The 144,179-nt window shown below is 43.7% G+C and overlaps 1 protein-coding gene across 1 annotated transcript; it reads right to left on the bottom strand.

Annotated features, from left to right (window-relative positions):
* Window positions 1-36,390: 36,390 nt before the first annotated feature.
* LOC134609300 (mucin-2-like) lies at window positions 36,391-99,046 on the bottom strand. Its single transcript, XM_063452979.1, has 5 exons — window positions 98,948-99,046; window positions 56,685-58,859; window positions 47,485-50,610; window positions 41,875-41,960; window positions 36,391-36,541 (listed from the first exon to the last, which is right to left on the bottom strand). Exons 1-5 carry the CDS (start codon window positions 99,006-99,008, stop codon window positions 36,449-36,451), a joined length of 5,541 nt encoding a protein of 1,846 aa, XP_063309049.1. The 5' UTR covers window positions 99,009-99,046; the 3' UTR covers window positions 36,391-36,448.
* Between the last annotated feature and the right edge of the window lie 45,133 nt (window positions 99,047-144,179).

Below are 144,179 nucleotides of genomic sequence, written 5' to 3'. Positions count from 1 at the left end.
TAAGGGGAACCAGAAGACAGAAAAACGAGAAACAAGCCGAGGTCAAAGGGTAGGAGAAAGTCACAAAGTCAGATTAACAAGCCAGAGAGTACGTAACCAGAAACACAAGTTCAGTAGCAATACTAGCAAGCAAAGACCACAACAGGGCAGGGAGGAACAGGAAAGGTAAGTTTTTAAACCATAAGGTTAATTCTGATTGGATAATTTCCAATCAGAATTAACAATCACAAACCTCCCACTGTAATTGAGGCACTGTGCCTTTAACGCCGAGTCAGGTGACTGACCCCGGGGTGTAATATATTGGGCGGTCTTCCAGCGTGCAGTGTCATGCATGCTGCCGCTGGGGGACATGGAGGAAGACGCGGGCAGCATCCGAGGCTGGAAGGATGCCGCACGCCGAGCCCACGAGGAGGAGGGGACCGCGGACGGCTGGAGGGTGAGTACTGCGAGCGGAGTGCAGCCTTCCCTCGCAGCCGCCCGCGGGATCCCGACATTACCCCCCCTCGAAGACCGCCCAGAGGGCGGGAAGCAGAAGGCTTCAAAGGAAACCGGGCATGAAAGGTGCGGACCAAAGTGCAGATCAGAGCTCGAAACCCAAGACTGCTCCTCAAGGCCGTACCCCTTCCAATCCACCAGATATTGCAGCCGACCCCTAGAAGCATGAGAGTCGAGAAGAGCAGCCACCTCATACACGTCACTAGGGACAGCGCGAGGGGAAAGGGGCCGCCCGAGGGGACAAGAGAACCGGTTACACAGCAAGGGCTTCAAAAGCGAGACGTGAAACGTGTTCGGAATACGCATGGAAGGAGGCAGGTCAAGGGAGTAGGAAACGGGGTTAACCCTACTTAACACCTTGTAGGGACCAAGAAATCTAAGAGCGAATTTCATCGAGGGAACCTTGAGACGGAGGTTCTTGGAGGACAACCATATCCTATCACCCGGAACATAAGAAGGGGCCGCAACCCTACGGCGATCAGTAAACTTCTTCTGAGCAGCTGCTGAACGAGACAGCGCAACGTGGACCTGATCCCACATCTTCCGCAAAGAGGCGAGGTGCTGGTCCAAGGCGGGCATTCCATTGTCGGAGAACGCACCGGGAAGGACAGAAGGCCGAAACCCATAAGCAACCTCAAAAGAACTTAAGCCAGTAGACGAATGAGACACCGTATTCTTGGCAAATTCAGCCCACGGAAGGAGGCGAGACCAGTCGTCCTGGTGCGCATTAGTGAAGCAGCACAAATACAATTCCGCAGACTGATTAGCACGTTCGGCCGCACTGTTAGATTGTGGGTGATAGGAGGAAGTGAATGACAAGGAGACCCCCATCTCAGCACAGAAGCCCCTCCAAAAAACGAGAGACAAATTGAGGGCCCCTGTCAGATACGATATCCTGAGGTACCCCATGCAAGCGGAACACTTCTTTGGCAAACACCTGAGCTAGCTGAACCGCAGAAGGCAGTTTCTTAAGCGGAATAAAGTGCGCCATTTAAGAGAACCTATCCGTCACAGTTAATATCACTGTCTGTCTATCAGAAAGAGGAAGGTCTACAATGAAATCCATGGATAAGTGGGTCCATGGTTTCTTGGGTATAGATAGAGGCATCAATAGACCCTGGGGTCTCACATTAGGGGACTTACACTGCGTACAGACCCGACAAGCCTGTACAAAATCCACTACGTCTCGCTTAAGTGAAGGCCACCAGAACTGTTGAAGGAGGCCCTTATAGGTTTTGGTAACCCCTGGATGACCAGCAGTTTTGGCGGTGTGAAATAAAGTTAACAACTTTTTTCTGTCATTTGCTTTAACGTATAGTTTACCAACCGGCGTCTCAGGGGGTGCTTGGGTATGTCTTAAAGCGGCACTGTCATGCCGAATCCCGTTTTATTTTTAACCCCCCTCCCGCCTCCACTACATCCAATCGACCCCCTAGTCACCCCCAAATGCCCCTAAGCCCCCCACATTACCTATTTTTTATTCTTTATCTTCTGCCCCGATCTTTATTCAGGGGGCCGCCATCTTTGTGTGGGTAGGTGAAGTCCCTGTGGGACACGTCATCTACCCACACTACACAGACTCTGAGATTCCCACACATGCCCAGTGAAACACCTGGACATGCGAACGGGAATTTCACCAATTCATTCATTCATCAGACAGACGAATGAAAGAATAGAAAAAATCAGACGAACAAACTAACACTGAGTATCAGTGCTCGTTTGTTCGTTCAGTTTATTACAAGGAGGGAGCTACCGGCGTGCAGCTCCCTACTTGTAATATGTAAAGATAGAAGCGGCAGGGAGAAGTTCTCCCCACCACTTCATAAGCCCCCCAGGTCCCCCCCTCACTCTATGGGGGTCAATATGACCCCCATAATAGCACAAGGGAGATTAAAATCTCCCCAATGCCCCTACTCGCTATACCGCGAGTAGGGGCATGTCCACTAAACAGTGAGCAGCCTGTGGCCCTGATAAAACAACAAGGGGGGGGACCTACTGTCCTCCCCCCTGGCCCCCACCCCTGCGCGGTGGGTGGGGGCCCTAATAAAACAATAAGGGGGGACCTACTGTCCTCCCCCCCTGGCGCCCACCCCTGCGCGGTGGGTGGGGGCCCTAATAAAATAATAATGGGGGGGACCTATTGTCCTCCCCCCTGGCCCCCACCCCTGAGCGGTGGGTGGGGGCCCTAAATAAAGATATGGGGGGGACCTGCTGTCCTCCCCCCGGCCCCCACCCCTTAGCGTTGGGTGGTGGCTCTAAATAAAGATGGGGGGGCCTACTGTCCTCCCCCCTGGCCCCCACCCCTGCGCGGTGGGTGGGGGCCCTAATAAAACAATAAGGGGGGGACCTACTGTCCTCCCCCCTGGCCCCCACCCCTGCGCGGTGGGTGGGGGCCCTAAATTAAGCCCCCCCATCAAGGTGACTAGGGGTCCCAAGCCTCTAGTCACCCCCCCTACCCAAAACATTCTATCCCCTACCTACCCCCCTCACCCTAAAAATAGTGAGGGGGGAATAAAATAACTAACCTGTAAAAAAAAAAAATTAAACTTACCATTTGACGTCTTCTTTTTTCTAAATTCTTCTTTCTTCAGCCCCCAAAAAGGCCAAATAAAAATCCATCATACCCGTCGCACTTAAAAAAAAAAAAAAAAACGAGCGCAAAAAAAAATTAATCCATGTTCACCCATGGAGGGCACGCCGCGTGCTGAGCTCCGCAGGGCGGGTCAAGGCTTATAAAGCCTTGCCCCGCCCTGCAATTAGGCTTAGAACACTCTGATTGGTTGGTTTAAGCCAATCAGAGTGCTCTGTGTCATTTTACAAAGCGTGGGAAAATTCCAAAGAACTTTCCCACGCTGTGTAAAATGACACAGAGCACTCTGATTGGGTGGCCCAACCACCCAATCAGAGTGCTCTGTGTCATTTTACACAGCGTGGGAAAGTTCTTTGGAATTTTCCCACGCTGTGTAAAATGACACAGAGCACTGTGATTGGATGGATTTCAAGCCATCCAATCACAGTGCTCTGTGTCATTTTACAAGCGTGGGAAAGTTCTTTGGAATTTTCCCACGCTGTGTAAAATGACACAGAGCACTCTGCTTAAACCAACCAATCAGAGGGTTCTAAGCCTAATTGCAGGGCGGGGCAAGGCTTTATAAGCCTTGACCCGCCCTGCGGAGCTCAGTACGCGGCGTGCCCTCCATGGGTGAACATGGATTAATTTTTTTTGGCGCTCGTTTTTTTTTTTTTTTAACGTGCGACGGGTATGATGGATTTTTATTTGGCCTTTTTGGGGGCTGAAGAAAGAAGAATTTAGAAAAAAGATCACTTCAAATGGTAAGTTTAATTTTTTTTTTTTTACAGGTTTGTTATTTTATTCCCCCCTCACTATTTTTAGGGTGAGGGGGGTAGGTAGGGGATAGAATGTTTTGGGTGGGGGGGGTGACTACTGGCTTGGGACCCCTAGTCACCTTGATGGGGGGGTGGGGTTCATTTAGGGCTTGAAAAAGACCTTTGTTGGTCGAAACGTTGCTTGGCGTTGCATTTTTTCCTAATAAATCTGCATACGGTTTCAATTTGGAGTGCCTGTGGTCCTTTCTTCTTTCGTGTATAATTCTGGGATTGCTGGTCCTGATCCGGAGCACCCTTGGCCGCTGGGATTGAGTGCGGTTCCCACCATCTACTTTGCGTAATAGTGGTTTTATTGACCAAAAGAGAAACCGTAATAAATGGTCTGGAGATGGACACATGAGGGGACAAAGTCATAACACCCGAGGCCGACCCCTCTCTAGGCCTTAGGTACTGCAGTTTCCCTGTACTTTAGGGCAGGCATTACAGTGGTGCCCCCTCTTCCCACAATAAAGGCATAACCCCTCCCTTCTACGGTACGCGCTTTCGGCCTCAGTTAACCCCGTAGCACCCAATTGCATGGGTTCAGGGGATGGTTGCCTAGGAGCGGGTAACGCTAGTAGTGCAGTACTGGGTAGAGCAGGTAACACCCGTGTATCCAGCCGTCTTTGACTATGCCTTTCTCTAATACGGTTATCAATAAGAATCATATAGTCTATAACATCATCTAGAAGAACAGGTAATTCCCTGGATGCTATTTCATCCAGTATATAAGCGGACAAACCCTCCTGAAAGGCTGTTACGAGGGCGTCATTATTCCAAACCACTTCAGCTGCTAGAGTGCGGAATTCGATAGTGTAATCCGCTACAGATCTGTTACCCTGTCAGACCCTAAGCAGAGCTTTGCCAGCAGAAGCAACCCTACCGGGTTGATCAAACGTGCGTTTGAAAGCTGTCAGAAAATCTGCAAAGGACATAGGAGACGTATTCTCCCACATGGGGTTGGCCCATGCTAAAGCTCTCCCGGACAAGTGGTTTATCAAAAAGGCGATTTTAGATCTGTCAGTGGGATAGGAACGTGGATTCATCACCAAATGGATGTCGATTTGGTTGAGGAAACCACGACACAATGCTGGGTCACCGCTGTAGTGCTGTGGCAGCGTCATATGAACTACATGAGCAGGAACGGGTACTGGAGTGGGAATGGGTTCGGGCACAGCAGCAGCAGCCTCCTGAACGGCAGGCTGCAAGTGTGCAGTACGAGCCAGTATGGTTTGCAAAGCTTGAGCAAACTGATCCATACGGTGGTCCAAGCCATCCATTCTAGCCTCCAGATTAACTAGGAGCTGTGGTATGTCAGCAGGTTCCATTATGGCCCTGTTGTAATGTCACGATTCGGGGAACCCAACACGCTAACACACACACACACAGCAAAGGTGCAGTACCAGACCTTAGAGTGGCCGGGCTAAGCACACAAAGAATAGTCAGGAGACAAGCCGAGTAAGGGGAACCAGAAGACAGAAAAACGAGAAACAAGCCGAGGTCAAAGGGTAGGAGAAAGTCACAAAGTCAGATTAACAAGCCAGAGAGTACGTAACCAGAAACACAAGTTCAGTAGCAATACTAGCAAGCAAAGACCACAACAGGGCAGGGAGAAACAGGAAACTTAAGTATTTAAACCATAAGGTTAATTCTGATTGGATAATTTCCAATCAGAATTAACAATCACACGTGGGAGATATCTAAACCTCCCATTGTGATTGAGGCACTGTGCCTTTAACGCTGGGTCAGGTGACTGACCCCAGCATGTAATATATTGGGCGGTCTCCCAGCGTGCAGCATCATGCATGCTGCCGCTGGGGGATGTGGAGGAAGACGCGGGCGGCATCCGAAGCTGGAAGGATGCCGTTCGCCGAGCCCACGAGGAGGAGGGAACCACGGACAGCTGGAGGGTGAGTACTGCAAGCGGAGTGCAGCCTCCCCTCGCAGCCGCCCGCGGGATCCCGACACAAATAGGTTCAGAGATTTCTACGCAAAGTTATATAATCTGAATTCTAGTTCCACAGAGGAAGCGGTGGAGAACTATTTGTCAGGATCGGGACAGGGATCCAACACGCAGAGTACAAAGTGTAGTAGGTACGTATACCGGACCTTAGAATGGCCGGACTTAACGTAAGGAGTAAGCAGAGAATGGTCAAAGACAAGCCGAGGTCGAGGGAACGAGAAGACAGGTAAGCGAGAGACAAGCCGGGTCAAAGGATAACAGAGATAAGCAAAGTATACAAACAAGCCGGGTCAGAACCAAAGAGACAATAGACATACAAGAGCACTGAGTGACTAGACTGGCTAGAACCACGACAGGGCAATGAGCAAATGCGGCAAGCTCTATTAAATACCCCGGTTCTAGGAGGTAATCACACCCCCGACGAGTCCTGGTTCGTGTTCAGGGTTTGAGTGACAGGTCGAGCCGGCTTGGCGCTCTGACGTCGGCTACTGAGCGTCACGTCATAAAAGGGCGTGGATCCCTCGCGGCCGGCGTGTAACTGACCGGAGGGACCGCGAGGAACGGAGGAAACAGCCCTTCTGAACGGGAAAAGGTCTAAGTCTCTCCTCTTATCAGAGGTAGAGACTACAGGTACCCTGACAGTACCCCCCCCCTCAGAAACGCCCACCGGGCGGAAGCATCCGGGACGAGATGGAAAGCGGGAGTGAAAAGCCCTGCGGAGGCGAGGAGCATGAACATCCTCCTGAGGTACCCAAGTCCTCTCCTCAGGACCATATCCCTTCCAGTCGACAAGATACTGTAACTTCCCTCGAGAAATTCGAGAATCGATGATAGAGTTGATCTCGTACTCCTCCTGGCCCTCAACCTGAACAGGGCGAGGGGAGGAAACAGTGGAGGAAAATCTGTTGCAAATTAGCGGTTTCAGCAAGGAAACATGAAAAGAGTTAGGGATGCGTAAGGCAGATGGAAGTACTAGACGATACGCAACCGGGTTAATACGAGCCAGAACCCTGTAAGGGCCAATGTAACGAGGGGCGAACTTCATAGAAGGAACCTTTAAACGAATGTTCTTTGTACTCAACCATACCCTATCACAAGGAACAAAAACAGGAGCCGCCCTTCTGCGTTTATCAGCGTGTTTCTTGAACAACATGGAATTATGTAGGAGAATTTGTCGAGTCTGATCCCACAACTTCCTCAGATTGGCAACATGAACATCAACCGACGGTACCCCTTGGGAAGGAGAGACTGAGGGAAGAATGGAAGGATGAAAGCCATAGTTCATGAAAAAGGGGCTAGAACGAGTGGAATCACAAACAAGATTATTGTGTGCGAACTCTGCCCAAGGAATCAAACCGACCCAATCGTCCTGATGTTCGGAGACAAAACAACGCAAATATTGTTCAATTTTTTGATTAGTACGTTCAGCAGCTCCGTTAGACTGAGGGTGATAAGCAGAAGAAAAATTCAATTTGATGCCCAATTGAGAACAGAAGGATCTCCAGAAACGTGAAACAAATTGGGAACCTCTATCAGAAATAATTTCGGAAGGTATCCCATGTAAACGAAAAATTTCTTTAGCGAATATCTCTGCCAATTCAGGAGAAGTCGGAAGTTTAGGTAAAGGCACAAAATGAGCCATCTTAGTAAACCTATCGACTACAGTGAGAATAACAGTCTGTTTCTTAGAAATAGGCAAATCAACAATAAAGTCCATGGCCAAACAGGACCATGGTCTTTCTGGAATGCCCAAGGGCTGTAATAGACCACATGGAAGAGTATGAGGTTGCTTAGTCTTAGTACAGATCTCACACACTGCAATGAAATCCTTAATATCCTTTCGAAAAGAAGGCCACCAGAAATCTTTAGAGATTAAGGAATATGTCTTGCGAATGCCAGGATGCCCTGCCACCTTACTCTCGTGGAAACACTGTAAGAGCTCCCTTTGGAGTTCAGGAGGAACGAAGTGTCTTGCCACAGGAGTCTGCCCAGGTGCCAGATGTTGCAGCTTCATGATACGGTCAAGCAGTGGAGAATGAATTTTAAGACTCGTGTTGGCGATAATATTGCACTTGGGGACTATAGAGGACAACACTGGCTCAGACACAGTAGAAGGTTCATATTGGCGAGACAAAGCATCGGCTTTAGAATTCTTAGAACCAGGTCTGTAAGTGATTACGTAATTGAGATGGGTGAGAAATAAAGACCAACGAGCTTGCCTGGAGGACAATCGCTTGGCCTCCCCAATATAGGACAAATTCTTGTGGTCCGTCAAAATAGTAACCGGATGTAAGGTCCCTTCCAATAAATGTCTCCATTCCTTTAAAGCCATGATAACTGCTAGTAGTTCCCTGTCACCAATGTCATATCTGCTCTCCGGGCCAGATAGCTTTTTGGAAAAAAAACCACAGGGATGTAATGGTTTATCCACACCTAACCTTTGGGACAGGATAGCGCCTACACCCGTCTCTGAGGCGTCTACTTCGAGTAGGAAAGGCAGAGTAGTATCAGGGTGAACTAAAATTGGTGCGGAAGCAAAAAGTTCTTTGAGGGTTTTGAAAGCAAGAAGTGCTTCAGTAGACCAATTCTTAGTGTCAGCCCCCTGTCTGGTCATATTGGTGATAGGAGCAATAATTGACGAGTAACCCTTAATGAAGCGCCTATAATAATTGGAGAATCCAATAAACCTCTGAATGGCCTTGAGACCCCTAGGTAAGGGCCAGTCTAAAATGGACTGAAGTTTATCCGGATCCATCTTAAACCCTTCCCCAGAAATCACATAACCAAGAAAGTTTGTCTGGGACTGATCAAAACTACATTTCTCCAGTTTGCAGTACAAGCCATGTTGAAGAAGTTTGCGCAAAACCCTTCTGACTTGTCTGTGGTGAGTTTCAATGTCCCTAGAATGTATAAGAATATCATCCAGGTATACAATAACGCAATCCTGTTGAAACTCCCTAAGAACTTCATTGATCAAGTCCTGAAATACTGCTGGCGCATTACAGAGACCAAAAGGCATTACGGTATACTCGTAGTGCCCATATCGAGTGTTGAACGCCGTCATCCACTCGTGACCCTGCTGAATCCTCACCAAGTTATATGCCCCTCTGAGATCTAACTTGGTGAAAATCTTGGAACCCTTTAAACGATCAAAGAGCTCGGTAATCAACGGAATCGGGTAGGCATTTCTAACAGTTATTTTGTTCAAACCTCGGTAGTCAATGCAAGGTCTCAGCGTACCATCCTTCTTTTTAACAAAAAAAAAACCAGCCCCGGCAGGGGAGGAAGATCTCCTAATAAATCCTTTGTCTAGATTTTCACGAACATACTCCTCTAGGACTAAGTTCTCTTTAGTAGACAAAGGGTATACATTGCCCCTGGGAGGCATGGTACCAGGGAGTAGATTAATCTTACAATCAAAGGACCTGTGTGGGGGTAAAGTATCGGCCTTCTTTTTGTCAAATACCACCTTTAAGTCCAGATACAGTGGGGGTATTTGTACTTCTGTAGGGTCGGTAGGCTGAGTGGATGCATTGACTATGCAAAGCGGTGAGACTTTCTGTAAACACTTCTCCTGACAATTCTGACCCCATGAGATTATCTCCCCTAATTCCCAATCAATAATAGGGTTATGTCTCTTTAACCAAGAATACCCCAGGACTATGGGAACAGAAGGAGATGAAATGAGTAACAGAGATATGTCTTCCTCGTGTAAAATACCAACAGTTAAGTTAACGGGTATGGTTTCACGAAAAATCACAGGCTCAACTAAAGGTCTACCATCTATGGCCTCAACGGCCAAGGGCGTCTCCCTTAACTGAGATGGAATAGTGTGTTTAGTGACAAAAACTTGGTCGATAAAGCTCTCAGCAGCTCCGGAATCTATCAATGCCACAGTCTCTACTACTCCCTCCTCCCAAGTTAAGGAAACGGGTAGCACAAGCCTATGATCTTTATAATTATGAGTAGAGGACAAAATAGAAACACCCAAGGCCTGTCCTCTAGAGAAACTTAGGTGCGAGCATTTCCCGATCGATTAGGACAATTTAGGCGTAAGTGACCTCTAACTCCACAGTACATACACAGCCCCTCCCTTCTCCTGTACTGTCTCTCCTCTTCTGAGAGATGAGTATTTCCTATCTGCATAGGTTCAGGAAAAGGTAAGGTTTTGATCTCAGGGCTTAGAAATGAGGGAGCTAGTTTGAAGGAAGGTCTACAGGTTCTATCTCGAGTGTTCTGTCTCTCTCTTAGGCGTTCATCAATGCGAGATATAAAAGAAATTAAATCCTCCAAATTCTCAGGAAGTTCTCTAGTAGCAACCTCATCAAGTATTACATCTGATAATCCGTTTAAAAATACGTCTATATAAGCCTGTTCATTCCACTTAACTTCTGCCGCCAAGGACCTGAACTCTAGTGCATACTCCACAAGAGTTTGGTTATCTTGTCTAAGGCGCAACAGTAATCTGGCTGCATTGACCTTTCTACCAGGGGGGTCAAAAGTTCTTCTAAAAGCAGATACAAAGGCATTATAGTTATATACTAACGGATTATCGTTTTCCCACAACGGATTGGCCCATCTCAGAGCTTTCTCAACGAGTAAGGTGATAATAAACCCGACCTTCGCCCTATCTGTAGGATAGGAATGGGGTTGTAATTCGAAGTGGATACTGATTTGGTTTAAAAAACCTCGACACTTCTCAGGAGAACCACCATAACGTACAGGTGGGGTAATACGAGAGGAGGCACCTACAGTGGCTACCTCTAAACCAGAACCTACAGGGGAGATAGAATTATTACGCATCTCTTCTGGTGGGTTATTAGGACGAGATAATAACGCCTGTAGTGCTAAGGCCATCTGATCCATTCTATGTTCCATGGCGTCAAACCTAGGATCGGAAGGACCAAGCTGACTACTTGTACTTGCAGGATCCATTGGCCCTGTCGTAATGTCAGGATCGGGACAGGGATCCAACACGCAGAGTACAAAGTGTAGTAGGTACGTATACCGGACCTTAGAATGGCCGGACTTAACGTAAGGAGTAAGCAGAGAATGGTCAAAGACAAGCCGAGGTCGAGGGAACGAGAAGACAGGTAAGCGAGAGACAAGCCGGGTCAAAGGATAACAGAGATAAGCAAAGTATACAAACAAGCCGGGTCAGAACCAAAGAGACAATAGACATACAAGAGCACTGAGTGACTAGACTGGCTAGAACCACGACAGGGCAATGAGCAAATGCGGCAAGCTCTATTAAATACCCCGGTTCTAGGAGGTAATCACACCCCCGACGAGTCCTGGTTCGTGTTCAGGGTTTGAGTGACAGGTCGAGCCGGCTTGGCGCCCTGACGTCGGCTACTGAGCGTCACGTCATAAAAGGGTGTGGATCCCTCGCGGCCGGCGTGTAACTGACCGGAGGGACCGCGAGGAACGGAGGAAACAGCCCTTCTGAACGGGAAAACGTCTAAGTCTCTCCTCTTATCAGAGGTAGAGACTACAGGTACCCTGACACTATTTAAGGAACATTAATTTGCCAAAAATCTCGCATGACCAAAGGGTTAACTTAAACAAGATTGTATCAAGAGAAGAAGTTGAACAAGCCATAAATAACTCGGTAAATAAAAAAGCGCCTGGCCCAGATGGGTATTCTAATCAGTCTTACAAAACCATTAAAAAAAAGATCATTCCAATATTGACATCCACTTTTAATGAAATTGCAAGTAAAGGTCAAGCTTCTCAAGACCTCTTACAAGCCCATATTTCCCCAATATTAAAGCAGGGTAAGATCTCGACGGATATATCTAACTACCGACCCGTTTCTTTGATAAATATGTATGTCAAATTGTTTGCTGCTATATTGGCGGCTAGACTACAAAAAATTTGGATCAGATTGGCTTTCGGTCAGGTAGACAGTCAAGTAATCCTTTTTGAAGAGTATTGGAAACCCTCGATTGAGCCCGGGCCAGAGGGATGCCCCCCTTGACCCTGTCGGTGGACGCTGAGAAAGCCTTCAACAGGGTCAACTGGGATTTCCTGAGACAGGTTCTGTCCAGGTATGGATTTGAAGGATGGATTACTAGAGCCGTGGGGGCATTGTACTCAAATCCTTCTGCAAGGATTGTGGGACGCGATTTATGCTCTGACTGGTTCAAGATCACAAATGGCACTCGGCAGGGCTGTCCGCTTTCCCCGTTGCTGTGTCTCTTATCAATCGAACCTTTAGCATGTAGGATAAGACAGAATGTTAAAGGGACCCTATAGTCACCTGAACAACTTTAGCTTGATGAAGCAGTTTTGGTGTATAGAACATGCCCTTGCAGCCTCACTGCTCAATCCTCTGCCATTTAGGAGTTAAATCCCTTTGTTTATGAACCCTAGTCACACCTCCCTGCATGTGACTTGCACAGCCTTCCATAAACACTTCCTGTAAAGAGAGCCCTATTTAGGCTTTCTTTATTGCAAGTTCTATTTAATTAAGATTATCTTAGTTAGTCTTATGTTACTAGCTTGCTAGAGCCTGCAAGAGCCTCCTGTATGTGATTAAAGTTCAATTTAGAGATTGAGATACAATTGAAGATTATGCTAGCGCTAGTGTACTTATAATCTTAATTTTAATAATGACAGGAGGCGAGTATTTTGCTTTATTCTCTTTACTAAAACTCCATAGCAGTAAAGAAAGTGAATAAACGTTTTAACCAATCAAAATGCAAATAGGGAGTATATTATTTCAGTCAACAGGCTCCTCCCCCTCTTTCGGAAGCGAACATCGGAACAGGGAAGAAAATAGTCATAAAGTCTGTAACGAACATCCGTAATGGAATCCAACGGGAATGATGAACTTCTTGGGTTGATTAGGAAGAAAAAACAGGCACCAACCGGAGAACTTCCGATGCTTGGTCTTTATATGGTGAGAAATATCGTTATGGTCATGCCGTAGATGTTCCAACTTCTTTCACACTTAAACTGAAAAGAGAATATGAGAAAGGTTAGGCACCGGTCTTGAAACTGTTTGTAGTCATGACAGTGATCCATCGGATTACATTGCAATAATTTAATTTGTATGTTCAGTGTATAGACTACTAGTAGTTAAATAGGCTAATGACAACAGTGACTACCTTATGAACATAAGATACAAGGAGTTATGAAGAAAAACAGAAGAATGAAGAAATGTAGAGAAGTATGATTAGAGTATGAATAGAGTAGTTCCCCTCCTCCCGGGTGGGAAGGGTGGGAAAATACTCGCCTCCTGTCATTATTAAAATTAAGATTATAAGTACACTAGCGCTAGCATAATCTTCAATTTTATCACATGACAGGAGGCTTCATATTTTGCATTTTTAACGCTGTAGAATCAGAGACATGGCAGCACTGGAATTCGGACGGAAATAGAAGGTGCGGAATGTAGATTCCCTAGACCAATCGGCGGAGCGTAGGATATCCGTTAAGGAGGCACCCGCCATGAAGGCTGAGGATGCTGCTGCTCCGCGTACTGAGTGGGCTCCGAATGTAGTGTCCACACCGGCTAGCGATAGTAACCATCGAACCCATCTTGCTAGGGTGGTGGAAGTGATGGGGACATGTGGTCTGACGTATGATACTAGGAGTTGACCTGATGGTGTAGACCGAAGAGGTAGGGTGGTTTCCACGTACTGTTGTAGTGTGGAGACAACGCAGAGTTGCGGTTCTGTGGGGAAGAAAGGATAAAACACAGATGTGGAGTCCGTCTTAGTGCGGCGAGATATCCGGAATGTAACTCCTTCTGGAGAGATTGAGAAAGCGTCTATGTCCAGTGCTCGTATGTCTGACACTCTGCGGAAGGAGACCAGGCAGAGCAAGACTGTGAGTTTTGCTGATAATTGAAGGAGGGAGAGTCTGTCGTTAGTTGGCCAGTCTTTTAGGAATCGGAGGATTACGTCGACGTCCCAGAATTGAGAGTATTTGGGCCCTGGGGGACGTTGTAATCGAATGCCTCTCAGGAGTCGGCATACAAGTGGTTCTTTGCCAACTGGAATCCCTTGTATGGGGACGTGGGCCGCTGAAATAGCTGAGCGAATTACATTAAGTGATCTGTAAGAACGTCCTAATGAGAAAAGGTGAGATAGGAAGTTCAAAATGGCTGAAACAGGGGCCGTAAATGGATCGAAGTTCCGTTCCAGACACCAAGTGGACCAGGAATTCCAGGCGGATAGATAGCATCTTCTGGTTCCGGGTGCCCATGAGTCCCATAGCAGTTCTTTAGCAGCCTGCGATAGTTCGCCGACTTGCCAGGAGCCCCTGAAAGCGTCCAAACCACCAGATGGAGATGGTTGTCTAGGATTAGTGGATGAGGGTTGCCTTTTGGATCTGTTAGAATGTATTGATGATGAGGTAGTAGAAGGGGATCGTGGCATGATAGAGCTAGGAGATCTGGGAACCATGGTTGTCCCCTCCATAGTGGAGTGATGAGTACTAGTGAGGTTTGCTGATTCTTCAGATAGTGTATGGTCCTCGCTATCATGGCGAAGGGAGGGAAGGCGTAGGCTCCTGTGATCGGCCAAGGTTGTAGGACTGCATCCACTGCTGCGCTCTCCGGGTCCGGGAGCCAGCTGAAGTATAATTTCGTTTGTCTGTTGTTGCGGGACGCAAACAGGTCCAAGTGGAGTGGACCTAGGCGTTCCGCAATGCAGCTGAAGATTTGTGGATCTAGTTTCCAGTCGCTGGTGTCCCGCCAGTGGCGTGAGAACCAATCCGCTGTGAGGTTTGTCTCTCCTGGGAGGTATTCCGCCGTGAGGGAGATGTTGCAGGGTAGGCAAAGTCGAAAATTTCTTTTGTTATTTCTGATAGGAGACGTGATCGGGCTCCTCCTAGGCGGTTGATGTAACGGACTGCGGAAATGTTGTCCATCCGGAGTAGGATGCAACAGTCCGACTTGTCCTTTGCTAGGCTTCGGATCGCGAAAGACCCGGCTAGGAGTTCTAGGCAGTTTATATGTAAGTTGAGGTCTTGGGATGTCCAAGCACCTCCTGTCGATATATTTTCGCTCGTCGCTCCCCATCCCCAGAGGCTGGCGTCTGATTCTAATATCATGTCGGGAGCTTTCCCGAAGATGGCTCGGCCGTTCCATGCTTCCATGCTGTCCAGCCACCATCTGAGTTCGTCTCTGACTTCCTCTGTCATCGGGACCGGCTGATCGTATGAGGGGTTTTCCCTGAGAAAGGAAGCTTTGAGGCGTTGCATTGCCCTGTAGTGAAGTGGACCTGGAAATATAGCTTGAATGGAGGCCGAGAGAAGCCCTACGATGCGTGCGAGGGTGCGGAGTGGAATGGTGTGGGAGCGGATGGCCCTGCGTAATTCCTTGCGAATGGCTGAGATTTTTGCCGTCGGTAGCCGTAGAGTGCTGGAGGTGGAATCTATCTCGAATCCCAGAAATTGAACTGTTTGTGATGGGGAGATAGCTGATTTTTGAAAGTTCACTGTGAAGCCCAGGGATGATAGGAGATCCGTGGTGTAGCGTGTGTGTTGTATCAGTCTGAGTCTGTCTGAGCAGAACAGAAGGAGGTCGTCCAGGTATATAATGCAACGAATGCCTTGAGCTCGAAGATGTGCGACCACGGGTTTCAGCAGTTTGGTGAAACACCAAGGGGCCGAACTGAGGCCGAAGGGGAGGCACGTGAATTGCCAGGGACGGCCTTGCCAATGGAAACGAAGGTATTGTCTGCAGGATTGATGGACGGGTACTGATAGATACGCGTCCTTGAGATCCAGTCTCGTGAACCAATCCTTGTCTTGTAGGAGGTCTCTTAACAGATGTATGCCTTCCATCTTGAAATGGTTGTAAGTGACGTATTGGTTGAGTTGTCGTAGGTTTATGACTGGTCGTAGATCGCCCGTTTTCTTCTTGACTAAGAAGATGTTGCTGAAGAAACCTCGAGGTTCGGACGCGGGTTCTATCGCGCCTTTTGAGTATAGGGTTTGTAGTTCTTCGTTGATGAGAGATTTGTCTGTTCTTGAGCAGTTGATGGGACGTGGTATTTCCGTCTGTCGGGGTTGGTCTACGAAGTCTATGACGTAGCCTCGTACTGTCTGTAGGATCCATGCGTCCGCGGATATTGAAGTCCATTCCTGGAAGAAAAGAGATATGCGACCTGCTGTATGCATTGGAAGGGAAACATGAGTGAATTGGTTGCTTACCTGAGGAGAAACGTGCTCTGCCTCGAGTGCGTGGTCCGCGACCTCTGTCTGCGCCTCGTGTGTAGGAAGATGGTCGGTATCCCATCTCTGGGTAAAAGGGCTGTGGTCTTGTAGCTCTGGGGCCTGAGGGCCAGAAGCGGCTGGCAGCACGGCCCCTTTGGCGGCCAGCCCGTCCAAAAACACCCCTAGAGGGGTTTTGTCTAAAGACTCTTCTCATTGATGATTGAGCCTTGTTCAGGGATGTGTAGACGTTAACATGTCTGCTTAATTCTTTGAGAAATTGTTCTCCGAAAAGCTTGCCCTGTGCCATAGGACCTAACTCCTTGGTGCCCAACTCCACCAATTTTCCGTCAATGCGGAGAAGTGCTGCTTTGCGTCGCTCAGATGATAAGGCGACATTGGCATTACCCACAAAACAAAAGCACCTTTGTGCCCATTCCCGCACGTCATGCGCCCATTCGCGCACCATAGTAGGGTCAAATTGATCGGCTTTGGCTAGAGCATCATCAGCCAAGTACATAATTCTGGATAGTGGTCCCACCGAGTCCAGAAGTTTATCTTGAACCCCTCTAAACCCTTTTTCCACGCCTTTTCGTGGGTCACGGCCACCTCGTGACATAAAAGTTGTCATCACTTGGTCAAATTCTGGCGTGTCCGCCACGTGGTCGGGTAGAAAAGGCCTTGGGCATTCTGACCTCAAACGGTTGCGGACCGTTTTGTCCATGGGCTTTCGTAGCCAGAGGTGCATAAATCTCGCTAGGTGGTCAGGAGGTGTCCAATCGCTTGAGCGAGGGTGTCTAATTTTTCTTGGGTCAAAGAGTTTTTGTCCCAGTGGGTCAAGGATGGTGTCTTCATCCTCTTGCGGGTTATCCGCATTATCTTGGTCTTGGGGTTCTCCCATGAATGTATGTTGCGGAAAAAATGATTTGGATCCGGAGTCTGAACCCCAGCCACCTTCATTGGAGTCTGAATCGTCCGCTTGCCATTCATCTAAAATGGCCATGGGTTTAGTTTGGGACTGTTCTTCATCCGAAGAGTAGTCGTGTTGAGGATTCGTGATGGTGGCAGAAATGGGTTTAGCGCGTTTAGCGGGGTTTTTACTTTTATGTGAGTGGTCTTTTTCGCCTTTCCACTGGCGTTTGCCCGTGAGAGTTTCAGGGCTTTTGTGAGATTCTTGTGCATCAGAATCGGAGTCATGGCGGGATGGGTGGGCTTTAGATGGTTTCCTCTTGTCGGAGCCAGAGGCCATCATCTTGGAGAGGACTTTCTCCATTGAGGCAGAAACGGCCTCGTTCACCATATTTTGGAGATCTGTGGTTTGAGAGGTCTCCATGGTGTCTGGGTATATGATTGGCACAGGGCGTGGTAGAGGTCAGTCTGCTGTATTTTAGTCGATATAGACTGTAGTAATATCGCTATGCAATACCCCAGCAGGGTGCAGTAACGTAAATTTTGTATAGTAGTACAATCGGGACCCCAGCAGGGTTATTAGAATAAATAATAATAATAATAAAACCGAGTACCCCAGCAGGGTCTAGACGGTATAGTAACTGGTCAGATGTAAGCCAGATAACCCCAGCAGGGTTGTAATAAAATGATACCCCAGCAGGGTATGAGTAGTGGTATGTTGGAGATTAAGCTCCAGCAGGATAGTAATCCGATTTATATAATCACCCCAGCAGGGTGTATAATGTCCAATGTAACCACTAGGCCCCAGCAGGGCAAATAGACCACTTGTTGGGATTTTAAATGTATTCTGGGCCTCACCCAGTATGACAGAGGTGGCCACAAAGCGACCTCCTTAGCAGCACAATATATAGGGCAGCACCCCAGTCAGGCACAGGTTAATACCTGATGTGCCTTTAAACAGCTTGAGTGACTGACCTCTTGTAGCAGACTGTAGAAAGGCTTGCAGTGTCCGTTGAACTTGCCGTTCTGAGGTTTCGCGGCAATTTGCTGCGGTCCTAAAATGGCGGCCGTAATCTCGCGAGACGCGGGATTAAAAATGGCCGCCGCGAGAAGGAAGCCGCGGCTGAAATAGGGCCGCGGAAAACGCGGCGGAAAATAGCCTCCGAGCGGCGGCAAGGTGAGGAAAAAAGAAGGATGCAGGGAAAAACCCAAGCAGAAAGGAGAGAGGTAAACTACCACTAGGGTGAAGTAACCCCGGTGGTACTAAACATAGGATAGATATTAGGATAAAAACGGTTTAGAGACTACAGAAAATAGCAGAACTATATAGATAATGAAAAAGTTAGATAATAAAATAGTATATATGAGGAAAAAAGGTAAATAAACATTCACATGAGGTAAAATAGGGAAGAGCCAAAAACTCTGACCTGTCTGCGATGGAGCAGTAAAGAAAGAGGGGGAGGAGCCTGTTGACTGAAATAATATACTCCCTATTTGCATTTTGATTGGTTAAAACGTTTATTCACTTTCTTTACTGCTATGGAGTTTTAGTAAAGAGAGTAAAGCAAAATATGAAGCCTCCTGTCATGTGATAAAAAATTTTAAGGTAAATTACATCTGTTTGAAAGTGAAACCAGTTTTTTTTTCATGCAGGCTCTGTCAATCATATCCAGGGGAGTTGTGGCTATGGCTGTATAAACAGAAACAAAGTGATTTAACTCCTAAATGACAGTGAATTGAGCAGTAAAATTGCAGGGGAATGATCTATACACTAAAACTGCTTTATTTAGCTAAAGTAATTTAGGTGACTATAGTGTTCCGTTAAAATTAAAGGAATAGCTATCCCTGAAGATGAATTAAAGATCTGCCTATATGCAGATGATATACTTTTATCTATCATGCAGCCTGAATCTCCCTTGCCAAATGCAGGAATTCGAACAGTATGGTGTAGTCTCCAACTACAGATTAAACCTAAACAAGACAACAACCTTGGTAACTAACACTCAAGATATCTCTCTGCACTCACTGAGACAAATGTACGATTTCAAATGGTCCACTAAAGAGTTTACCTACCTAGGTCTAGTAATAACTGCTGACCCTATTAACCCCTTAAGGACACATGACGTGTGTGACACGTCATGATTCCCTTTTATTCCAGAAGTTTGGTCCTTAAGGGGTTAAGACCATGGAGACTAACTTTTTGATACTGCTGAAAGAAACGAATAAATTACTAAGAGAATGTAGATCACGTGGTGGGGAAGGATTAACACCATTAAAGCATATATAATCCCCAAATGGACATACTTGTTTCGTATGATCCCTCTCCAGATTTCTCCCTTTTGGCTTAATATGGTAAGCCAATAGTTTCAATAACTACATATGGAGAGGTAAAAAAACGAGAATTAACACATTTGCGTTGTCAAGGAAAGGAGAAGACGGCGGTACAGGTTACCCTCTAATATTGCAGTCATATCAAGCTAATATGATTTTACATGTCACTAATCTCCAACGTACTGTTATGAAAGATCAGGCGTTGTATAAGCTAGAGGCTCATAGGGTAGGGATAGCTGACCTAGAACCATTATTATGGAATATTACTAGTAACGATCATATTTTAACAAATAATAAAAAACAAACCTCGCTGATCCTTCTACAGACTTTAAAAGAATGGAAAGGCTTTAAGAAAAAGCTAAATATTGATAGGCTAATTCCGGACACTATCCCTCTGAAATCTCTGGAACTTATTATGCCAGAAATTAGTTTGAAGAATTGGTATAAAGTGGGTAATATCCGAATTAGTTATCTGTATTTAGACCACCAGTTGAAATCCTATGCTGATTTAACAGTCCTCCTAGCATTGCCTTCAAGAGAAATATTCAACTATCTGAGCATCAAAAGATTCTTAAAAGATCATATTCTAAGTGTTACAGTATACCCAGGTATAAAAGGGGTTAATACCGCTGAGGACGTTCACCTTACGAATAGAGGTTCGCTAATGAAAGCTCCAATCAGCCGAACAGGAATTACAAAATCCTTCACGTATCAAATAGCTGAATGAGTAAACCATATGAATCCAATACCCCCAAGTACGAGACCAAGCTCCGTATTGAGGGTTAAGAAGAGATCTGATTTAATGTGGGCTACCTGCCCAGTATTTATGCAGGTCTCCCACCCAGTGGTGTATCCTGGTTTTGTGCTGCCCTAGGCAAATGCAAATGCCTTGTTTGCCTCATGGCTAAAACGTCCCTGATCCCACCTGATGGACACTCCCCTAGGGGACCAGATGGAAGACTGGGACAATAAGAATACAGTAGCCAATCACAGTGGCTCAGACATAAACACTCCCCTTTGGCTGAAATGACCCTCCTCCCTATCCTGGAGATAATTGGGGAAGCAATCCAATTATCTCCCAGGATAGAGGCAAATCGCCATTTTACATGTAACAGTAAAAACACACAAAAACGTATAACAGGAAAAATACGGAATGCACTAGGTACAATTAACATATCCCCAGATAGCTTAGATTTGAGCGCACATTATTACTGAATGGCGCTCAGATCACATACATACAGTTCAATCGCCATGGAGCCAAAGTCTTTCACATAGTCTTTCAGTATACGAATGGGCTCCATGGCATAGCTATCTGGGTTAAGTCCATTCGTGCAGGAAAAGTACCGAACGGGCTGGCGTTCGTATGCCGGATGACGGAGAAGGGAGGTCGGCGGCTTCAGTGGTGTTCATGGGAAATAGTGTCCGTTTTTAGTTCCAGAGAATCATCGACGAACACCGCTGGGCATTCGTGCGTCCAAGATGGCCGCAGCCTCATGGTCGGCATACGAACGACGACCACCCAGCTTCCCTTTGACAATTAAGAGGTGTCTGCGGTTAACCACAACGTTTGAATGGGGCCAAGAGGTTAACCAGCAGCACACTTTCATGCTGGGTGGCCGGCTGTTCGGCAGTTTATTCGGGAGTTAAGCAAATAAACGAACGGGGGGTACGGACAGGCAATTAACCGAACAAACAAACGAAAGCAAGGGGAATAGAAGTAGTTCACAGACAGATGGTTCTGTCACACTAAGAATAGAATATGACTCAGGAATATTTATTAAAAAAATACTTTTGGATGAGTCCCTTAAGAATAAATATGCAGTTGCATTAGATGTATTAAAATTAAAGGGTGGCCCTAATATTCCTAGTGTGCTTAAAAAATGGGAGAGAGAGATATAGATAACGAGATTCAGTATGCCCAATGGTGCCAAACATTTTCAAAAGTCAAAAAGTAAATTCACTGCCTAAATATATTAGAGACCTTTTATAAAAGTATTTTATAGATGGTACATGACCCCAAGAAGACTTAGCAAGATCTCACTGAGTAACCCCCCACATTGCTGGAGGTGTTTCCATTTGGATGGCTCGATGTTTCACATATGGTGGAACTGTCCTAGAATTAACTAATTTGGGGTTCTAACCTTTGATCTAATAAACACGATAGGAGGTCTGTCACTGGAGGAAAAACCCGAAATTGCATTATTCCATCTATTTGGAAATGAGTTTAACACTAAAGCCGAGATTTTGATAACTCACAGCCTTATGGCTACGAAGACCCTAATTGCAAAGAGTTAGAAACAAACCTGCATTCCAACGGAGAATCAACTTAAAACTCAATTGATAAAACAACTGGTGCTGGAATTAGGTGTGATACTTAATAATCCATATGTCACCCGCAAATTCCATGACCAGTACCTGACCTTGATTCAAGATATTAAAGGGTTTTGATGCATCCAGATTCACATGAGTATCACATAGAACAGAATCCGTGATGATATGTTGTATGTGATGAAGGAGATATTTAAGCCCAAGGTTAAGGATGGTAAAAAATGTCTAGCTAAAACAGAGGAATTTGACCGACTTTATATCGCTCGTTTGCACTGTTGAAGAGATTTTATGTTCGGGAATAGAAGTTATACTCTTGATGACATAAGACTGAAACTGAGTTAGAATGAATGTGTTGTTTCCTAAGGATGACTGTTTTCCGATTAAGATACAATTATATGTTGATTTTACCCAACTGAGTGTGACACAAGAATTTCAATGAAAGAAGTTGGAAAAAAATCAAAAAAAAAATCTCTTGTTTAATTCCGAGATGAGTTGATAACGTTTAATAACTAATGTCAATAGTGATGTGAAAACTCGTAATGTACTTATCAGATTCTGTATGTATTGTAAGTGTTGGGCTCTTCCGAAGCCATCTTTTTTGTATACAATGTTTTAAAAATTTAATTAAAACAAATCACCTACTGGTCTTAATGCAGACTTCGATCTATATAATGTTTTATAGCTCCCTTCCTCTTCCCCCTTTATTATGATTCATTATTTTATTAATCAAATATATTATATTTTATCCCTTACCTTATGTTTATTATGTATTATTTTTTATTTGTATTTATATAAATCATTTATTTTATTTCTACTGTCAATATATGTCAATCTCTACAATGTGCCATTTTTTTTCCCTCCTTTTTATATTTCAGACCATACCTGCCGTTTTATCGTTTCAAATATTTCATCATTTATGGCTTGGTATATTAGAAATCATAAATATTTACTGGCTCATCCCTGTCTCCTCTATTTTGTTTATTAATTAATTAAAATTTCCTTATTTATTTAAACTTTATACATTTATTTATTCTCTTTCTTATTGGTATTTCTTAAGAAGTATCTCCTTACCATAGAGACAAAGTGTGTGTGTGTGGGGGGGGGGGGGGGGGGGGGGGTGAGGGGGGAGCCCAGCAAATCTTCAAAACAAAAAAAAAAGAAAAAAGGAAAAATTGACACATTCATACCTTCATTCACACTATATCTTCCAACTAAGTCAGTCGTTTTTATTATATATTGTGAGGAATAATGTCTATTTTAATTTTTATCTCTCTAGGGCTTATTAAGATGTTATTAATAATTCCCTCTCTAGTTGCTCCAGTTTTTTTAAGCCAATTTACCCATTTATCATAGTCCTTATATTGATTTTTTATTTTATTCAGCCCTGTTTCCATTTGAATCTGATATTTCAATTGTTGAATGAGCTGTAACACATTAAATGGCTGTGTATTTTTCCAATTCCTGGCAATAATAATCTTTGCCGCTACCAGGCAATGTGTTGTCAGAACTTGATTCGTTTTACTAAGGAAAGGCCATCTCAAGTGCAACAACATAATTTCTGGTGTAGCTTTTATTTTTATATCATTTAAACTATACAGTAATGATTTGGTCATAAGCCAAAAGGGTAATACCTTTTTACAGCTCCACCATATGTGGAGATAATCACCCTTAGTTTCACACATCTCCAACATAGATCATTATTGTCTTGTAACACTCTTGACAATTTTGAGGGTACTAGATAAAAAGTTTCCATTAAGGAGAGACTGTGCACAAATTTATTTACTTTAATTATTGCTTCATACCACTCTTCTAGTTCTATAGGGCAGTTCAGAGCTTTTTCCCAACTTTTTATTGCTGTTGGAAAGTTCTCTGTTTTTGTAATATCGAGTAATTTTGTAAATTTTGCGAAAATATTCTATAAATCTTTCCTGTTAAAGATTGTTTTTAATATATGGTATGATTCTCCATTTGTAAACAGAGTGTCAGCGCTATATGTGGATACACTGAAGCTCTTGTGTAGATTATACTCTTACATTAGCAAATGGCGATACTTGTCTCCAAGATATCACAATCAAGTTTTACAGGATCAGAGGCTGAATAGCCGTTTTACCGTCCACTGGTTCTGGTAATTCAAAACTCCCGCCCGATCTCAGCGCTGATGGGGTGGAGTGTGGCATACAAGCTGACCATGTCTGTGTGTGGTCGGTTCAAAAGCAGGCTGTCGTCATCAAAACCTCTGCGTCCTGGATGCCGATAGCACTTCAACGCATTTCGCCCGCTCTCTCGGGCTTTTTCAAGATAGTGTAACGGCTGTAGGTGGCAGTCTTTAAATACAATCCTGCCTGATCAGTAAATAATTACATATTCTAAAACATGTTAAATACTGGACACGTCTTCTCTTTAGAGTTACATACATAATAAAATGTATCACATAAAAAATTACTGATATAAATATGAGAATGAGTATAATTGCATAGATTAAACAATCAAGAAATAAACTGAATCAAATAAATCACAATACAAACATACAAAAGCACTGTTGTTAAAATTGTTATAGAGTAGAGAGGATAGATATTCTATTATATATCTAGATTAAATCAAGTGTCTCATGTTTTGCTACCATTCCTACAACTCTATAATGATGAAAGCATATTTACACATCCAAATAGGTGGAAAAGAGGTTTACCAAAGAGGCAAGTGGCATAATTGAGGTAAAAACAAAGACACAGGTAAATGTGTCCAGAAGTAGTAAGTATAAAATGCTTCCAAAGATAGTAAAGTCAATATGCAAATTAGGACAAACCTCATATTGGCAATTTTCCTTCCAAAATTGAAAGAAAGAGAAAAAAAAACATGCGTGTAACACTAAAAGATATAAATAAAATTATGCTTGAGCCAAAAAATGTTGTATTGCCATAGGAACATTTGCCCATGGCTTGCCATAAGTTTAAAAGGATTGAGTCTGGGCACCATATATAGAGACTAATCTTAGAGTGTTCACAAATTCCATTCAAGTGAGCAATGCAGGTCAGAGTAGATTCCTCACATTAAACACTTCTCACTCCAAACATCCCATAATTTAAAGAAAAACACATACATAGCCATCAAAGTGAGTTGTACTCACACCCTAAATTACTACACTTTCCCAAACTAAGTGATGTATGGCTTGCATTAAACTCAAATTTGGATCGCGTATGTAGAAGTTTGCTTATAAGATATTCACAAGTTCCAAATCCACATTCATGCCTTGTGGAAACCAGGGTCTTTAAGCCGAATATCCAAATTCTCCATGATTCTCCATTATTCATAATTGATTTGTTCTTCAAATAATTTTTAACTCTTAGGTATGAAAAAGCCTCTCGATTTGGAAGGGACATTGTCCTGATTAATATATCAAAGGTCTTTAATTCATTATTCTTCATTAGATCTTCAACCTTTCTAATATTTACAGCTTTCCAATCTTTTAGCGATATGTTCATTATATCCGTTTCAAGGCATTCTATATCTTGGAAACCCAAGATCCTATTCTTGATGTCTATTTTCTTTTTTACTTTGTCCCATATGGGAATTATTTGATTCAACACAAATGATAATGAATAATCGCATACCTTATTATTCCATATAATATTAGACAGATTTTTAGTTTGACATAGATCTGTTTCAATCCTCCACCATACTTCTTTTGGATAGATCTCTTTTTGCAGCATTGCCATATGAGTGTACAGCCACAGAATAACCTGCTCTGCTCCTCACTGCTTCACCGCTTCACAGCTTCCCCACTCCTACATTTGCTTCCCGCCACGCTCTTCCACGATCGACCTACGTAACTGCGCCCCCTCATACGTGCGCACGTGCAGACGCACCTACGTCATCCTCCCCACCTCATTTTTCTCCACAATGTGCCATTTTATGAAAGTTAAGATTCTATATTTATCAGGTTATATATGCGTATATCTGTCTATAACATTTGCTTTGAGTTTCTTCTAATACATATGTAGTTTGGACCTTTTAGTGCCTTCAACTAAGAGCCTCCACATTTTGTTGGCTCCCTCCCGGACACCATTCTGTTGGAGCCAGAATTTTTAAATAAAGCTAGAAGAAGAAAAAAACAAGCACTAGCAGCCATATACAAAATTGTAAAAAACAAAACAAATTTTTAGTGTATTTTAGGCTTAGACATATAACCATCACGCCGCTGCCACCAATGTGATGGACCGCCTGCCACCCCAACTGGATGCCTCCATCAAACGATGCTTCTAGTGCTCGCCAAGGACCATCAGCAGCGCACTCGTCACCATAACCACTGTAAACTCCATTAACCGCCGCCGCTTGGCTGGGGTTTCGCCGTCCTCCACCCACCCTGGACCCAAGACCATGCTCCAGCTTCCAGTGGGTGAACCTCTCCTTAGTCCAGAGAGCAGGAACAGGAACAAGAACAGCTCTTACAAGAGCTAGTGATTATACTCTGGGGTGTATAGTGATTATAGCAATCCCCAGAGTGTAGTTCTCCAATCCCCCAAACATGAGCCAAGACTTCATAGAGGGTAGAACAGGACTCTTTAATGCAAGCCAGCACTCACAATTTATACAATTCCTCATGCCAGAGGCACACCCCCTGGACCTGATGGAACACAGGCACACAAAGGACACAAACTAATCAGAACAATACAACAATGTCAGACACTCCCACATACAGCACACAAGCCCTCCCCTCTGCCTAGGATACAATTAACTGAGACAATGGACTAACTCAATTAACTCAAAGCAGAAAAAAACATAGATTTTTACAAACCCCAAAAAGTACCCCAACATACAACATATGCCCTGATAGCCCAGATCTGGGTGAACAATATATCCAAAAATCACCCAGACCGATTCAGGGGTTCAGGAATTTCCTGGAAGTCTTATTTTTGCCCCACCGTGCACATGGTCCCATGCCCAAAACAGTTCCATACACTCAACGGCAAAACCCTGCTGGACAATTTAAGATGGCCACCGTCACCACATGTTTGAATCTGTTCCAGTTAAAAGTCCAAGGGGCAGACACAGTGCCTTCAAAATCCAATATGCCCAAATAGTGTTTTTAAAGGGCAATATATCCTAGGGGCCATAGTCGCAGGGCAAGAGGCTGGCAAGCAGGCCTCTCCAAATCCCAGTGATGAAGGTGCTTTCGTCACAACTTCCATGATCCCCAGCTTCTGCCTCCATGTTGCTCATCCTCACTCTGCCTTCCTGGTCCCCAGTTCCAGACTCTGCCTCCATAACCCACAGCTCCCACACTCTGCTTCCATAACCCACAGCACCCACACTCTGCCTCCATGACCCACAGCCCCCACATTCTGCCTCCATGACCCACAGCCCCCAGATTCTGCCTTCATGTCTTCCAGCCCCCACAGTCCATGCCCCCACACTCTGCTTCCATGACCCACAGCCCCTACACTCTGCATCCATGGTCCCACACTCTGCCTCCATGACCCACAGCCCCCACACTCTGCCTCCATGACCCATAGTCCCCACACTCTGCCTCTATGACCCACAGCCCCCACACTCTGCCCCCATGATCCACAGCCCCCACACTTTTTCTCCATGATCCACAGCCCCCACACTATGCCTCCATGACCCACAGCTCCCACACTCTGCCTCCATGGCCCACAGCTCCCACACTCTGCCTCCATGGCCCACTGCCCCTACATTCTGCCTCCATGACCCACAGCCCCGACACTCTGCCTCCATGACCCATCAATTTACTTTTTAACCTTGAAAAGTTCCAAGCTGCCATACAGACGGCCCTGGAGGCTGTAAGAAGTTATTTTTACAAATTATGCTCACCCAGGAATTAAAGTGGCACCCGAGTGCTTCTGGTATCATGTGCGTTGCAGTAATGTACAGTGTTTATGGTGCTTGGAGTTATCCATTCAGTGCATTTTTACTCACCCACTGCTACACTCCTTGTCCCAGAACCTTTTGTGATATCATGCTGGGATGAAAAAAAAAAGTGTAGTGTCACTATTGGAATTGAGTCATCCTTATTTATTTAAACATGTTTTCATTATGTGTTCTTTTTTTTAATGTTTGCCCAATAGCTTTGCCCTGTCTTGCAGAACGAGTTTAAATATGTGATCGAACAGTAGATAAAATCTAAATGTGTAGATCACGAGGCCTTATGCCTTCAAGTCCCCAGTGACGATCTTAGCAGTGATGTCTTCCTGCCCAACTCATGATTATGCTTTTTTTGTTAAATACATTTTTAATTTATGACAGTTTTTCAGTTTTTGTTCATCAACATGAAAGAAAGTTACAGAGGGGGAAAATAGGGATGTGTTGCGAACCGTTTCGCCCAGAAGGGGATAAAAACCGTTTAGGCGATAATCCCCTTTTCCATAGACCAGCAGCTACTGCAATCACCAATCTCCCGAACTCCAAACTGTACGAATTCACCAACTCCAGAACTGCAAACACACGAACCCTGAAATCAGCCGGACAGGAAAAGCATACAATCCGCTTACACTCCTGGCAGTCAGCATACAATCCAATTCCCCCAAAGAACGAGACCCAGTATTTATGCAGGTCTCCCACCTGGTGGACACTCCCCTAGGGGACCAAATGGAAGACTGTAACAAAGGACAGACATAAACCAATTACAGACACACAGCAGTAAAACATTCCCACAATGCATCTTGATCTCCTCCCTCTATCCTGGAGATAATTGGAGAAGTAATTCAATTATCTCCCAGGACAGAGGCAAAACTCCATTACACACATGGGACACAAAATACAGTGAAACACCTTAAAATACACAAAGTTACCTTTTATACATAAAACATAGACATGTCACACATCCCCAGATAGCTCAGGTCTGAGTGCACATTATTAGGTGAATGGCACTCAGACCACACAAATACAGTTTAATCGCCATGGAGCCAAAGTCTTTAATCCCACGAATAGGCTCCATGGCATGGCTATCTGGGTTAACACATATTCTCATATACAAAATACCGAATGCCGGTGTTCGGTTAAACTTGTACGAATAGGAACCAGGCGACGGACGGCTCAGCGGTGTTCGTGCAAATAAGTGTCCGTTTACAGTTCCATAGCGCTGAACACCGCTGAACACTGCTGGCCGTTCGGGAGTTAAAATGGCCGCTGCCACGTGTTCGGCAAACGAACAAAGGCCACCCAGCGTTCATCAATTAAGCTGCTGTTAACCGCAGCTTCTGGGCGGTCAATTGACGGCACACTCCAGCTCCCAGGTGGTCCCGCATTCGTTAGTTTGTTCGGTAGATAAAATCTACCGAACACCCCGGCAGAAAAGGCACAAATAAGACTTTCTGCAGGGAAAATAAGCTTTTTAAAGTCTGGTCCATAGTCCCAAGGAAGCAGGCGAGCAACCAGGCTTCTCCAGCTCATAGTGGCGAGGTTGGTTTCGCCACAGGGTGTTAGATAAAATAGGTTACATTGCAATGCAAGACAATATCACTATGCAACCACATAACAAATGAAACCATCCTGTGTACAATGTATTGGTCGGTGGCTAGTATCAAATGCCCAAGAACGATGCTGGGGTGCGATGATGGTTGTTGTTCGGGGGGGGGGGGGGTACATGGGTGTGTTGTTAGCTGGAGGGGTTTAAATGGTTTGGTCGCTAGGGCTAGGCAATTTAGTGAGTAGTGGGCTGGGAGCACAGAGTCCCTGGGGCCCCTAGCGTGTGGTGGGTGGATTAGATAGTGATGTCATTGGAAGATGGTTTTGGGTTTGCTGCATCCAGTGAGGCATGTGTAGATGTGAGGGGGGTGAGGATTCCCCAAGGTTCTCCTCCCCACCCAGCCCTATCCGGAAGAGAGGTTTTAGGTGGAGAGTGGGAATTCAAAGATCCAGGGTTCCCATATTTTATCGCATTGTTTAGTGGTGTCATGAATAAGAGCAGAGAGTTTGTCCATTTTAATGGCATCACTTATTTTATGTCTTACTAAGTCAAGGGAAGGGGTGTCTGGCCTTCCCCATTTCTCTGCAATTGCCCGTCTCGTGGCTAGTGCTAGTTTGGCGCTTAATTATTTTGGGGCTCATGGAGTGTTCCTGAGGGGTCTAGAGATAAACCACAACCATGGGTCCATCGGGATACTTGTGGGCAGTACCTGTGATGCGAGCTGTGAAAAATGTTGCCATAATGTTGCTACCTGAGTGCATTCCCACCAAAGGTGCCTTTGTTTCCGCACCCTTTCCAGCAAAGGTCACGGTCTGACTTCTTCATTTGTTTTAGGCAAAGTGGGGTTAGGTACCATCTTAAAAGTGTTTTATATGCTTGTTCTTTGTGGCTAACGCATATAGAGATTGTTGCCGTGGCCTCCCAGATGGTTATCCAGTCTTAAGGGTCTCCAATGGGGCCTTGTGACGGACCGCCTGGCACCCCGACCGGGTACCTCCGTCAATCGCTGCTTCCTATTACTTGCAAGCACCATAATCCAAAAATCACCCAGATCAGTTCAGGGGTTCAGGAATTTCATGGAAATCTTATTTTTGACCGACCGTGCACATGGTCCTATGCCCAAAACAGTTCCAGGTAATCAGGGCTAACAGTCGGTCTCTCTGTTTGGAGTACAATCGTACATAACTCACATGAACATAGCCTTTTAAAGTGCATTGGGCAAGTATTATTGCATGGCTCATAGCCCTGAGGCAAGAGGCTGGCAAGCAGGACTCTCCAAGAACCCATGACGAGGTTCAGTTCATCACAGGCCTATATCCCTCTCCCAGGCTGACGTACTGTGTATTGTGATGTGACTGTGAGTGATGAGAGAGTGTATCGCAGGGATTTGCCCCTTTTGGATACTTGATGCATGGTTTTTCAAGAGGTGTTAGGGGGTGGTGCTCGCTTGTTTAAAGGTGAGTTCTCTGATAAAGCTCCAAATTTGAATGTATCGAAAGAAGTCGTGGGTTGAAAATGGGGTGTGTTGAGGGAGGTCTGTGAATGGTATAAGTTGTTGGTTCCTGTAGAATTGGTGAATTCGGGACAAGTCGTTATCCTTGAAGTGTATGAAGTCTCTAGGGTTCATACCGGGAGCGAATTGCGTGTTTTGGAGGATAGGTGTGAGTGGGCAGGGGTGTGATACGAGGTTGCCTTTTACCGTCACCTTATCCCATATCTTAAACAATGTGAGAATTGCTGGGGAGGTTGAGGGAAGAGGGGGTCTAGCTTGTTTTGGGAGCCAAATATATAAGGATGGGAAGTCCCTCACAAAGATGGTGTGCTCTAAATCTACCCAGTGTTTAAAGCCGTATACGGCATAAAGATTCAGTGTTTGGGCTAGTTGTGCGGCTTGAAAGTATTGGGTGAAGTTAAGTAATCCAAGCCCTCCAGTTTGTTCGGTATGTAAAGTGTGAGGCGTGTAATCCTGGCCCTTTTGTTGACCCATATGAATCTATCTATGTTAGTTTGTAGACTTTTGAAGTTGGATGTCGAGATGGGTATCGGGAGGGCTTGGAAGAGGTATAAAAACATAAATTTTACTTACCGTAAATTTCTTTTTCCTTAAGATTAGAGGCAGTGCTTATACCACAGGGATATCCAATCTGGAGGGAAAAAACAGGCAGGCAAATCTCCAAACATTTTAACCCCTCCCCTAATTACCTCCTTTCCCATAAGTAGCAGCTCCTCCTGATCATCCCCAGTCAATACATAAGCCAAATAGCTGCAACTACTGAGTATATTAGAAAAAAGGGGCGGGAATTGTAGCACTGCCTCTAATCTTAAGGAAAAAGAAATTTACGGTAAGTAAAATTTATGTTTTTCCCTCCAGATTAGAGGCAGTGCTTATACCACAGGGATATAAGAAAGCAGATCCTGAGGGCGGGTTTCAGTTCACTACTGCTTGTAGCAGAAACATGAACCTAAATGAAGCAGGCTTAAGACCTTCTACAAATCCCATCTGAAGTAAGCATAGAAACTTCTGGACGGACGCGGAAACAGGGTTGACTACAAACCTGCAACACCGCTGAAAAAGTTCCACAGCCTAGTGTAGAACCTTGAAGTAGATTCCTTGTAAGATGCAAAAAAAAAAAATTTTATAACTTCAGGAACCAGACCTTTGCTCAGACAAGTAAATAGCCTAGAGGCTGCAAGGTCAGCAATCTCCTGGAATACAATAACTGAAACATCCTGAATCCTGAAAGAGTCCGAAAGGAATCAAGGCCCTGAAAGCCTAAGGCAGATAAGGAAAAATGCCATTTCGATATAAAATTTTAAACTCAATTGATGACCTCATCAGATCAGAACCTAGACAAAAGGCATAACAGAAAGTTGGATGAGAAGAGACACACCATGCTTTTCAACACGAGGAGAAACACACTGAGAATCCAATTACTTCCTGGATGTGATTACTAAGGACTGTTCACACTGCTCCCTCTTGCCTTGAGAACTACTCACCTCACAACGTGGATGAATTGATACAGTAATGATCAGTCACAGGAGAGGTATCAACCAATGATATTACTAGGCAAAGGCAAGAAGAATCACATACAGACAAGTTAAGGATCAATCACATCAGTACCTACATTTAACGAAGCATACTGTAACATAAGTAGGAGAAATGTAACTGGCAGGATACTGATAAGAAGGTGGAAACCAGAGGCACCTGAACCATTGTGGTAATCGACACATAATAAGCAGGATAGAAGCGGATAATCAGTTATCCATATAAGAATAAATATCCGCTTACTTACTCTTACCTTATCTTCATATAGCGATGAACTACTAGCGGCAGAGCCTATGGCGATAATAAGCAGACTGTATAATCTGAAGATATCAACACCAATACAAGTATATAATCCAAAAGTACTACAACAATGCACTGTTAGGCGTGACCATAACATATACCGATCTAGGCCCAGAGACCCTGTAAAAACATATCAGACAAATGTTTGTCCTCAACAAGCTGCATTACATAATTTTATGTAGGATGAATCAACCACTTAAAGCCATACATTGGTTGCAAATTCCACATATAAGGACCCCTAGAAGGATCCCCCTGAGTATCAGGAGAAAGGACCGTGATGGAGATACCTATTAAGGCGTTACCTCTTTGTTCTGGTAGCAGGTGAATTATACCTGAAATAGTAAACCTGGTAGAATGGCCCATTGGGCTAGAACTCCCAGTGACAATTAAAATACTTGCAACATCAAGTATCGAAAACTTACCCGGATCATCTGAGCCCAAAAGCATACCTTAAATTGCAGAAAGGGCGCTGATGACAGACCGAAAGACAGTGCTCAGAACTGGTAATGTCTGGTCTACCGATGGGTAGCACCCATCAAACCTTAGAAGAATTCATGCTGGATCTGCTACGGATACTTGAAGATAGGTATCTAGAAATCCAGGGACGCAAACCAACTTACTGGATAAATAAGCAGAGTCGCTATTTTATCGACTCCCTGAGGAATTTCAATTTGATAATTCGCCTGTTAATGGCTATAAGGTTTATCATGGGTCTGAATGATCCATCTGGTTTCGGCACCAAAAAAGTCCTGAATAGGTGCCTTGATGTCTTTCCTTTAAAGGAACTTCTACCACCACTCTGATTTGTAACAGACTTGATACTTCTCGCCTCAGAGAGAGTTCCATATCAGCGAAAGAAACACTGAACCTAGAAACCCTTTCTTTTGGGTTTGTGATAACTCTAGAGCGTATACTTCTTAATTACTGCGCGGACCCAGCGATCTGAAGATGTCTTATTCCAGAGATCTAGGAAAAAACTCGACTTCTTACCTTCTCCTATAATCAACGGCTCTTTTACGTTGACCCCTGAAATATGTTCTACAAAAGGAACTTTAGAAATGAGGGACGCGTCTCCGAATTCCGACTTCGAGTCTCCAAGCGGCACTGTAGTTTTCTTACCTCCTTGCGCAATCGGGACGCCCACTACAGGGACTGTATCCAGCTTAAAGTCCTGTGCCGCTTCTATGGAAAAGAGAGATTTAAAACTGTCCAGAAATAAACAGCTTGTAACTTGGGAATTTTCCATTCTTTTAAATCAACTCCCCAATCTGTTGGTGAAAGAGAAAACATATGGATTTCTTCCCTGGTTCCTCAAGTTCAAATGCAACTGCAGTTCTTAAATCAATTTCCCACATGGATTATTCTGGGACTGAAGATTTCACATATGAAGAGACACTGCCTGAATTATCGCCATACTCAGAACCACTAGTTTCAAACTAGTATCGGAACTTCCCAAGATCTTAGACTTTTGTTAGCATGTATTACAATCTGGGAATCCTGGGCAACCGACGCCTGGATTGTCTGCAATGCTGCTGAATACCTATCCACCACCTTTGTTTGCTGCATACCTTGATGTAACCAGCCGAGCAAGTGGACATTTCTGTTCTTTGTGCTTCCTCTGAAGCTTTTGAACACACAGAGCAATCCTTATTTTAAAAACCATCTGGCAAAAGATGGCCACACACCGGGCACATTAATGCTTGGCTTAGCTGTACATTTCCCCTTCTCAGCAACTTTATCCAAATTTACAGGATTATATACTGGGAACAGAAAACAACACAGGGAAAATAATCAAAATTTTCTCCTTAGCGATTCAGGCTAAGACCCATTTAATTAAAAACTTAATCAGTCTTACCTTAAATGGCCTAAGAGTGTGTTAGAGGGCAGGTGAGATAACACTCTTTACAACCGTTCTGAGAGCACCTGGCAAACAGAGGTTGCTGCTGGTAAATGCTCATATAAGTCCTGAAACCAAACCGAACGCCCCGTTCAAATTTGGCGCCTGAATCAAGGTTCGCATTGCGCATACGCATAGCGCTCCGCGACTCCCTAGTGGAACGCAACGCAACCTGTGTGTGCGTTCCACCGCAGGACTTTCCAGCCGACGCACGCCTGCGTCCTTCGTCAGACCGGCACCTGGCACGGCATTAGACGGCAACATAAAACTTAAGGGACCACGCCGGCCGGCGTGTAAAAGGCTACTTACCCGGATGAAGGAAGCAGTGCCCCCAGAGCCTCAGCCCTTCTCACCTGCTTCCTGGAGAACCTCCTGTCTAACCTCCCCTGCCGGAGGCAGGCAAAGAACTGGGGATGATCAGGAGGAGCTGCTACTTATGGGAAAGGAGGTAATTAGGGGAGGGGTTAAAATGTTTGGAGATTTGCCTGCCTGTTTTTTCCCTCCAGATTGGATATCCCTGTGGTATAAGCACTGCCTCTAATCTGGAGGGAAAAACCTCAGTAAGAGCTTCATTTTTATGGAGGCCAAACGGCCTAGCCAAGAGATTGACATGTCTTTCCATTTCTCTAGATCCTGTGTCCAGCAGGGGAGTATAGTTGTGGCTGTAGGTTTGTGTCAGGTCGGCGGGGAGTACGGTGCCTAGGTATTAAATGGTAGAGGTCTAGAAGTTGAACGGGTATTGTATTTGTAGAGCTCATGATTATTCTTTAAAGGAACACTATAGGGTCAGGAACACAAACAATGATTCCTGACCCTAAGACAAACAATCTAGCCCCACTTGTCCTACATTTGTCCCCCTAAATATAGTATAATCTTACCATTATCCCAGTCTGCTGCTGGCTCTGCCCCATGCTTGCCTGGCATTATCAGAAGTGATGATCAAAAGCCAATCACAATGCTTTCCCATAGAAATGTCTGAGACTGTCAAGGAGGCAGATCAGGGGCAGAGCCAGCACAAGTCAAACACAGCCAATCAGCATCTCCTGATTGAGATACATCTCTATGAGGAAAGTTCAGTGTCTGCATGCAGACCTGTGCAGCACTGCTCCAGGAAGCACCTCTAGTAGCCATCTGATGAGTGTCTTAAAAGACAATGTGTTTACAGCAAAAAGCCTGAAGAGAATGATTCTACTCACCAGAACAAATACACTAAGCTGTAGTTGTCTGGCGACTATAGTGTCTCTTTAAAATAAAATAGGAAATTAACAAAATGTTGTTTTGTTTTTTTTAATTGGGATTCCTTTTCTTTGTCCCTCTCTGTGCACCACTATTTCTCTTTCTTCATGCTCCCTAACATATGAAGAATAAGCATAAGACCCCCTATCATTGTAGACACTCTGCCTTCCTCTACATAAGATGGCTGAACTATCACCTCTCATTTTGTCTAGCCTTGTGGGGCTGTCTTCAAATCCGCTAATTTATGTTACTACTAGCTGACACCAAGCCTTACTTGCCTTATCATACCCTCAGGACTCCTCGCTGTAACTATCTCTACTACCTAATTTAAGATGGCGCTTTGAGCCTGGAGTTTGTCATTTACACAGTTATCACATAGTCCTAACAGTCTCCTCCAGGAAATATATGCACAGTTTGAATCCCCCTGCATTGTGCATAAAGAGATTAATATAATTGGCTAAGCTCTACAAATGTGATCTTTTCTAGTTGATTGTTGTTGTCATTATACTGTATTTTTCTATTTCATTTTATTTTAATTAATTATTTGACAGTGCTGGTTGGCAGCGTATAGAGTAATGTGCTATTTGTTTCTCCATGAATGGAGATATTTTTCGCATTATGTAGGAATAACTACATATTATTTATGTAACCTTTCGTATTTTTTCGATCTGATTCAAATCAATTTTAAAATTCTTAATATTCTTTGATTTAAAGAGGTACTATCACTTCTTCTGTTAAATGTATTTAGTTTGGTATTCCAGCTGATTTATATCAGCTAACAATCAGACTTTCTGCCTTAATTCATTGTCTAGCCCATACCCTGTAAGCACCCATTAATTCAGAACACGGGTCAGTGTTTGAAATGAAAAGAGTTTTATTCTTTAGACATTGAAGTTCACGAGGAAAAATAAAGTCAAGATTTGGGGAAGAGACATTACACATGGTCCGTGAAAATTCAGAATGAGTTTAACGGGTATTCTTACAGTCTAGATATGCACCGTCTTGTCTCCAGTGAAGCAGGATGGACCCTGCTGAGTTAACCTGAGAAATGGCACATATCTGCAAGAAAATTAAATAACAATCATTTAGGAAATATGAATCAAGATTTTTAATAAATCCACAAAGAAAAGCACCCCATTAAAACAGAACCTACCTCATTCCCACACTTTATATGCTACATTAAAATAATGTGTTTTGTTGACCTCAGAAAGAAAAAAATCTGTATTTCACTGCCAGCGGTTTTGTCCGTTTAACGCCGTTACTGTTTTTGTTTAATTAACTTAATTGCCTTCCACGAAGAAGTAAGTAGAAGTATAGATCAGGTTGCAGTGGATGTGATCTACTTGGATTTTGCAAAGACATTTAATACAGTTGCACACAATAGATTAGTGTTCAAACTTAATGAAATCGGTCTAGATGAAAATTCTTGTTCTTGGGTTGAACATTGGCTTAAAAATAGAGTACAGAGAGTTCTCATTAATGGTACATTTTCAAGCTGGACAAAAGCTAGCAAGCAGCTCCGCCGGGTTCCTCTCGCGAGGTCGGAGTGTTGCGCGGTTACCATGGCAATGCTCAGATCTCGCAACAGTGAACTCACCGCTACGACCACCAGGTATTCACCTCATTAACCTCCACTACAACCACCATGAATTCAAGAGATTCACCTCTATGTCCCCTTTCCCAGACAAAGGTAAGAGGGGAGGAGGAATATAACGTTTACATTTTTTTAAAAATAAAAAACAAACATATTTATGTATTACTTTCATCTCCCCCCACCACTGCACACCAAACACACACACACACACACACACACATGCACCTCTCACACAAAGCCTCACACTGCACCCTTCTCACACATACACACTGCACTCCTCCCCCTCCACTGCACACCAAACACACACACTGCACCCCTCTCTCTCTCACACACACACACACTGCACTCCTCCCCTCCTCACCAAACACACACACACACACACTCTGAACTCCATACACACTGCACCGTTTACACACACACACAAGCTGCACTCTTCACACAGACACATACACACACACTGCACCTCACACACACACACACACACACACACTGCAGCCTTCACACACACACTGCACCTTTCACACACATACATTGCAACCTACACACACACACACACACACTCCACTCCTCTTCCCCCACTGCATATCAAACACACACACACTAACTACACCCTTCACACACTGCATTCCTCACACACTGCACCCTTCATCCACACACACTGCACTCACACACTGCACCCTTCACACAGACACACATACATCACCTTTCATACACATTGCACCCTTCATACACACTACACCTTTCACACACACACTGCACCCCTCACACACACGTGCACCTCTCACACACACGTGCACCTCTCACACACAGCCTCACACTGCACCCCTCACACACACTGCCCTCCTTTCCCCCCACTGCGCACCAAACACACACACACTAACTACACCCTTCACACACTGCACTACTCACACACTGAACCCTTCACACACAAACAAACTGCACTCACACAATGCACTCTTCACACGGACACATACACACACACTGCAGCCTTCACACACACTGCACCCCCCCCACACACACACACACAGACACACTGCACTCTTCTTTCTCCCACTGCACACCAAACACACACACAAACTATACACCCTTCACACACTGCACTGCTCACACACTGCACCCTTCATCCACACACACACACTGCTCCCATCACACAGACACACACATACACACTGCACCTTTCATACACACTGCCCTCCTTTCCCCCAGTGCACATGAAACACACACACACACACTAACTACACCCTTCACACACTGCACTCCTCACACACTGCACCCTTCACACACACAAACAAACTGCACTCATGCAATGCACCCTTCACACGGACACATACACACACACTGCAGCCTTCACACACACTGCACCCCCCCCACACACACACACTGCACTCTTCTTTCCCCCACTGCACACCAAACACACACACACACACACTCACTACACCCTTCACACACTGCACTCCTGACACACTTCACCCTTCATCCACACACACACTGCACCCTTCATCCACACACACACTGCCCCTTCACACAGACATGCACAACATATGCACACTGCACCTTTCATACACACTGCTCCTTTCACTCACACACACTGCTCCTCTCACACACCCACTGCATCCCTCACACACACACACACATTGCACTCCTCACACACACTGCACCCTTTAAGAGCAATGAACCAACATGCTCACTTTGAGATGAGGCATGCTTGTTATTGGTGATGACAAATCACCCCCTCTCTGGCCCCGCCCCCTTCTCAGTGGGCCACTGTGACTCAAAAATGCCCAGGCCGGATTTCTTTCCCAGTCTGGCCCTGGTTTTATCAGAGTCTGATGTTTAAACAGCGACTAGATGCATACTTGCAAAAATATTCAAGGATACATTTTTTCAATTGTTGGGTAATAGCTTCTTGATGCAAGGAGATATCTGACTGTCATTCTGGGGTCAAGAAGGAATGTTTTCATAGTTTGTTGCAAAATTGGAAGTGCTCCAAACTGTGGTTTTTTGTCTTCTTTTGGTTCAACGGCAAAAACAGATATGAGGAAGGCTGAACTTGATGGACACGTCTCTTTTCAGCCATGTAACGATGCAATTAATTTAGATTTGCATTCATTTCATGTACATATTACAGAATAATGAATTGTATTGGTTGTATTCACAGGATAAAAAATTCTTGTTCTATCTCATTATGTCTCGCTGGGTCCCTCATTCGCCAGACTTGCTGCTGGTTGTGAAGACTTTGGAAACAGACTGTAGTTTCTTTATGACTTACTGAATGGAAATATAGTTCTGCTGGCAAGGTGTTTTAGGAATAAGGTTTTCTCCCCATTTCCTGATTTAGAATTGTTTTTTCAAAATATGGGAAATTCACAGACAGTAAATAGATAGCTGCTTCTCAAGTCATAGTTGTTTTCCATTCCACCTTGCAATGTTTGCATAAGACTGAGCTACCACTACTTACTAAAACAAAACAAACTGTGTCTTGCTGGTAGTTACATTGTTTGGTTTGTACAGGCTTATTACTCAGTCTATTGAGAGTGATGTTTATTTAAAACAATAGATTTTATCAGTCTCTTTATCAGGTGTCGGCAAGCAAGAGGTAACATTAGATGGACAGGTTCCTTGCAATGACTCCTGGTTGCTATATAATGTTCATATACTAGATAGCTTATATAATTATAAGTGGAAAATGTTAATGTAAGGCAAGTTCAATCTTTCATGCTTGTTTGTTGCTGCTGTATACAAATTACATTTATCTGAGGACAAGGGTAAGATGATACATGTCCACCTTTAGATGGGGGCTATAGAGTAGATCCGAACTTGATGACACTTAATCATGGTTTGAACGAATGTAACATGGCCTAAACATTCTTCACTCATACGACACAAAGGGTCATCGCTGCAGAGTTTCCATGTAAAGGAACACGCTGATATGATATGTTTTCATGCATTGATTCCCTGTATCTTTACAATATCCACAGCACAACAGAGATGCAGTCTGTGCCAGACGAGAAACAGTTCTGTGTCCCAAATGACACCAGACGTTGGGCTCTCTTCAGGTGTGGATACTTAAACATTAGGGCCCATTAAGTCTATGGGAGTTGAAAAGTTATATATGAACCCACCAGAGACATGACTAAAGCAGCTATAGTTACCATTGACCACCGCAGTTACCATCAAAGGATTGATGTGAAACTAATAAAAAATGTCATATACAAAATACGTATATAGAGAGCATTTCAAAATAAATCCATGTTATAAATTGTAAAAATACCCAAAAATATGGTCGAAGGTACTTTCTAAAACAACCAAGTGGGGTCAAAAAACTACATTTGAGTGCAAGACTATTACTTAAGAATGAGAAATTCAATTGGCCAAAATTAAAGGGACATTTTAAGTTACAAAATCACTATTATTATAGCTCGATTTGGTAGTTATGTTGCCTTGAATGTCGTGGCATCATTCCCCAGTTTCATATCAAAACATTTTGGAGCAGTTTGACATAAGCCAATGCTCTTTTAATTAACATCATACCCTAGAGGTAGGTCATGGGTCTTCCTTTAATTTTTCAGTCACTTCACAAGAGGCTGCTACCTTTAAGGACCAAACTTCTGGAATAAAAGGGAATCATGACATGTCACACATGTCATGTGTCCTTAAGGGGTTAAAAGCAAACATTTATTTTAACTTGACTGGCAGAAAAGACTCACATTAGCTCCATGAACATTCTACAGGAGGAGAAAATCCAAACGTTTTGTGTCAACGTACTTCTTCAAGATGGTTGGGGGGTGGGACATAAGGATATATACCCCCTTTATTTAATCAAATATCCCTACATCACACTCATTTTTCCACCATTACTTATTTAAATGTTAGTTACGGGGGGACTGGGGAACTATTATTTCATTTTATATTAGGGGTCTTTTCTACCAACTGGGCAGGAATGGCTGCCCAGCTGCTAGTTTTGGTAGATATGCATGGCATGCGGGGAGCTATGGAGGTTTGATACTTTTCTTACAGTAGTATGGAGCTAGTATGGCTTTCTTACAGTAATATGGGGCTATAGGTCTTTAATTTATTTAAATGTTTTTTTTTTTAATTCTCTTTTTAATCTGGCATGTCAGTCAACCTGTAAATCAATTTGCAGCATTTGCACCGTGTTTCAGTCGTCTATTGGCATTTGGTCCAACTGAAATCCAAACTAAATTCCAGCCAATTAGGGGATTGAATTACAAAATCTGGACATTTTTGAATTGCATGAACAATATCTGGATTTTTCAGTCCAATTGGTTCTATACGTAGCTGGATGGTTTTGTCTTATTCGGTACAGAGCAATGTGGACATCAGTGAATTACCTTGATAGTATAAATCTCTAATCCCACTGTTCTATAGATGTTGGGTTCCTACCTCATTGTTTTACCCAGAAATACTCATAAACATATACTATGTGCTCTATTGTGTACATTTAAATTATTACAGCCTTGCAGTATGCATTTCTTCTTTCTCAAGAATTCTAACAACCTTACAGCATTGATTCTTGAAGTTTTTAGACAGTGACCCAAATAAGTGTGTCATTAACTTGGCAACACAATCTCAAACCTTAGTGACCCATTCAACGATGTTAATATGATATAATAAACTATCTGCAACATACCCTGTACTTTATGATAAAAAATTGTTTTTTTTTTTCCAAGCACTGTGGATATTAAATAAACTTAATTTTGGATCCTGGCCCAAGAGTTCAGCACCCACTCCCCTAGAGAAATAACATGGGAGCACACTGTTACGGGTCCCCAGTTACCTCTTTCATAAGCTCAGATATTGCATTTCCAACTGGTTGGGAACTTTGCACCCTGAATCTCAGCACAAGATTTGGTTTGGAGGAATCTAAAAAAAAAAAAAAAAAAAACAACAATATCAACATTTATTTTATTTGCAAAACATATCTGTTTATTTCCTTCTTGCTGTTATCTTAAAATAAATAAATAAAAAGTGATCAATTTAAACAATTAAAAAAAAAACAATTTATGTTTTACTCTTTATCCATTTAAATGGTGTCTAGGTGAAAGCTAACATGCATTATACATACTGTCTGTGTTTGAGGGTTTGTGATATATTAATACCAGGAAACTGCCACAGATTTGTTGCAGAACCATAGCCAAAGGTACTGCTGTATGTATATCTTAGCTTCCTGGAATACCATGATAAATCGTGCATGTCTTCTATTGGCAATACTAACTCATACATCCTCTGATAACTACAGGCAGCGCAAGCACCAAATGCTACATGTGGGGAGTATTTTATACTAGGCCTAGAGAAGGAGCTTGGAGGGGTGGCCCTGTGGCAGGTATTTTGTTAATACTGAGATGCCAGCACTACACTCTCTATGCCAGGGGTAGTACACCTGATCCATACCACCCACTAGTGGGCTGTCTGGGATTTCAGGTGGGCGGTGGTGGGTTCGATGGCCGTGGACGAAGGCCGGCAGGAGAGATGCTTTCATCTCCCCTGCTGGCCCATGCAGAGCTAGCCTTGCTGTAAATCAAAGATCTCCCTCACCAGCCCGCTGGCACTTTTTTTCCTGCAGAGGGAGGGAAGGTCCTCAGAGGCTCTATGTTCTTCCCGCGAGCAGGCTGTTCAGAGCGTTGCCACACGTTACCATGGCAACGCTCCAATACAGTGCTGTGCTCACAGGAGGACAGGAGCGTGAGCCTGCAGCCGGAAGAGCTGCAGGCTAAAGTGAACATGTAATCACTGGACCACCAGGGTTTGCAGCATTATGTCCCACCTCCCTGGTAAAAGGTAAGATGAAGGGAGAGGGAGACATTAAGATAGATTTTCCCATCTCACCCACCTACACACAGCATAGACCCTATGCACCCTTCACACACAAACACACACACTGCCCCCCTCACACACACACACACTACACCTCTCACACACACACACGCTGACTGCCCCCTCACACACATGCACTGATTGCCCCCTCACACACACTGCCCCCCTACACACGCACTGCCCCCTCACACATGCACTGCTCCATCACACACACGCACTTCCCCATCACACACACGCACTGCCCCATTACACATGCACAGAACCCCTTACACACAGCATCCCTTCACACACACACCCACACAGCACCCTTCACACACACTGCACCTCTCACACACACTACACTCTTTACACACAAACACACACACAGCACCCTTTACACACAAAGCATCTCACAGACATGCATAGAAAAAAAAGGAAAATAGAAAAAAATGAAAAAAAAAAAATAATATATTGCATTTGCGCTATAAAATTAGTTACTGCCTCACTAGTGGGCGGTAAGGAACTTTTACCATCAACAGAGTTACAAAAGTGGGTGGTAGGTATTAAAAGGTCAGCTACCCCTGCTCTATGCTCTTCAAACACTTATAGGAAGTGCCTGCCGCATTAAGAACTCATGTTGCTAGGTGACCACTGCCTGTGTCTCCTCCTCAAATGCTTCCTGATTTGCTTTGCATTCAGTGAAGCTGCATGTTTCCCACTAATATTATTGTGAAGTACACAGGGGTTACAGAGATAGTTTGGGGGAACGTACCGCTTTTTGGGACTGATAGAAACTTTACTATATTCAGGAGTTATCCTACCCGAATCCACCTGCTTCGGCTCCCGAACAGGGACCCCTCTGCAACTCCTGAACCTGGACCGGAAGGGCCAGATTAACATAGGGGCTGATCGAGCTGCAGCTCCAGGCCCAGGCCCAGGCCCATGGAATAGGTCCATTTAAAAATAAAATACATTACTTTTTTTTAACACACTACTCTTAGGTCTGCCATCTGACTGTTATTTTATCAGCACAGACGGTATTTGAGGCTGCCTGGCCGTGCCGGTATTGCAGTAATACCGGCAATACAAATGCAGATATTTTTCTCCGTATAAAATGAGATTACTCTGCAATACCAGCACCAGCCAGTAGGGGTCACTGTGTGTGGAGAGAGGCAGGGATAGGAAGTTACAGCATTTCCCTCCCTGCCTCTCTCTACTCACTAATCCGCGGGGGAGCAGCTACAGAGCACAGAGAGTCTAGACAGCAGCTCCCAGCCTGCAGAGACAGCCTACAGCTCAGGGAAGTGAGGGATGAGGGGAAAGGCAGCAGGTAAACGTGGGGACATTGAGACACTAAGGGACACATGGGGACACCAAGGGACACTGAGACACTAAGGGACACTGGGAGACCTGGGTACACTGGGAAACATTGGGACACTGGGAAACATGGGGACACTGGGAAACATGGGGACACTGTGAGACATGGGGACGCTGAGACACATGGGGACGCTGAGACACATGGGGACGCTGAGACACATGGGGTTGCTGTGAGACATAGGGACATTGGAATACACATTGGGACGCGGAGACACTAGGGACACAGTGTCCCCATGTCTCCCAGCTAGTGTCTCTGTGTACCATGGCTCCCAGTGTCCCCTAGTCTCCCAGTGTCTGTGTCCCTAGTGTCTCAGTGTCCCCGTGTCTCCCAGTGTCCCTAAAGGTCTGTGTCCCAATGTCTCCTAGTGTCTCAGTGTCCCCATGTCTCCCAGCCAGTGTCCCTAGTGTCTGTGTCCCCATGTCTGCCAGTGTCTGTGTCCCCATGTCTCTCAGTGTCTCTAGTGTCCCCATGTCTCCCAGTGTCCCCAAATGTCTGTGTCCCCATGCCTCCCAAGCCAGTGCCCCTAGTGCCACAGTATCCCCATGTCTCCCAGTGTCCCCTAGTCTCCCAGTGTCTGTGTTTCCATGTCTCTCAGTGTCCCTAGTGTCCCCAAATGTCTGTGTCCCTATATCTGTCATGATCTTGTGCAGGTCAGATAGGGGACTTATGCCAGGGTTGATTTCAGGTACTTTATTTTGTGATTTTAGACATATTAGGAAACTTGAGGCAAAACAGAATTTAGATAATATGCCACAAAACAGGATACTTGCAAATAATAAAGAATGTCTAATTTCCAGGTAGGGTTGTAACAAAGGTAGGCTGGTTACAATGGAAGGCTGGTTACAGGGGAAGGCTGGTTTGAAGTATAGGTAAGGATAGAGCAGGTAATTGTTAGGAGCAGGTTTGAAGGTAAATCTGGAGCCAGGAACTGAAGTCTCTTGTGTATTTCTTCCTTTGTTAACGGCTCTGGTTTCCTGCTTTTCCTGGAAGGTAAGACAGTCTCAGTCTTTTTCTCAGGTGGTATGCAGGAGCTTGATTGCAGTAAGAAATAAACAGTTTTGCATAGTTCCAAGAGACTTTCAGCAATGATTGTTAGAGCGTTGGTTAACCCTGTAGTCTCCGGTTTAAGGCCTTTACATTGAAGTTAATGTTCTTATTGAAAGACTTCATATCCTGGCTCCTGTGAACCTGCTTCAGACTTACCTTAAAACCTGCTCCTAACAATAACCTGCTCCACCCTTACCTATACTTCAAATCAGCCTGCCTCTGTAACCAGCCTTCCACTGTTACCAGCCTTCCACTGTTACCAGCCTGCCTTTGTTACCTGGAAATTACAGACATTCATTATTATTTGCAAGTAACCTGTTCTGTGGCAAGTATCCTGTTGGTGGCATATTGCCTAAAGTCTGTTTTCATTCAAGTCTCATAATATGTCTAAAAACACTAATAAAGTACCTGAAGTCAACCATGGCATAAGTCTCCTATCTGACCTGCACAAGATCATGATAATATCTCCCAGCGTCTGTGTCTCCATGTCTCTGTGTCCCCAGTGTCTGTGTCCCCATTTCCCCTAGTGTCCCCAAATGTCTCAGTGTCCCCATGTCTCCCAGTGTCCCCATATCTGTATCCACAAGTGTCCCCAAATGTCTCAGTGCCCCCATGTCTCCCAGTGTCCCCAAGTGTCTCAGTGTCCCAGGGTCTCTCAGTGTCCCCATGTCTCAATGTGACAATGGGAGAAATGCGGACACTGAGAGACTAGGGGACTGGGCGACATGGGGACATTGACACTGTGATACATAGGGACACTGATGCCAGTCTGGCCTTCCAATTCTTTGGACAGACATGGCTCCCTTTTTGGGCATATTCGCCCCTTTTTGCAGTTCTGGTCACATGATTCGTGTCAGTTGTCCACCCTTTTACCCTGCCCATTGACTTCTGGCTTCACTGGACACTGCTGTTAGGGGGTATGGATTTACTTGAAAGATGAAAGCATATTAGAAAGAGATTAGCATAGAGTATGTGTTTTCTTATAGCTGCATCCTATGAGTTTCCCTCCAGCACCATCTCCATCAGATACATGACGCTTGAGAGGTATGACTGTTTTAATGTTTTTGGTCTATAAGATTCTGTTATTAGGCCCCATCATAATTGTCAGCACCAGGCCCACCGGGCTCTTAATCTGGCCCTGTGGACCGGCCGTTGCCAAATTTGTTATGCAACTGTTTTAGGCTTCAACCTCGTGGCCGACCAGTGTCGATTCTCTTCTACTGAACGGATCTGCATGTTATTTGGTCAACTTGGGTGCTTAGATCCGAGCTTTCCAGGGTTATAACACATGTGGTGTTCCTGTGAATATTTGGGGTACTTTTGGGGGATTATGAATATTGTTTTGTATGTTACCCTGTAACTGAGAGATAATTGAGTTATAGTTCCTTGACTCAATTATCTCTCAGACACTGGGACACCATGGATTGGCTTATAATATTCGTATTTAGGTACCCCATGCCGGGGCTCTGTGTATAAATTGAACATGTTGTGCCTGAATAAACCGGATGCCTCCTAGAACTATGTCTCGTCTAGTTACTGGGGGAATACGAGTTATAATCATACAAGGTTCCAGTCTGGCTGAGAGGGAAAATAGCATAGGTAACTAGTCGGGTTACCCATAGTTCACAACAATAGTGGCACCAACATGACCCAAGAGCTCCTGCACCCGAACAGGGAGCAGACATTGCTATCAAACACCTGCCCATGCAGCACACCTTGATGGGGATTGTGGGCTATTTGTAAGGTTACACAGTGCACACAACATTATACAGAGATTGTAGTAATATACATGCAGTTTCACACAATATACTTTAAACATACCTGTATATCTCCCAACATTGAGATATATGAGACCAGGACAGGTGGGTGAGGCCGGAGGGGGGCATGCAAATTATGTTACTGCCAACAATCATAATGGGCATGCCCATTAAACATACAATTTTATTTGCACACACATACAAGTCTTGAAAATATTTTGTAAGGGGCAAGTGAAAAAGTGTGTGGTTGGGGGACCTGGCTGGGTCATGAGCAAAAAACATTACTGGGTACATCTTATTGAAAAACATGTTTTTGAGTAAAAAGAAACTACATCCACAAATGAGCTTTGTATAAAAAGACATACAGAACTTGCCCCAGAACATGTATAACAAAAATAGTGTTACTACTCACCAAATGTTGAAGGAGTTGTAGATATAAAAGTGCTATTAGGCACAGACGTGCTGTTGGTAACTTGATATGTTGTAGACTGACTGGTACTGTTATCTGGCACACTGATAGTGATATTACTTGTATCTGCTTCTGGCACACTGATAGTGATATTACTTGTATCTGCTTCTGGCACACTGCTAGTGATATTACTTGTATCTGCTTCTGGCACACTGCTAGTGATATTACTTGTATCTGCTCCTGGCACACTGCTAGTGATATTACTTGTATCTGCTCCTGGCACACTGCTAGTGATGTTACTTGTATCTGCTCCTGGCACACTGCTAGTTATGTTACTCGCAGTGATATCTACCAAAGTACTCGGGGCAGAATTGGAGTTTGTTGCAGTATAACATATAATAACAGTGTTGGGATCAGTTGGGCTACGTGAGTAAGTAATAGAACTAGTTTTGACATCATTTGGGGTATATGTTGCACTAACAGTACTGGTTGCATATCTTGTGCTAGGTCCAGTAGTGGTGTCAGTTGGTCCATGTGACTCAGTAACAGTACTGCCGTCAGTTCCTGTATAAAGTCCAGTAGTAGTACTGGTGGTATTTGACATAGCTGACTCCGTAAGAGTGTTGATTTCAGTTCTTGTACCAGGTCCAACAGTGGTACTTGTTGTATTTGGGCTATGTAATTCAGTAGTAACTTCAGTTCTTGTATTCGGTCCAGTAGTGATAGTGGTGACCTTTATGCTCTGTGACTGAGTAACAGAACTGGATTCTGATACTGAATTCAAATTAGAAGTAGTGCTGGTAATGATTGGGTTATGTGACTCAGTAATATTACTGGTTTCAACTGTAGTACCAGGTCCAGCCATGGTAATTGTGACAATTGGGCTATGTAACTCAGTATTAGTACTGGTTTCAGCTGTAGTAGTAGTTATAGATCTAATGCTGGTGGTGGTTAGGCTAAGTAATTTAGTAATAGTATTGGTTTCAGCTGTTGTATTAAGACCAGCAGTAATACTAGTTGTAGTTGGGCTCTGGAACTCAGTAACAGCACTGGTTTCTGATCCTGCATTAGATTCTGCAATATTATTGGTGGTGGTATGGCTTTGTAACTCAGTAATATTACTGGTTTCAGCTGTAGAACCAGATCCAGATGTGGTGCTTGTGGCAATTGGGCTTTGTAACTCAGTAGTAGTGCTGATTTTAGCTGCAATACCAGCTACAGATGTGGTACTGTTGGAGGTCGGGCTATCTAACTCAGTATTAGTAATGGTTTCAGCTGTATTGCCGGGTGCAGCAGTGGTAATTGTGTCAATTAAGCTATGTAACTCAGTATTAGTACTGATTTCGGTTGTCATGCCAGGTGCAGCAGTGGTTCCTTTGGTGGTTAGGCTAGGTGATTCAGTAATAGTATTGGTTTCCGCTGTTGTGTTAAGCCCAGCAGTTGTAGTTGGGCTCTGGGACTCGGTAAAAGCACTGTTTTCTGATCCTGCATTCGTTACAGCAATGGTACTGGTGGTGGTATGGCTTTGTAAATCAGTAACACTGGTATTACTTGTTTCAGTTGTAGTGACGGGTCCAGCAGTGGTGCCAATGGTGGTTAGGCTAGTTGATTCAGTAATAGTATTGGTTTCAGCTGTTGTATTAGGTCCAGCAGTGATACTAGCTGTAGTTGGGCTCCGGGGCTCAGTAACAGCACTGGTTTCTGATCCTGCATTAGTTTCTGCAATATTACTGGTGGTGGTATGGCTTTGTAACTCAGTAATATTACTGGTTTCAGCTGTAGAACCAGATCCAGACATGGTGCTTGTGGCAACTGGGATTTGTAACTCAGTAGGAGTGCTGATTTTAGCTGTAATACCAGCTACAGATGTGGTACTGTTGGAGGTCGGGTTATATAACTCAGTATTAGTAATAATTTCAGCTGTAGTGCCGGGTCCAGCAGTGCTGTCTTTGGTGGTTAGGCTAGGTGATTCAATATTAATATTGGTTTCCGCTGTTGTGTTAAGGCCAGCACTGATACTAGTTGTAGTTGGGCTCTTGAACTCAGTAACAGCACTGGTTTCTGATCCTGCATTCGTTACAGCAATGGTACTGGTGGTGGTATCGCTTTGTAATTCAGTAACACCGGTATTGCTTGTTTCAGTTGTAATACCAGCTACAGATGTGGTACGGTTGGAGGTCGGGTTATATAACTCAGTATTAGTAATAGTTTCAGCTGTAGTGCCGGGTCCAGCAGTGGTAATTGTGGAAATTAAGCTTTGTAACTCAGTATTAGTAATGGTTTCAGCTGTAGTGCCAGGTCCAGCAGTGGTGCCAATGGTGGTTAGGCTAGGTGATTCAGTAATAGTATTGGTTTCAGCTGTTGTATTAGGTCCAGCAGTAATACTAGTTGTAGTTGGGCTCTGGAACTCAGTAACAGCACTGGTTTCTGATCCTGCATTAGTCTCTGCAATATTACTGGTGGTGGTTGGACTATATAACTCAGTAATATTACTGGGTTCAGCTGTAGTACCAGATACAGCAGTGGTAATTGTGACATTTGGGCTATGTGACTCAGTAGTAGTACTAGTCTCAGCTGTAGTACCAGCTACAGATGTGGTTCCGTTGGTTGTTTGGCTCTGTGACCCAGTACTATTACTTGTTTCAGTTGTAGTACCTGATCCAGCAGTGGGATGTGTTGCAGTTAGGCTATGTGAGTCAACAATAGAACTGGTTTCAGTTCCAGTACCAGGTCCAGTAGTGGCACTGGTGGTGGTTGGGCTATGTGATTCAGTAAGAGAGCTAGACTGATCTCCTGCTATAGTTCCAACACTGATGGTGGTGGCAGTTGGGCTCTTTGTTGCTATTCCACCAGTGGTATTAGTTGAGCTGTATGATACAGTTATATTGCTGGTTCCTGTACTTGTATAAAGATCTGTTCCAGTTCTAGGTTGAGTTAATGAGACAAGCCTTGTAGTACTAACAGATTCAGAGGTGGTTCTTACTTCTATACAGATAGTATACTCATTATTTGATGATGTGATAGAGCTTCCTGTATTATCAGTTCCAGTGGGAGCAGTGATGAGGGGCCCATATAAAGTAGACCCAGTCTCTCCTGGGCTTGTATTCTGTCCAAATGCGGGCAAAATGCCTAGAAGAGAAGTGTGAACATGTTTTGTTAGTGTAAATTCTTCATTGCATATGAAACATAAGAGAAGTTATATTAGACTAATGAATGAAGTGTGTGAGCTTGGACTGAAACTTGTTTATTATTCATGGAATTTGTATTATGTATAAAGGATTTTTTTAAGATAAAATAAAATATCTTGATTATTCCAAATGAATGGCCTTCGGGAGGTCAATATACCAGGTAATCCAGTGGCTACAATATCTGCCATAAACTGGTATTATATTAACAGCCAGTAGATTGGGGACCACAAATTATCAACATGTTTCCACAACAGTCACTATTTGTTAACAATAATAGCCATATCCGTATTCATATGCTGATTAAGCGCTAGACAATCAATGGTATACAGATAAGGCAGCAAACCCAGCAGGACAGGGTTAAACTCACTTTAAGTTCTATATAACAAGTACAAGCAAAACTGAAAAAGGTAACACAGGTTGCACCAAATTAAAATAATGAAAAAATCCAACCAGATACTGTCCACAACATTTATTGTACAATATTCTGTCTTTTAAAGTGGGTTAGGTTTCACTTCACAGGTGTATACAAACTGAAAATAAAATACAGTGGTGCAGATTCCAAAACAAATGCGAATATACCGTATATACTCGAGTATAAGCCGACCCGAATATAAGCCGAGGCCCCTAATTTTACCCCAAAAAACTGGGAAAACTTATTGACTCGAGTAGAAGACTAGGGTGGGAAATGCAGCAGCTACTGGTAAATTTCCAAATAAAATTAGATCCTAAAAAAATTATATTAATTGAATATTTATTTACAGTGTGTGTGTATGAGTGAAAGCAGTGTGTGTGTATGAGTGCAGTGTGTGTGTATGAGTGAAAGCAGTGTGTGAGTATGAGTGCAGTGTGTATGAATGCAGTGTGTGTGTATGAGTGCAGTGTGTGTGTATGAGTGCAGTGTGTATGAGTGCAGTGTGTGTGTATGAGTGCAGTGTGTGTGTATGAGTGCAGTGTGTATGAGTGCAGTGTGTGTGTATGAATGCAGTGTGTGTGTATGAGTGCAGTGTGTGTGTATGAGTGCAGTGTTTATGAGTGCAGTGTTTATGAGTGCAGTGTGTATGAGTGCAGTGTGTATGAGTGCAGTGTGTATGAGTGCAGTGTGTGTGTATGAGTGCAGTGTGTGTGTATGAGTGCAGTGTGTATGAGTGCAGTGTGTATGAGTGCAGTGTTTGCAGAGGCTTGGTGGGGGTGGGCATTTTTATTATTTTTTATTATTTTAATACTAATTGTTTTTTGTTATATTAACTTTTTTTAATTATTATTTTTTTTATTATTTTTTTAAGAATTTTTCATTATTATTATTATTAATACTTTTATTAATTTTGTATTATTATTATTAATATTTGTATTATTATTTGCGTCCCCCCTCCCTGCTTGCTAGATGGCCAGGGAGGGGGGCTCTCCTTCTCTGGTGGTCCAGCATTGGCAGTTCAGTGGGGGGAGAGGGGGCTGGCAGAGCTGTAACTTACCTGTCCTGCAGCTCCTGTCAGCTTCCTCCTCCTCCACGCCGACCGGTCAGGACAGGTAAGTTACAGCTCTGCCAGCCCCCTCTCCCCCAGTCTGTATCATGGCAATGCAAATTGCCATAATACAGACTATTGACTCGAGTATAAGCTGAGTTCCGGTTTTTCAGCACAAAAAATGTGCTGAAAAACTCGGCTTATACTCGAGTATATACGGTAAGTAGAATTGTATAGATGCCCACTCACATTTAGCAGAGCTTCAAATCAGCTCTGGTCTTAGTAGCATGCAGTATACTCAGTCTAGTGATGGATATATATCCTTAAATGATAGCAGTCCACTGTGACCAATAGTGCACGTAGTGATATGTTTCTCAGAAAAATTTGGGAAAAAAACTAAAGTGCAATACAGTTTATATATTAGACTATTGTTTTCTTCATTAAATTTATAATTCTGTATTGAGATTTTTAAACAATATACAAGTATTATTCTTGCACAATAAAATACAAGATAGTGAGTAATAACATTAAATATATTGTATATATAGACCTGAACATATAATCATGGCAAAAAAGAAAAAAAGTGGGAGACAACAAAACAACTTACAGTAGGCCTGTTCAAATTGATGCACTTGTTATAGTCTCCAGAATGATAGGGGGGAAAGAAAACCCCAAACATGATGTGAGTATTCAATTTAGATCAATATTAGTAGAATGGCATTGAGAAACAAGGAAACCATATCTTATTACATTTGTTTTTCAATTGAGCATCCTTGTTATTAGAAAAATATCTCTGTTAGAGTTGAGCGAACCCGGACTGTAAAGTTCGGGTTCGTACCGAACATTAGGTTAATGGACCCCGGACCCGAACACGGACATATCACTGTATGTTCGGGTTGGAGTTCGGTGTTCGGCGATTTAATGGCGCGTTTTAAAAGGCTGCAGGGCAGCCAATCAACAAGCATTTGACTCGTGTGCCTTAGAAGCCATCACAGCCATGCCTACTAATGGCATGGCTGTGATTGGCCAGTGCAGCATGTGACCCAGCCTATATATATAAGCTGGAGTCGTGTAGCGCTGCACGCACATGCGGTCTTATTAGTGTAGGGAGAGGATGCTGCGGCTGTGAGGGACAACTTAGGAAAGAATTCCTAATTGTAATTAGTACATTAGTGGGGTGGGGTGCACTTCATATCTGAGAGTCAAATAGAAGCTTCAAATACCGCGGTTACATCGGAGTTTTAAAAAGTAATTTTTTTTTGGGTGTAAATAGTACATTAGTGGGATAGTACATTAGTGGGGTGCACTTCATCTCTGAGAGTCAAATAGAATCGTCAAATACTGCTGTCACATTGCAGTTTTAAAATGTAAAATTATTTGGGTGATAAACTGCTAAATAGTATTTTAGTGGGGTGCACTTCATATCTGAGAGTCAAATAGAAGCGTCTAATAGTGTGCTTACAGCACAGTGGTAAAAATTCTAATTTTCTGGGTGCTAATCTGCAAAATAGTATGTAACGGATCACCTGGCACCCCGACTGAGTACCTCCGTTAATGGATGCTCCTAGTGCTTCCTGAGGACTCCAAGCACTCTGGCAGACACCACAATCACCGAATCCGAGAAACCTTTAAATTCGCCCAAGCATATGAATGCTGTAGACCATTGAATAGGAACCATACGAATAGGCTTGTACTCCTAGCAGTCAACTGGAACAGCATGCCATAAATCCTTCCCCCAATAATGAGACGACACATCACTTTGAGGTTAAAACAGGAACTCTGGACTGGCTCATCCAGCCCGGCTTTTATTACAATAATACACATACAGTCCACACCCAGGGGGAGGCATAAAATACCCAATCACATACATGGTTCAGCCCACACATCCCCTCCCCTCAGATAACATTAAACCCAATTATCCGGTACACCTTTTCAGCCAAGTTCTGGATGTACCCCAAAAACAGGGGGTACACCTTTAAATCCAGCATCGCTGGATAGCCCTTATTCAGGGGGACAACATATTCAAAATTCAAGTCATTCGGATGAACGGTTCGGGAGATATGGGGTTCCCAAGATTTGACCGACCGCATGGGTAAAGTATCCGAAAACAGTTCCATGCATTTTGGCCCTGCGGTCGGTCACAGAAAAGGGAATGAAACAGACGAATTGCCTGGGTTATAGAGACTAAGGGGAATTCGCATGAATCCCCTAGTTTGTGAGTTTCTTTCTACCGAACGGCGGGCCGTTCGGTAGTTTCCCCACGAAATCCTGGAAGTCTGGAGGTCTCAGCGGTGCTTGCCTAGTCGAGTGTCCGTTTTCAGTTCCAGACACTCGACGGCAAAACACCGCTGTTCGGTAGTTTAAGATGGCCGCCGCCACGTGTTCGGCTCCCGAATGGCGGCCACCCAGAGGACAAAGACCACACTGCACGGATTGCCAATTACCCGTTTGCAACATTGTTGCAAACGGTAATTAGAGGCACACTTAGTCCTGGGTGGTCTGGTTGTTCGGTAGTTTCCCTCAATATAATGAATGGAGGGATTCTACCGAACAATCAGATGAATGCTGCATACATATCCCAGGTAAAACTGAACACATTATAACATATGTAATATTAAAGGCAGTATATTGTAATATGCTCCACAGTCTTAAAGGGACAGTAGTCCCAAAAGCCCAATCTGTCCATAGATGATTTTAAAGGGCCAGTAGCCGCCATATAAAGTACAATATGCCCCAAATAACCCAGGGGCCATAGTCAGTAGGTAGGAGGCTAGCAAACAGGCTTCTCCAGGGCCCAGTGGCGAGGTTGGTTTCGCCACATAGTACATTTTGGGGCCTGCGGTGCACTTCATATCTGAGAGTCAAATCAAAGCATCTAATAGTGTGCACTGTGTCCCTAGTGTCTGTGTCCCCATTTCCCCCAGTGTTTCCAAATGTCTCAGTGTCCCCATGTCTCACAGTGTCCCCATATCTGTATCCACAAGTGTCCCCAAATGTCTCAGTGCCCCCATGTCTCCCAGTGTCCCGAGTGTCTCAGTGTCCCAGGGTCTCTCAGTGTCCCCATGTCTCACTGTGACAATGGGAGAAATGGGGACACTGAGACACCGAGAGACTAGGGGACTGGGCGACATGAGGACATTGACACTGTGATACATAGGGACACTGATGCCAGTCTGGCCTTCCAATTCTTTGGACAGACGTGGCCCCTTTTTGGGCATATTCGCCCCTTTTTGCAGTTCTGGTCACGTGATTTCGTGTCAGTTGTCCACCCTTTTACCCTGCCCATTGACTTCTGGCTTCACTGGACACTGCTGTTAGGGGGTATGGATTTACTTGAAAGATGAAAGCATATTAGAAAGAGATTAGCATAGAGTATGTGTTTTCTTATAGCTGCATCCTATGAGTTTCCCTCCAGCACCATCTCCATCAGATACATGATGCTTGAGAGGTATGACTGTTTTAATGTTTTTGGTCTATAAGATTCTGTTATTAGGCCCCATCATAATTGTCAGCACCAGGCCCAGGCTCTTAATCTTTTTGCCAAATTTTTTCTGCAACTGTTTTAGGCTTCAACCTCGTGGCCGACCGGTGACGATTCTCTTCTACTGAACGGATCTGCGTGTTATTTGGTCAACTTGGGTGCTTAGATCCGAGCTTTCCGGGGTTATAAGACATGTGGCGTTCCTGTGAATATTTGGGGTACTTTTGGGGGATTATGAATATTATTTTGTATGTTTCCCTGTAACTGAGAGATAATTGAGTTACAGTTCCTTGACTCAATTATCTCTCAGACACTGGGACACCATGGATTGGCTTATAATATTCTTATTTGGGGACCCCACCATGGGGCTCTGTGTATAAATTGAACATGTTGTGCCTGAATAAACCAGATGCCTCCCAGAACTATGTCTCGTCTAGTTACTGGGGGAATACGAGTTATAATCATACAAGGTTCCAGTCTGGCTTAGAGGGAAAATAGCATAGGTAACTAGTTGAGTTACCCATAGTTCACAACAATAGTGGCACCAGCATGACCCAAGAGCTCCTGCACCCGAACAGGGAGCAGACATTGCTATCAAACACCAAGCCCATGCAGCACACCTTGATGGGGATTGTGGGCTATTTGTAATGTTACACAGTGCACACAACATTAAACAGAGATTGTAGTAATATACATGCAGTTTCACACAATATACTTTAAACATACCTGTATATCTCCCAACATTGAGATATATGAGACCAGGACAGGTGGGTGAGGCCGGAGGGGGGCATGCAAATTATGTTACTGCCAACAATCATAATGGGCATGCCCATTAAACATACAATTTTATTTGCACACACATACAAGTCTTGAAAATATTTTGTAAGGGGCAAGTGAAAAAGTGTGTGGTTGGGGGACCTGGCTGGGTCATGAACAAAAAACATTACTGGGTACATCTTATTGAAAAACATGTTTTTGAGTAAAAAGAAACTACATCCACAAATGAGCTTTGTATAAAAAGACATACAGAACTTGCCCCTGAACATGTATAAAAAAAATAGTGTTACTACTCACCAAATGATGAAGGAGTTGTAGATATAAAAGTGCTATTAGGCACAGACGTGCTGTTGGTAACTTGATATGTTGTAGACTGACTGGTACTGTTATCTGGCACACTACTAGTGATATTACTTGTATCTGCTTCTGGCACACTACTAGTGATATTACTTGTATCTGCTCCTGGCACACTGCTAGTGATATTACTTGTATCTGCTCCTGGCACACTGCTAGTGATATTACTTGTATCTGCTTCTGGCACACTGATAGTGATATTACTTGTATCTGCTTCTGGCACACTGCTAGTGATATTACTTGTATCTGCTTCTGGCACACTGCTAGTGATATTACTTGTATCTGCTTCTGGCACACTACTAGTGATATTACTTGTATCTGCTCCTGGCACACTGATAGTGATGTTACTCGCAGTGATATCTACCAAAGTACTCGGGGCAGAATTGGAGTTTGTTGCAGTATAACATATAATAACAGTGTTGGGATCAGTTGGGCTACGTGAGTAAGTAATAGAACTAGTTTTGACATCATTTGGGGTATATGTTTCACTAACGGTACTGGTTATAAAACTTGTGCTAGGTCCAGTAGTGGTGTCAGTTGGTCCATGTGACTCAGTAACAGTACTGCCATCAGTTCCTGTATAAAGTCCAGTAGTAGTACTGGTGGTATTTGACATAGGTGACTCCGTAAGAGTGTTGATTTCAGTTCTTGTACCAGGTCCAACAGTGGTACTTGTTGTATTTGGGCTATGTAATTCAGTAGTAACTTCAGTTCTTGTATTCGGTCCAGTAGTGATAGTGGTGACCTTTATGCCCTGTAACTGAGTAACAGAACTGGATTCTGATACTGAATTAAATTTAGAAGTAGTGCTGGTAATGATTGGGTTATGTGACTCAGTAATTTTACTGGTTTCAACTGTAGTACCAGGTCCAGCCATGGTAATTGTGACAATTGGGCTATGTAACTCAGTATTAGTACTGGTTTCAGCTGTAGTAGTAGTTATAGATCTAATGCTGGTGGTGGTTGGGCTATATAACCTAGTAATAGTATTGGTTACAGCTGTTGTATTAAGTCCAGCAGTACGAGTACTAACTGTAGTTGGGCTCTGGAACTCAGTAACAGCACTGGTTTCTGATCCTGCATTAGTTTCTGCAATATTACTGGTGGTGCTATGGCTTTGTAACTCGGTAATATTACTGGTTTCATCTGTAGAACCAGATCCAGACATGGTTCTTGTTGCAACTGGGCTTTGTAACTCAGTAGTTGTACTGATTTTAGCTGTAGTACCAGCTACAGATGTGGTATTGTTGGAGGTCGGGCTATATAACTCAGTATTAGTAATGGTTTCAGCTGTAGGGCCAGGTCCAGCAGTGGTGCCAATGGTGGTTAGGCTAGGTGATTCAGTAATAGTATTGGTTTCAGCTGTTGTATTAAGTCCACCAGGGATACTAGTTGTAGTTGTGCTCTGGGACTCGGTAAAAGCACTGGTTTCTGATCCTGTATTCATTTCAGCAATGGTACTGGTGGTTGGACTATATAATTCAGTAATATTACTGGTTTCAGCTGTAGTACCAGATCCAGCAGTGGTAATTGTGGCAATTGGGCTACGTAAGTCAGTAATAGTAATGGATTCAGTTGTAGTGCCAGGTACAGATGTGGTTCCGATGGTTGTTTGGCTCTGTGACCCAGTACTATTACTTGTTTCAGTTGTAGTACCTGATCCAGCAGTGGGATGTGTGGCAGTTAGGCTATGTGAACTGGTTTCAGTTCCAGTACCAAGTCCAGTAGTGGCACTGGTGGTGGTTGGGCTATGTGATTCAGTAAGAGTGCTAGACTGATCTCCTGCTATAGTTCCAACACTGATAGTGGTGGCAGTTGGGCTCTTGGTTCCTATTCCACCAGTGGTATTAGTTGAGCTGTATGATACAGTTATATTGCTGGTTCCTGTACTTGTATAAAGATCTGTTCCAGTTCTAGGTTGAGTTAATGAGACAAGCCTCGTAGTACTAACAGATTCAGAGGTGGTTCTTACTTCTATACAGATAGTATACTCATTATTTGAAGTAGTGATAGAGCTTCCTGTATTATCATTTCCAGTGGGAGCAGTGATGAGGGGCCCATATAAAGTAGACCCAGTCTCTCCTGGGCTTGTATTCTGTCCAAATGCGGGCAAAATGCCTAGAAGAGAAGTGTGAACATGTTTTGTTAGTGTAAATTCTTCATTGCATATGAAACATAAGAGAAGTTATATTAGACTAATTAATGAAGTGTGTGAGCTTGGACTGAAACTTGTTTATTATTCATGGAATTTGTATTATGTATAAAGGATTTTTTTAAGATAAAATAAAATATATAAATATCTTGATTATTCCAAATGAATGGCCTTCGGGAGGTCAATATACCAGGTAATCCAGTGGCTACAATATCTGCCATAAACTGGTATTATATTAACAGCCGGTAGATTGGGGACCACAAATTATCAACATGTTTCCACAACAGTCACTATTTGTTAACAATAATAGCCATATCCGTATTCATATGCTGATTAAGCGCTAGACAATCAATGGTATACAGATAAGGCAGCAAACCCAGCAGGACAGGGTTAAACTCACTTTAAGTTCTATATAACAAGTACAAGCAAAACTGAAAAAGATAACACAGGTTGCACCAAATTAAAATAATGAAAAAATCCAACCAGATACTGTCCACAACATTTATTGTACAATATTCTGTCTTTTAAAGTGGGTTAGGTTTCACTTCACAGGTGTATACAAACTGAAAATAAAATACAGTGGTGCAGATTCCAAAACAAATGCGAATATAAGTAGAATTGTATAGATGCCCACTCACATTTAGCAGAGCTTCAAATCAGCTCTGGTCTTAGTAGCATGCAGTATACTCAGTCTAGTGATGGATATATATCCTTAAATGATAGCAGTCCACTGTGACCAATAGTGCACGTAGTGATATGTTTCTCAGAAAAATTTGGGAAAAAAACTAAAGTGCAATACAGTTTATATATTAGACTATTGTTTTCTTCATTAAATTTATAATTCTGTATTGAGATTTTTAAACAATATACAAGTATTATTCTTGCACAATAAAATACAAGATAGTGAGTAATAACATTAAATATATTGTATATATAGACCTGAACATATAATCATGGCAAAAAAAAAAAAAAGTGGGAGACAACAAAACAACTTACAGTAGGCCTGTTCAAATTGATGCAACCCACTTGTTATAGTCTCCAGAATGATAGGGGGGCAAAGAAAACCCCAAACATGATGTGAGTATTCGATTTAGATCAATATTAGTAGAATGGCATTGAGAAACAAGGAAACCATATCGTATTACATTTGTTTTTCAATTGAGCATCCTTGTTATAAGAAAAATATCTCCGTTAGAGTTGAGCGAACCCGGACTGTAAAGTTCGGGTTCGTACCGAACATTAGGTTGATGGACCCCGGACCCGAACACGGACATATCACTGTATGTTCGGGTTGGAGTTCGGTGTTCGGCGATTTAATGACACGTTTTGAAAGGCTGCAGGGCAGCCAATCAACAAGCATTTGACTCGTGTGCCTTAGAAGCCATCACAGCCATGCCTACTAATGGCATGGCTGTGATTGGCCAGTGCAGCATGTGACCCAGCCTATATATATATAAGCTGGAGTCGTGTAGCACCGCACGCACATGCGGTCTTAATAGTGTAGGGAGAGGATGCTGCGGCTGTGAGGGACAACTTAGGAAAGAATTCTGCAAACTAGTACATTAGTGGGGTGGGGTGCACTTCATATCTGAGAGTCAAATAGAAGCTTCAAATACCGCGGTTACATCGGAGTTTTAAAAAGTAATTTTTTTTTGGGTGCTAAATAGTACATTAGTGGGATAGTACATTAGTGGGGTGCACTTCATCTCTGAGAGTCAAATAGAATCGTCAAATACTGGGGTTACATTGCAGTTTTAAAATGTAAAATTATTTGGGTGCTAAACTGCTAAATAGTACATTTTGGGGCGTGCACTTCATATCTGAGAGTCAAATCAAAGCATCTAATAGTGTGCTTACAGCGCAGTTGTAAAAATTCTAATTTTCTGGGTGCTAATCTGCTAAATAGTACATTTTTGGGCCTGCATGGCACTTCATATCTGAGAGTCAAATTGAATCGTCTAATAGTGTGCTTAGAGGGCAGTGGTAAACATTCTTATTTTCTGGGTGTTAATATGCTAAATAGTAAATTTTGTAACCTGCTCTTCATATCTGAGAGTCAAATAGAAGCGTCAAATAGTAATTATTTTTTTTGGTGCTAAATAGTATATTTGGGGTGTTCACTTCATATCTGAGAGTCAAATCGAAGCGTAACTTTGATTCAAATTCACTACATCGGTCACTTGTAATATTGTTTCACACCTACAACCAGGGCTGCCATCAGAAATTTTAGGGCCCCTGACACAGCTCAAGATCTGGGCCCCCGGGGCCAGCCCCGAGTCCAGCCACAAGGATGAAGTGTGTGTGTGTATAGTGGATGCGGTATGTGTGTCATGGATACAGTGTGTATAGTGGATGCAGTATGTGTGTCATGGATGCAGTGTGTATAGTGGATGCAGATTGTACGTTTTGTGTAATGTATGTAATGTTTGTATGCATGCATTAGATGCAGAGTGTGTGTGTAGTGAATGTAGGTGTGTGTATAGTGAATGCAGAGTGTGTGTTTTTGTAGTGGATGTAGTGTGTATAGTGAATGTAGTGTGTTTGTAGTGAGCTTGTAGTGAGTGAAACGTGTGTATAGTGTGTGTAGCGCAAAGTGTGTTTAGTGAATGTAGTGTGTGTGTAGTACAAAGTGTGTTTTGTGAATGTAGTGCGTGTGTAGTGCAGAGTGTGTTTAGTGAATGTAGTGTTTGTAGTGAGTGCAGAGAGTGTATAGTGAATGTAGTGCAGAGTGTGTTTAGTGAATGTAGTGTGTGTGTAGTGCACAATGTGTTTAGTGAATGTAGTGTGTGTGTGTAGTGCAGAGTGTGCTTGTAAGGATTCAGTGTGTGTGTAAAATAGGGGGGAGGGGAGTATTATTTTTTATATTTATTTGTGTATATTTCAATTTTATTCCCCCCTCCCTGGTTCTTACCATGCCAGGGAGGGGGGAGATCACATTTCCTGTTGATCCAGTGGCATGGTGGAGGGAGCCAGCCGCGGTTCATTGAAGAGGGGGCCCAGCAGCACACACTGTCTTCCTTTCCAGCTCCTCTCTGACTAACTCTCGCGAGACAGGCCTGCGTGCTGTGCGGAGCGTTGCCATAGTAACCCGTGGCAACGCTCTGGCGGCCGCAGGGTGCAGGAAAGTTAGACAGAGAGCAGCTGGAAAGGAGGACAGAGTGTGCTGCTGGGCCCCCTCTTCATTGTACAGGTAGTAGGGGGCCCTCTGTGCACATATATATATATATATATATATATAGCGAAAATCGCTATATATATATATAAATATATATATATATGTGCTTCTCTATGACAAGCGTTCAGCGTCGACATGCAGAGATGTTGAATGTCAGTGCTGCACATTTTGCAACACTGACACAGGAAGCGCCTAGGTGTTCCTAGGCAGCAATGTAAACACTGCATTTTCTCTGAAAAGGCAGTCTTTGCAGAAAAAAACCTGCAGTAGTAGACTATACTCCCCAGAACAACTACATTAAGCTGTATAATATAAATTAAGCTGTAGTTGTTCTGGTAACTATAGTGTTCCTTTATCTTTGTGCGTGCAAAGGGTTAGGGACTGCAGAGGGTGCCGAAAGGAAGGGGCTGTAAAGGGTGTGAGTGGAAGGGGCTGCAGAGGGTACAGGGGGGAATAGAGGCTGTAGTGGGTGCAGAGGAGGGACAGGATGTAGTGGGTGCAAAGGGTAATAGGAGCTGCAGTGGGAGCAGTTGGGTAGCCCACTAGCCACTACCAAAAGCGAAACCCTACCATTGCGCACAGTGCAGAGGGCAGGAGCTGCAGTGGGAGCAGCAGGTAAGGGCTGCAGTGGGAGCAGAGGGGTAGGGAATTCAGTGGGAGCAGGGAGGTAGGGGCTGCAGAGGGAGCAGGGAGGTAGGGGCTGCAGTGGGAGCATGGGTAGGTGCTGCAGATGGAGCAGGGAGGTAGGGGCTGAATGAGGTAGGGGTTGCAGAGGGAGCAGGGAGGTAGGAGCTGTAGGGGGTATGGGCTAGGGGCTGCAGAGGGAGCAGGGGGTAGGGGCTGCAGAGGGAGCAGGGGGTAGGGGCTGCAGAGGGAGCAGGGGGTGCAGAGGGAGCAGGGGCTGCAGAGGGAGCAGGGGCTGCAGAGGGAGCAGGGAGGTTGGGGCTGCAGAGGGAGCGGGGAGGTAGGGGCTGTAGGGGGTATGGGCTGCAGTGGTCGCAGGGGTTAGGAGCTGCAGAGGGAGGTGGGAGGTAGGGGCAGTAGGGGGTATGGGCTGCAGTGGGTAGGAGCTGCAAGGGTATGGGCTGCAGTGGGATCAGGGGCGTAGGGGATGCAGTGGGAGCGGGGGGTGGGGGCTACAGAGGGAGCAGTGGGGTTGGGGCTGCAGAGGGAGCAGGGGATGCAGTGGGAGCAGGGGGGTTGGGGCTGCAGAGGGAGCAGGGGATGCAGTGGGAGCAGGGACTGCTGAGGGGGTAGGGGCTGCAAAGGGAGCAGGGGGTAGGGGCTGCAGAGGGAGCAGGGGATGCAGTGGGAGCAGGGGGGTAGGGGATGCAGTGGGAGCAGGGGGTAGGGGATGCAGTGGGAGCAGGGGGGTAGGGGCTGCAGAGGGAGCAGGGGGGTAGGGGCTGCAGTGGGAGCATGGGTAGGTGCTGCAGATGGAGCAGGGAGGTAGGGGCTGAATGAGGTAGGGGTTGCAGAGGGAGCAGGGAGGTAGGAGCTGTAGGGGGTATGGGCTAGGGGCTGCAGAGGGAGCAGGGGGTAGGGGCTGCAGAGGGAGCAGGGGGTAGGGGCTGCAGAGGGAGCAGGGGGTGCAGAGGGAGCAGGGGCTGCAGAGGGAGCAGGGGCTGCAGAGGGAGCAGGGGCTGCAGAGGGAGCAGGGAGGTTGGGGCTGCAGAGGGAGCAGGGAGGTAGGGGCTGTAGGGGGTATGGGCTGCAGTGGTCGCAGGGGTTAGGAGCTGCAGAGGGAGGTGGGAGGTAGGGGCAGTAGGGGGTATGGGCTGCAGTGGGTAGGAGCTGCAAGGGTATGGGCTGCAGTGGGATCAGGGGCGTAGGGGATGCAGTGGGAGCGGGGGGTGGGGGCTACAGAGGGAGCAGTGGGGTTGGGGCTGCAGAGGGAGCAGGGGATGCAGTGGGAGCAGGGGGGTTGGGGCTGCAGAGGGAGCAGGGGATGCAGTGGGAGCAGGGACTGCTGAGGGGGTAGGGGCTGCAAAGGGAGCAGGGGGTAGGGGCTGCAGAGGGAGCAGGGGAAGCAGTGGGAGCAGGGGGGTAGGGGATGCAGTGGGAGCAGGGGGTAGGGGATGCAGTGGGAGCAGGGGGGTAGGGGCTGCAGAGGGAGCAGGGGGGTAGGGGCAGCAGAGGGAGCAGGGGCTGCAGAGGGAGCAGGGGGTAGGGGCTGCAGAGAGAGCAGGGGGGTAGGGGCTGCAGAGGGAGCAGGGGGTAGGGGCTGCAGAGAGAGCAGAGGATCCAGTGGGAGCAAGGGGGGGGTAGGGGATGCAGTGGAGAGCCAGGGGGGGTAGGGGATGCAGTGGGAGCAGGGGGGGTAGGGGATGCAGTAGGAGCAGGGGGGTAGGAGATGCAGTGGGAGCAGGGGGTAGGGGATGCAGTGGGGGTAGGGGCTACAGAGGGAGCAGGGGGTAGGGGCTGCAGATGGAGCAGGGGGTGCAGTGGGAGCAGGGGGGTAGGGGATGCAGTGGGAGCAGGGGGGTAGGGGCTGCAGAGGTAGCAGGGGGGTAGGGGCTGCAGAGGGAGCAGGGGATCCAGTGGGAGCAAGGGGGGGGAGGGGAGGGGATGCAGTGGGAGCAAGGGGGGGTAGGGGATGCAGTGGGAGCCAGGGGGGTAAGGGATGCAGAGGGAGCAGGGGGTAGGGGCTGCAGAGAGAGCAGGGGATCCAGTGGGAGCAAGGGGGGAGTAGGGGACGCAGTGGAGAGCCAGGGGGTAGGGGATGCAGTGGAGAGCCAGGGAGGGGGGTAGGGGATGCAGTGGGAGCAGGGGGGGTAAGGGATGCAGTGGGGGTAGTGGCTACAGAGGGAGCAGGGTATGCAGTGGGTGCAGGGGCTGCAGAGGGGGTAGGGGCTGCAATGGGAGCAGGGGGTGCAGTGGGAGCAGGGGGGTAGGGGCTGCAGAGGGAGCAGGGGGTAGGGGCTGCAGAGGGAGCAGGGGATCCAGTGGGAGCAAGGGGGGGTAGGGGATGCAGTGGATAGGGGGGGGGAGGGGATGCAGTGGGAGCCAGGGGGGGTAGGGGATGCAGTGGGAGCAAGGGGGTAGGGGCTGCAGAGGGAGCAGGGGCTGCAGAGAGAGCAGGGGATGCAGTGGGAGGGGGGGGGGTAGGGGATGCAGTGGATAGGGGGGGGTAGGGGATGCAGTGGGAGGGGGGGTAGGGGATGCAGTGGGAGCAAGGGGGGGTAGGGGATGCAGTAGGAGCAAAGGGGGGGTAGGGGATGCAGTGGGAGCAAGGGGGGGTAGGGGATGCAGTGGAAGCAAGGGGGGTAGGGGATGCAGGGGGGTAGGGGATGCAGTGGGAGCAAGGGGGTAGGGGCTGCAGAGAGAGCAGGGGATGCAGTGGGAGGGGGGGTAGGGGATGCAGTGGATAGGGGGGGTAGGGGATGCAGTGGGAGGGGGGGTAGGGGATGCAGTGGGAGCAAGGGGGGGTAGGGGATGCAGTAGGAGCAAAGGGGGGGGTAGGGGATGCAGTGGGAGCAAGGGGGGTAGGGGATGCAGTGGAAGCAAGGGGGGTAGGGGTGCAGGGGGGTAGGGGATGCAGTGGGAGCAAGGGGAGTAGGGGCTCCCAAAACCCTCCCAAACCTTACCTCTCTGGTGGTCCTCTTCTGACATGCTGCCTGTAAGTCTGCTCAGGGCAGCTCCGCACAGCTCACTGTGACTGGTGATGTCACTTCCTGCAAAACAAGCCACACGGAGCTGCCCTGAGCAGTGTTACAGGCAGCTCAGTGAGGCTGTGTTTGGAGACAGGCACACTGAGGGGCAGCCTAGTGGGGTCTTTGGGAGGGCCCTTAGCTGTCTCTCAGTGTGCCCTGCACGGAGGGAGAATATTTCTAGCAGCAGGGGCCCGCGGACGGCTATGCGGGCCCCTTGCTGAGTGCAGGCTGGCTGGGGAGATTGTTTAACTCCCCAGCTCAGCCATTACTTACTGCAGCAGTATGTGGGGCTCGGGGCCCCCCAGGACCGCCGGGCCCATGACAACTGTTATGGTTGTCATGCCCTGATGGCGGCCCTGCCTACAACACTTGTTACCCAGATCTAAGTGATAGAATGAGATTGATATTTTCTACACTAGAAACTACCAGATAACAAGCTGCTATATTTAAACCAGTTATCAATAGCTAAGAGGTACTTAAACAATATTGTAATTGTTAAATTGTAAAAAAAAAAAAAAACATAAAAAACAGTGTTGGCTACCTCATCCTCCTCCTCCGTCGCGCCATGGTCACCGCCTCCTCATCCTATGGGTCACTTAGTATAAACTATGTACACAATAGCAGAGGATTGTGAAGGCCTTTTCTCCATGCATCAGGAGTTGAGCATTTCTCCATGCATCAGGACTGCAAGAAAAGCACCGCAGGCCGCAAATGTTTCTTTTTTTGTATGTCCCAATATTTTGGGGGCGACCCCAATTAAAATTAAAAATATATATATATAAACAGTGTTGGCTACCTCCTCCTCCTCCGCATCCACCGCCGCTTCCAGCTACACCACCACGGTCACCGCCTCCTCAACCTATGGGTCACTTAGTATAAACTATGTACACATTAGCAGAGGCTTGTGAAGGCCTTTTCTCCATGCATCAGGAATTGAGCATTTCTCCATGCATCAGGACTGCAAGAAATGCACCGCAGGCCGCAAATGTTTCTTTTTTTGTATGTCCCAATATTTTGGGGGCTACCCCAATTAAAATTAAAAATAGATATATATAAACAGTGTTGGCTACCTCCTCCTCCTCCGCATTCACCGCCGCTTCCAGCTACACCACCACGGTCACCGCCTCCTCAACCTATGGGTCACTTAGTATAAACTATGTACACATTAGCAGAGGCTTGTGAAGGCCTTTTCTCCATGCATCAGGATTTGAGCATTTCTCCATGCATCAGGACTGCAAGAAATGCACCGCAGGCCGCAAATGTTTCTTTTTTTGTATGTCCCAATATTTTGGGGGCTACCCCAATACAAATAAATAAATAAATAAATACCGTATTTATCGGCGTATAACACGCACTTTTTTCCCCTGAAAATAGGGGAAAAATCGTGGGTGCGTGTTATACGCCGATATCCCATAATTACTTACCTGTCCTGAAGCGTGGGCCGGCTTCACAGCGCGCACCGCGGTACAGGAACTTTAATTTAAGGTTCCGGTTTCCGGCGGGACTGAAAGGAAGTGTGCACAATAGTGTGCACACTTCCTTTCAGTCCCGCCGGAAACCGGAACCTTAAATTAAAGTTCCTGTTCCGCGGTGCACGGTGTGAAGCCGGCCCACGCTTCAGGACAGGTAAGTAATTATGGGAGGGGAGGAAAGTACACTATGGGAGGGGAGGGGAGGGGGAGGAAAGTACACTATGGGAGGGGAGGGGGAGGAAAGTACACTATGGGAGGGGAGGGGGAGGAAAGTACACTATGGGAGGGGAGGAGGGGAAGTACACTATGGGAGGGGAGGAGGAGGAAAGTACACTATGGGAGGGGAGGGGGAGGAAAGTACACTATGGGAGGGGAGGGGGGAGAATACTATGGGAGGGGAGAGGGGAGAATACTATGGGAGGGGAGGGGGGGAGAATACTATGGGAGGGGAGGGGGGGAGAATACTATGGGAGGGGAGGGGGGGGGAGAATACGAGGGGAGGGGGGGGAGAATACTATGGGAGGGGAGGGGGGAGAATACTATATACTATGGGAGGGGAGGGGGGGAGAATACTATGGGAGGGGAGGGGGGGAGAATACTATGGGAGGGGAGGGGGGAGAATACTATGGGAGGAGGGGGGGAATACTATGGGAGGAGGGGGGAATACTATGGGAGGGGGGAGAATACTATGGAAAGGGGGGAGAATACTATGGAAAGGGGGGACACTATGGGATGAGGGGGGAATACTATGGGATGAGGGGGGGGAATACTATGGGATGAGGGGGGAAATTTCCTGGAATTTCTTTCTAAAAATGAGGTGCGTGTTATACGCCTGTGCGTGTTATACGCCGATAAATACGGTAAATAATAATAAAAAAAAATAAAATAAATATATATATATATATATATATATATATAAACAGTGTTGGCTACCTCCTCCTCCTCCACCGCCGCTTCCACCTACACCGCCACGGTCACCGCCTCCTCAACCTATGGGTCACTTAGTATAAACTATGTACACAATAGCAGAGGCTTGTGAAGGCCTTTTCTGCATGCATCAGGAGTTGAGCTCAGTTTGAACAATGAAAGAGAATACCCTGCACTCCAACCCTCTCTCAAATTGATAATTATGGTGATCCTCCTGACAGTCATGCTTTAAATTTTGATTTATGTTCTTCCAAAGCTAAAATCAAAGATTCCATCTAGTGCTATTTTATGGCTCAGCTGTATTTTTAATTTTTATGTTATTTTAAGTGATTTCCCTATCCACATTTGTTTGCAGGGCACTTGTCCTACTCTTACCCCCATTTTACTTGCTTTTGCAGCTCTCTAGCTCTTTCCAGGAGTTTTTTAGAGGCATTTTTGTGTCCAAATGTTCGGATTCCCCTTGACTTCAATAGGGTTTGGGTTAGGGGTCAAGTTAGAGCCCGAACCCGGACTTTGTTTCAAAGGTCCGCATGACCCGAACATCCAGGTGTCCGCTCAACTCTAATCTCTGCTGATATAAAATTTGGGGCTCTCTTGTTTCTTCCAGTATCTAGCTATATGAAACATCAACTGCCTAGAATTAATCGCAGCATCCTTTGCGATCCGCAGTTTCACAAAAGACTTCCTTAATTGTTCCCTGGTACTACACATGGACAATGTCTCTGCAGTGCGTTATGTAAATCAGTTGGGAGGATCCCGATCCAAATTGCTATCCGACCTTACGAAGGACCTCTACCAATTCTGTCTAGAGAGAAATCTATCCATCCGAGCAGAATATCTTCTGGGCACGGACAATCTAGCCGCAGATTGGTTCTCCCGCCATTGGAGGAATGTCAGCGACTGGCAATTAGATACCCTTTTGTTTCATCAAATTCATTGTCTTCGCTGACCTTTTCGAGCTTCGGTTGAACCGCCAGACGGATGCATTTTTCAGCTGGCTTCCAGATCCCAAATCCTGGGCAGTCAATGCATTTCTACACCCTTGGTCAGAGACAGGAGCTTATGCGTTCTCGCCATTTTCCATGATCCAACGCACCCTTCATAGGGGTAAAAGCTCTAGTAGTAACGATAGTCCTTGTAACCCCTTTGTGTAGGGCCCTGACTTGGTTCCCAACTCTGCTAGAACTATCAGTGAATTACCCAGTCCTTTTGCCTCAATTCCCCAACATCCTCAGGAACCCAGCAGGGGACTGTCACCTTTTTGCTCTTCAGGAACGGCTCTAGCTTGGACTGTTTCCGGAGATCTTGGAATGTCTCTGGACTTTCAAAAACAGCTCAGGCTCTCCTATGGGACTCCTGGGCCCCATGCACTAGATGCACTTACCTCTCTGCATGGCAGACATGGTTCAGCTGGTGTTTGGAAAAGGAAATTGATCCTTTCTCAGCACCTCTCACAGCCATTCTAAGTTTTCCATCTACCCTTTTTGATCAAGGCAAATCCTATAGGTCAAATAATGTGTTTCGATCTGCTATTTCTGCAGCTCACAACTCTATTGACAATTCATCGATAGTGAAACATCCTTCTGTTTGTAGACTTTTATGGGGGATTCACTTGGCCAGACCCTCCCCCCCCCCCCCCAATCCATCATATTCCAACTTCTGGGAAGTCACCCAGATTTTTCCTTTTAAAATCTTGGCTTTCCAACGAGACTTTGATGTTATGCCAACTTTCTGGCAAGCTGGCATTAATTCTATGTTTAGTATCCTTCCGTAGGGTTTCAGATATTTGAGCGTTTGACTTCCATTCTGTAGTTTTCACACCTGAGGGAGTTAAATTTAATATCACCAGACATACGAAGACTAATTCCTCTTCAGTCTTCTACCCTTATTTTCTGAACAGACCATCCCTCTGCGTGGTCCTTGTTCAAGCGGGGAGCACACCCAGTCAGACAAGCAGCCGCATCCTCGGCCTTTCGTGCAGGCAGTTCCCTTTCAGACATCCTGTCATCTGTGGATTGGCCCAGGGAATCGACATTTCGTACCTTCTATTTTAAACATATGCCACATGCTGTATCTTCCATCATAGGAGAGCTAAAACGTCAAATATGAAACCTCCTGTCTTGTCATACAATTAGGGATTATTCTAGCTCTAGTGAATGAATAATCTAAATTTTGTATTAACGACAGGAGGCAAATATTTTCTCCATCCTTTTTTATATCTCTTATTCCCACCATTTAAGGTAAGTAATTAGATAAGTTAAAAGTGTTTATCCGCTCCAACATAATATCTATGCACCATCTGTCATAGGTTTACACTCTAGTATTATGTTTAATAATTTGTCATTCTTTCATTAATATTTAATATGAAGTAAGTATGCCAAGGATTGCGATTCACTATGTTTTCATAAACTTGTTTTTCTCTGGTAAGAGAACCTATACTCTCATGGATTTCTCTCTGTATCCTTTTAATGTGAAGACCTTTCTACGGTTGTTATAAAGTGGAGTTGGCAACTCAGTTCTCGGTTTACAAGGATGACCAAGCACAGGACCTGCAGTTTCGTCCATTGTTCATGAAGTTATATTGTTTACATGAGTGATCTCTGATACACTCGGCTACAGAAAGAAAGAGGAATTGGGAGGAGCTTGATGACATTATATGATATTGTTGTACACTTTGATTGGTTAAACTTTTTACATCACTGTTAACTATTTCTTTGCTGCTGGGAGGTTCAGTAAAGAAAGATAAAGCTAATATTCGCCTCCTGCCCTTAATACAATTTTGATTATTCATTCACTAGAGCTAGAATAATCCCTAATTTGCCTTCCATGCTAAAATTTGTGTAGATTCCCGCGATATTGGGATACTGTGTGATAGAAGTAGGCATAATATGCCAATATGGTGGAATTGAATCCCCCTGTTTGTTGGCTGAGATAGATAACTTTATTTAGCCTTGTAAATGTAAAACTATATTTTTTGTGTGTGCGTTCTTCCTAAATCTGTATTTTTGAGGTCTACTCATTGGGTGATGAGTTTCATGCCCCGACTTGTGACAACTGTTCCACTAGATACTATTTGTGTAGGTGTTAGAGGCCAAAGTCACCCTTAGCCTGGGGTCTAAAAAGTATGCATCTGGCAACCCTATGTTGTCTTCTAAGCCAGTTAAAATTGTCGATGGTTTTCTGGTGGATGGCCAGGTTGTGTTTTGTAGCTATTAGGATTCTTGGAAGTATATTTATTCAGCAAGTCCATACAACAAGCAGTTATTTTTGTATGCTTAACAGCTACAGATATTATCAGAGAAGAGGTATGCCATATAGTTCAGCAATGATACTGAATTTATTTTGCATTTCCTTGTTGAAAGTTTTTACAAGCGTGTCAACACATCTAAAACCTGTTTCATTTTTTTTCCATTTTGCTTCAACTATGAACCATACAGTATATAAACTGTAACATCACTGAACCTGCTAGCAGTCTCACACATTGCAGAGTTGCATGAAAACATCCCATGCCCTTTTTATGTCCTTGTAACCAGATTTATTACAATGCCATTAAAGAAACACTGTAGAGTCAGGAAAGGTAAGAAAACTCATCTTATTTCAACACTGGCCCTGCCCCTGATGTTTCTCCTTGGCTGACATCATGAGAATTGATGATCTCAGCAATCCAATGCTTTCCCATACGAAAAGCATTAGAAACTTGCTACAGCTGGTCAAATTGCACAGGTAATGAGATATGACTCACTGATCCCCATTAAAGCAGCTCTGCCACTTTTTAAATTAATTTATTAACTCCTTCCCTGCTGTCTGATCACTATACTGTACAGTATGTGTTGTATGTATTGTATCAGTAATCAGTGTGAGGGCTCTGACATTTTTTTGTTTTTTTTTGTTTCAAAAAGAAAATAATCTTTTTAGTGCTGATCAGCTGTTTATTCTGCAATCAGTCATTTTATTTTAATTTTAGGGTTGGGTGAAGAGTTTTCTGTGAGTGGAAGTGGGAATTGGGGGTGGGTGAGAGTAGGTATTAGTAGGTGTTAGGCAGGCAGGAGAATGAATGAATTTCCCTATGATAGCACACTATTATATGGCAGAGGAGGCTTAAGCAATTTATGCAGGCTCAGAGAGTGACACGTTTGATGCCGCAGACAGTTACACTCTGATATTGAGCCCTTTAGTGAGTCTTCCAATGGTGGTGCTCCACCACCATCTTCAAGAAGGTGCTTACGATGCTACACAGTGTCAAATGAAAGTTGGGTACCTCCAAACCTTTCTGCCCGAAAAATACCTCCATTCACCTGGCATCAAACCCCACCTAGGTATTTTCAATGACATATTGAAGTTTATGGCTGCACAAACCAATCTGCATGCCAGACAGTATCTGTCTGCTATTCTGATGTTCACACTACAGCAGGAAATACATGTGGCATCCACTGATGTTTTAGAAAATGTTCGGCACTCAAAGGCTTAAAATGTATTGGTATCAATTGTCTTTCACTAGCCTAAAGCTTCTTATGACCATATTATTTAGTTATACATAAGCTCTTTAGATAAGAAAAGAAAAGTCTGCTGTTTGCAATGTACATCCAACTTTCCAGTACGACAGAATGTGATTCCCCTTTTTATAGTACACTTGCTCTGTCATATGGTTGTACAAAAGTCTTAGCCTGTTTGCTTAATTATGTACACCTCTTAAAGTCTTGAACTTTCTATTAGAAAGCCTATATAAACCTTTACATTGTCTTAATAAATTGGAATACTTATTCATCCTCCTTGGTGCCAGTCTGTGTTTGTTGCTCCTCAAGCACTTGAGGGTGTGGCTGGACCTCACCCGAATACAAGGAAAGGCTGCAGCACAAAAATAGTCTCCATGGGTCAAGCACAGGAGCCCTAACAAACCTGGTGGCAGAAATGGGATCCCCAGGGAGGGTGGGTTAATAATTTCTTGTATTCTTTTTTTGTGTTAATACACTCTCTGAGGATCCTGGTGTTAATATAAGGGACTGTAATTACAGTTTAGCTTAAATGTCCTGCGGTGAGATTGGGTTGGAGTCCCTCCTCTGTGAGGTGGGTTAGAGTTCCCCTGTGTTTTGGTGAGGGTTAGAGACCCTCCGGCAAGGTGAGTTTGTGTCCCCCCTCTGTCTTAGTGTGGTGAAGGTTAGTCTTAATAATGGGTGTTTAGTATTTTAGTGAATTAAATATTTTGTCGAGGTCTCCCACCCACCACTAATAACGTCTAATTCCTAGGATTGTTTAACATCGCTATTTTGCATCCCCAGACCTTTTCCTATGCTAGAGACTTTTGCATTTGCTTAAATTGTAGAATCTTTTATTTCATATAAATACAATAGATATGCTATGCATGAGAACAATCAATAAGGAAGAAGTAACTGTGCTATCCTCTGTACCAGCTTGTATCTCCTAAGATATCTACTTCTTATTAACTTTATTACAAGAATAAGTAAAGTCCATCAACAGTGCTGTAAATCTACCGTATATACTCGAGTATAAGTCGACCAGAATATAAGCCGAGGGCCCCTAATTTTAGCACAAAAAACTGGGAAAGCGTATTGACTCGAGTATAAGCCTAGGGGGGAAATGCAGCAGTTACTGGTAAATTTCTAAATAAAATTAGATCCCAATAAAATTACATTAATTTAATATTTACTTATAGTGTGTGTATATAATGAATGCAGTGTGTTTGTGTGTGTTTGTGTAGTGTGTGTATATAATGAATGCAGTGTGTGTGTGTTTGTGTGAATGCAGTGTGTGTGTATATAATTAATGCAGTGTGTGTATATAATGCAGAGTGTGTGTTTGTACGAGTGTGTTTGTATATAATGCAGAGTGTGTGTGCGTATATAATGTAGAGTGTGTGCATTATATACACATACTCTGCATTATATATGCACACACACACACACACACACACACACACACACTGCATTATTGTCAGGGTACCTGAGGTCTCTACCTCTAAGGGAGGTAGAGACTTGGTGGTTTATCCGTCCAGGCGAGCTGTTTCCTCCGTTCCTCGCGGTTCATCCAGCCTCTTAAACACCGTCCGCGAGGAATCCACGTCCTTTTCTAGCAGGACGCTCAATACGTGACGTCATGACGCTATCACGAGCGACCTGTCACTCAAGTGTCCGATATCCAATCGGCACTTGTCAGAGGCGTGCTTACCATCCGGAGCCAGGGTATTTAAGCTTACTTCTCTCTTCAGCTCATTGCCCTGTCGTGGTTCTAGCTTGTCTAGTCACTCAGTGCTCTGGTATTCTAGTTTGCTCTATTTGGTTTTGACTCGGCTTGTTGTACTACCCTGCTTCTCTGTTATCCCTTGACCCGGCTTGTCTCTCGCTTATCTGTCTTCTCGTTCCCTCGACCTCGGCTTGTCTCTGACTATTCTCTATTACTCTCGGTACGTTAGTCCGGCCATTCTAAGGCCCGGTATACGTACCTTTCCACTCTTTGTACCCTGCGTGTTGGATCCCTGTCCCGATCCTGACATTACGACAGGGCCAATGGATCCTGCAGGTACAAACAGTCAGCTTGGTTCTTCTGATCCCAGGTTTGACGCCATGGAGCATAGGATGGATCAGATGGCTTTAGCACTACAGGCACTTTTGTCTCGTGCTAGTAACCCACCTGAGGAGACACGTACTCCTTCTATTTCTCCTGCAGTCTCAGGTCTAGAGGTAGCCACTGTAGGTGCTTCTTCCCGTATTACCCCACCAGTACGTTATGGCGGGTCACCGGAGAAGTGCCGTGGTTTTCTGAACCAGATTAGCATCCATTTCGAATTACAACCCCGCTCTTATCCTACAGATAGAGCGAAGGTTGGATTTGTTATTACTTTACTCATTGAGAAAGCTCTGAGATGGGCCAATCCTTTATGGGAGAATGATAATCCACTAGTCTATAATTATAATGCCTTTGTAGCTGCGTTTAGAAGAACTTTTGACCCTCCTGGTAGAAAGGTCAATGCAGCTAGATTACTGTTGCGCCTTAGACAGGACAATCGAACACTTGTGGACTATGCACTAGAGTTCAGGTCCTTGGCGGCAGAAGTTAAGTGGAACGAACAGGCTTATATAGATGTGTTTCTGAACGGGTTATCAGATGTAATTCTTGACGAGGTCGCTACTAGAGAACTCCCTGAGAATTTGGAGGATTTAATTTCTTTTATATCTCGTATTGATGAACGCATAAGAGAGAGGCAGAACACTCGAGATAGGACCCGTAGACCCTCCTTTAAACTAGCGCCTACCTTTCAAAATTCTGAGTTCGAGGACTTACGTATTTCTGAACCTATGCAGATAGGCAGTACTCATCTCACAGAGAGAGAGAGACAGTACAGAAGAAGGGAGGGTTTATGTATGTATTGTGGAGTCAGAGGACATTTACGCCTAAATTGTCCTAATCGTTCGGGAAACGCTCGCACCTAAGTTTCTCTAGAGGACAGGCCTTGGGTGTTTCTACTTTGTCCTCTATTCACAACTACAAAGAGTTCAGGCTTCTGTTACCCGTTTCTTTGAGGTGGGAGAAGGGAGTAGTAAAGACTATGGCACTAATCGATTCTGGAGCTGCTGAGAGCTTTATAGATCAGGGTTTTGTTGCCAAGCATGCTATCCCATCCCAGTTAAAAGAGACACCACTGGCTGTTGAAGCCATCGATGGTAGACCGTTACTTGAGCCTGTTATTTTCCATGAGACCATACCGATTAACTTAACTGTTGGCATCCTACATAAAGAGGATATATCCTTAATGCTCATTTCTTCTCCGTCTATTCCCATAGTCCTGGGGTACTCCTGGTTGAGGAGACACAACCCTATTATTAATTGGGAGTCAGGGGAGATAGTTTCGTGGGGAAAGAATTGTCAAGAAAAATGCTTGCGGAAGGTCTTACCTCTCGGATTAACTAACACATCGACTACCTCTGACAATCCTACAGAGACACAAATTCCGCCTCAGTATCTAGATTTAAAGGCAGTATTTGACAAAAAGAAAGCCGATACCTTACCCCCACACAGGTCCTTTGATTGCAAAATTAACCTACTCCCTGGTACCATGCCTCCCAGAGGTCATGTATACCCATTATCTACAAAAGAGAACTCAGTTCTAGAGGAGTATATTCACGAGAATTTAGACAAGGGATTCATCAGGAGGTCCTCCTCCCCTGCCGGGGCTGGATTTTTTTTTGTTAAAAAGAAAGATGGTTCTTTGAGACCTTGTATTGATTATCGAGGCTTGAATAAGATAACCATTAAAAATGCCTACCCGATTCCCTTGATCACCGAACTCTTCGATCGTTTGAAGGGCTCTACAATTTTCACCAAGTTAGACCTCAGAGGGGCATATAACTTGGTGAGAATCCAGCAGGGACATGAGTGGATGACGGCATTCAATACTCGATATGGTCACTATGAATATACTGTTATGCCTTTTGGGTTATGCAATGCGCCAGCTGTATTCCAGGATCTGATAAATGAGGTTCTTAGGGAATTTCAGCAAGATTGCGTCATTGTATACCTAGATGATATACTCATTCATTCTAGTGAAATTGAGATTCATCACAAGCAAGTCAGGAGGGTTTTGCACAAGCTTCTCCAGCATGGCTTATACTGCAAGTTGGAGAAATGTAGCTTTGATCAAACCCAGGTAACCTTTCTCGGCTATGTGATCTCTGGGGAGGGATTTAAGATGGATCCGGATAAGCTCCAATCCATTCTAGAGTGGCCTTTACCCAAAGGTCTTAAAGCCGTACAGAGATTTATTGGTTTTTCTAATTATTATAGGCGCTTTATTAAGGGCTATTCTTCCATTATCGCACCTATCACTAATATGACCAAACAGGGGGCTGATACTAAGAATTGGACTACTGAAGCTCTCCTTGCGTTCAAAACTCTCAAGGAGCTTTTCGCCTCCGCTCCAATTTTAGTTCACCCCGACACTTCTCTGCCTTTTCTACTTGAGGTAGACGCATCAGAGACTGGTTTAGGTGCTGTCCTATCTCAAAGGTTGGGGGTTGATAAACCATTACATCCATGTGGATTTTTCTCTAAAAAATTGACCGGTACTGAAAGCAGATATGACATTGGTGACAGAGAATTACTAGCGGTTATCAAGGCTTTGAAAGAGTGGAGACATTTATTGGAAGGTACATTACATCCTGTTACCATTCTAACTGACCACAAAAATTTGTCTTATATCGGAGAGGCTACGCGGTTGTCCTCCAGGCAGGCTCGTTGGTCGTTGTTTCTTACCCATTTCAATTACGTTCTGACTTACAGACCTGGGTCAAAGAATTCTAAAGCCGATGCGCTATCTCGCCAATATGAGCCCTCTGCTTCAGTTGAACCACTTATGTCCTCCATTGTACCCAAATGCAATATTATTGCTAATACCAGTCTCAAAATTCATTCTCCGCTACTTGACCAGATCTTGAAGTCACAACATCTAGCTCCCGGAAACACTCCTGAGGGAAGAAACTTTGTTCCTCCTGAACTTCAACTGGAGCTCTTACAATGTTTTCACGAAAGTAAAATAGCTGGTCATCCTGGTATTCGCAAGACATACTCTTTGATATCCAAGGATTTCTGGTGGTCTTCACTTCGAAAAGATATTGAGGAGTTCGTCGCAGCTTGTGAAACTTGTGCCAAGACTAAACTACCTCATGCATCTCCATGTGGCCTGTTACACCCCTTGGACATTCCTGAGAAACCTTGGTCCTGTTTGTCCATAGACTTTATCGTTGATTTGCCTGCTTCCAAGAGACAGACTGTTATTCTCACGGTGGTGGATAGATTTACTAAGATGGCCCATTTCGTGCCATTACCTAAACTTCCGACTTCTCCTGAATTGGCGGAGATTTTTGCAAGAGAGGTTTTTCGCCTACATGGGATTCCTTCGGAGATTGTTTCTGATAGAGGCTCTCAATTTGTCTCACGTTTCTGGAGATCCTTTTGTTCTCAAATGGGCATCAAATTGAACTTCTCCTCGGCCTATCACCCTCAGTCTAACGGAGCTGCTGAACGTACCAATCAAAAGATCGAACAGTATCTGCGTTGCTTTGTTTCCGAACACCAGGACGATTGGGTCGGTCTGATTCCTTGGGCGGAGTTCGCACACAATAACCTTGTTTGCGATTCAACTCGCTCTAGCCCTTTCTTCATGAACTATGGCTTTCATCCTTCGATTTTTCCTTCGGTTTCCTCTTCTCAGGGGATACCGTCGGTTGATGATCATGTCGCCAACCTGAAGAAATTATGGGATCAGACTCGGCAAATTCTGTTACATAGTTCCTCGTTGTTCAAGAAACACGCTGACAAGCATAGAAGAGCGGCTCCTGTTTTTGTTCCTGGGGATAGGGTATGGTTAAGTACTAAGAATATTCGACTGAAAGTTCCATCTATGAAATTTGCTCCTCGCTACATAGGTCCTTACAGGGTTCTCACTCGTATCAATCCGGTTGCGTATCGCCTTGCTCTGCCACCTGCCTTACGCATTCCTAACTCTTTTCATGTCTCCTTGTTGAAACCTCTTATTTGCAACAAATTCTCCTCTAAGGTCTCCTCGCCTCGTCCTGTTCAGGTGGAGGGTCGGGAGGAGTACGAGGTCAGCTCCATCGTTGATTCCAGAATTTCAAGGGGAAAATTGCAATATCTGGTCAACTGGAGGGGATATGGTCCTGAGGAGAGGAGTTGGGTACCTCAGGAGGACGTTCATGCTTCTCGCCTTCGCAGAGCATTTCACCTCCGCTTCCCATCTCGCCCCGGTTCCTTCCGCCCGGTGGGCGTATCTGAGAGGGGGGGTACTGTCAGGGTACCTGAGGTCTCTACCTCTAAGGGAGGTAGAGACTTGGTGGTTTATCCGTCCAGGCGAGCTGTTTCCTCCGTTCCTCGCGGTTCATCCAGCCTCTTAAACACCGGCCGCGAGGAATCCACGTCCTTTTCTAGCAGGACGCTCAATACGTGACGTCATGACGCTATCACGAGCGACCTGTCACTCAAGTGTCCGATATCCAATCGGCACTTGTCAGAGGCGTGCTTACCATCCGGAGCCAGGGTATTTAAGCTTACTTCTCTCTTCAGCTCATTGCCCTGTCGTGGTTCTAGCTTGTCTAGTCACTCAGTGCTCTGGTATTCTAGTTTGCTCTATTTGGTTTTGACTCGGCTTGTTGTACTACCCTGCTTCTCTGTTATCCCTTGACCCGGCTTGTCTCTCGCTTATCTGTCTTCTCGTTCCCTCGACCTCGGCTTGTCTCTGACTATTCTCTATTACTCTCGGTACGTTAGTCCGGCCATTCTAAGGCCCGGTATACGTACCTTTCCACTCTTTGTACCCTGCGTGTTGGATCCCTGTCCCGATCCTGACAATTATATACACACATGCACTGCATTATATATACACACACACTGGGTGTATGTAATGCAGAGTGTGTGTGTGTATATAATGCCGTGTGTGTTTGTGTGAATGCAGAGGGTGTGTGTGCAAACTTGTTGGGGGGAGGGCATGTTTATTATTTTAATTTTTTAATTTTATTTTAATATTGTTATTTGAATATTTTTTTATTTTATTTGAATATTTTTATTATTTTAATAATTTATTATCATTTTTTTGTCCCCCCTCCCTGCTTGTTGCCTGGCCAGGGAGGGGAGCTGTAACATTCCCTGGTGGTCCAGTGGATGGGCTGTGCAGTGGTGGGGCCGAAGCAAGCTGTTACTTAGTTATGTAGCAGCTCCCTGTCAGCTCCGTGCAGCTCCCCTGTTCAGCTCACAGTGTAAGTCTCACGGTCTGCGTGCCGCGCGGAGCGTTGCCACGGTAATCAGAGACACTGGGAGACACTGGGAGCTGAACTGGGGAGCTGCTACATAGGTAAGTAAAAGCTCGCGGCCAGCCCCCAACAGGACCGCTGGGTTTGTAATGAGCCCTGCGGTCCTGGACTATATTATGGCAATGTAAGTTGCCATAATACAGACCTTGACTCGAGTATAAGCCGAGTGGGGCTTTTTCAGCACAAAAAATGTGCCGAAAAACTCTGCTTATACTCGAGTATATACAGTAATATACCGTTAAAAAGGTTACAGAATAAAGTTCAAAGAGACACATGTGTACCATTGCAAATTGGACCACATTTATTCATAATTCACAATTAAATCACATATAAATTAGACCACATATATTCATACTTACATGAGCCTTTAATCACATTAAAAGGTATTAAATGTAAAACATGGAGATTTGCCTAAAGAATCTTTTGCTAATGTTTCAGTAAACCAAACTCTGGAAAATCTTTTCTACATCACAAAATCTTTTCTGCCACCTTTGGGTTCACTGAACTAAAAATCTATTGGATTTATGGGGATCATGTCATCTATTTTTTCCTTCTATTTTACATTTTTAATATACCGTAGTTGTTAAATGAGTGTAATAACATCTAACAGGATTTAGTTTAAAAAACACAAATATCTGTGAAAATAGGTATACAGGGAGTGCAGAATTATTAGGCAAGTTGTATTTTTGAGGATTAATTTTATTATTGAACAACAACCATGTTCTCAATGAACCCAAAAAACTCATTAATATCAAAGCTGAATATTTTTGGAAGTAGTTTTTAGTTTGTTTTTAGTTATAGCTATTTTAGGGGGATATCTGTGTGTGCAGGTGACTATTACTGTGCATAATTATTAGGCAACTTAACAAAAAAACAATTATATACCCATTTCAATTATTTATTTTTACCAGTGAAACCAATATAACATCTCAACATTCACAAATATACATTTCTGACATTCAAAAACATAACAAAAACAAATCAGTGACCAATATAGCCACTTTTCTTTGCAAGGACACTCAAAAGCCTGCCATCCATGGATTCTGTCAGTGTTTTGATCTGTTCACCATCAACATTGCATGCAGCAGCAACCACAGCCTCCCAGACACTGTTCAGAGAGGTGTACTGTTTTCCCTCCTTGTAAATCTTACATTTGATGATGGACCACAGGTTCTCAATGGGGTTCAGATCAGGTGAACAAGGAGGCCATGTCATTAGATTTTCTTCTTTTATACCCTTTCTTGCCAGCCACGCTGTGGAGTACTTGGACGCGTGTGATGGAGCATTGTCCTGCATGAAAATCATGTTTTTCTTGAAGGATGCAGACTTCTTCCTGTACCACTGCTTGAAGAAGGTGTCTTCCAGAAACTGGCAGTAGGACTGGGAGTTGAGCTTGACTCCATCCTCAACCCGAAAAGGCCCCACAAGCTCATCTTTGATGATACCAGCCCAAACCAGTACTCCACCTCCACCTTGCTGGCGTCTGAGTCGGACTGGAGCTCTCTGCCCTTTACCAATCCATCCATCTGGCCCATCAAGACTCACTCTCATTTCATCAGTCCATAAAACCTTAGAAAAATCAGTCTTCAGATATTTCTTGGCCCAGTCTTGACGTTTCAGCTTGTGTGTCTTGTTCAGTGGGGGCCGTCTTTCAGCCTTTCTTACCTTGGCCATGTCTCTGAGTATTGCACACCTTGTGCTTTTGGGCACTCCAGTGATGTTGCAGCTCTGAAATATGGCCAAACTGGTGGCAAGTGGCATCTTGGCAGCTGCACGCTTGACTTTTCTCAGTTCATGGGCAGTTATTTTGCGCCTTGGTTTCTCCACACGCTTCTTGCGACCCTGTTGACTATTTTGAATGAAACGCTTGATTGTTCGATGATCACGCTTCAGAAGCTTTGCAATTTTAAGAGTGCTGCATCCCTCTGCAAGATATCTCACTATTTTTGACTTTTCTGAGCCTGTCAAGTACTTCTTTTGACCCATTTTGCCAAAGGAAAGGAAGTTGCCTAATAATTATGCACACCTGATATAGGGTGTTGATGTCATTAGACCACACCCCTTCTCATTACAGAGATGCACATCACCTAATATGCTTAATTGGTACTAGGCTTTCGAGCCTATACAGCTTGGAGTAAGACAACATGCATAAAGAGGATGATGTGGTCAAAATACTCATTTGCCTAATAATTCTGCACTACCTGTAATATAGAATATAGTCACATGGGCTGCTACATACACCGTAAAGTGACTAGATGAGAGAGAACTCAAAACCAACAAAGAGTATGTGCGCTCCCTTGAAAATGAAATTTTAAGTAGATAAAATATAAAAAAATCTATTTTATTTATGAAGCAATATATATATATATAAAATACAATACATTGTATAACCTAGCTGTTCTAGTTCTTATATAACATATAAGTGAGGAAAATAGTTCCTCCTAACGTATTCTCTGATAAGTAAAAAACAGAGACCGGTCTAAGGATACAAAGTGGCAGGTAACAATATAACGAAATATTTCCAAACTAGGACGCTGCAACTATGTTAAACATCAATATCTCTTTTGCAGCGACCCGGCTAGAAAAAACCCACCACAGAGTAACCACTGAACCTGATCACATATGCATTACACCAAACATGAAACAATCAATACGTAAACATATAATAATAAAAAGCTAAGACTCAACAAGTCTGACATAAAAGACAGTAGGTAAGAGGCTGTCAGAAATAATAATAAAAGAAATAATATAAAATATAACCAAATCAATGACATAAAAAATGGAGTAGGTGTTTGAAAAATAAGAGAGGAAAAAAAGGGGTACTTTGCCTCGGTGTGGGCCGCCACCGAGGTTAAAAACCAAAAAATAAGTCCAATATGAGGTATCCAAGACTCCAAGATGTTGAAGATTCAAAGGGTGTAAATGTGAACACCACATCCGAAAATAAAAATATAAAGATTATCGCCTTATGCATTCAATACCGCGTTCGGGACCATGGTAGGACACAGTACGGCTTGCAGGCAGTTAGACGGGAAAAAAACAAGAATCAGCTGGTATGTGCATGTCTACCTTTTTAGTTTAAAAAGGATTTAGTTTTTGTGCTTGTTCCAAACTACGGAAATTTTGTTTCATACTTACCAGTAAATTTCTTTTCCTGGCTATTTCTCATGGCAGCATCACTTATGGGGTAGCTCCACCCTCAGCCGGATCAGGACAGAAAACAATTAAACAATTAACGAGGAACCTGATGCTGCCATGAGAAATAGCCAGGAAAAGAAATTTACTGGTAAGTATGAAACAAAATTTCGGTATTCCTGGCTAATCATGGCAGCATCACTTATGGGTAATACCCAAGCAAACTAGCAAGAAGGGTAGGGAAAAATAATCCACACATTTTAACTGCAATAACATTTCATTTTAATTTGCCGAGCTAACAGAAGCCAACACGCTTCTGCCAAACTTAGTAGAAGAAGAGGCTACATCCAGCCTATAATGTTTTATGTCATAGGAGAAGACCACGTTGCTGCCTTGTATATGTCATCAGGAGACACCTCTGACCATTTAGCCCATGAAGTAGCCAAAGACCTAGTCGAATGAGACTTAATCCGTTTCGGAGGAGAAACACCTTTCAGAGAGTAAGCTTTAGTGATGATGTTCCCTGCTTCCAAAGAGACCCCAGATGAGCTCCCCATCCTTGTAAGCTTGCGTCCGTAGTAACTATTAACCAGTTCGGTTCCTCCAACGGAAACCCCTTACTCAGATTCTTCTTGTTCTTCCACCACTTCAGTTGATTCTTTGCATACTTCATAAGAACAATTTTTTGATCCCAGTTCAGATTGTGCTTGTTGAACTGCCGTAGAAACCCCAACTGGATAGGTCGAATTTCCCAATGGGCCCATCTTACCAGCCCTATCGTGGATGTCAGGGACCCCAAGAGGCTCATATAGCTTCTGGCAGAAAGGGACTGACGGTCTTGAATATCCGTAATCTTCTTGCAAATCTTTGTCATTCTTTCTGACGAAAGAGAGAGTGTTGCTACAGCAGTATCTATTTTTGCCCCCAGGAAAATAATCTTTTGGGATGGTATCAGAGAGCTCTTCCCTAAATTCAGCATCCATCCGTGAGCCTGTAGACAGTAAATAGTAGTTTGAGTGTGAAGTAACACTTCCTGGGCCGAGGAGCCCACGATAAGAATATCGTCTAGGTAATGGAATATCTCTATCCTCTGCAACCTTAGAAAGGCAATCAGTGTAATGAGAACTTTCGAGAACGTCCTTGGAGCTAGACTGAGCCCAAAGGGAAGTTCCCTGAATTAGTAATGCTTCCCCCATATGTAAAAACGCTGAAACTTTACATGCGATGGGTGAATGGGAATCTGATAATATGCGTCCTTGAGGTCTATGGACGTCATCCAACTTCCCTCCTTTATGTTGCCGACAATACTGAAAATGGACTCCATCCTGAATGACTTGGTCTGTAGGCAGGAGTTTAAGACCTTTAGGTCCAGAATCAGTCTCCATTTGCCTAAAGGGTTTGGAGCCAGAAACACGGTTGAATAGTGGCCTTTGAACTTTTCTGCCTTCGGAACCTCCACAATAACCTCTTGTAGGGTTAGTTCCTTGATACAAGCCATCATAGCTACTTCCTTTATCCCTCTTGCCACGCGAGATTGCTTGAAGGTAGGTGGTGGGATACTTGAAAATTCTATGAGGTATCCTTCTTTATAATTGACAGTACCCATGAATCGGAGACGTTTTTGATCCAGACGGGGAAGAACTTTAGGAGACGACCTCCTATCCCTGGCTGGACCTGCGTACCTTCAGAATCCCTTATTAGCAGGTCTGGAACCTCTACCTCTGGGGAACTTTGAGGAAGAAGAAGATGGCTGATTTGTTCTCCAATTTGAGTATCTAGTGTACTCTCTGCGTGGACGATATGTCCTGGAGTCACGAAAGGAACGATCCTTAAATTTTGTATTCTTCCACATACTGGATAAGGGACGCCTTTTGTCCTGAGGAAGAAAGGCTCTTCTACCATCAGCTGCCTTATGGATGGCCTCCTCCAGAACTTTGCTGAAAAGTAGATCCCCTTGAAAGGGAAGAGCACATAAGGATGCTTTTGATGCATAGTCCACACCCCAAGCGTGTAGCCACAATGCCCTTCTGGATGCTACCGTCAGAGCCATGCTCTTAGCCACCATCTTGGTAATATCGAGAGAGGCCTCTGAGCAAAATTCTGATGCCAAGTGGAAATCTTTCAGACTTTCAATCAGATGCTCCCTGCGAAACCCCGCTGCTATATCTTCCTCCAAATTCTGTAGCCAAACCTTTAAGGCTCTAGATAGTGTTGTCAATGCCACTGCTGGAAGTAAAGCAGACCCCAGAGCCAGGTATGCCTTAATTAAATCCGCATCCAACCGTTTCTCCATGGGTTCGCGTAAATAAGCCATTGAGTCTACTGGAAGAGTAGTCTTTTTGGCCATATGGATAACAGCCACATCAGTCTTAGGAATGGACATCCAAGCTTTAGAATCCACCTGAGAATATGGATATACCCTAGAAGCTTTACTCTTCAGAGTAGCTTTCTTCTCTGGCCTACTCCATTCTTGAGAGACGACTTCTTTGATAGCTGCATGAACTGGAAAGGTAGGTCTATTTGACCTAAGATCTTCAAAATATCTGTCTGATTCACGCACCTCTGCTTTATCTTCAGGGATCCTTAAAGTATTTCTTAATAGAGAAATCAACTTCTCCACGGATCTAGAATCCAGCGATCTTGATGAATGATCTATCTCCTCCTCTTCTTCGTCAGAGAAAAACTGGACATCAGAGTTATCTTCAGATTCCGAAAAAACAGACTCTTGTCTGAGCGGTTTGATTGCCGGCCCTTCCCTGAAGAGGATCTAATTCCTTTCGCTATCGCCTGAGAGATCAACTGTTTAAGCTCTTCCTGAGTCGAATCCTTTCTGCTGCTCTCTCTGTACACTTCAATCAAACAGGACCTGCACAGCTTCTTTTCCTCCATAGCAATCCCATTACAGTTTAAGCATCTCTTTGTCCTTATGCTTCCTAGGAGAGGATTCCAGCGATATGATGGGGCTGAAATTATATAAAGGCCATATATATATATATATATATATATATATATTACTGGCCCCTTGGCACTCTTTTTGCTCCCCTTTACAGAAAAAATATTCTAATCTTGGCTCACCTATTTCTTCTATCAGAATGTCTGGAGGCAGAGGGAGAAGCCATAGCTATAAGAAAGGAAGGAAGAAGATAAAAAACGAGACTGCTAAGAAAAAGAATATTAGAAATCCTTTTACCTTCTCAGAAGTAATATGATCCTGGCAGCACAATTCACACAGAAAATGCCAAAGCAACAAGGTACAGCAGCGTTTGAATTTCGCGCCATGTACCTTTAACCCCTTAAGGACACATGACATGTGTGACATGTCATGATTCCCTTTTATTCCAGAAGTTTGGTCCTTAAGGGGTTAAACTCGCCGATCCACGCATGCAGATTTTTTTTCCCCAAAGTCCCTAAATTCTTTCATCAGAAGCAGAGCATCTAGTTGCTAAATAGCTGAGCTGCCAGAAAAAAAAAGAATAAACGTATACTGCACCTGCTTACAGAACAAGGATAACAGGTAAGATGTAATCCAGACTTATAGAAGTCAGCAGCCTGATAGCAGCACAAGAGAAGATTACTCAGCTAAGCTTCTCCAAAGCCCTTGCCTCCTGTGGAGAATAAGCCCACTCCACATTATAGATGGGGAACATGCATCAGGGGATTTTTACGGTAACCGACCCCTATAAAACAGATATACTCATTTGTATATATACAGCACCAAATTCAGTTTAGGGAATTAAAGAAATACGAACCCCTGAATTGTGCCTTCCTGAAATCCAAATACATAGTCCAGAATCTTCATGTATGACAGTCTCTAAACTACACACACCAAACTCAGTTAGTTCTGCCCGTGCAGCCTGATTACTGAGTTCTTCAGATGAAGAGAGGCTGAACTTCTTCTGGTAAGCCCACGGTAAACGTGGGAGGTGGCCAAAAAATAAAATCTGACTGCAAAATAATTCCTGTTGTCCGACTGAGGACAGAAAAAAGACTGAGGTATGGAGGGAGGAGGAACCCTTTATGCCTACAGCCTCGTTAATTGTTTAATTTTGTTCTGTCCTGATCCGGCTGAGGGTGGAGCTAATCCATAAGTGATGCTGCCATGATTAGCCAGGAAAAATAAAAAAAAATGTCTTAATGTTTGTTAAGACCACCTAACAAAGTCACACAAGTTGAGTTCTTATGACTGCAGCCTTTGTAAGCCCCTCCCCTTTCCCCCGGAAGAAAATAACCAATCAGCGGCTTCCCATTGAGAAGCCTCTTGCTTGGTCCCCACCTGCATGTGAGCGCCGGCTCTTGTGTGTACGTGCACAATGTTGCGTGCACGTATACCGAACCATGCACGCGCGGCTGTTTGTGCAACCTCGTGCACCCGGTTACATGTGCAGGGATGAAGATGTCGAGCTGGTGTGATGTCTGTAAGGGAGGGTGGGGGAGGCAGGCACACTCAAGTAGAGCGTGCTTGCCACTTCCGTTAGCTCAAGGGAGCTAATGGAAGTAGGAAGGATTTCTCCCTGGCTGTTTGACAGCGGGGGGAGTTTCCTAGTTAATTAATACAAGTTCTGATTTCTCATAGAAATCATCACTTTTATAAACTGTGGTTAAATGAGCAAGCTGAGGTGCTTTTGGGGTGTAGAGTATTACTTTAATGCTAAAGGAAAGACTGCGAGGAAAATGGAGGTTCATCTGCTTACTACGAGAAAGTGGTTAATGAGATTTATTTTAAACACACAAAGTTACTAACTCTCTTGTTTCTCATTTTTGTTTAACATTTGTCTTTTCTCGGTGTGAAAGGCTTGTTTCCCTAACAGCATGTTTCTTTTACTTGAAGTGTGGTATGAGAAAAGATAGATATGGATGCCTTCCATATCCTTGTCTGGTTGAACACCAAGAAAAGTCACTGTCTAATAAGTCTAATTTTGAATAATAGCTTTTTCAAATAGAAAGTGGGAAGCAAAGGCTATATCATAAATGTGGCCCTAAATTTGCATTTGTATTGTGCCTTTTTACCAAATGTATCTCCACTGTTGCTAAACCACCCACACCTCTCATATATGCAGCTGTGCAACATGTACAAGGTATATACTCCTCCCCAAATATTAATACTCTGAGAGAGGTCATAATGTAAGACAATCCCCCCCCCCCCCTTATTTATGCTGCCCTATTCTTTACCAGGTTGCACTATGTTCTATTGTTGGTTGCGAGCCAGCCTTTGAGAAGAAGCCACAGACAGCACCTGGAGGGATAGAAAGGTTAAACATTTTTAGTGGTCTTTCACTAGGCTTACTATGACCTGCTCTGACCAATTTATCGTTACGTACGTTTTTTAGATATGAAGAGGGATCGCTATGAGCAAATTATTCAGTCACTCCATTTTATAATGCACTGTCCCTCCCTAGAAATGACTTATTGTTTGACAAGCTATTACAATTTCGTCCTCATATTTATCTCCTCTTTTACAAATTTTCCCAAAATTATATCACAGACTGACACATATGTATTGATGAATCTCTTATTAAATTCAAATGTAGATTGCTTTTTAAGCAAAATATCCTATCAAAACAGTTACAATATGGCATTAAATTTGACAAATGATGCAAATCCACTATAGATTACACATTGATATTTCATATTTATTGTAGCGGACCACGGGTAACCTGACTGGTTACCTCCACTAATACTTTCTCTCAGCCACTCTAGAACCACTTTAAAGTATAAGGGCATCAACTTCCCTCAGTAACTGGACGAGACACAGCTCTGGGAGTACAACACAATTGTATTATGCCACACACGGCTTTTATGCATAACCCCTTGCAAGGGGTCTTCCACACAGACACACAGGGGGTTCTATCCCAGGATCCTCTGAATCTGGGAGCCTGGGTGTGGGAAAAGGGACCTATTTTCTTTGTCTCCCAGGTTCAGAAAGCCCGCCACACATACAGGGGGTCTCCCACACCAAACAACAGGGGTCTTCATCCCAGGACCCTCTGTGGCTGGGAGCCCGGGCGCGGGAAAAGGGACCTAGTCTCTTTGTCTCACAGGCACAGAAAGCATGCCAAGCTATCCAGTGCCCCAAAAGTGTCCCACCACCAACCTCAGGAACCTCCACGCTGTGCATTTCCCTGACTGGACTCCGTTTGTGAGGATCCTGTGAGAACCCCAGGCAAGGGAAGTGTCTCATTTCGGGATACGACTGCTCCCCCTTGTTGGCATTCGTCTATACGAAATGGCAGCCACCCAGTGGAGCACTCATTAATTACTTCCTTTGCGGTTTATGTTGCTGGTGTGAACGTTCTAATTACTTGGGGTGAACATTCTAATGGGTCCACGGTGTGGTCCCCGTTCGGGAGACGAATGGGTTTTGTTCGTATGGACGCACTCGAACGGGGAAACAAGGCACAGCACATGAAATATAGTGGAAAACACACAGTAAAAGGGGAAAACATACAAATAAGCAGTGGTTCTGCTACATTTAACAAGGGAAGGACAGCTATCTTGACACACCACGATGCCTCTCAGCCACACAAATGGCAAGATTGCGTGGGATCTGCTTCTTACTTTATTAAATAAAGGTTAATTATTATACTACTATTGATTTAGTTGACAAATTATTTTGTTTTGAAACTCCATCATGTAGAATAGTGTTTAAAAGATACAGCTTTTCCAGAAACCAGAAACGGTAGAGTCTCAACACCAGCTGTAGCCAGGATGAGGTGCTGGCACTTCAGTTCACAGAAAAAAAAAGATGTGCAGATGCTGCCTACAATGCACAATGGAAGTACCATCTCACCATCTGTCAGAGGAAAAAAAACTGAGCAGCTGTAAAAACCAAAGTGCATTGTAGAGTACATGGGGGGAGTATATTTGGCTGAAAAATGCATACAGCCTTATCTGGTGAACCAAAAAACTAGTTGCTGGTACAAAAAAATTGCCATTAACTTAAACCATGTTGCACTTTTTAATTCCTATGTGCTGTATAAAAAAGCAGCCACAGGAAAGTCATAACCATTTTCTAGATTTTCAGTTAAAAAATGTGTCTGATATTTTATTTACCCAGTCCCCCAATTCTCCCTCTTTGGAATCAGAGCATATCCAGAGACTTTGAGATAAACACTTACCTTCCAGAAGCTCCCCATGTAAAAAATCATCCCAGAGAAAGTGTCACGTTTGCTACAAGAAGGAATTTAAAAGGACTTATTACTGCCATTCCTGCCCTCTGCATAACATACTGTTTCAAAGTCTAAAATACAGAGCTGAAACATTGAATTACTCTGTATGAGACTTTGATTGTTTCCAGTGGAGAAACAACCAAGGTCGCAAAAGTCCCAACCAGGGGCGGACTGACCACTCGGGCATATCGGTCATGGACCGAGGGCCCGAGACAGTCAGGGGCCCGGCAGCACAGCCAAGCTCCAGCTGGAGAGATCAGAGATCTCTCCAACTGGAACAGCAAAAAATAATAAAAAATAATTTCCTTTATTAGGTTGCTGGGGCCCCTGATGCAGCGCAGGGCCCCAGCAACCTACAGCTCTGTAAATCCCCCCACCCTCACCCGAGACCTGGCAGCTTCACCTCCTCTCTGCCAGGTCTCCTGCTTCCTGGCCTACGCGGCTCTGTGTGATGGGGAGAGGCGGAGCCAGGAAGTGACATCACTTCCTGTACTCTCCTCTCACACAGAGCCTTCGCACAGCCAGCAGGGGAAGGTGCAGCAGCCGGGGAGAGAGCAGAGGGAGCAAGAGAGACAGGTAGGAACTACTCACCCCCCCCTCCCACTGTGTCATCACTCACCCTCCCTCTGTCACTGTCACCCCCTTCCCCTGTCACCCCCTGTCACTGTCACCCTCTCCCCCTGTCACTGTCACCCCCCTCCCCCTGTCACTGTCACCCCCCTCCCCCTGTCACTGTCACCCCCTTCCCCTGTCACTGTCACCCCCTCCCCCTGTCACCCCCTTCCCCTGTCACTGTCACCCCCTCCCCCTGTCACCCTCTTCCCCTGTCACTGTCACCCCCTTCCCCTCTCACTGTCACCCCCTTCCTCTGTCACCCTCTCCCCCTGTCACTGTCACCCCTCCCTCTGTCACTTTCACCCCCTTCCCCTGTCACCCCCTCCCCCTGTCACTGTCACCCTCTCCCCCTGTCACTCCCCTCCCCCTGTCACTCCCCTCCCCCTGTCACTGTCACCCCCTCCCCCTGTCACTGTCACCCCCTCCCCCTATCACTGTCACCCCCTCCCCCTGTCACCCCCCTTCCCCTGTCACTGTCACCCCCTTCCCCTGTCACTGTCACCCTCTCCCCCTGTCACTGTCACCCCTCCCTCTGTCACTGTCACCCTCTCCCCCTGTCACTGTCACCCCCTCCCTCTGTCACCCCCTCCCTCTGTCACTGTCACCCCCTCCCCCTGTTACTGTCACCCCCTCCCCCTGTCACTGTCACCCCCCTCCCCCTGTCACTGTCACCCCCTTCCTCTGTCACTGTCACCCCCTTCCTCTGTCACTGTCACCCCCTTCCTCTGTCACTGTCACCCCCTTCCTCTGTCACTGTCACCCCTTCCTCTGTCACGGTCACCCCCTTCCCCTGTCACTGTCACCCCCTCCCCCTGTCACTGACACCCCCCTCCCCCTGTCACTGTCACCCCCTTCCCCTGTCACTGTCACCCCCTCCCCCTGTCACTGTCACCCCCTTCCTCTGTCACTGTCACCCCCTTCCTCTGTCCTGTCACCCCCTCCCTCTGCCACTGTCACCCCCGGCACTAGTCACCCCCTCCCTCTGTCACTGTCACCCCCCGTCACTAGTCACCCCTCCCTCTGTCACTGTCACCCCCTGTCACTAGTCACCCCCTCCCTCTGTCAATGTGTCACCCCCTTCCTCTGTCACTGTCACCCCTCCCTATGTCACTGTCACCCCCTCCCTCTGTCACTGTTGCCCCCGTCACTAGTCACCCCCTGTCACTAGTCACCCCCTCCCTCTGTCACCCCCTCCCTCTGTCACTGTCACCCTCCCTCCCTCTGTCACTGTCACCCTCCCTCCCTCCCTGTGTCACTGTGTCACCCCCTCCCTCTGTCACTGTCACCCCCTCCCTCTGTCACCCTCCCTCCCTCTGTCACTGTGTCAACCCCTCCCTCCAAATACTCTGTCACTAGTCACCCCCTCCCTCACTCTGTCACTAGTCACCCCCTCACTTTAGTGACAGAGTAGGGGGGGTGACTAGTGACAGAGAGAGGGAGGGGGTGACTAGTGACAGTGAGGGAGGGGGTTACCCAGTGACAGAGGGATGGGGTGACTAGTGACAGAGGGAGGGAGGGTGTGACTAGGGACAGAGGGAGGGTGTGACTAGTGACAGTCACCCCCTCCCTCACTCTGTCACTAGTCACCCCATCCCTCCCTCTGTCACTGGTCACCCCATGCCTCCCTCTGTCACTGTGTCACCCCCTCCCTCACTCTGTCCCTAGTCACCCCTTCCCTCCCTTACTCTGTCACTAGTCAGCCCCTCACTCTAGTCACCCCCTCCCTCACTCTGTCACTAGTCACCCCCTCCCTCACTCTGTCACTAGTCACCCCATCCCTCCCTCTGTCACTGTGTCACCCCCTCCCTCACTCTGTCACTAGTCACCCCTTCCCTCCCTTACTCTGTCACTAGTCAGCCCCTCACTCTAGTCACCCCCTCCCTCTGTCACTAGTCACCCCCTCTCTCACTCTGTCACTAGTCACCCCATCCCTCCCTCTGTCACTGGTCATCCCATGCCTCCCTCTGTCCCTGTGTCACCCCCTCCCTAACTCTGTCACTAGTCACCCCTTCCCTCACTCTGTCACTAGTCACCCCTTCCTTCCCTTACTCTGTCACTAGTCACCCCCTCACTCACTCTGTCACTAGTCACCCCCTCACTCTAGTCACCCCCTCACTCACTCTGTCACTAGTCACCCCCTCCCTCACTCTGTCACTAGTCACCCCTTCCCTGCCTTACTCTGTCACTAGTCACCCCTTCAATCACTGTCACTAGTCACCCCTTCCCTCCCTTACTCTGTCACTAGTTACCCCCTCTCTCACTCTGTCACTAATCACCCCCTCACTCTAGTGACAGAGTGAGTGAGGGGATGACTGGTGACAGAGTAAGGGAGGGAGGGGGTGACTAGTGACAGAGTAAGGGAGGGAGGGGGTGACTAGGGACAGAGGGAGGGAGGGAGGGAGGGAGGGAGGGGGTGACTAGTGACAGTCACCCCCTTCCTCACTCTGTCACTAGTCACCCCCTCCCTCCCTCTGCCTCCAGGTACCACCTCACTTTGCCACCTGTCACCACCTCCCACACTCTTCCACCTGTCACCCTCTCCCTCACACACTCTGTCACCTGTCACATATGCATTCACACTGACACTATATACAAAAAAACACATGTAGTCATCTAGACATGCACATGTGCATTCACACGGACTGAAACATGCATATGCAATACAAACATGCATTGATACACAGGTCTTCACAATATACACATCCAAAGGAATGCCGTATTATATGAGTTATATTTATAGGGACACTATAGTCACTCAGACCACTTCAGCTCAATTAAGTGGTCTGGGTGCCAGGTCCCTCAGGTTTTAACCCTTCAGATGTAAACATAGCAGTTTCTGCGAAACTGCTATGTTTACTTAGCAGGGTTAATCAAACCTCTAGTGGGTGTCATCCTGACGTGCAGAACGTCTATAGGAAAGCATTGAGAAATGCTTTACTATGGACTGTTTAAATGCGCGCTTGCTGCGCATGCGTATTCCGCTCCACTCGGGAGCCGACGTCGGCGGGGGATGAGAGGTCACCAGCGCCGAGGGAGCCCGGCGCTGGATTAAGGTAAGCTGCTGAATGGCTTTTAACCCCTTCAGTGCCACAGGAGGGGGACCCTGAGGGTGGGGCACCCTTAGGGCACTACAGTGTCAGGAAAACCGCTTTGTTTTCCTGACACTATAGTGATCCTTTAACATTTATTTAATGCACATATATTTGTGCATTCAAAGGGCCTGGGATCTAATTTTGCCCGGGGGCCCCAAAGGCTCTCAGTCCGCCCCTGGTCCCAACTGCGACCTGACCCTGGACTTCTGCCTGTCAATGTGCTCATCAGGAATGGAAGCAGTAAGTCCAACATCGGACTCCACTCTTCCTACTGCCCCCAGTGAAAATCAAAATTCTTCCCTGGTGGTCTGCAAGGGCATGGTAGTGCTGCTAAAGGAGCTGAGGAGCACAAATGAGCCCCTGTTCAGCAATACAATTTGGATGGCCCTAGGTGCATGGGTCACCTGATGGGCCCCCAAAGCAGTCTTACCAGGGATTTATAAAGAGACATCATTATATTTTCATCCTGAGAATTAATGTCCCTTTTTATGCATGATAATACCTTACTGGCTTTAGTCATTGCTGATTGACATTGCACATTGTTACCTAGTTTGTTGTCTATAACATTTCTCTAATCCTTCTCGTGTATAGTTATCCCTAATATCCCACCAGTTAGGGTGTAAGTTGCTTGTGCATTATTTACTCCGAAGTGCATAACTCTGCATTTATCTATATTAAATTTAATCTGCCATTTTTGTGCCCAGTCCCCCCATCTATCTAAAACCCTCTGCAGCAAGGCAATATCCTGCTCACATTTTATTACTTTACAAAGTTTTGTGTCATCTGCAAACACTAAAACATGGCTTTTAATGCCTATTTTAAGATCATTTATAAACATAATAAATAGAAGAGGTCCCATAACAGAACCCTGAGGGACACCACTTACCACTTCTATCCAACTTGAAAATTTACCATCAATGACAACTTTCTGTACTCTGTTTTTAAGCTAAGAACAAGAATTTTAATTTAGCCCAATTTATTTTAGTTTGATCACTAATCTATTGTCTGGAACTGTACCTAAGCCTGGGTAAAATCCAAGTAGATCATATCCACTGCCACACACCCATATATACTTCTACTTACATATTTGCATAATGCAATTAAGTTAGTTTGACATGACCTGTCCTGTGAAAATGGAATTCATGTGTGTGGAAAAAACAACAATAAATGTGACCTGCATTTGTAATAAAGTGGCTAGACCAAACATATCAAAACAGTATTTATAATATTTGGAATACCCTGGATTGCCTACTTTTAGAAATGGTATAATATAAATGTATAATGACGATAATATAGTTGGTGAAAGTACAGTTATTGCGTGAAAAATGCAAAAAACAAATGCCAGTAGATACTAAAAATTTTAAAAATCTCCCACAGGCTCTGACAGGCTATCAGAGTGACCACATGTGCTGCAGGGACTCCTGGTCTGCCTCCCTGCGCTTACGCAGTGAGTTAAACCACCCTCCTTTATCCATTTAAATAAAAATCAACCCCTTCCCTGCCAGTTGGCAGGGACTACTTTTTACTGTGATCTGATTTTTCTTTTTAAACCCCTGAGGGTTAATTTTAAATTGTTTTATCCCTCAGGGGTTCAATTTATTTATTTAATTAATTTAAATATTTTAAAATGATATATTTAGCTAGCTGGGGTGGGTGGAAGTTAGTGGGAAATTGGGGGATTTACTGTTAGGCTAGATAGAGGTTAACAGTAAAAAAAAAAAGTTTATAAACATTTTAAAAGCATAAAAAAAGTTTTAAGAAAGCGTAAAAAAAGTTTTAAGAAAGTTTAAGAAAGTTTCAAAAAATGTAATAAGTAAAACAAATAATTTTAAAAAGTTTTAAAAAATAAAACAGTTTAACAAAGGAACAACATACATAAAAAAATGCTCATTACCACTGCATCTGGAACAAACTAGCAACAAAAATTATCCCACGCTCAGGTTCAAAATATGCCTTGTGGAATACCCCATGAATTCTTTAAAAAAATGGTATGTGGGTAGTTTGAATAACCAACCAGTTAAACTACTCCAAAATGGAACATGGACACAGCGTAAAAATTCAAAGTTTGAAAAGAACTGAATTGCTGTGTCTCAAATGTGCCACTTCAATATCCACATATACCTGGCAAAGGTACTTATGGGGGTATTGCTGTACTCAGACCACATAGCTGAGCAACATATGAAGTATTATACAGTCGGAGCACAGATAAGGTTTGCAAAATATACTGTGCTAACTCACTTTGTGTGTCAAAAAGGAAGAAAATGCTTATTACCACTACAATTGGTACTAAATAGCGAAAAATCTTATCCCACACTGAGTTGCAAAATATGCCTTTTACGTCCCCCCCAGGTGTATTCTTTAAGAAATGGTATGTGTTTGTGTGGTAGTTTGAATAACCAACCTGCTCAACTACTCCAAAATGGGACATGGACACAGCGTAAAAATTCAAAGTTTGAAAAAAAATGGAAAGACTGTTTCAAATGTGCCCCTTCAATATCCACATATACCTGGCAAAGGTACATACAGGGGTATTTCTGTACTCAGACAACATAGCTGAGCAACATATGAAGTAATATACAGTCGTAGCATACACAAGGTTTTCAAAATATACTGTGCAAACTCGCTTTGTGTGTCAAAAATGCAGAGAAAATGCTTATTACCACTACACTTGGTACACGCTAGCGGAAAACTTATCCCACGCTTAGGTTTAAAAGATGCCTTTTGAAATACCATGGGATGTCTTCTTTAAGAAATGGTATGCCTTTATGGTGTTGTTGGAATATGTCGCCTGCTAAAGTGCTCCAAAGTGGGACATGAACGCATCAAAACCCTCCATGAAAATTCACACTTAAAAACCTGAACTCATCACGCCTCTTTTACAGCACTGTAACTTCACAAAATAGTGTCTAGGTCATACATTGGGCATATTGTTTTACTCAGATGATGTACCTGAGCATAATTTGGGGCATTTTATGACAGTGGTACGTATCAAGTTTAAGAAATACCCAGCAAAAATGCAACATGTATGTAAAAAATGCCATTTTTGTTTCCTCGCTACAAACTTTGACATACATTGGTATAAAAAAAAAAAATGGAGACCAGTTAAGGCACAATATACACCAGATAAGATACCCTGGGGTGTCTGCTCTCGCAAAGGGAAGCCCTTTGTGGGGTTATTTGAATACTCACACTTATATAAATACCCCAAAATGAGACATAGGCCCGTCAAATTCATCTATGAAAATTCTAACAATAGAAACTGAAATAGCCTTGTCGCTTATATGGCATTGTAGCTTCACAGAATAGTGCCAAAGGCATACAATGGGGTTATCATTATACTTAGCAGATGTAGCTGAACACAATATGGGGTTCTGTGCAGGAATAGCACACATCAGCTTTACGAAATACACATTTTAAAAAAAACCTTGTTATATTTGTAAATGCCAAAATGGAAAAAAACAAACAATTTTACTCCAATATTTAGCAGAGATTGGCAATGAAATGGCTACGTAAAAAGTGTCAAAATAACCTTGGGCCTGTGAGGTGTACTTTATATAAATATAAACTTTTGTGTGGCAGTTTAGTTTTTTTGTGATGGCTACTGAACAAGCATACCAACTTTTAAAATAGTTTCACAGTGAAATTTTATTTTAGTCCTTTTATTTTGTGATCTGTAACTTTCAAAATAAACTGAAATCCTATGCATATTATGTACTCAATGAATCAAGACAAATAAATGAATTTATTTTGAATTGTTTTTCCTAAGCTGGACATATTATGCACACGCTATTTCATAAACTGTGAAAAAATATATATATTTTTAATTTTTTAAAATTGTTTTGGCATTTTTTTTTTTTTTATAATTAATGAGAATTTATATATGTATATGTGACATCAAATTAAAGCCCTTTTTGTCCTCTAAAAAAATGGTATATAATATGTGTTGGAGCAATAAATAAGAGAGATGCAAATTGCAGTTTAACACAAACTGCAAAAAATGCAAAAATTGCTTGTGTCCTTAAGGGTAAGTCCAGCTTCTAAAGCGCTGTCCTTAAAGGGTTAAAATGTAAAAGTTAATTTTGGTTGAAAAACAAACAGCTCAAATTTTAGGTTTTGTTTTGGTTCAGAACAGGTGCCTCCATAATTAAGAGGTTAATTAGCCAACTTTTCCTTTTAGTAACCACAGTATTTGGCTACTGCGAGGCTAGCTGAAGAGTAACAATCAGCTCTCATCCCTTTAACAACCACCCAGACCCCAGACTGCATGCAGAATTAGTGAAAAATAAAGATTGTTTTAATTGTTTTATCACAGCGTGGCTATTTTAGCCTGAATTTAGCAATATGTTTTTCTTTTCATTAAATTACATTTCGGAGTTCAAACCTCAGTGTAGCAAGCAGCATCCAGTTACAGTGTTACAGCTCTCACTGAGTAAATTCAATCTGAAAGCCCAGCAAACAGGGCTCGATCTGAGGGTTCTCAGCAGTGATTGTATAGGGAGATGACGGGCGACTAAAAGAACAGTATTTACTACTCTTAACAAACTGGGTACAACCAAGCACAGTATTATAGAAAATGACAAATCACTTCTATAGTAATGTTTAAAACATTCCGCTTATTCACTAAAGTGAGAATTGTAAGATAATTTCAAATTTAAGGCCCAAGTAAGCAGCCTGGAGCCACAGCGGACAAGAACTAGCTAGATATTTTTCCTGTGTGGCTACTTGGCTAATTCACTGAATTCTCAAAAATGGTAAATCATTTCTATATTATTGTCTAAAAGACATTTGGAATCCGTCACTAGGCTAGGAATCGTGCTAAATTGGCAAAAGAACTGGAATATAAGCGTTAGTGAAAGGGAAATTTATCTGGTTTGGGATAGTCGTTAGAACTTTGCAATTCACAGATCAAATCTTCCCAATTCCATCCCATATCCATTGCGATAGCCCCATTATAAGTGTGTTAGACTGTAAAAAAAACTACTTACCAGACGTTACGAGAAATATTAGTGTTATCCCATATAGAATACAGTCATTTCTAGGGGTCATGTTCCAGGTTTAAAAGCTACCCTCTCCGATACAAAGCCCTCTCCTTATCCTGTGTATCATCTGTAATGCTTCTTCCTCAATCCAAATAGCTGTACTACAAGCTTCTGACAAACATAAGAAAACTCTGAACATTAACCCATTGTAGGGAAGGAGTTACCTGTGCTCAGAGCAGAACATTCTTTAATTTGTCAGCATAGGAGGAATAAGAAACCCTTTAAAAAAAAAAAAAAAAAAAAAAAAAGAGGACAGGTTAAGAAACAACTGGTCAGAACGAGCACACACAGTCTGAGGCTAGCATGTCGCTGAAATATCTGTCTAATCTATTCTGACAATCCCTTAGCGAAAAAATATTTAGCTATTTATATTATTTATATTATTATTACATGTTTATATGCTTTAGAGAGCGACAACATATTCTGCAGGATAGTACAACAGGTAAATGGGACATGAACAAATTCTACAAGAGAAGTTTATATTGTAGATAGATGAAGCCAGGGTTTGCAATCTAAATTAATACAGTTAACGGAAGTATATTCTGTATACAATATCCAGAATACCGGTGTAATAACTGTATATGTCTGTAATCATCACAAGGCCTCGATTGAGGATAAAACAGATTAGTGAAAACGAGGAGAGGAGACAGTGGTAATATTTTATATGTTGATTGATACGCTTTACTAGGGTGGGTTTAAATAATTAAAAAGACTAAAAAGTTGGGGAAGTTTAATTGATGGTGAGCACAAGAATGGCACAGCCGTAGCAGGACCTGGTAGGTGAGATTTGGAGGTGCAGGTACTAGCAGAGGACGGGCAAAACAAAATTGAAAGTGCAGAGGGTCAAATACTTGTTTATAACTAAGGATATGAAGATAGGGCACTTCATAGGCAAAGACTAAGGATTAGGGATGTAAACTTAGAGGAAACCAATGTAAGGACTGGCAGAGGATTGAGACATGGGATGAGAGGGGTATCAGGAAATAAGACTGGCAGCAGCATTCATTATGAGTTATAAGGGACAATCTGGGCATTAGCCACCCATTCATTATGGGTTGTATGGGACAATCTGGACATTAGACACCCATTCATTATGGGTTGTAAGGGGACAATCTGGGCATTAGCCACCCATTCATTATGGGTAGACATGTGCAATTTGTTTCAGTCCGAATTTGAATTCGGACGAATTTCGGGCAATTCGGACATTCGGGTACTTCCGAAGTGCCGAATTGCCGAAGTGCCGAATTGCCGAGGTCCCGAAATTCCATAATTACCAAAGTGTCGAAGTGCCAAAGTTCCGAAGTTGCTGAAGTTCCGAAGTGTCAAAGTGCCGAAGTTCCAAAGCACAGTATTGCCTAAGAGTACTGTGGCGGAACCCACCTCGCCACTGGACATTGGAGGGGCCTGGCTGCCTGCCTCTTACCTGCTGACTATGGTCCCTGGAAAATTGGTACACTTAAAGATTTATATTTGGGCATATTGTACTGTATATTGCTGCTACTGGCCCTTTTAACAGCATCTATGGACACATTGGGACTTTTGGGACTACTGTCCCTTTAAGACTGTGAAGCATGTTCTAGTGTGCTGCCTGTAATATTGTATATGTATTCATGTGTTAAGTTTAGCCTAGGTGATATGTATGCAGCATTCATCTGATTGTTCGGTAGAATCACTCCATTCATTATATTGAGTGAAACTACCGAACAACCAGACCACCCAGGAATAAGTGTGCCTCCAATTACAGTTTGCAACAATGTTGCAAACGGGTAATTGGCAATCAGTGTAATGTAGTCTTTGTCCTCTGGGTGGCCGCCATTCGGGAAACAAACACGTGGCGGCGGCCATCTTAAACTACCGAACAGCGGTGTTTTGCCGTCGAGTGTCTGGAACTAAAATCGGACACTTGACTAGGCAAACACCGCTGAGACCTCCATACTTCCAGAAATTCGTATGGAAACTACCGAATGACCCGCCGTTCGGTAGAAAGAACCCCATAAACAAGGGAATTCATTCAAACCCTCTCCAGGCTCTATAACACAGGCAATTCGCCTGTTTTCATTCCCTTGTTTGTGACCGACCGCAGGGCCAAAATGCATGGAACTGTTTTCGGATACTTTACCCATGCGGTCGGTCAAATCTTTGGAACCCCATATCTCACGAACCATTCATCCGAATTACTTGAATTTTGGATATGTTGTCCCCCTGAATAAGGGCTATCCAGCGATGCTGGATTTAAAGGTGTACCCCCTGTTTTTGGGGTACATCCAGGAATTGGGGAAAAGTGTGTACTGTATAATTGGGTTAAGTGGTAATCTAAGGGGAGGAAATGTGTGGGAGGTACATCCATGTGATTGGTCAATATCATCCTCCCCCTGGGAGTGTCCTGTATGTACCTGTTTGTGAATAAAAGCCAGGCTGGATGAGCCAGTCCACAGTTCCTGTTTTAACCTCAAAGTGATGTGTCGTCTCATTATTGGGGGAAGGATTGATTGTATGCTGTTCCAGTTGACTGCTAGGAGTACAGGCCTATTCGTATGGTTCCTATTCAATGGTCTACAGCATTCATACGCTTGGGAGAATTTAAAGGTTTCTCGGATTCGGTGATTATGGTGTCTGCCAGAGTGCTTGGAGTCCTCAGGAAGCACTAGGAGCATCCATTAACGGAGGTACCCAGTCGGGGTGCCAGGTGATCCGTTACAAGTACTAATATACTTACCCAGTGAAAGAAGAATGTTACATTGTATACAATTTTCAATAAAAAGTATACAAACATAGCCAGGATTCAGCTGTAAGCATTTGCAACACTTACAACAATCAAGTAACATACATTCATATAAAATGTAAGTTACTTGGCCAGTCAATGTAATGACAGGAATTAATAAGTAGATGACTCCCTAATTCGCACGGTATTAGAGAGCTATCCACTAAAAGGCTGAAAGACCTAAATTGGTCTTTCAGCCAAATTTACTAATACTAAGTAAAGATTACTTAGTATTAGTAAATTATGCCCATACTCGCTATACCGCGAGTAGGGGCATGTCTATTAAACAGTGAGCAGCATGCGACGCGCGAGTGGGGGCTTTTAAACTAAAGGGGGACCTATTGCCCCCACCCCTGAGCGGCGGGTGGGGGCCCTAATGTAAAATAATGGGGGGGACCTATTGTCCTCCCCCCTGGCCCCCACCTCTGAGCGGTGGGTGGGGGCCCTAAATACTAATGAGGGGGGGACCTAATGTCCTCCCCCATGGCCCCCACCCCTGAGCGGTGGGTGGGGGCCCTAAATTTTAATAAGGGGGGACCTAATGTCCTCTCCCTGGCCCCCACCCCTGAGCGGTGGGTGGGGGCCCTAAATCCTAATAAGGGGGAACCTAATGTCCTCCCCCCGGCCTCCACCCCTGAGCGGCAGGTGGTGGCCCTAAAAAAAAATGTCATCCCCCCAGTGACTAGGGGTCCCCAAACCCATAGTCACCCCCTCCCCCCCCAAAAAAAATGATCCCCCTACCTACCCCCTTCACCCTAAAAATAATGAGGGTTATTTATTAATCAGAGTGCTCTGAGCCTAATTGCAGGGCGGGGCAAGGCTTCATAAGCCTTCATAAGCTTCATAAGCCTTGCCCCGCCCTGCAGAGCTCAGTCTGCACGGAGCCCTCCATGGGTGAAGATAGACTATTTTTTTTTGCGCTCGTGTTTTTTTTTGTATTTTTTTTTTTTATTGTGTCGGTTATTATGGTTTTTTTATTTGGCCTTTTTGCCGAAGTCCCAAAATTCCGAAATGCCGAAATTCCGAAGTGTTGAAGTGCCCGAGTTGCCGAATTTCCAAAGTGTCGAAGTGCCCAAATTCTGAAGTTGCCGAAGTGTTAAAGTGCCGAATTGCCAAAGTCCCGAATTGCGAAAGTCCCGATTTTTGGAATGCCGAACCGAACCGAAATTTTTCCCCATGCACATGACTAATTATGGGTTGTAAGGGACAATCTGGACATTAGACACCAAACAGGAGCAGCTTGCAGTAGTCGATGCAGAAGATAATTAGAACATGGACAACTGTGTTAGTTGCTTTGGTGTTAGCACTTGAGGTGTATTTTTAGATGAAAGTGGTCGGATTTGGAGTTTGATTAAATGTGTGGAGCGAAGACATGTCAGAGTAAAGAGGATGTGAAGACAGCAAGTTGATGGTAGAACCGTAAGCCAGAATAGATACTAACAATGGAGGGAGAATGCTTGAAGAAGGAAAATGAAGAAGTTCTGTTTCTGAGAGACTGAGTTTCCAAAAAATAACATTATGAATGCATTATACAAATATGTCTACCGTCTGCACAAACAGTCCATTAACATTGCAAAGAGCAGCCAGATCGAAGAGGATCAAGTACGTAATTACATTCAAGTAAAATTGGCCAACATGGTATGTATGAGCCATTCAAGGAGTGCAGTGGTAAAAATTAGTAAGGAGACAGAGCAGTAGTTGGATGGATAATATGGTTCTAAAGTAGCCAAACTAATATAGCTGTTTAAGAGTATTTTTCCAGATCGGCAAGTTTGGCATTAAATGTGAAATTCACTTTGAATTCCCAGCAAAACAACATAGATACACCTAAACCAAACAAACACACACACAAAAAATCTCATAGAATAATAATATAAAAATACTGCAAGACCCCAATTTTTTCAAGGTTGCACTCACAGGATTTCAGATATAAGCATGCACATTTTTTCTTGGAAATCAGATGACTCATGTGAAAAGAAAATTAAAACATATAGTGCAACATTGTAAGTAAAAGTAACAATTACACTTTATTGGTTACACTCACAAGATCAATCAAATCCTGTAGCCTCCTGCATTCGTCTCCACCAGCAGGTCTATCCAACGGATGGGAGAGGTGCTTACAGATACAGGATACACAAATATAAAGTTAAAAAATGTAAATATAAATAAAGAAAATAAAAAAACAGCCCCACGCGTTTCCTCTTTAGAATTAAGACTTCCTCGGGGCAAAGAGTTAAATATCAAAATAATATTTACAGGCTATAAAAGCAATACTTTTCAATGTTGTCTAAAGTCACAATGTGCACATAAGCCGTTAAATAAGTCCATAAGCCAGGTGGTGGATTGCCTTCAGCGAATCCCGATCTCCTGTCCCACCTGAGCTCAATTTTTCCACTTCGAAATTACCAAGATCTTTGTATTCCTTATTTGGAGTTCCGGTTGTTGAGTGGAATGCATATCTGTTCCAATGACGTCATCTTTTGACTCCGGGTAATGTGTTCCGCTTACGTCTAAATCATATCGTCGGCAAAAGCTATGGAATGCATCCTTGCGTTTAAAATGTCCTTTGGCAAAATGGCAAGTTCTTGAAGTCTCCAAAATGTCCTGCATATAAGAAAATTTAATTTATAAAGAAAAAAGAGACATGCCATTAAAAAATAAACTTAAAATGTTAAAATATCACTTAAGAAATATATTCCAACTAACTTTATATATATCTCTCTATGAGGCATGACATAGTGAACAAAAAGGAAAGTTTTGTAAGTCAGAGGTATAGATACAATGTGAAGCCAAGGTAGGAGAGGGTATAAAAAAGAAAAAAATATATAAAGAGAAATAAAAGAGAAAGAAAATAAAAAACAGCCCTATGCGTTTCGTCTTTAGCATTAAGACTTCCTCTGGGTAAAGAGTTAAATATCAAAATAATATTTACAGGCTATGAAAGCAATAAATACTTTTCAATGTTGTCTAAAGTCACAATGTGCACATAAGTCGTTAAATAAGTCCATAAGCCAGGTGGTGGATTGCCTTCAGCGAATCTCCGATCTCCTGTCCCACCTGAGCTCAATCTTTCCACTTCAAAATTACCATGATCTTTGTATTCCTTATTTGGAGTTCCGGTTGTTGAGTGAAACGCATATGTGTTCCAATGACGTCATCTTCTGACTCCGGGTAATGTGTTCCGCTTACGTCTAAATCATATTGTCGGCAATAGCTGCGGAAAGCATCTTTGAGTTTCATATGTCCTTCGGCAAAACAGCGAATTCATAAAGTCTCAAAAATGTCCCGCATATAAAAAAATGACATTTATGAACGAAAAAGAGGCATGCCATTAACTATTAAACTTAAAATTTTAAAATGTTAAAAATATTACTTAAGAAATATATTCCTACTAACTTTTATATATATATATATATATATATATATATAAAAACCAAATGATCTTGCACTCCACCTGATCAGTAGTCCAATGCCCGGTGCTTGTCAGCCAAAATACAACGAAAGTTTCAAAGATAGCACTCCAGGGACTTGATAAAATTTAACTTTTATTTTCTTCACTAAAACATCAAAGGTGTCAACGTTTCAGCGTATCCCCTCAAGCTTTCGTCAGGACATACTGTGCAGACAAATAAACCCACATTATATACCATACAAATAATATTAACTCACCACACTTGTGACACCTCTGACTCCATGGACGCCCGGACCGGGACTGCCGCGGGCTACCCGACGTACGTCTGCAGCCGCACGGCGTCACGCTCAATGACGCGGCCAAGGGTCATCACCATGGTGACCTATATCAACATATGTAAAAGAACAATAACACATATGAATCTTGCGGTTAAAAGCATTTAACTTAACTGTTTTACGCTAGGGGAATCAATTGCTTTAAGATTAATCACACTGGCAGCATAGATTGGTAACTACTGCACTGAATTCAATTCTTAATGTATATACTGGACTCATAAAAAGCAGAAATACGAAACAACAGGATTGCTAATGACTCTGAGGATGTTCAGATCTTGGGACCATTAGGGGTCATTATTATCCAGTATCTGGTTAATCTCCAGTAATTAAACTAGTTATTTCAATTGTGTAGTCTGTTTTGAACCAGTTAGGTGATCTAAAAGATATAACTGGTATGTGAGCGCTCCAATTAATTATGCAGATCTACATAAAAATCAAGATGAAAATATCAATAAACTTAAAAATGACCAATCTCGCCGAGATCACCACAATAACCACCATAAACCACAATTGAATGTACTGGGTGAGTCTTATCTGAATCAGAACACTCTACACATATATATAAGAGTATAACAAAATATCATTTATTGTATAATAAACTAATCATAAAAAATGAAACAACATCTCAAAATGTCCAGTATCAGATGTAATCGTGATGAATAGTAAGGGGCCCCTTATTCACATTCTTGTCGACAAAGGACTGATGTAAAAAATCCGAGATGTGCACATTAGCATAAAAACTATATGTGAACTCAAAAAAGTTCAAGCAGTAGGCTCCAGTCCAGTCCGTGAAAAAAAATTTATCTATAAGTGGATAAACGGATAGTGCCCAGACGACCAAGCCGTCTTACGGAGAGGGAGCTCAAACACCAGCCAAACACCCTGGTCAAGACTAAGAGGGAAGCGATAGGGATGGCCCCAAAGGTGAAAAATCACATCCAGATATGGAAAACTATGGGGATATCACTTCAGCAACTTACCCTATCCGTCCGACCATCGGGTGAGAAACTGGGAGCACATAAACTCCAAACCGTGAGGGCTGCAGGAAAAGGGCCGTTCTCGCCAGGTCGCTTGCCGAAAATCAATGGCGGGTCGTAAAGGACGAATCGGCTGGGAAGTTCAAATCCGTCGGCGGTGTGGTGAGGTAGCAGACAGCACGTCTACGCGTTTCGTCCTAGCTGGAGGACTTTTTCAAGACAATGTCTGCTGTCTAAGAGCCGGGTTTATATACCCACTCTTAATTGATTCATAGAATGGTCATGATTGTTAATTGATTCATAGAATGGTCATGATTGTTAATTGATAAACTGAGATCATTACAGATCTAAAGTAAATGGTCATAATTGTTAATTGATAAACTGAGATCATTACAGATCTAAAATAAAATATGCTGCAAGTGGATAGAAAAACACAAAATATAATAAACGAAAACATATATCCTTATTAGGACAATCTCATATTATTAACATCGAAAAATTATATATATATAGACATAAAATAAAGATTAAAAATATATTTTTATTTTTACTTTTATTTTTACTAATAAAGTATTTCAATCTCAAGTTTAACAGAGATAATTAATCAATCTTGATTTGTGAGCCTTTTTTTAAAAATAATAATAATGATAATATAGTTCAATTGTTTTATAAAAATCTGTTATTTATATATATTAGATTAGGAACAAGAACATTAAAATAAATGTTGAGCACTATATTTTTGTATATATATTTATATGTATAATTAAGAAAAAGAACATTGGAAAAAAATGCTGAACACTCATATAGGATTCATATAAGTGTTAAAGAGACCATGGGGTCTAAGGTGAATCGTAATATATTCTATCTCTATTGGAGAATCATCCGATAATAAGGAGACCTAAACCGAGGATAGACTTTCACATCAGTACTAGAGAGGTGGGTCAGAATAAAGGTCCCATCTTCTCGACAACGTACAATAGGGCGTACAACCAGATCATTCATATCCTAAAAAATCATTGGTCTATTCTGCGGTTGGATCCATGGCTTCGTTTCAGTATCCCTGAAGTACCCAGAGTAACATTCCGTAAAAATAGGAATCTAAAGAACCTATTGGCCCCTTCCAAGTTTCCGACTGCAAAAACTAATCAAACATCGATATTATGTGAAGCAGGAAATTTCAAATGTGGTGCCACCCGATGCTTAACCTGCCAACACATATGTCACGGAAAAAAGAATTTTCCCCCTTCCTCTAAAGATGAGAACTTCCATACAACCACTAGAATCTCGTGCAATACCTCATTTGTGGTATATCTGTTGATATGTACTTGTGACTTGCTATATGTAGGTCAGACTTCGAGACCATTAAAAGCCAGGTTCAGGGAACACAGACGAGCCATCAGCAACCGTGATAAAAAATCTCCAGTAGCCAGACACTTCCAAATGGCCCATGACAGTAACCCTTCACAGCTTTTAGTAATGGGCATCGAGCATATTGCAGAGAATATACCCAATAGAAAATTAGCCTTAATTACAGCAGAAACTAAATGGATCTTTAGACTCAACACACTTACTCCTAATGGGTTAAATGAAGAAGTGGAATGTAACATTTAAAATTTGGAAGACATACTTATTTGTCCCTGTGAGTGAAAGATCTTTCACTGTCTCTATATGTGGGAGAGGATGAATCGGGAACCACATATATATTACGATTCACCTTAGACCCCATGGTCTCTTTAACACTTATATGAATCCTATATGAGTGTTCAGCATTTTTTTCCAATGTTCTTTTTCTTAATTATACATATAAATATATATACAAAAATATAGTGCTCAACATTTATTTTAATGTTCTTGTTCCTAATCTAATATATATAAATAACAGATTTTTATAAAACAATTGAACTATATTATCATTATTATTATTTTTAAAAAAAGGCTCACAAATCAAGATTGATTAATTATCTCTGTTAAACTTGAGATTGAAATACTTTATTAGTAAAAATAAAAGTAAAAATAAAAATATATTTTTAATCTTTATTTTATGTCTATATATATATAATTTTTCGATGTTAATAATATGAGATTGTCCTAATAAGGATATATGTTTTCGTTTATTATATTTTGTGTTTTTCTATCCACTTGCAGCATATTTTATTTTAGATCTGTAATGATCTCAGTTTATCAATTAACAATTATGACCATTTACTTTAGATCTGTAATGATCTCAGTTTATCAATTAACAATCATGACCATTCTATGAATCAATTAACAATCATGACCATTCTATGAATCAATTAAGAGTGGGTATATAAACCCGGCTCTTAGACAGCAGACATTGTCTTGAAAAAGTCCTCCAGCTAGGACGAAACGCGTAGACGTGCTGTCTGCTACCTCACCACACCGCCGACGGATTTGAACTTCCCAGCCGATTCGTCCTTTACGACCCGCCATTGATTTTCGGCAAGCGACCTGGCGAGAACGGCCCTTTTCCTGCAGCCCTCACGGTTTGGAGTTTATGTGCTCCCAGTTTCTCACCCGATGGTCGGACGGATAGGGTAAGTTGCTGAAGTGATATCCCCATAGTTTTCCATATCTGGATGTGATTTTTCACCTTTGGGGCCATCCCTATCGCTTCCCTCTTAGTCTTGACCAGGGTGTTTGGCTGGTGTTTGAGCTCCCTCTCCGTAAGACGGCTTGGTCGTCTGGGCACTATCCGTTTATCCACTTATAGATAAATTTTTTTTCACGGACTGGACTGGAGCCTACTGCTTGAACTTTTTTGAGTTCACATATAGTTTTTATGCTAATGTGCACATCTCGGATTTTTTACATCAGTCCTTTGTCGACAAGAATGTGAATAAGGGGCCCCTTACTATTCATCACGATTACATCTGATACTGGACATTTTGAGATGTTGTTTCATTTTTTATGATTAGTTTATTATACAATAAATGATATTTTGTTATACTCTTATATATATGTGTAGAGTGTTCTGATTCAGATAAGACTCACCCAGTACATTCAATTGTGGTTTATGGTGGTTATTGTGGTGATCTCGGCGAGATTGGTCATTTTTAAGTTTATTGATATTTTCATCTTGATTTTTATGTAGATCTGCATAATTAATTGGAGCGCTCACATACCAGTTATATCTTTTCGGTTTCATTTAATAAGTCGCTCCCTTGTATGTGACGCAGCCCTACTGTTATTTCATCCCATTGGGTATATTTATTTCTCACTGTCAGTCCATATTACATTTACATCCAGTTAGGTGATCTACCCCTATCTTAGTGAACTTTGGTTTAGTTAACTTCAGTGAGACATATGCCTATGTATTTATGTTTAATTCTCTTGAATGGATAGGTCTGGTCTGAACATCCTCAGAGTCATTAGCAATCCTGTTGTTTCGTATTTCTGCTTTTTATGAGTCCAGTATATACATTAAGAATTGAATTCAGTGCAGTAGTTACCAATCTATGCTGCCAGTGTGATTAATCTTAAAGCAATTGATTCCCCTAGCGTAAAACAGTTAAGTTTAATGCTTTTAACCGCAAGATTCATATGTGTTGTTGTTCTTTTACATATGTTAATATAGGTCACCATGGTGATGAGCCTTGGCCGCGTCATTGAGCGTGACGCCGTGCGGCTGCAGACGTACGTCGGGTAGCCCGCGGCAGTCCCGGTCCGGGCGTCCATGGAGTCAGAGGTGTCACAAGTGTGGTGAGTTAATATTATTTGTATGGTATATAATGTGGGTTTATTTGTCTGCACAGTATGTCCTGACGAAAGCTTGAGGGGATCAAGCTGAAACGTTGACACCTTTGATGTTTTAGTGAAGAAAATAAAAGTTTAATTTTATCAAGTCCCTGGAGTGCTATCTTTGAAACTTTCGTTATATATATATCTACGAGACATGACATAGTGAACAGAAAGGAAAGTATCATAAATCAGAGGTATAGATACAATGTGAAGTCAAGGTAGGAAAAAATATGAAAAGTATAAAAAAAATGTTTAAAAAATATACTGCAAAAAATAAATAAAAATAAAATAAATGTGAAATTAAAAATAAAAAAATAAATAAAAATAGAGATAAAAATAGTAATAAGAATGGTAATGAAAAAAAATAATAATCCTCACAAAAAAAAACAAATTAAATTAAGGATAGAAAATATAAAAGAGATAAGAACAACAAAGGAACCCAATGTTTTTCCATCTGTAATAAAAATACAAGAGAATATAGAGACAAGAGCAGTACAAAATGTAACCACTTTAACTACAACAAAATAAATCAAATTTCTACTTCTAAGAGAAAATTTTCAACCACAGGAATAAATAACAGTGAGGGTAACACACATAGATTTTCCCATTATGACCATAATAGGCGAGACATGCATCCAAAAACAAAACAATTTGAGACAAACATCTCGAATAGTTTAATATTTCTGATGTCCCGTTAGCAGAAGAAGAATGTACGATTTTAAATAAAGGTCTTAAATTTACTCCTAATATTCCACCTGACCCATTTCAACTTTTTATAGACATGCAAAAATTTACCAGGAAAATTAGTCTGAAGAATTTTTTTATTTAGAGAAAGTACGAGAGTTCTATAGAAACTAATATAATTTTAAATAAAGAAGCAGAACAGAATTCCATTAAAAAGTTTAAACCAATATCAACTTTCTACCCAGCCGAATTGAAGCTTTTTTGTTATAATTCTTTATTTTATTTGTGCGCATGAGATACAAACAAGTTTGCACTGCCACAACAGCTGGTGCAAACTGAGCAGCAAACAAAGTATAACAGCTGTGTGGTATCGAGGAAACATTGCACATTTTTTATAATGAAGATTTAAGCTATAATACGATAGAGTAGTTATTTTGCAAAGCAAGTTATAGAGTTATGCGGTTATCCAAGGTTTGTAATTATGGAGATGTTAGTGTTTTACAGATGAGAGAAATGGTTAAGTGGAGCAATTCAGTTCAGCATTAGTGTCGACATACCGACTTAATCACACATTACCCTGAACAAGAGTGGCAGCTCGTTTTTTGTTTGTTTTAGTGTATCTCGCAAGCCAGGCAACAGGCGATAAGCGTACATGCTGAGCTGTGGCATGGGCGACTACACATTCCATATTCTCTGGACAGGTAGAAACACGTTAGTATAACATCCAAGCGTCGCCTAAGCATAGTGGACTAATTAGTAAGCGGCGGCTTCGCTATATACTGCACTTAGCTTTAAAGATCAGGCTAGTACGTTTAGTTAAGCATGAGTAGCAGGCGACTCTGGTACATCCAATTATTAGTTATATGGCTTGACTCTCCCGAGTAAGCTAGGCAAGTAATTCATTAGTACGTGAGCGCAGCAGTTATGCAAGATTAGTTAAACATGTAAACACGTTATATCCTATGCGATCACACCACACCAAGCCCTATTGTGCATGATAAGGGAGGTAAACGTAAAGGGAAAGGAGACTTTGGTTGTACTTTTTAAAACAAAGGCAACAGGTAAGGAGAAAGTCCTAGTTAGTCCAGTCCTCTCAGTTCTGTGGTCAGGCCCCGGCCCCCAAAATTGAAGCTTTTCAAAAAATGGTATTGAAAGATTTTGGAAAATTTACAACAAAGCGAGAATATTGTAATAATATGACGAAGAAGGAATCACAAATTTTAAAACAACTAAAAGAGAGGAGAGATATTGTCATTAAAAATTCTGATAAAGGCGGTGGCATAGTAGTAATGTCTACTAGATACTATTTGGGAGAAGCATATAGATTGCTGAATGATACCAGCACCTATAAAATAAACTACAGTATAATCCCAATAAAGACTACAATGCTGAACTATGCCTTTTTTTAAAGAAGCTGAAACCAAAGAGATTATTGACAAGTGACAACCTTTTATTTTCTGCAAAAGATACATAAATTTTAAAACAACCCACCAGGTAGACTGATTATTAGCGGCATAGATTCTTTAACATCTTAATTGTCACAGTTTATAGATCGCCACTTACGAACATATGCACCAGGAGCTAGGTCCTACCTTAAAGATACTAAACATTTACTACAAGAATTCGATTTTAGATTATATCGAATGGCAAGAAAATTATATGTGGGCTACATTAGATGTTAGTTCACTTTATACGGTGATTAATCATGCTTTTGGTCTAGAAGCAGTTGAGAACAATCTCAAAATAGATACCACTGTAGATTCCACTTTTTGTGAGTTTTTGTTGGAATCTATAACATTTATACTGACACAATCTTTTTATGTTTAATGAAAAATTATTTCTTCAAGTCAAGTGTTCAGTCATGGGCACCAAGTTTGCCCCAAGTTATGCCAATATTTTTATGGATAACTGGGAACATACGACAATATGGGATAATAATCCATATGGGGCAAACTTGGTGCTGTGGTGAAGATACATTGACGATATTCTTATTATTTGGAATGGATCAAAAGAAACTCTAGAAGACTTCTTCCGTTATTTCAATGATAATGGTTTATCTTTTTTTTTTTACCCCTACTTTTGATAAAAATCAGATTGACTTTTTAGATCTCATGATTTATTTAGAAAATCTTAATATTAAAACAAAGACCTTTTTTAAACAGACCGACATCAACAGCTTTATAGGAGCCCAAGATGGCTCTCAGGAGTACCCAAAAGTCAGTACACAAGGTTAAGAAGGAATTGCACTGATAGTGAGAAGTATTATGAAGAAGCTCAACTTTTAAGTAATCAATTTTTAGAAAAAGAATATGAGAGAGACTTTCTGGAAAAAGAGAGGGTAGAAAATATCAGTAGAGGAGATCTCCATATTGATAAACCTAGACAGAATAAAGGTAAAAATAATCACTTCGAATACTCGTTTAATACACATTTTAATTCAAAATTTTCTTCTATTAATCATATTTTTAAGAAACATTGGCCATTGTTGCAACAAGATGAATTTTTGGGGTCAGAATTACCAGATAGGCCCAATGTCATTTAAAAAAAAAAAGAAAACATTTTATGAATCATTTGGCACCGAGCACTTTTAGTATTCAAAAACAAATTCAAGACAGAAAAAGAGAGTGTTTTTATACGTGTGGAAAGTGCAAAGCTTGTCGTTTTCTACCCGCAAGGATGCACACCTTTGCCCTGTCAGGGTGGCGGTCCAGTGCCCGGGACCCAGACACAGTCCGGGCGGCGGTGCAGGACCGGGACCCAGTATGCCTGATGTTCAGAGTAAGAGTCACAGTGTGGAGGTGGATTAGCAAGGTCTGGTGCAGGGTAACCGCACGCCCCCTGGTGTTGAGCACCAGCGTTTGTGCAGCCACATACCAAGACCCTGAATCAGCTTCAGCGGATACCAGGAACTAGGAGCTTGGAAATTAAGCAGACCTCCCAGGAGCTGAATAGGGAGGCTCTGCAGCAGGATTGTATCCAGTACTAGAAACAATGCAAGACTAGAGATAGGCACCAAACATGAAAACAAGACAGAACTAATAGAACCCAGAACTAGAGAAGGATAGTAAGCTAAACCCAAAACATATACACAAGACATGAGGAAACATGAACATAACACGGGCATGACTGGACAGGACTGTACATGGACTGGGTATACAAACTAAAACAAGACAAGATAACATAGGCAAAACAAGAGGAGAAATAACTAAGTACTACATATGGAAATCATGGGGATTTAGTCACACTATATGATCATACATTGCATAAGCCTGCCAACAACGCTAATGTACCCCATATCTGGCAGGTCCTACACTGCCTAATGTATGCTAAAACAACCAAAGAATACATATATAGCACTTACCTGCAAGAAAGGGCAGAAGCCTTGAGGAGCTGCCTGCAGGAACACTGAAACGAAGGGAAAACAAACGGGTGTGGCAACATAAAACAAACATTTAAAGGAAACCTGGAGACTGGGAATCCCAGGGACGGACTATAGGAATGAACACAGAAATCCCAGCATAAAGAAAACCAGACATAGACTGGAAAACCAAAAAACCAAGAAAAACTAAACAAGAATAGTAAAAAGAGTACTGGATACCAGAAGCCAAAGCCAGACATCTCCACAGAACAGAGCAGGACGTGACACACCCTTACAGGGGAGAGATTTAAAATCAGAAATTGTGTTACCTGCTCTTCAACACATGCGGTATGCAATACGTTGGAAGAACAGGGAGGAAAGCAAAAACTCGCTTTTTAGAACATATGAACAACATTGGGAAGAAAGTGACCACACACTCTGTTCCCAACCATTGCAACAAATGTTCTGATTTTAAATTTAATAATCTCTCTTTTGTTGTTCTGGAACAAGGGTCTCTTGATGAAAGAGGGGGGGATTTAATGGTGAACCTAAGGAAAAGAGAGGGGTTTTGGATTCATCGTTTATGCACACTTCAACCCACTGGGTTGAATGCGGGTTTTAACTTAATTAGTTTTTTGTGATTTTTGGTAGGATTATTATTATTATTTTCGTTACCATTCTTATTACTATTTTTATCTTTATTTTTTTTTCACTTTTTTTTTTTTTTTGCAGTATATTTATTTTTATTTGTATTTATATGCTCTCCTACCTTGGCTTCACATTGTATCTATACCTCTGACTTATGAAACCTTTTTTTTTGTTCACTATGTCATGTCTCATAGAGAGATATATATAAAGTTAGTAAGAATATACACAACAATAACACATCCTAGATCTGAATGAATTACATATTCTTCTGAAATACTTTGTTCTTTACATAGTTTAATGTGCTGACAACAAAATCACACAAAAAGTAAAAAATGGAAATCACATTTTTCAACCCATGGAGGTCTGGATTTGGAGTCACACTCAAAATTAAAGTGGAAAAACACACTAATGATCCAACTTTGATGTAATGTCCTTAAAACAAGTCAAAATGAGTCTCAGTAGTGTGTGTGGCCTTCACGTGCCTGTATGACCTCCCTACAATGCCTGTGCATGCTCCTGATGAGGTGACAGATGGTCTCCTGAGGGATCTTCTCCCAGACCTGGACTAAAGCATCTGCCAACTCCTGAACAGTCTGTGGTGCAACGTGACATTGGTGGATGGAGCGAGACATGATGTCCCAGATGTGCTCAATTGGATTCAGGTCTGGGGAATGGGCGAGAATGGGCGGGCCAGTCCATAGCATCAATGCCTTCGTCTTGCAGGAACTGCTGACACACTCCAGCCACATGAGGTCTAGCATTGTCTTGCATTAGGAGGAACCCAGGGCCAACCGCACCAGCATATGGTCTCACAAGGGGTCTGAGGATCTCATCTCGGTACCTAATGGCAGTCAGGCTACCTCTGGCGAGCACATGGAGGGCTGTGCGGCCCCCCAAAGAAATGCCACCCCACACCATTACTGACCCACTGCCAAACCGGTGATGCTGGAGGATGTCTGTCACGTCTGTCACATGTGCTCAGTGTGAACCTGCGTGTTCTCTGGCAAATGCCAAACGTCCTGCATGGTATTGGGCTGTAAGCACAACCCCCACCTGTGGACGCCGGACCCTCATACCACCCTCATGGAGTCTGTTTCTGACCGTTTGAGCAGACACATGCACAATTGTGGCCTGCTGGAGGTCATTTTGCAGGCCTCTGGCAGTGCTCCTCCTGTTCCTCCTTGCACAAAGGCGGAGGTAGCGGTCCTGCTGCTGGGTTGTTGCCCTCCTACGGACTCCTCCACGTCTCCTGATGTACTGGCCTGTCTCCTGGTAGCGCCTCCATGCTCTGGACACTACGCTGACAGACACAGCAAACCTTCTTGCCACAGCTCGCATTGATGTGCCATCCTGGATGAGCTGCACTACCTGAGCCACTTGTGTGGGTTGTAGACTCCGTCTCATGCTACCACTAGAGTGAAAGCACCGTCAGCATTCAAAATTGACCAAAACATCAGCCAGGAAGCATAGGAACTGAGAAGTGGTCTGTGGTCACCACCTGCAGAACCACTCCTTTAATGGGGGTGTCTTGCTAATTGCCTATAATTTCCACCTGTTGTCTATCCCATTTGCACAACAGCATGTGAAATTGATTGTCACTCAGTGTTGCTTCCTAAGTAGACAGTTTGATTTCACAGAAGTGTGATTGACTTGGAGTTACATTGTGTTGTTTAAGTGTTCCCTTCATTTTGTATTTCTTAAGTAATATTTTTAACATTTTAAGTTTAATTTTTAATGGCATGTGTCTTTTTCCTTTATAAATTTCATTTTCTTATATGCAGGACATTTTTGAGACTTTAAGAACTTGCCATTTTGCCAAAGGACATTTGAAATGCAAGGATGTGTTCCACAGCTATTGCCGACGATATGATTTAGACGTAAGCCGAACACGTTACCCGGAGTCAGACGATGATGTAATTGGTACGCATATGCATTCCACTCAACAACCGGAACTCCAAATAAGGAATACAAAGATCGCGGAAATTTCGAAGTGGAAAGATTGAGCTCAGGTGGGACAGGAGATCGGAAATGGCTTATGAACTTATTTCACGACTTGTGTGCACATTGTGACTTTAGACAACGTTGAAAAGTATTTATTGCTTTTATAGCCCGTAAATATTATTTTGATATTTAACTCTTTTCCCCTGAGGAAGTCTTAATTCTAAAAACGAAATGCGTAGGGCTGTTTTTTATTTTATTTATTTATAGCTACATTTTATTTATTTAAATTTGTGTATCCTGCATCTGTAAGCACCTCTCCCATCCGTTGGATAGACCTGCCGGTGGAGACGAATGCTGGAGGCTGCAGGATTTGATTGATGGGCGACTTTTTCATTTTAATCTTGTGAGTGTAACCAATAAAGTGTCATTGTTACTTACAATGTTGCACTATATTTTTTAATTTTCTTTTCACATGAGTCATCTGATTTCCAAGAAAATACAGAATACCAGAAACCTATGGTCTACATTTTATGTGCTGTGCCTGCTTATATCTAAAATCCTGTGAGTGAAACCTTAAAAAATTGGTGTTTTGCAGTATTTTTACGTTATCGTTCTATGAGATAGTTTTGTTGTGTGTTTGTTTGGTTTAGGTATATCTCTGTTTTGTTTACATTATTTGAGGAGAAGAGGACCTCTTGGTATACCTGAGTGTAAAAAAGGGTAATATCTCCCCTTTTTCGTATTTCACATATACTGCACGTTTTGGTGGTTCAATATATTTGCACTGTGAATTCTAAATTTAGTGAATGACCAGGTATATTTGAATCCACACAGTGAATTGAAGTGCAGCATAGCTGGAAAACACAGAAAATAAAAATATACCCATGTTGGCGCTCAGTACATGATTGCTATTTCTTCACAGAATCTTCATCTCGTGTATAGGTAAGAAGATAAACTTATAACATATAGCGTACCATAAATAAAATGTGATTCCATTTACATTGAATTGAAGTACAATTTTTGCAAAAATGGAATAACTTCAGTGAATTACTGAAATGCTTCAGTGCTTGTTTAAACAATACACCGCATTAAACAGGATCAGTTACTGACAGGTGATGAATGTGAAATCGTGAGAATTCTATCACCTGGTATCTAAATTCTTTTACACACATATGTTACTAACTGATTAGAAACTAGGCTCGTATAGATCACTCGTGAAAGCATTGTTCTTGTGTGGGGCTATGTGTAAGGAACGTACAGTAATGGGTAAAAGAAAGGAAACCCTCTTTGAATTCTATGGTTTTACATATTCATATTATTATCATTATTATTATCGCTATTTATATAGCGCCAACAGATTCCGTAGCGCTTTACAATATTATGAGAGGGGGGATGTAACTATAAATATGACAATTACAAGAAAACTTACAGGAACAATAGGTTGAAGAGGACCCTGCTCAAACGAGCTTACAGTCTATAGGAGGTGGGGTATAAAACACGTTAGGAAAGGAAATATCAATTAAATAGGTGGGAGTGAAGCAGAGCTGGAGGAGAGAGTAAAGCACTGCCCTATAGGAAATAATAACAAACATCTGTTCCTTAGCAGGTCTAACAATTAGGGACATACAACATCAGATGAACAACAACACATGACATATTTCAGTGTCATGATTTATTTAACAAACATAAAGCCAAAATTTAGAATCCATGTGTGAAAAAATTAAGTACAGCTTATGATTCAATAGCTTGTAGAACCAGCAACAATAACTTGAAGTAATATTTTTTTTGTATGACTTAATCAGTCTTACACATCGTTACAGAGTAATTGTATGGCAAGACAGCAGGCTTCTGTAGCGGTACTTACCCTTTCCAGGGGCCAGCCGGGGTCCTCTGTTCAAGCCGTGCGCGGCCCTGCTGCTGCACAAGCCGCGCGCGGCTCATCCGACGGCTGCAACAGGAAGGCGGGCAGTGACCGCGAGAAGTGGTCATGTGTCCCGCCTGACTAAGAGCGTGCCGCGGGTCTCAGGCGCGCTCTTAAAGGGACAGTGGGAACCTAAATTGGCAAAGGCCTCCCATTGGTCCCAGTCATGCCACACTCCCCATAAACTTACCTTTTGGGGGCGTGGATGTGACAGGGACCAATCAAAATAGATGTTAAGATATATATACTCACCTTTTTCCCTTAGTTCCTTGCCCTATCGTGGTTTCTGTTTCAGTAACCTTTAGCGCTTGTTGTATTCAGTTGTGTTCCTTCGTACTTGACCTTGGCTTTGTTTTCTGACTACGTTATCTCTTTATCCTTATCTGTTCTGTTTGTCAGCTTGCTGTTTACTGTGTACCAGACCCCGGCTAGTCCTAGTTTACGCTGTCTCTTTGTGCCCTTGACCTCGGATCGCTCCTGACTCTGTACTTCTCCTATATACGTCGAGTCCGGCCACTCTAAGGTCCGGTAGACGTATCTCCCCTTCTGTTTAGTTGAACCTGCGTGTTGGGGTATATTTTCGTTACATTACGATAGGGCCATGGACCCCGCAGATTTGGCTCAGCAGATGGCGTCTCATGAGGCTAGATTTGTAGAGCAGGATCACAGTATGGATCAGATAGCCCAGGCTCTCCAGACGCTCATATCTAGAACTATTCCAGCAACCACACCTAATCCTCCTACACCTCTTCTTCCTGAAGTATCTACTTTGCCTAATACTTCGGCCCATTTAACACCTCCTCCTAGGTATGGAGGGGACTCTAAGACATGCAGAGGTTTCATTAATCAAATAGAATTCCACTTTGTGCTGTATCCCCGTTCCTTTTCCACAGAAAGGTCTAAGGTGGGGTTCTTTATGCACCAGCTTACCGATAAAGCACTCGAGTGGGCAAATCCTATTTGGGAGGCTAATGGACCTATGGTGCATGATTTCAATAGTTTTCTTACGGCTTTTCATAGAACTTTTGACACAATGAAAAGGTCAAAAAATGCCACAAGAGCATTAATGAGAATTAAACAGGGTTCTAGGTCTGTGGCTGACTATGCTATTCAGTTTCATACCCTTGCTTCACAGGTAGATTGGACCAACAATGGGTTAACTACTGCATTCATGGAAGGTTTATCTGACACTATATTGGATGAGGTAGCAGCTAAGGAGCTTCCTATTGCATTAGAGGACCTTATTGACTACCTCATTGATATAGATAATAGGATTCGTGACAGGCTCTATACTAAGAACAGGAATAGACGTTTGGTTACACCTATTAACCCCAGAGTTGATAAACCTGAGAGTGTTAAAGTATCGGAGGAGGAACACATGCAATTAGGGGTTGCAAAACTCTCTGATACTGAAAAATTACATAGGAGAAGGGACGGACTCTGCCTATACTGTGGTAGTGTAGTGGATTCTTTTATGCAAACCAATAAGTTTGAATGACTATCTGTTCCTGTCCAAATTAGAAATAATAAAGTTGCGTGCACGCAGAAGTAAATTCACACTGAGACACTAGGTTCAGGTTAATGAAAGAACTTCAGGAAATGTAATGGCAAGAACACAGAAAATGGGTGCGCAGACCCTTATAAAGGCATTATTACATCACTGGAGAATTCAAGATAACATAGAATTATAAATCAGTAATTGGTTAAGTGTTAAGTGGTTCATTCAAATGCCCTCCCTACAGGGTGTACCATCTTAGGTCATTACTGTCGTCATGAACTTCTCCTCCGGATTCCAGCACCATCTTGTTAGCACGAGGAGTTCACTCGTTTTTAGCCATTTTGAGTAGTTTGGCACTGTTAGTTTTCAAGGTTAGTTTTCAAGGCTTTTAGTAACTTCACATTTTATTAAGACCAACATGCAAGCTAGTTGCTACAATGTTTCACTCAACAGGAACCTAACATTTCCTGCTGACACACAATTTCTATGAACAAAGCATTCTTGTAAGACTTGAACTATGAGGCCTAAGAAAGAAATATAAGGGTATAGATTTAAGGGGGCCTAATAAATCTACAACAGTAGGAGAGACCATATGGTAAAGGAATGTCCTTTGCTTCCGGAAAACTCTTGCACCTAAGACCTTATAGGGGACTGGCCTTGGGTGTGATATCTAAGTCTCCTAAATTGCCTCCTAACCGTTTGCTTCTCCCTGTTTCTTTACATATGGGAGAGAGTTGCATAGCTGAGCACATATATGCTCTGGTTGACTCCGGGGCAGCTGAAAATTTCAAAGACTCTGGTTTTGTTAAGAAAAACAACATTCCCATCAGAGAGAAGGAGATACCCTTGGCCATTGAGGCCATAGATGGTAGACCATTAAGTTCTCCAGTTGTAACTCATGAAACTGTACTGTTACACATGTATGCAGGGGTTTTACACTTTGAAACCATTCGGTTTCAGGTCATTACCTCTCCCTCTTCTCACATTGTGTTAGGGTACCCATGGTTACGTGCTCACAATCCCATTTTCGACTGGGAGTCAGGGCAAATAAAATCATGGAGCAAAGCCTGCCATGAGTCTTGTACTATTGAAATCACCCCTTTGAGTTCTATTAATATTCCAACTACTCCTCCTTTGTCTACGGTTATACCCCCTCAGTACTTATTTCTCAAGACTGTCTTCGATAAAAGGGAGGCTGACAAATTACCGCCTCACAGACCCTACGATTGTGCTATCAATTTATTGCCTGGCACTATACCTCCTAAGGGCAGGGTGTACCCTTTATCTGTTCAAGAAAACCGTGTCATGGAGGAATACATTAAGGAATCATTAGACAAGGGATTTATTAGGAGATCCTCTTCTCCGGCTGGAGCGGGGTTCTTCTTTGTATCGAAGAAAGAAGGTGATTTAAGACCGTACATCGATTATAGAGGTCTAAATAAAATCACCATCAAAAATGCATACCCTATACCTTTAATCACAGAATTGTTTGACAGGCTGAAACATGCTACTGTATTCACTAAATTGGACCTTAGAGGTGCATAAGATTTAATACGTATTAAGAAAGACCACGAATGGAAGACGGCATTCAACACTGATCTGGCCATTACGAGAATACTGTGATGCCATTTGGTCTATGTAATGCCCCAGCAGTATTTCAAGAATTTATTAATGACGTCCTAAGAGACTTTATTCACACATTTGTAATTGTGTACTTGGACGACATATTAATATACTCTACAGATTTACACACTCATCACAGACATGTTAGGACAAGTGCCCTGCAAACAATTGGGGTAGCCCCCAAAATACTGGGACATATAAAAAAATATAACAAAGAATAAGTGCACTTGAGTATAACAATGGCTGGGTGAGGCCGGTATAAATGTCTATTCAGAACAAGGTACAGACTAGTCTGGTGGGATCCATGCCTGGTTCATTTTAATAAATGTGAGCTTGTCCACGTTGGCTGTGGACAGGTGGCTGCGCTTGTCTGTGATAACGCCCCCTGTTGTGCTAAACACATGTTCAGACAATACACTGGCTGCAGTGCAGGCCAGCACCTCCAAGGCATAAAGGGCAAGCTCAGGCCATGTGCCCAATTTGGAGACCCAGCAGCTGAATGGGGCGGTGCCCCAGCTGCGTTGGCGACCTCTTCCTCCTCCTCTGCCTACGCCTTGTGCTTCCACTGAGCCCCCGGTGTCAATTGGGAATGCCCTCAGCAGCGCGTCTACTAGTGAGGGAATTAAGGATGGCACATTGTCCTTGTAACGGGGATCCAGCAGGGTGGCCACCCAGTAATCAGCACAAGTTAGAATGTGGGCAACAGTCGTTGCGCAGGCACTTTGGTGACTCTAGATAACCTCGGGGCGATCGCACGTCCCCGTGACGCATTCGGATGTCTGCCCTATCAACTTTCGATGGTACTTCCTGCGCCTACCATGGTGACCATGGGTAACGGGGAATCAGGGTTCGATTCTGGAGAGGGAGCCTGAGAAACGGCTACCACATCCATGGAAGGCAGCAGGCGTGAAAATTACCCACTCCCGACGCGGGGACGTAGTGACGATAAATAACAATACAGGACTCTTTCGAGGCCCTGTAATTTGAATGAGTACACTTTAAATCCTTTAACGAGGATCTATTGGAGGGTAAGTCTGGTGCAGAGCGACTGACCCGTACATGCTGCAGCTTGAAAGTCCACTATCGCCTGTTGCTGTTCGCACAGTCTCTCCAGCAAGTGCAAGGTGGAGTTCCACCTTGTGGGCACGTCGCATATAAGGGGGTGAGCGGGAAGGCCGAAGTTACGCTGCAGCGCAGACAGGCGAGCAGCAGCAGGGTGAGAACGCCGAAAACACGCACAGACGGCCTGCACTTTCTGCAGCAGCTCTGATATATCTGGGTAGTTTTTTAGGAATTTCTGCACCACTAAATTCAGCACATGTGCCAGGCAAGGGATGTGTGTCAAACCGGCTAGGCCCAGAGCTGCTACAAGATTTCGCCCATTATCGCACAACACCAGGTCGGGCTTGAGGCTCAGTGGCAACAACCACTCATCGGTCTGTGGTTCCATGCCCGTCCACAGCTCCTGCGCGGTGTGGGGTTTCCCCCAAACATATGAGTTTTAGAACAGGCTGCAGTTGTTTCCCCCTGGCTGTGCTGAAGTTGGTGGTGAAGGTGTTACGCTGACCTGATAAGGAGGTGGTAGAGGAGGAGGAAGCGGAGGAGGAGGCAACAGGAGGCAAAGAGAAATGCCCTGCAATCCTTGGTGGTGGAAGGACATGCAACAAACTGCTATCTGCCTCAGGCCCAGCCGCCACTACATTTGCCCAGTGTGCAGTTACTGGTCCACGTATCAGTAGTTATGTGGACCTTGCCACAGATGGCGTTGCGCAGTGCACACCTGATTTTGTCCTCCAATTGGTTGTGCAGGGAAGGGATGGCTCGTCTGGAAAAGTAGTGGCGGCTGGGAACCAAGTACTTGTGGGACATCAGGTTTTTAAAACTGTCCATCTCCAGCAGACAGAATGACAGCATTTCAAAGGCCAGGAATTTTGAAATGCTGGCATTCAGGACCAGGGTGGGTAGGGGGGTACTTCCTCTTTCTCTCCAGTGATTATTTTTATTGGACTGCAAGAAATGCACCGCAGGCCGCAAATGTTCTATTTAGCACAAAAAAGTGTGATTTTTTTAAACCAACAATGTAACAGTAGTATTTAAGGGTTTTATTGGACTGCAAGAAATGCACCGCAGGCCGCAAATGTACTTTTTATCACCAAAGAAATCTGAATTTTTCAAAGTGCGGTGTCACCACAGTATTTGACAGTTCTATTTGACTCTCAGATATGAAGTGCAGGCCCCAAATTTACTTTCTGGCACCAAAGAAATGTGAATTCTTCAAAGTGCGATGTAACCACAGTATTTGACGGTTCTATTTGACTCTCAGATATGAAGTGCACGGCTCAAACGTACTTTTTAGCACCAAAAAAATGTGAATTTGTCAAACTGCAATGTCACAGCAGTATTTGACGGTTCTATTTGACTCTCAGATATGAAGTGCACTGCAGGCAGCAAATGTACTATTTAGCACCAAAGAAATGTGAATTTTTCAAAGTGCGATGTAACCACAGTATTTGACGGTTCTATTTGACTCTCAGATATGAAATGCATGCCACAAATATACTTTTTAGCACCAAAAAAAATGTGAATTAGTCAAACTGCAATGTCACAGCAGTATTTGACGGTTCTATTTGATTCTCAGATATGAAGTGCACCAAAAAATGTGAATTTGTCAAACTGCAATGTCACAGCAGTATTTAAAAATGCCTAGATGGGGGGGCGGGGCCGGACCGCCGAGCTGGATGGCCGCATGCGAGACCAGCTCCTGCGGCCTAAGACCAAAAAGCTTGGAAAAATAAGATTACTGACCTAAAACCGACCGGCAACGGCGGCCCTCAGTGGGTAGAGGGTTCTGGATCCAGGGAGAGGCTGGCCCGCGGGGCTTCAGTCCCCTGGAGGAAGATACCTCGCTGACATTTCAGAGGCCTACTTCGGCGGTGAGCGGGGCGGACGGCCGCCGCCCCGCTATCCTGCCACACATCGCTACACAATATGTCAGCCCGCGGGGAACCGGCCCCGTACCCCCCCCCCTTTGGGACCGGGGGGGTGATCCCGGTCCCCACTCTCAGGACCGAATCACCGCAAAACAACTCAGGCGCAGCAACAAGGCCACAAAGACCAGCCATAACCAAGCACCAAAACCAAGATGGCGGAGGCCATACGAGATGGCGCCGAACCCAGAGCCTTACAAACTACACACCCGCACCGGCAAAAACCAGGGCGGACCAATGATAAGGACGGCACAGAGCAACCTTCCGCCTGCACGCTCCGTTCTCGAGAAAAGTAACGGAGACCATCGCTACAGCATAGATGCCTACTTACCCACCCACAGTTGGGGATCCCCAGCTCCCGCGGCAATGAACAGCCTGGACCTGCCACCCGGTACATCAAGAGGCAAAGCTGCTACTCCTGTCGACCCACTCGACAACACAGCAACCCGACTACATCCAGCGGAGAAATGCACGACGGAATCTCACTCACCCCCCTTACCGGTGCACATGTTGGACTCATTATCTCCATGCCACACACTCTGCAGACCGAGGGTTGAACGAGCATGAACTGCCAAAGGGACTTTCTCTCGAGGTCTGAGCTGCACTCAGCGGGAGCAGCTCCTGTCGCTTTTCAGCAGATACAGGACGCCAGTCTAATGTCATATAGTTAAATGTGCCTTATTACCATGACAGACTGCTTCCTCTCTCCTACTAAAGCTTGGCATACTCTTGTTCATTTACCACAAAGGGCAGGGACCGAGCCTGGGGATATAGCTATGCAGCTTAGAGTGGACAGGGATGCAGGCTACCTGTGTTGTTCCCATATCTTCTACATGTTGTCAAATCATACCCAGTGGATTGTTTTATAAAAGCTAGATTAAGTTGGCTCCCGGGCTCAGCATGTTTAAGTTAAATATATTAAGGCACAGCCCGCTTAGAGGCAACGTATAGCCTAACCAAGCACATGACCTTTATATTGGCCTACCACTTATGCCTAGCTTTCCTATTAGGCTGTGACCCAGCTAAACTAGCATAACCTGTGTCAGAATCTCTATACCTGCCTTAATTGTCTGCAAGCTCAACTCTCCCTGTGTACACAAATATCTAGGTCGTCCATCTTTAGCAAATTGAAGTCGACAGTTTAGCCTAGATTTATACTGCAAGCGTGAATATATAATCTTGAATCCTGTAATGTGTTCCTTGATATCTGTACATACAAAAAAAAAAAGTGCATTGCTTATCGACACCCTGATGTAACTAATGTATCATAACCTACATATGGAATGCCGTTCGGGTACCATGTGTATGCCTGTAACAAACATCCGCACTACAAAAATAAAAATGCCTAGATGTTGCCCACTGAGCTACCAGAACAGGATTAAAGTAATGTGCCTGGCACACATGCAGTTGCATGTGCCCACATAACAGACTGATTGCTTATTTATCTGTGGCACTGGGCTCAGGGCAGGGTACATAAATGTAGTATAGCACCCACAAAAATAATCGCTGTAGTTTGCAAATTCAACACCAGAATTATTTTCTAATCTGTCCCTCGCAGCTGCAGCATCCTCTCCCTACACTAATAAGAGCTCATGTGACTCCAGCTTATATAGAGGCTGGGTCACATGCTGCACTGGCCAATCACAGCCATGCCATTAGTAGGCATGGCTGTGATGGCTTCTAAGGGCACACGAGTCAAACGCTTGTTGATTGGCTGCCCTGCAGCTTTTCAAAACGCGCCATTAATTCGCCGAACACCGAACTCGAACCCGAACTGTCACTGAAATGTCCGGTCTCTACTCATTTGCATATTGCAGTCTCTATGTGCTGAGTCTTTGAGCACACATATCAGATACAAAGTCTTTAATTGTACAAAAGTATCTGTACAGATAAAAAAAAAGAAAAAAGGCAATACCAAAAAATACATATGATAAAATCACATATAATACAAACACTTACATTTAAATAAAATATCACAATTCCATACCAAAATATGAATGCATATTATAAAAAATGAGAAAATAATGAAAATTGCTAAATTAATCAATTACACTTAATGCCTTTCAAATTCACACAGTGTACCTATATCAGAAGGCAGGCAGTTAAGGTGGATATGTCGACTGACTTTTTTACTTAGAATTATGAAAGTATTTTTGTTTCATTTTATTTTCACTGAATTATTTGTAATAAACTGATATTGCACTTTAAGATTTTATACATCGATTGTCCGGCCCTGGGAGAATACTGGGAATGGGGGGGGGGGATTTATCTCTGATACCAAACTCTATAGAATACCAACCAGCTACCTTCTGCCTATTATCCCTCGGCTGATACACCACCCCAACCACAAAGTATTGCTCATCATTCTCACGGTAGCTAAGATAAACTTGGCATTCCACTGGAAGAGCACGACGAATCCCTCATTAGATACTCTCATACAGAGGTTGAATACGATAAGGATTTACGAGAGAATGGTTAGCAAAACACAGGGTTGTGTAAGCAGGTATGTGAGAGATTGGGAATGCTGGACCACAAATATTGGAAAGGCACAGGACAGCAACGCTAACAATGAGGAAACTGATAGGAATAAATAGGGCATCCCTTTTGTGTGACTTGAATGTCCGGCCAGGCTCTAGGGTTCTAAGGCCAGGGTATGTGTCACAAGAACTGTTGCATAAGCAATATCAATGTGAACCTAACCCCCCCCCCCTTTTTTTTTTTCCTTTCTGTATTCCCTTCCCTCTATGTTATCTTTCTATGGTATTCTTATGCTTTAATGAAGCTAATAAGGCTACAATTACCGGAGGACAACAGCACAATACGTTTAAGCAAAGCTTTGATGTCAATCTAGGAAAAATAGTTGTAAATTGTCATATAGCAATTGTTTACTCTGTTATATGAAAATTTTACAGTTTTGATATTATATGCATTGATTACATTCTCTAATAAAAATTATATATGGGAAAAAAAAGAGTTTATACATTGGATGTATTTAATTAGCATTTATATATCATGCTGATACTTCATTAGGCTCTCTTATGTTGAGCTCTAAAACATATACTGCGACGCTATATGTTACTACAGTCTATACCAGGGGTAGGCAACCTTTTAGCAGCACTGTGCCGATAAAGGATTGTGATGTCCCGTAGCGTGCCGATCCTATTTTTTTAATTTGAGGTATGTATGCTGCCGTATTCTGCTTGTGTTATTTTTACTGTAATTGCTTTGTATCGTTGTATTTGTGCGTATATGAGCTATTATATTGTATATGTTCATTAGTAGTTTATGGTATCGTGTATGATACATATGAATGTGGGCTGTGTATGAGGGCTGCTTGTGGAATTGTTTGTGGATGGATATGTCACATTGTGTGTTTGGTAGTGTGTGGGGGCTGTTTGGGTATTGCATGTGAGAGGCTGCATGTGGGATTGTGTGCATGTATGTGGATTGTTAGTGGTGTTGCGTTAGTGGGGATTGTGTGGATGTTTGTGAGTGGGCTGTTCATATTATTTGTATGAGGGGAGGCTTACTCTGCAGGTCTGTGTATATCTAGCAGTGTGGGTGGCTTCCCTGGGTTCCAGTGGGGACCAGGCTGGCCAGGTACAGGTCAAGGACAGGAGCTGCAACAGCAGCTGCAGGCTGCTCTACTACAGTGTGGATTCCCATTCACAAGTGCTGGGAGGAACTGATCTGAGATCACTTCCTCTACGTTCTGCAATGCATACATTGAGGATTTTCCTTCACCACCTTTTCGTATTAGCAGATATCTGAAGTTTCACTGGGACTCCTGATAGGCCAGAGCCTGTTTGGCTCTAGCAGCCTTGAGTGCCGTGCAAAGACACTTCGAGTGCTGTGCATGGCACTAGTGCCGTAGGTTGCCTACCCCTGGTCTATACTATTATCTGTATTTCTGTTTGTCCTATACATGTGATGAGAGTCCTATGCTGGTGACACCTGCTGATCTCGTCACCTAAACACTGTTTGTAACACTGTGAAAGTGTTCTGTCATTTTACTGCTCCATTTATCTACACTTTTCTATGTATATCTGTCTAAGTATGTATGTATGTATGTGGCAGTGTATGTATGTATGTATGTATGTATGTATGTATGTATGTATGTAGCAGTGTACGTGCCTACATCCAAGCAATCAAAGGCCAAAACAAGATGGAAGCACATCCCTGCATTCAAACTCAAAATTATATCCGAACACACCCCTTCACTCAAACACCAATACGACACACACATGTACATCCACATTTAAAAGCCAACAATATGTTTAAACACACCCCTACAATCAAACACAAACATTGCATACACACACCCATGTATAAAAACACAAACACTACACACAGAAGCACACCTGCATTTAAAAGCCAACACTACATACAAACACACTCATGCATTCAAACGCAAACACTACACACAAGTACGCCACTGCATTCCAACAGCAACAGTACATACAAATACACCTCTGTATTCACGCATATACTCACTTACATTCAAACGCACAAACACTTCTCACAAATACAACCGTGCCAAGATGGGCAAATAGTAGATCCCCAACTGACATAGCATCGTTGGGGTTGTACGACAAATGGGGATCTATCTTTTGATCGCTTCTGCACTTAAGGGGTGCCCAAAAAACTTTCTTGCACCATGACCCTCTTTACATTAGTTCCACCAGGGTGTAAAGAGTCCACCTATCCTCATTGGTTATTTGAATATTGTTGCTTTTGTCACAGATATCTTTGTAGTCATTGTAACCTTTACATTTCTGGTGTCGCTGTCAAGTTGATCATTTGTACAGATTTCATAGGAAACTGCATGAACAAGTTAGGAGTACTCTGATGCCTTACAGTATCAGTTACAAAATTTAAAGAGACACTATAGTCACCAGAAACAATGCAGCTTAATGTAGTGTTTTAAGGGGCATGTAACCAGTCCCTGCAGGCTGAGCAGTGAAATTCTGTCTTTTCAGGGATGCAACAGATGTAGGCAATGGATGGGTGCTATAAAAAAAAGAGATGATTGCTGCCACCTAGTGAATATTATTATATTCGTTTCTAGAGAAGTAAACAAAATGAACTGTCCTTGGCATGTATTTTATATATTCTTATACTTTTATTACATTATAATTGAAAACAGATTTCATGAACATACAATATGCTCTATTGTAAGATTTCTTTGTATTTTTTGATAACCCTGCTTGTGATAACTTGACACTCTGCTTTATCAGCGATTTTAATGTATCAGTAGATCCTTGAATGCTGGGGAAACTTTAGGATGTTTGTTCGCTAATGGGTGGAGAAGAAAAAAATTCCTGTAATTTAGAACGTGACAACGCATTAGCTGTAGAATTATGGGATCCTGGTATATGTATACAATGTAAATAGAATTGCTGTGTAGCTGCTAACCATGTTAGCTTTCTAACCAGATTCATAATTGTTAGGGAATGTTAATTATATTACAAGCTGCTAGGTTTTCTAAAAAAAACATCTGACTGCTTTATCTTTCCATTCATGACCACAAACATGAGCTGCTAATAAAATTGGAAAAATTTCAAAGAGGGCAAATGTTACTTTGACATTTTCTAGGGATGATGTTTTGGGGGGCCATTCTGTTCGAACCCATTCGTTGCCATAGATGGCTGCATAACCTATTGACCCTGCTGCGTCTGTCCAGACTACTGGTGAATCATTGGTTATTGGTGGTATAAATAAAGATCTGCCATTCCAAGAAGGTAGGAAGTGTCGCCACATATCTAGGTCTGCCTTAGCCGGGTCGTTTATCGGTGTCCTCGAGTCAATTAGAGGAGACAATTGGTTTTCCTAACTTGTCTTTCATCTCTCTTTGGGGTGGTCTAGGGAGAAACTCTGAACCCGCTTGACTGGTGGAAAGCTAGGCGAAATCGTTAGGGCAGAGGTTTGTAGAACAAATGGTAGTTGGATCAGCGCTTGGAGACCAAATAAACAGCTTGGATTAAACGAGAGATGGGCTGCAACCTAAGGGTATGATGTTCCCTCAAAACACATCAACAGAAAATACAATAGTGAAAACTAGAATATAGGTCGCGCCAAAGAATAAAAACCATGCTTCCTACATAAAATTAGTAAGAAAACAATAAGTCCTGATAAAAAGTGTAAAAGTTATAATAGTCCAAGTTTGATTGAAGAGGTATTAGAGTCAGTAGACCTTAATGGATCCTCAGGAATCAGGTATCCATTTGACGCAGAAACATACAAATAGAAGAAAAATTCCAATAGTGTAAAACTGTAATGAGAGGATGACGGTGGTGGTAATAACAGTCCTTCTTACTCACCTATTTTAGAGCTTTAACCAGCTCAAAAGTATATACCATTCAGTGGCGTTGATCCCCCACTGGTAGGATATAGGTGTTGGTAGATGCAGGTCCTCAGTATAAGGAGAAAAAGGGAAACAAATAGTGCTCTCTGTATACATCGGTATCAGATAAGAATAAAAAAAAAAGGTATAATACTCACATATAAGTGAGCAGGAATATACTGCTCACTGTATTGGCATAGGTGGTATAATCCCCACCTGGGATTCTTGGGTGAGCATATACTCCAAAATTTGGCTTTGTGGGGGAAGCTGATACTAAGTAGGTATTTGTTACGGCTAACATGTCGGTGGTCCATGCAGTGAATTTCCTATCTGCGTACTCCGTCCTGGTTGTTTGTTTGCTTCGGAAGTTTGGGTTGTTCTGCATGTCTCTTAATATTGTTTTTCATGTGCGTCATGTTCCCAGGTTGTTGGGCATGGTTTTGGTGTGGAGTAGGTCTGGGGAGCATCAGTCACCAGAATTATGATTAGACTCATTGTTCTGTTTTTTATGTTGTGTTCAAGTCTGGCCTCTCCTACTCTACCTATGGCTACCATGGTGTTCTTGTTTAAGTTGAATGGTTGAAAGGATGTGACCAGATATTTTCTGGTTAGACAGGCATGAAGGGTTTCCTCAAGAGTAGGAGGTTCCAGGATGCTTGGAGGCCAGTGTCTTTTGGGATTCTCCAAGTTCTGGGCCGGACTGGAAAGAAAATTTGGCCCAAGTATTTTTTATTACAGCAGCCTACTGAAAAGGGGGTGGGGCCATATAGGGTGTATTTTGTCATCATCAATGACAAGCACGCCCCATCACAAAGTGAGCATGTTGGATCAATGCTCTTCCAGGGCAGACCATGCGCAGAGCGTTGCTGAAGAGCTCTAGCATGAGAAAAAGGCCCTGTATTTGTTCTGCACAGTGCATGTACATTTAATAACATGCTTGCTTGCTTGCAATTTGTCTCTGGTGTCTCTATAGATGGGATACCAGGAGACAAAGGGTGATCTGTGTGCGAGGGGTGCAGTGTGTGTGCGAGGGGTGCAGTGTGTGTGCGAGGGGTGCAGTGTGTGTGCTAAGGGTGTAGTGTGTGTGTGAGGGGTGTAGTGTGTGTGTGAGGGGTGCAATGTGTGTTGTATGTGAGTAATGGGTGCAGTGCATGTGTGAGCGTGCTGTGTTTGAGTGAGGGTGCTATGTGCGTGTGAGGAAGCTGTGTGTGAGGGTGCAGTGAGTGTATGTGTGAGCGTGCTGTGAGTGTCAGGGGTGCAGTGAGTGTTTTTGTGAGTGTGCTGTGTGTGTTAGGGTGATGTGTGTGTGTAAGGGATGTAGTGTGTGTGTAAGAGGGGTGCAGTGTGTGTGTGAGTGATGGGTGCTGTGTTTGAGTGAGGGTGCTATGTGCATGTGAGTGTATGTGTGTGAGCGAGGGTGCTGTGAGTGGAGTGCAGTGTGTTTGTGTGTGTGTGAGGGTGCTGGGTGTGTGAGGGTGCTGTGTGAGTGTGAAGAATGTAGTGTGTGTGCAAGAGGGGTGCAGTGTGTGTGAGGGTGCTGTGTGGGTAAGGGTGCTGTGTTTGTGAGGGGTGAAGTGTGTGTGCTGTGTGTGAGTGATGAGTGCTATGTTTGAGTGAGGGTGCTATGTGTGTGTGAGGGTGTAGTGTATATCTGTGAGAGTGAGGGTGCTGTGAGTGTCAGGGGTGAAGTGTGTGTGTGTGAGTGAGGGTGCTGTGAGTGCCAGGGGTACACAGTGTGTGTGTGTGTGTGTGTGTGTGTGTGTTTGTGAGGGTGCTGTGAGTGTCAGGGGTGCAGTGTGTGTGTGTGTGTGTGTGAGGGTGCTGGTGTGTAAACATGTTTGGAGGGCTTGTGTGTTAGGGGGGGGAATTATTATCTATATATTAATTAATAAATAGTACAGAAATAAAAAAAATAAAAAAACAACAACAATTAGAAGCACCAACAGGCAAATCAGCAAACTGTGCTGCATTAGAAATTCCAAACTTCCTATAGAAAAAAAAAATAATCCAAAATGCAAAAGTCCACACATCTTAGAGGATTCCCTTTTAAATATGACTAAACCAAAGAAAAAGAATACATGTGGAGTACTGATTACTAAAAGCTAACTTTTATTTCATACTGAATAAATATGTGGGGAAGAGGAATATTAAGTTTTAGTCATTAATTAAAACTGTACGTATATCCGTTATAACTCAATTCCCTTTCGATGATCGCCTCTGATAGTCTGGAGAAGTTAATAATGAGGACTGGGACTGAGAGAGGGAAAAGAAAAACAAACAAGCAGACATTGTATATATATATATATATCTGTGCATTTATATTTGTGTATATGAGTTCATGTGCATGTATTGTGATCCTTGTCTGCAGGTAGCACGGTCCTCTAGGGCAAAAACATGCACAGTCTTTTATTTGCATAAAGTAAAGGCACTTTATTTAGAAGTCCACACAGGAGACAGCAGCAAATGAAAACATAAATATAACAGGTTTCCCCTTTAAAGAAAAACCTAGCTCGTCTGAGCACTTCAGATTCCCTATCTCTCAGGGGTTAAACTATAACAAAATTATTGGTTTCACCAACCTAGTGTCTTTGTCCGCTCTCAGCACTCCCAGTGCTCCAAGCCAGCCTTGACTCTCTCACTGGAGAGAACAGCCTCTCTCCTACCTGCTTCCTGGGAGGAAGCCAGCAATCCCCCTTTTACCTGCCTAGCAGGGAGGGGTTTATTCCCACTGCTACAGCTGATTATCTGCAGCTGAGCAGTGGGTTGGAGACAGTCCAAAAAACTCTGACCTGGACCTTATTTCTCCCAGTTGTGTCTAAACTGAGGAGTGGAGCATTGGCCCACCCTTCTCTCCAAATGCTCTACCCCAGGGGCCCATAACTAAACATAGCTTGTGTTGTGCAACACACAAACTACACATACTTCCCCTGGGGTTAAAAGGTCTCTCTGCCTTCACTTTATCACATATCCTCCTCCCCAGCTCAGACCCATCGGGTCAAGCGGCCTTAGAACACACACCGTGAACATTCACGTCACCTGTACCAGCCCTGACTTGCTCCTCAGTTACAGGACGTGGCCTATTGCAGATGGCTGCTACCTTGCAGTTTAAGGAGCCCCCATCCAATAGGATAACCCAAATAGTTAGCCTCCTCTAATCCTAGATAACACAGTGTTAGCGGTCAAAGCGGCAGCCCTTACATTATTCACAGCTAACTGGACCTTCATCAGGTGTGCTTCCCAGTCCACCCTGTGAATCACCACATCACCCAGGTGGGCAGCTGCATACTCTCTGTGGGGCCAAAGTATCCTATTCACCATATGCAGAAAGAGGGCCGGTGCACCATGAACTTTATGTTGTAATAGCCCCTCGGTAGTAGAAAACGCTGTCCTTCCCTTTGCTTTCTCTGTCAGGGGAACCTGCCAATACCCTATGACCAGGTCCAAGGTACTCAGATACCTGGCCTTATTTATTTGCTCTTGCGTTTGAGCTATGTGTACTATAGGGCATTTAACATTTACAACCTCTAACAAACTCTACCTCTTCCGTGAGGTATGTGCGGGTGTCACCATGTGTACACACAATATTAATCACTTGTCTTATATCACATTTTGCTGGCTGGAGCAGAACACTTTTCCTCAAAGTAACTTCACTCCCTGAATCAAATAGTGCTTGTACACAATTCCCTTCCACCATCACCACTTTTAGCTGTGCTGTAACACCACCACCAGTCACCCCCCCACACACACACACACACACACACATCTTTAAGCAAGTCAATACAATCCTATGCAGAGCCCTTATTCCTATGTCACATTGTATTTTCTCTTCACTCTCAGGACAGTTATATGTAATATGTCCTTGCATGTGGCAGTTGAAGCATCTGAGTTTTTTCTCCGTCTGGTCTCGTAGCCAAAATGGGACTTTTAGGCAGGTTCTACCATCATAGTTATATTGTCCCAGGCTCAGTATCAGGTTTTGTCCTTTCTTTCCAGTTTCCCCGCATATCTGGTTGCTAGCGGATCTAGGCTGAGGATCAATACGGTGTGGCTCCTTAGCAGCCAAGTTCCTCTCAATCATCATCATCATCATCTGCTTCCACATCCGCAGCTTCTGATTTGATAATCTCTCAATGTCGGAGTAACTTTCAAGCGCAAACTTTACAAAGGCTTGGCGTGTAACTAGCCTTTTTATATCACTTATACGTCCGATTCCTTCATGAGCTGAATATTTTGGGTGCTCAACCTCTTCAGGACCTGGTTCTGTCACCAGCTCATCCTCTACTGGAACAAGTCCCTCCTTGAAGGGCTCCACAACATCCTCCATCAGTTCTGCGAATTCCTGGGAGCCTCCCTTGCTCCCTACTGGTAATCCTACAGGTCTCATCTCTATATCCTCAGGGCTTTTGCCAGGGAGGCTGTCTAGAGCAACCTCCTCCTGCATGAATGCAGCCTTTGATCTCAGCTCCATCCCATCATACTTGGCCTGGCCTGGTATGGAGCACTGTTCTTCTGCCGGAGGTCCAGACTCCCGGCTTAGCTCATCTTTGCTTTGCCTGGTTTCCTCCCCAGGGGTATCCTCTGCTTGCTCGGCCTTGAGTGGCCACCTCTCAATGTCAGCAATGCTTTCCTCTGGGCTGTCTGGCAGTCTCCCCACTCCCTTGGGGGTGTCCAGAGACGCAGTCATGGCCTCTCACTGGGTCAGGACAGCCCGGTATCAAACAGCCGGTCAGGCATTCCGAGTCCCGCCTTTAATTCCATGACTGTGTTCCCAGAATCTGGCAGCTGTTCCAGGTAGTCAGTGCACCCAGGCCTTGTAGCAGTAGTCTTTGCCACTACTTCTCTGCCTTGCTTTTCTCTGCCAAACTGTCCAACAGCTGGTTGACATTTTTGGGTAGCCTCTGTTACTAAACACTGCACAGCATTTTTTAGCTCAACTGGGGTGCTTTGCTTCTCTCTATTAAGCTCAGCTCCTTCACTGTTGTCTTCTCTGACTCCCCAAGTCAGTCTGCTTTTCATGGCTTATAACTTGTTCACTTGGGTTAACATCAGCGGCTTCTGCTTCACTTTTTACTACACAAACCGGCTTGACACTGCTGGCCTCAGCCACAGTCTTTTTTTCTCCTTTCTGATTCTTCTGACCTTTCTTACTTTGGCGCATGTCATCAGTGTCGCCATCACTGCCTCTTGACAATTCCGCTTTTTCCTTTAGCTTTGCTGGACTCTTTACTAACTTTTTTTTATTTTTGTTCCTTGGAGGATCCAGCTGGCTTCTCACCCTCTTCCATTTTATTACTTCTTTCAGGCTCAACTTCATCCTTCTTGCCTTTTAATTCCTGTTCTCTCTCTTCTGCGTGTTTCTCAACAGCACGCTTTGCTGCCTCCATGCTTTTCAGCTTGCTCAAGACTTCTTCTACTGCCTCTGTCATCTCATGCAGGATGTCAGTAGCTTGGTTATGGGGTCCCTTGTCCCCACACTCCCTGCAGGGGGCAATCTGCAAAATCTCAGTAAGGGCAACTGTATGCTCCTGCTAAACATCCCTCAGGTTCTTAACCTGTGCAGCCAGGAAACTGTTTGTGCCTTGTTGTTTAGCGGTTGCCTGCACCACAGCCCTCAGCAGGTCCTCCATTATAGCACCAAGCAGGTAACGGTCTTAAAAGGTACAGTGCTACTTATTTGATTAACAGGTCTGCCAAAATACCAGTCCTCAAGCAGACAACCAGATGACTGGCACACCTACAGACCCTCAATGTGCTACAGTGCCCGCATCTTCCACCATGTTGTGATCCTTGTCTGCAGATAGCCCGGTCCTCTAGGGCAAAAACATGCACAGTCTTTTATTTGCATAAAGTCAAGGCACTTTATTTAGAAGTCCACACAGGAGACAGCAGCAAATGAAAACATAAATATAACAGGTTTCCCCTTTAAAGAAAAACCTAGCTCGTCTGAGCACTGACTCACTTCAGATTCCCTATCTCTCAGGGGTTAAACTATAACAAAATTATTGGTTTCACCAACCTAGTGTATTTGTCCGCTCTCAGCACTCCCAGTGCTCCAAGCCAGCCTTGACTCTCTCACTGGAGAGAACAGCCTCTCTCCTACCTGCTTCCTGGGAGGAAGCCAGCAATCCCCCTTTTACCTGCCTAGCAGGGAGGGGTTTATTCCCACTGCTACAGCTGATTATCTGCAGCTGAGCAGTGGGTTGGAGACAGTCCAAAAAACTCTGACCTGGACCTTATTTCTCCCAGTTGTGTCTAAACTGAGGAGTGGAGCATTGGCCCACCCTTCTTTCCCAATGCTCTACCCCAGGGGCCCATAACTAAACATAGCTTTGTGTTGTGCAACACACAAACTACACGTACTTCCCCTGGGGTTAAAAGGCCTCTCTACCTTCACTTTATCACAGTAAGTATATGTGTACATGTATATGTACATGTGTTTACATGTGTGTGTGCATGTATAAAGTGTACCATCCTCTGCGCTGCCTGCTTGTTTGTTTTTCTTTTCCCTCTCTCCCACCTCAATCTGCTCTTCAGAAAGATATTTATGACCCTCTGCAAAGATGGTGTCTATTTTCTAACAAACCTGTGTCTTATCTACACTCATGTCGCTTTAACCCCTGTATCACAACTCAACTTTGAATTATATGTGTCCTCTTGCTCAGAAATGCTTCTGACTTGAGAAAGGGAGGTTCTCCCGAAAGCTTGTCATTAAAAAATTCTGTTAGTCCAATAAAAAAGGTACAATCTCTACATATATATATATATATATATATATATATATATATATATATATATAATCCCTTGAAATAGTAATTAGGAGTGGTGATACACTCATTATATTGTGTGAATACACTAACCATAACAGAAAATAATAGCAATACAATCTTAGTACCAATATATTAAAAGTCAAATACAACCGGAATTTACACCCAGACAAGCACGGAAGACGCAGGGGTCTACCGCACCACCATGAGGGACATATCACGAAGGCGACACACTGCCTACCCCTGCTAGGGGATTGACTCTCCTCCAATGCCTACTGTTACCTTACTTTACAGTTAATCACCCCACATACGGTTTAACTCCACCCTAAGTTCTAGTTATACGCCCACTACTCCCTTGTAGCGACATCCCACATATCATACCTCGCCAGGTACCCAACTTAGTTGCAACATATCGGGCCAGCTCGGTGAGACACCGGCCAGACAAAGAGTAAATATAAATGATAATACTCGGAATCCCCCCGCCTCCAACCCCACCATTGATACACCAGAGTTATGAGACTATGCAGCCACAGCCGACGGGAATGTTCCCCTCCGTGGATCACACACCACCACATGACATTAGATAGCCATTTCTCTATATCCCAATAAGGTCACTCGAGCTACCTGATTGTATTCAATAACTATACAAAATGTTCATGCTGCATATTGTACTATTTATCGTGCATTGCCGTGTGTATGGAACTGATGCTTATATATCTAATGTTACCTTACTTTACGGATAATCTTATATATCTAATGTTACCTTACTTTACGGATAATCTTATGTATCTAATGTTACCTTACTTTACGGATAATCTTATATATCTAATGTTACCTTACTTTACAAATAATCTTATATATCTAATGTTTGAATGTCTAATTTTTGAATGTCGACCCTGACACTTGTGAAGCGTGACACAAAAATAAAGAGTTAAAAAAAAAAAATATATATATATATAGATATCCTAGAAAGGTGTTTGTAATACTTGTCCAAATCCAAAATAATGTCCTACTAGTTTGTTACTGCATTACCCTATTCTAGCCAGTAGGGGTCACAACATAAAACATATATAATACGCATACTAGGATCATTGCTTTTATTGGTCCAAAGTACATTATATATTAAAACAATCAACCAAGTGCAGTTACAGAATTAACAAAATGTCCATTCACAAAGTGAACATGTACACCAGTGGCAATTGTTGTATAATTCTTCTCTCACCACCAATACTTCCAATTGGGATCCTTTTGAGAGAAATCCGCTCAGCGTTGTGTATTAATAGTGAATGTAATATGCCTGTGTCACCTCTTCCAAGAACTAACATATATCTTTATCCCGTTGTCCAGATAAATATATGACTAGCACTACTAAGGTATTCTATCCGATATTACAAATAAACAGCCAACACCTTAGTTCTTACCAGAGACAAATCTTTACTTAGAATCTGCCCAATTAAATATTACAGAGGAAGAATGTTACAGAGTTATAGTATTACCGAGTTACAATACATTCATAACACTCATACATTCCATCAATCTAATAATATCTGCTACATTGTGTATGTGCTGTGAGATGTTATGTGCAGCGTGTGTGTCTTACCAACCTACCAAATCTTCTATTTTTAAAGGGATTTGTTCCCAGGTTATAAATAGCCAATTCCTCAGCTCACTTGATATGTAAATGTTATTTACTTTCCCAAGGCCCCAAAGTGTTGTCTATCCTGTTTTTTTTTTATTTTTGTGTAAACTCTCCCAGCCATCCCCTTGCCTCTAACCTAAGGTGTGACTGTTTTCCTAGATAGAGACTCATTTGAAGACTAGTTGATATGTAAATGTGATAAACATTCTCAAGGATGTAACTGTGCCTTTCAGGTGCTGTATCTTTCCAACTATCTAAACAGAAACTCCCTTTGAAGATAATTCCTGATCTACCATACACACAGACTTAAAGGACCACTATAGTGCCAGGAAAACATACTTGTTATCCTGGCACTATAGTGACCTGAGGGTGCCCCCACCCTCAGGGACCCCCTCCCGCCGGGCTCTGGAGAGAGGAAGGGGTTAAATCTTACCTTTATACCTTTAGCTCTCCTCCTCCTCTCCGCCTCCGATCCTCCCTTTCCGCTGAATGCGCATGCGCTGCAAGAGCTGTGCGCGCATTCAGCCGGTCTCATAGGAAAGCATTTACAATGCTTTCCTATGGACGCTTGCGTGCTCTCACTGTGATTTTCACAGTGAGAATCACGCAAGCGCCTCTAGCGACTGTCAGTGAGACATCCACTAGAGGATTTGGAGGCTGGATTAACCCTATTATAAACATAGCAGTTTCTGTGAAACCGCTATGTTTATAATAAAAAGGGTTAATCCTAGAGGGACCTGGCACCCAGACCACTTCATTAAGCTGAAGTGGTCTGGGTGCCTAGAGTGGTCCTTTAGTTAAGCACATATTATTCAGATATATAATCATAATATTTTCCCCAACAACAATGTATACTAGAGTGCTGTTATGGCTGTTCCCTACGAGTCTCTAGTAGTAAAGAGGGAAGTTTAAATGTCCCTACTTATTTGTCAGCCAAACAGCATTAAATCATTGGCATACCAGAATGGTAAAAGGTACAAAGCAGTAAGGATGGTTACTTAGTCATAACAGGTATAAAGGATAGCCAAGACATTTTCAACCACACAATGGGAGAAGGTTTTATTTATGCACCACAAGAGCTCAATAAGCCCTCATTACCAAGAGGTTATTTATAAACTCCTTACACACTGGTATAGGACACCCATACAGTTATGATAATACCCTACTGGGATATGGTGAAGGAAGCTGTGACCACCATGTTTGGTGCTGATACCACCTTGAGGTAAAACATTATGTGCTTCACATGACTCCTGGGCACTATCCACCTATTAAAAAAAACTTGTGATTTCTGCTCAACGCCACAAAGGCTCTGGTACCTGCCCTCTTCAAACAAGCTGCAGTTCCCATGAGGGAGCAATGTCTTCATGAAGTTGAAGAGATACAGGCAGCAGAGACTGCACATACTTCTCTTATCGGGATAATTGCCCGGCATGCGGAGTGTTGGGAACCTTGGTTTTATTTAGCAGCTGGGAGGGTTGGTAGAAGTCAGGTAGTTGGCTGAGTGGAGTGGGAGGGTTTTGTGGGCAGACACTCAGTGGTGGATCTGGGGGGGGGGGGGTAACAGGGCAATTGCCCCCCCCCCCAAGATAACAAGGGGCAGGCCGATTGTTCTCCCCTGCCAGCTAATGCAGGGCTGGCACTGTCTTCAAGGACCGGAGCAAAGATCACAGATATCTTTCCCTGGTCCGCAGGCACCGTGCACCGTGGCAGCCAGCAGGGGAGGTATGGAGATAGTACCCGGGAGCTCAGCTTGCAGCTCCTCCGGGTCCTACTCTCTAGAGCGGTTACCACGGCAACGTTCCAGATCTCGCAAGAGCTACGGGCTAGAGTTCACTCTCACCACTGGGACCACCAGAGATTCCCCACCGGACCACCAGGTATAGAGAAATGACCACCCTCCTCCCTCAGTAAAGGTAAGAAGGGAGGGGGGACAGAAAATATATTTATTTTATAAAATTAAAAAGAAACATCTTATTAGAAAGCCCTCCTGCCCCCCCATACACTCACTTCCCCCCACACATATACACTGCCCCCATAAACACACTGCCCCACAAACATACACTCACCCTCCATACACACACTGCCCCCACACACATACAATGCCCCTCCATACACACACTGCCCCACAAACATACACTGCCCCTTACACACACTGCCCCACAATACACACACTGCCTCCACACACACATATACTGCCCCCATAAGCACACTGCCCAACAAACATACACTGCCCCCATACAAACACTGCCCCACAAACATACACTGCCCCCCATACACACACTGCCCCACACACACATACACTGCCCCATACACACACTGCCTCACACACATACACTGCCCCACATACACACACTGCCGGCCACACCCACTGCCCCACACCCATACACTGCACACCCATACACACATTACCTCACACACACTGCCCCATACACATACAGTTCTCCCCATACAGACACTGCCCCATACACACACTACCCACACATACACTGCCCCTCATACACACACTGCCCCACAATACACACACTGCCCCCACACACACATATACTGCCCCCCATACACACACTGCCCCACACACACATACACTGCCCCACATACACACACTACCCCCCACACCCACTGCCCCACACACATACACTGCCCCACACACACACACATACACTGCCCCCCATACACACACTGCCCCACAAACACTGCCCCATACACACACTGCCTCACACACATACACTGCACACCCATACACACATTACCTCACACACACTGCAACTCACACACACTGCACCCCATACACATACAGTTCTCCCCCTTACAGACACTGCCCCATACACACACTACCCACACATACACTGCCCCCATACACCCATTGCCCTATACACACACACTGCCCCACATACACGCACTGCCCCACACACACACATACACTGCCCCCATACACACACTGCTTCACACATACACTGCCCCACATACACACACTGCCCCCCACACCCACTGCCCCACACACATACACTGCACACCCATACACACATTACCTCACACACACTGCCCCCATACACATAGAGTTCACCCCCATACAGACACTGCCCCATACACACACTACCCACACATACACTGCCCCTCATACACACACTGCCCCACAATACACACACTGCCCCCACACACACATATACTACCCCCATAAACACACTACCCAACAAACATACACTGTCCCCATACAAACACTGCCCCACAAACATACACTGCCCCCATACACACACTGCCCCACACACACATACACTGCCCCACATACACACACTGCCCCCACACCCACTGCCCCACACACATACACTGCCCCACACACACACATACACTGCCCCCCATACACAGACTGCCCCACAAACACTGCCCCCATACACACACTGCCTCACACACATACACTGCACACCCATACACACATTACCTCACACACACTGCACCCCATACACATACAGTTCTCCCCCATACAGACACTGCCCCATACACACACTACCCACACATACACTGCCCCCATACACCCATTGCCCCATACACACACACTGCCCCACATACACATACATTGCCACACACACACATACACTGCCCCCATACACACACTGCCCCACATATATATATACTGCCCCACACACACACACACTACCCCTCACACACACACTGCCCCCACACATACACTGCCCAAAACACACACACTGCCCAACACACATACACTGCCCCAAATATACACACATTGCCCCACACACATACACTGCCCCCATACACACACTGCTCCCTCCACACACTGCCCCCATACACACATTGCCCCACAAATACTGCCCCCATACACTGCACACCCATACACACATTGCCCCACACACAGTGCCCTCCATACACCCACTGCCCCACACACATACAGTGCCCCCATACAGACACTGCCCCCCATACACACACTGCCACCCCATACACACACTGACCACACATACACTGCCCTATACACACATTGCCCCCCATACACACACACTACCCCACATAAACATACATTGCCCCACACACATACACTTCCCACCACACAAACACATTGCCCCTTCACACACACTGCCCCTTAACACACACACTGCACACCTGACATACACTGCCACCCTCACACACCACTGCGCCAATGCCTATATCCCAGCAGACCACAGGTAAGTTGTCAAATTGTTCTTAAACGGTTTAACTACTTACTCTGGAAGGGGGTCCTGGCACTAATGGCACCATAAACACTACACTGAGCTGTAGTGGTTATTGTGCCCGGATTCTTTTTTTAAATAGTCAGGCTCTGGACCAGCCCCTGCAGATACTACCCCCTCGGAGACTGCACTTCTTTTTTTCTATTTCCTTTTCTCTCTCTTATACCTTAAGTTATGAAGACGATGGAAAACGTGGAACCGGTGTATGCTTGTTAGATATTTGAAGGGGCACCTGACATATCAGTGGTTACCTTAACTATTATCTAACACCTACTACAAGTGAAATATAGACACAAATGAGATAGAAAATGCAG

This window comes from Pelobates fuscus, chromosome 4 (assembly GCF_036172605.1).
Source record: "Pelobates fuscus isolate aPelFus1 chromosome 4, aPelFus1.pri, whole genome shotgun sequence".
NCBI classification, from domain to species: Eukaryota; Metazoa; Chordata; class Amphibia; order Anura; family Pelobatidae; genus Pelobates; species Pelobates fuscus.
This window is presented reverse-complemented; position numbering and strand designations above follow the sequence as displayed.

Bases quoted from the DNA above. Each gene is read 5' to 3' on its own strand.
- LOC134609300 (XM_063452979.1), bottom strand. From the start codon at position 99,008: ATGACCCCTAGAAATGACTGTATTCTATATGGGATAACACTAATATTT. The intron at 41,961-47,484 runs GTGAGTAGTAAC...TTTTTTTTTTAG, and splicing joins TACAACTCCTTCAACATTTG to ATTCCTCCAAACCAAATCTT. The intron at 36,542-41,874 runs GTAACTGGGGAC...ATTTTCTTGCAG, and splicing joins TATCTGAGCTTATGAAAGAG to ATATGTGCCATTTCTCAGGT.